Source organism: Pinus tabuliformis, chromosome 1_1 (assembly GCF_031772625.1).
Source record: "Pinus tabuliformis cultivar Carrire ecotype Pingquan chromosome 1_1, CPIR1, whole genome shotgun sequence".
Lineage (NCBI taxonomy): Eukaryota > Viridiplantae > Streptophyta > Pinopsida > Pinales > Pinaceae > Pinus > Pinus tabuliformis.
In genome coordinates, this window is record NC_142297.1 from 494,917,046 (window position 1) to 495,061,224 (window position 144,179).

Below are 144,179 nucleotides of genomic sequence, written 5' to 3' on the forward strand. Positions count from 1 at the left end.
TTCGTTCGATGAATTCTTGAAGTTTCCTTTTCTTTCTTCATTTGATGAATCCTCGAAGTTTCCTTTGCTTTCTTTGTATGTGAATCAATGTTTTATTTCTATTTATGGATGATTGTGTGGGGTGGTGTGCTGGCTGGCTGAGTATGAGCACCATCTTTTGGACTGTTGGTCCCACTATCAGTCCATCATTTCACCTTACCTCGTAATCATCTCCCACTCCAATCCTCTGTAACTTAACATTTTTTTATCCATTACCCTTTTCATTTGATTTGACCTTTGCCATGTGTGGAGTGGTCTAACTCTTTTCTTCTTGTTGACTGGTCGAAGGTGGCCAAGTTAACTGGCCACATTTACTTATAATATCAACTCTTGCATTATTCCTACAATTTTGATCATATTGTACTTACAAGAGAGCATTAGTAAGATGACATACCTATGGGTCTTTTTCTTCATTGATGATGCATGCTGGAGAGTGGTGCCACTTTGTTGTGCTTTTCAATCTACATATTTTCACTGTGTATTTCCTCTTTTGATGCTTTGTTCCTTTTGGTGTGCAGGTGCTGGACCTTGTTGCTGGTGATCTTCCTATTGTTGTTGAGCTCTGGAGGAGCTTCCTCATCCTTGTAGTCCCTGTGTTGAAGATGGATGCAATCTCTATGGTTTCTTTTGTGGGATAGGGTGCTACAGGATGTCCACAGGATGTCTTGTACCTACCTCGCCCTTAAACTTTCACATTTTTCTCAACTCTGAAGTAGAAGGGGTGTTGAAATGAGTGGAGAAGGGGGGTATGGAATGGTAGGTGAGGGATGCTGCCTTTGGGTATGCCTCCTCTTTCCTTATTTTCTCTCTTTTTTGTTTTTTTCTTCTTTTCCTTTTTCTTTTGTAATTATTTTTTTTTTGAACTGATTTCTCTAATGGATACAAGGGTGACATGGTGATGCAAGGAATTGGTTGTGGTGTGGTGAGGTAAATGGTTTTTTCATTTAGACACAGGCTTGGATCATCACTTTGCTCTTGGATTTCTCTTCTTGTGGTTTTCAAGATCTCTTGTCATTTCTACAGGAAACTCCTGTAGGATTACAGGGAATCCTGTAGAAAACACATAATTTGTGTGAAATGAGTTGGAGTGGTTTATAGATTGAAGACTAGGAGGGATAATGGAGGATATGAGATGGGTGAATTAAAACATGGCTTCTGTAGGTCCTGATGTCCTCCTCATGATGTGCTTATCCTCCTCTTGCAGACCTGCAAAGCATAGTTGTTATCTTTTGTATCTTTTTTCTTTTTTCCTTTTTTCTTTTTTGAAAAACAACTATTCTGCCCCCAAGGAGGTTTTCATCCTGATTGCCTTCCCTGGGTGCCTCAAAAGAGGTTTTCAACCAGAGATATTTTTATTTTCTGCTTTTTTTTTTAAACACTCTTGGGCCGCCTCAAGAGGTTTTCAACCCAACAATGGGACTCAGGTGCCTCATGGAGGTTTTCACCCGAGTCTCTTTATTTTTTTTTATTTTTTTTATTTTTTCTTTTTCTTCAGGGACTTGGTGAGGTGGAAGCCGAGGCTTTCTTTAGTACCATGACCATCTTCCTGATGCTATTTATGAATTCCTTCTTTGATAAGGGCTTCTTGTAGATTTTTAATCTATACCCATTGACAAGCAAAGGGATAGCCTCTGCAACAATTTTTCGTATATGCACAACACCATTATCATGACACTTTTCTATTACATAAGGCCCTAACCATATTGTCCTTAACTTTCCTTTAAAATCCTTGTACCGAGAATCATACAACAAAGCCCAATCACCTTCTTGAAACTGTTTGTCTTTTATATTCTTGTCATGCCATATTTTCCTTTGAACTTGAGTCACCTCTGTGTGTAGGAGGGTCTGCATCCTAAATTCATCTAACCCATTTAGCTAGAGCAATCTTTCTTGTTGTGCCCTGGTGATATCTAGATCTAGTTGTGCTACCATCCTTAAGGTGTTGTATTCAAATTCAATGGACAACAGGGCTTTCTTCCCATAGACCAGCTCATAAGGAGTGAAGCCAGTGGTGGTCTTCCAAGTGGTATTGTAGGCCTAGGTGGCCTCAACTAATCTATCTTCCCAATCCTTTCTACTGCTGCTAATCACATTGGTCAGAATGCCTTCCAATGCTCTATTGGTTACTTCCACTTGCCCATTAGCATGTGAGTGATAAGGGGTGGATGTTCTATGCTTGATCTTATGCTGGCTTAACAGATTTTCATTCATGTGAGATGTAAAGTGACTACCTTGATCAGTGACCAATTCTCTAGGGTACCCAAACTTATAAAACACATTCTCCCTTAAGAATTCAAGCACTTTTTCTTTTGTCGCTACTTTAATGGCTTTGGCTTCAGCGCATTTGGTTAAGTAGTCAGTGCACACAATGATGTACTTCTTATGTTTGGATTGAGGGTCAATGGGCCCTATGAAATCCATGCCCCACTTGTCAAATGGCTCGAAATTCACTTGAGGTTGCAGAGGAATCTCATCCCTTGGGGTAGGTTTCCCCATCCTTTAGCACCGATCACACTGGCTGGTATACCTCCTCACATCTTGGTGAAGAGTGGGCCAATAATAACCAGCTTGCAATACCTTGAATGTTGTTATTTTAGCTCCAAAGTGACCTCCACAAGGCCCATCATGAAAGGCTAGAAGGATGTCGAAGACTTCCTCCTCCATGACACATCTTCTTAGAATTTGATTTGGACCTAGCTTGAATATATTGCCCCCAATCCAAGTGAATGGGGTGCTCTTTCATATGATTCTTCTATCTTCCTTGGAGGACAAAGTTGGTGGAAACTGTGTGGACACCAAGTAGTTTGCTATGTCATTAAACCATGGAGAGAGAACTAAAATGGCGAATAAATGTTCATCTGGTAACTGATTATCAACCATTCCTTCCTCCCATGCAAGCAAATTCAATCTGGATAAAAATTCTGCAACAACATTCTTCTTGCCAAGCTTATCAATAATAGTTAAATCAAATTGTTGCAACAAAAGTAACCATCTAATAATCGGGAATTTACATTAGGTTTATTCATCAAGTATTTAACTACAGCATGGTCGGTATGTACAAATATTTGGTAACCAATAATGTAATGCCTAAATTTATTCAATGAATGCACAACAATTAGGAGCTCTTTTTCAGTCACTATGTAGTTCAACTCGGCTTTCGACAGATTCTTACTAATGAAGTAAATGGCATAAGGTAGCTTGTCATCTATCTGGCCTAGAGATGATCCTATAGATTTGTGAGAGGCATCGGCATGGATATGAAAAGGAAGAGCCCAATTTGGGCCTTGGAGAATAGGTGCAGTAGTCAACTTGTCCTTTAGGGTGTCCAAGGCTTCTTGACAACTTTCTAACCATAAAAATTTGCAGTCTTTGACCAATAACCCAAATAAAGGAGAAGCGAACTTTTTGAAATATTTTATAAATCTCCTATAGTATCCGGCTAAACCTAAAAAAATATGACATCCCTCTGTTTCTGCAGAGTCAGGATCCTTTTGATGATGGCTACTGTATTTGGGTCTACCTGCAGTCCTTCCTATGATATTGAGTGACCTAGAACAGTTCCTGCAGTCATCAAGAACTCACATTTTTCGGGACTAAGGGACAATTTAATTTCAATGCATTTATTCAACACCTTTCCTAGGTTAGAGAGAGTCTCTTGGAAATCACACCCATAGGGTGTGAAGTCATCCATATCAATTTCTACTGCATCATGGACTAGCTATGCAAAGATACTCAGAACTTCCCTCTAGAAAGTGGAAGGGGCATTGCATAGACCAAAAGGAAGGATCTTATAAGAGAAATTACCCCAAGGACAGGTGAAGGTAGTTTTATTCTGGTCCTCTAGGCTAAACTGGATTTTATTGTACCCGTTGAACCCATCTAAGAAAGAGAAAAACTTTTTCCCTGCCAGGACATCTAACACTTGGTCAATGAAAGGTAGAGGAAAATGGTCCTTCTTTGTTTATTTGTTTAACTCTTTGTAATTAACACAAATCCTCCACTTTCCATTTTTCTTTGGAACTAGCACCAAAGGAGACACCCACTCACTGTCCGAGATAGGGTAAATGAACCCTGCATCCAACAGCTTTTGCAACTCTTCTTTGACTATAACCTTGAGAGCTATATTCATTTTCCTTTGCAGTTGTTGGACTGGTTTGCCACCTTATTTGGTGTAAATGTGATGAGTACACATTGAGGGGTGAATTCCCTTCAATTATTTGTAATTCCAAGCAAAGGCATCCAAATTCTCTCTTAGCATAGTATATAACTCTTCTTCTTGGTGTATATAGAGAGGGGTTGATCTTTAGTGTTCTTTCAGGGCCGAATTCTATTGTTTTGACAAGAGTAGGGTTTGAGTCAGCTAAGCATAGATCAATCTGATGGTTTTTCTTGGTTTCCTTCACTACTTCTTCCAAAGACATGGTGTTGGGAGTTGGATTTTGGAGGATGTGTTCAATCAAAACATCTTCATCAAGTTGTCCTCCTCCTATGGCAGTTTCTAGGGTATAGAGTTGGGAGGAGTAGACTTCATCTTCTTCCTCCTATTCTAGCCATAAAGGTAAGCCATGTTTTAAAGATGGTTGAGAAGGAGGGTACATGACCAACTACTTGGATAGATGCCCATTTTTTATAGTCATGTTTTCGGCCCTGTAGCTTATGTAGGCATCAACAGTGGCTAATGAAGGCCTCCCAAGTATGAGAGGATAACAATTAAATTTGGTCTCAGGCTGGAGAATTAAGAAGTCTGCAGGGTACTCCCAGGAGTCAATGGTGGCCATCACATCCTCAATAATCCCCTCAGGGGCCACTATGGATCGGTCTACAAGCTGAAAGACTTTCATGGTCTTTCTTAATGAACCCTCGAGATTCAGCTTGAGAATGGTGTCCTTAGTCATTACATTACTGGAAACCCCAAGATCAATCAATGTATGGGGGACAATGGTACTGTTGATGTGTACATCTACTACAAAGCTCCCAAGGTCTAAATACTTTGGGCAAATTACCTACCCCAGCATTAAGTCAGATAGTTGTCCAATGACATTAATGGTATGGGTGTCTCTTTTTCTCCTCCCTAGATGTTTGAAACACTTCTCTTTAATAAACTTTTTGTAAATAGGTACATCTTTAATAGCTTGGAGAAGTGGGATTTTGACACATAGATTTTTCAATTCAACCAGAAGTCCACTCTCTTATGGGGTATGCTAGAATGGATGATTTAATCTTTCAAGAAAGGGTGGTGGATTCACTCTAGGCATACTTTCCTCTCTTTCCTCCTCACTCTCCCTAGGTGGAGATGGAGGTTGGTTATCCGGGAGAACTATCCCAGACCTAAGGTTGATTTCATAAATTTCCACAGCATAAGAAAGATAGGGTGCCTCTCCACTGTAGACCTGCTATGTCTATCTATTGTTCGGGTTCGGGTTTGGTTGGGCAGGCATCTGAGGTTATTTAGGTGGAGCAGGGTGTCAAAGTTGTGGTTGAGATAGAGGTGAAGGTAATAAAGATGGATAATTGTTATATGGGGGCCTCCACCCCTGGGGTGGTGCATTCCACTGAGGTTATGGAGGAGTATATGACTGAAATGGCTAGTTGATCGGCTGGGAATGGTACTGAGGTGCAAAAGACCAGGGAGAAGGTGTAGACCAAGAGGGATGAGCAGGGGTGGCCCAAGAAGGAATTGATGTGTTTTGGTTAGGGTTGTAATATGCATAGGATGACCCTTGCATGCCTTGCTAGTATGGTCGAGGTCCATGAGGCCCCCTTTGGTTTATGTAGCAGAGTTGTTTAGTCACCCCTTCAGTTCCCTGATACACAACTTTTAGTCCAGGCAAAGAAGGGCACTTTTCTGTGGAGTGGTTTTCTTCACAGACCAAACAGATTTCTATAAGGTTTAATGGATATTCATTCCCAGGGTGCCAACTTGTGCATCTAGGGCAGAAGATGGCTAATGCTCTCTATTCTTCCTCCTGATTCCACTTGATTTTCATAGTGTCCATCTGCAGGGAAAGGGTTTACAACATTTCACTCTTAAAATCTTCCAACATTTTCCAATTTCACTTTTTATAGATGTGTTTGAAGAGGATGAGCCGGCCACTGTTTGACTGACCCTGCCCCTTTTTCTAGCTTCCCTAGAATGGTTCTTGAAAATGGTCTTGATATCCTTATAGGGTAGCTTGTAGATGTCCCTTCCTGATAGCAGGTTTAGGGTTTCTAGGAGATCCTCCCTGATCCCCCTGAGAAGGACTAATTTAAGTGACTCAGGATCAAGTGTGCACTTGGCCCTTTTATAGCTGAGCTGGAATCTTTCATCATAATCCTCTAAGGACTGTTACACAGTATTTTGTCGCGCCTCCTGCACTTCCCTATGAAATACCCTGAAGTGCCCGAAACATGGTCATTATACAGTATACTCATCAATGTATACAACTCAAATCCCTCCTTTAACTTTGCCTAGAAAATATCTAGAGCTTTCCTTGAAGAAATAGCTCATGAAACACTAAAATGAGAATCATCGCCCTTATGAAACTCAAAACCATGATGACCTCCTATTGCACCTTGTTAAGACAGCAATGGCATCATTATGTTCTCTCTCATACTCGCAATGGTCTCAAAAAGGAATTTTTCACAAAGAGGATGAGAAGCTTTGTGATCTAGAAGCTTCCAGAGCAGCGAGCTGGAGGTGGTTTAGCATAGATGAGGTCGAATCCTCCTAATTTGACCTCTTGGTCTCATCCTTATGAGCTAGCTCCTTGAGATGTGGGCCTAATCCTATCTTTGGAGGAGGTCCAACTCCCTCTCCTAGCTTATAAATTTCCCCTCTACCTTTCCCAAATGGTTGATCGATGTCCATTTGCACCCTTTTGGCGTTGCTATGCCTTTAAGTCCATTGGAGATAAATTATCAAGAAAATGTTTTAACTTCGATGGCCACTTCAGAAAGTTATGCTATATTTAGTGTAAACCTGGACACTTATGTGCCATCCCCTTGGCTTGGTTCTTGAGATTCTCTGGATCCCTTGAACGAGACATTCTCCACTGATGAGAGTATCATGGAGGTTATGTCTCTGGAGGAAGTTTCATTGAACAATCTGCATCATCGTTCTTCCTTTCTCCCTTGCCTTGATGAGATTCCTTCTTGTCCTGAAGCGTCTATTTCTCATCCTTTTACACCTCTGTTTCAAACTCCTGTTTCGGTACATGAAATTTTATCGAAGGGTAATATGGGAAACATCACTGTTACGATGCCTATGGACATTTTTGTTAAACCAGGAATTGTCGAGAACATCCATATGGGGTTTCTTGTTCTCCAGATGAGATCAAGATCTATACTCAACTTTTTAAAGAATTCTGAGACGTTTTTGCTTGGTCATACAAGGAGATGCCTGGTATTGATCCAACCATATTGGTGCATGAGATCCTGACATATCTTGGTGCTAAGCATATTCGATAGTGGCTTCACCCTATGCATCCTCGAAAGGCTGCTTCTATCAAAGCAGAGGTAGAGAAGCTTTTGAAAGCAAGTTTCATTTATCCTATTCCATTGACAGATTGGGTATCTAATATCGTCCCTGTTGCCAAAAAGAATGGCACAATATGTGTTTGTGTTGATTACTGCGATATCAATCGCATGTGTCTGAAAGACAATTATCCTACTCCCTTTATTGACCAGATCATCGACAAATGCACAGGGAGAGAGATTTTTTCTTTCATGGGTGGATTTTTTGGCTATAACCAGATTAACATTTCACCCGCCAATCAGCATAAACAGCCTTTATCTGTTGTTGGGGTACCTTCGCTTACAAAAATCTTCCTTTTGGTTTAAAGAATGTTGGTGCCACTTTTCAGCGAGAAATGTCCTATGAATTCCATGACATTCGACATATTATTTAGCCATACCTCAACAATTTTCCTTCTCATTCGACTAAACGCCATGACCATCCAAATCACTTAAGAACTATCTTTTTATGATGTTGACATTATAATATCCGTCTAAATCCACACAAATGTGTGTTTTGTGTCGATTCCAACCGGCTCTTAGGTTTTTTCGTGTCTCATGAAGGGATCAAGATTGATCCTTTGAAAGTTGAGGCCATAGTCAATCTACCCCCTCCTTCATCACTGCTACAATTGCAGAGCTTGCAAGGAAAATCTAATTTTCTTCGTCGATTTATCTCAAATTACGCCGAACTTGCCAAAGGTTATACTCGCTTACTTAAGAAGGGGATTCCTTTTATTTGGGATGAAGTTGCTCAAAAATCCTTCGATGCTTTAAAGAAATCTCTGATTAGTGCTCCTTTACTCCATCCCCCCGATTATCGTCGTGATTATTTCTTGTATTTGGCTGCAACTGATAACGCTATTGCTATGGTGTTAGTTCAAGATGATGATGATGACAACGAGCACATGCTTTATTGTCTGAGTTGGAATCTTCTTGATATTGAGTCCCGTTATGCTCATGCCAAGAATCTTGCTTTGGCGGCTATTCATGACATCCAACAGTTTCGCCACTATATCCTTTTAAGGAAAACCACTATAATTTCTAATTACAACCCCATGACTTATATACTGACTCGTCAGTTAATGGGGGGAAATACTCCAAATGGATTTTGATACTACATGATTTTGATTTGGAATTCACTACTGCCAAATCAAAGAAATCACTTGTCTTTGCCGAGTTAATATGTGCTCTTCCATCTACCAGCACCCCAACCGACTTTATTAAGCAGATACCCGATGAAACACTATTTCTGAAGCACTCTTGACCCCTGGTATGAAGATATTATTATTTATCTCCAAACCCAGACTTTCTGATCTAAGTTGTCTCGCTCATACCGATGTTGGATCGGGCATCAGTTCCAACCCTATCAGATCCTTGGTGATACCTTGTATCGGGGCAGTGTGGACTCTGGCCTTCGCATATGTCTCACCCTTGAAGAAGTTGAGCGGGTCCTAAATTATTTCCACTCTGGTGCCTATGGCAGTCATATGTATGGATATGCCACTGCTTAGAAGATCCTTCACGTTAGTTATTCCTGGCCTTCTATCTTTAAAGATTGCATTCTAGCTGTCAAAAAATGCCAAGAATGCCATATTTTCAACCGCAAATAGCGCGCCCCTCCTGCACCCCTACACCCAGTAATTACTGTTTTCCCATTTTCCATGACATGTAATCTTCGCTCGGCTGGGGGGCATGGTTATATCATTGTCATCGTTGACTATTTTATGAAATGGGTCAAGGTGATGCCTACATATAATGCTGACAGTATCACTATCATGCAGTTCCCTTTTAACCACGTTATAGCACATTTCATTGTCCCTCAATCTATCGTGACTGACCATGGATCACATTTTCGTCAACACACGATGGCGGAGTTAACTGCTCAGTTGGGCCTTCAACATGATAGCTCGACTCCATATTATCCACAAGCCAATGGCCAAGTTGAAGCAGTCAATAAGGTTTTGATTACTATGCTTTAGCGTACCATTGGGAAGCACATAAAAGATTGGCATTTAATGCTTTTCTCAACTCTTTGGGCTTACCAAACCTCTGCTAAGATGGCCACTAGATTCACTCCATTCCAGTTGGTGTATGGTTTAGAGGCAACTCTTCCAATCGAATGTGAAATCCCTTCGCTTAAGCTAGCTATCGAACTTCTTCCGGATACCTCACCTAAAGAGGAGCGGCTACTATATCTTGAGAGACTCAATGAGACTCATTTCATCGCTGCGATGATTATCGAAGCTCAAAAGAAATGAGTCAAAGCTAATTTTGACCAAACAGTTTCTCCTTGAAATTTTGTTGAAGGCGACTTAGTCCTTCTTTATGATCAACCCAACGATAAGTTGGGGGCAGGCAAGTTTGAACCTATGTGGCATGGGCCCTACATTATCAAGCGTGTCTTACAGAAAGGTGCCTATGAGCTATGTGATTATGACGGAAATGCATTGTCGCAGCCCCGTAATGGGTTGTATCTCAAAAAGTATTATGCGTGAAATTCGTATGATAACTTTTCTACATTAGTGTGCGTTTTGATTTTTTGGTGTGTTTGTTTGCTTTACAGACATATGTTTTTATACTTACCTTGTGTTCCACTCGGTTTGTAGATGTCATCATGTCATTACGTTGGTTTTTCTAATGGTTCTTGTAGTAGCACACAGAACCTCTCTTCCTCTGCATGGGTACTTTACAACCCTAATGGCGAGCTGATCAACTTACAAGGTATATGCCTTGGCTGAACAACCAATAATATCACTGAGTATAGTGCAGTTATTGAACTCTTGTCAGAAGAAGTTGCTCTTGGCATTAGGGATTTAGTTGTTAAGTTGGATTTGCAGCTCATTGTGTTACAATTGAACAATCATTATTCAGTAAGAAATCCACAAATATTGCGTATGTATCTACGTGTTAGATTTTTGGAAAGAAATTTTGATTACATTACATATCAACATATTCCACGTAATTTAAATACATTAACTAATGCATTAGAAAATTTTGTTCTTGATAGACATTTGTGTCATTTGTAAAATTGAATCATGTTACGAACATATATATATATATATATATATATCACGTCTGCTAGAGTGTTTACATCAAAATGTCAAAAAATAGAGTGTTCTGAGATACTTGGCTTTCAAAGCCTACAAAATGTGTAAAAGACTAGAAGAGATATCAAACTGCACAATTCTCATGGTAGCATATGACTGCTCCGATCACTCAGCCTAACAGTGTTAGAAAATTATATATTACAGAGCAATGGAACACATAGAATATTGCATAAATATAAACACAGAAAACGCATAAAACAAGAGAGACATAGATATTAGTGGTTCACCCAGTTTGGGCTACATCCACGGAGAAACAGTCAATCCTTCTTTTATTATATTATCCAGCAAACCAAAGAGATACAACCTACAGCAGATCCATTGTAACACCCTCTTCGCTCTCAATCTCCTCTCTCTTCCTCACTCAGAATATAGATATACATAGATGCAATAAAATTCCCTCATTTATAGTAAGGGGTTGCCTTCTAGGGAAAAAAACCCTAAATTAAACATAACTTCCACAGTCAGATCATCCGCCTAATGAACGGCCTAGATTGACTAGAAATTACTAGACTTTTACAAGCCAATTTTACATCTATTTTTAGCTTCGGGGGTGCTACCCCCGAACCCCCGCCAGGGGACTACTGGCCCCCGGACCGCCCAGCTGGGGGGGATTTACCCCCCCACATGGAGGGGAGTACAGTCTTCCTGCGGCATACATCCGGTTGAAACCTTTGAATACAGAAGATAATCAGGCTCCACACCCAACAATCTCCCACTTGGAGACTGATTATAGCAACTCCACCGCTGCTTTATTTGTTAGACAATGACTCCACTTTGGACCTGGCTGTTTCTCATCTTATTCATCATACTTGAAGACCAATTGAAACTGAGCAGATTCTTAGTTTCTCCCTAGTTACAACTTTTCTTAACATATCTGCAGGATTCCGGCTAGTGTGTATCTTTTCCAACTTCAACTGTCCATCTTCCAATGTTGACCGTATGAATGGTACTTGAGCTGTATATTTTTAGTCTTAGAATGAAATGTAGAGTTCTTTGCAAGATGTATGGCACTCTGGCTATCACTGTATAACCTGCCCAACTCCTGCTTCTTGCCCAATTCATCCAGAAACCTTTGTAACCAAATCATTTCTTTACTAGCCTCTGTAGCAGCAACATACTCTGCTTCTATTGTTGAAAGTGCAACAACACTTTGGATTTTTGAAACCCAACTGATAGTTGTTCCACCTACAGTAAACACATATCCTGTTGTGCTCCTCCTGTTATCTCTATCACCTGCCATATCTGCATCAACATATCCCTGTAGAGCAATGTTTGAACCACCAAAGCATAATGCTTGATTTGTGGTACCTCTCAAATACCTGAGAATCCACTTCACTACCATCCAATGTTCTTTTCCTGGATTGTTCATGTACCTGCTTGCAACTCCCACTGCATGTGCAATATCAGGCCTTGTGCAGACCATTGCATACATTAAGCTTCCAACCGCTTATGCATATGGAACTTTTGACATATGAGCCATTTCTTCCTGAGTCTTGGGACATGCCTCCTTACTTAATTTGAAATGGCTAGCCAAAGATATACCAACTGGCTTTGCATTTTGCATATTAAACCTTTTCAACACCTTTTCTACGTACTCACTTTGAGAGAATGTTAATTTGCGATTCTTCCTGTCTCTAGTTATTCTCATACCAAGGATTTGTTTTGCAACACCCAAATCCTTCATTTCAAATGAGTTTGCCAATTTTATTTTGAGCACATTTATTTCCTGCATGTTAGAACCTGCAACAAGCATGTCATCTACATACAATAACAATATAATATAGCTTCCATCATTTTGCCTTTTGAGATAAACACAATGATTAGAGTGACATCTAGTATAACCTTGTTCAGACATAAACCTATCAAATTTTAGATACCACTACCTTGGAGCATGTTTTAAGCCATGCAAGCTCTTCTTCAACCTGCACACTAGTTTCTCCTTCCCTTTTACCTCATATCCTTGTCGCTGCTACATATATATCTCTTCCTCCAAATCCCCATGGAGAAAGGTTGTCTTTACATCTAATTGCTCAAGATGCAAATCTTCAACTGCTACTAGACTTAAAATAGTTCTAATTGAAGTCATTTTAACAACAGGAGAAAATATTTCATCAAAATCAATACCTTTCTTCTGTGCAAACCCCTTCACCACAAGTCTAGCTTTGTACCTCTGTTTTCCTCCATCTTCTTCCTTCAACTTGTAAACCCATTTATTCTGCAATTTTGTTTTACCTGCAGGCAACCTAACTAAGTCCCAAGTCTGGTTATATGCTAAGGAGTCCATGTCTTCTTTCATGGCTTGTTCCCACTTCTTCCTAGTTTCTACCTGCACTTCTTCTTCATAACATTCTAGTTCACAAGAATCAGTCAACAATACATAATATAATGAAGGAGAGTATCGTTCAGGGGGTCTACTTATCTTGGTAGATCTTCTAACACCACTTTTAGGTGCTTGAAGTGCTTGTTGCTATTGTGGTTGTTGTTATGGCTATTGATCATTATGATTTTCAGGCACCATCACTTTTCGTGTGATATCGTCAAGCACTGTGTATTCTCTGTTTTCTTTTTCCTGTTTCTTTTCCTCCAATTGATTCTTATACAAGACCTTTTCATTGAATATTACATCTCTGCTCCTAATGATTTTGTGATTTTCATAATCATATAAGCAATAACCAAAATCATTACCACCATATCCAATAAAGGTACATTTCTTTGATTTTGCCTCAAGCTTTGTTCTATTTTCTTTGTTAATGTGGACAAATGCTTCACAACCAAAAGTCTTTAAAAATGAGTAGTTTACCTTTTTACCTGTCCATGCCTCCTCTGGAATACCACCATCCAAGGAACTTGAAGGCCCTCTGTTTATTAGATAAACAATAGTATCTATAGCATTTGCCCAAAATTGTAAAGAAAATCCTGCATGCAATCTCATGCACCTTGCACGCTCCATGATTGTCCTGTTCATCCTTTCTAACACACCATTTTCTTGTGGTGTTCCTAGAACTGTCTTCTCTCTGTGAATTCCATTCTTTGAATAGTACCTATCAAAATCTTTGCTGCAATATTCACGTCCATTATCTGATCTGAGACACTTCAACCTTTTCCCTGTCTCATTTTCAACCAAAGCTTTCCATTTCTTGAAAGTATCAAATACATCAGATTTATTTCGAATACAATAAATCCAGGTTTTTCTGGTTGCATCATCAATAAAAGTAACATAATAACGAGAGCCACCAAGAGATGATACCTGAGCAGGTCCCCATACATCTGTATGCACAAGCTCTAATTTTTCGCTCTTCTTTTCTTTCCCAACTCTAAGGAATCTGACTCTCTTCTATTTTCCATAAACACAATTTTCACATAATTTTAAATCAACAAACCTGGCAACAAATTTCTTGAGTGAAGAATCTGCATCCCCTTCTCACTCATGTGCCCAAGCCTATGATGCCACAATGTCGTATCTTCTCCTGTAGAGGTTAAAGCATTAACAGAATTAGAAATACCATTGCATAAATACAATGTACCAACCTTTTCTCCTTTCGCTATTACCAGGGATCCTTTAGTGACCTTCCAGGTTTTATCTGTGAAAGTAGTTACGCAACCTTCACCTCCCAACTGCCCTGTTGAAATTAGATTTTTCTTCAGATCTGGAACATGCCTTACCTTCTTCAATAGCCACTGATTTCCATTTTGTTGTTTTATGAAAATTGTACCCATTCCAACGATTTTACAGGGTTTATCATCACCCAATCGAACTTGTCCAAAATCTCCTTGAACATAATCATGAAAATGTTTCTTATCAGGTGTGGCATGGAATGAGGCCCCTAAATCTACCACCCAGGCATAAATAATATTTTCTAATGAAAGAATCAAAGCATCTTGCAATACATCACCTGTTACATTCGCTTCATGATTAGTTTCTTGTTGCACATCTCCTTCTTTTCCCTTCTAAGACTTGCAGTCTTTCTTCAGGTGTCCTTTCTTCCCGCATTTCTAGTACACTATCCCTGATCTGGACTTGGATCTGCCTTTTCTTGACTTACTGCGATATCTTGGGCTCTTTCCTCTTTCCATTTTTCTTCCCTAGTCTCTGCAGTCAAAGCATTACCTGATGTCTCACCAGAGCTTTTCCGTCGCATTTCCTCACTAAGGATTGCACTGACAACATCATCAAACTTTAAAGTACTAGATCCAGAGACAGAGTTACTAATGGCCATAACTAAGCCATTCCAACTTTCTGGCAATGAGCACAAAAATAATAGAGCCCTAACTTCATCATCAAAATTTACCCCTACAAAACATAACTGACTTGTAACTGTATTAAAATCATTTAAATGGTCTGCAACAGATCCACCTTCTGACATCTTCATATTAAATAAACGTTTCATAAGAAATACCTTATTTGACGCCGAGGGTTTTTCATATAGTTTGGCTAATGCCGACATTAAACCCTGTGTTGTCGTTTCCTTTGAAATATTAAATGCTACCGACACCGCTAGGCACAACCGTATTGTTCCAAGTGCCTTTCTGTTGAGAATATCCCATTTTGTGTCTGTCATGCTCGTCGGCTTCTTTGTCTTTCCGCTCAATGGTAGGTACAGATCTCTCTGATACAGATAATCTTCCATCTGCATTTTCCACAGCTGGTAGTTTTGGCCGTTGAATTTGCCGACCCTAAACCTACTATCTTCCACCATTTCTCCCACTCGAACCAGGAAACCTTCTCTCCTGCGAGTTTATCAGCCAAATAGACCTTCGGCTCTGATATCAGTTGTTAGAAAATTATATATTACAGAGCAATGGAACACATAAAATATTGCATAAATATAAACACAAAAAACGCATAAAACAAGAGAGACATAGATATACGTGGTTCACCTAGTTTGGGCTACAGCCACGGAGAAACAACCAATGCTTCTTTTATTATATTATACAACAAATTGAAGAGATACAACCTACATCAGATCCGCTGTAACACCCTCTTCGCTCTCAATCTCCTCTCTCTTCCTCACTCAGAATACAAATATACATAGACGCAATACAATTCCCTCATATATGGTGAGGGGTTGCCTTCTAGGGCAAAAAACCCTAAATTAAACATAACTTCCATTGTCAGATCATCCGCCTAATGAATGGCCCAGATTGATTAGAAATTACTAGACTTTTACAAGGTAATTTTACATCTATTTTTAGCTTCGGGGGTGCTGCCCCCGAACCCCCGCCGAGGGACTGCTGGCCCCCGAACCCCCTAGCCAGGGGGGATTTACCCCCCCGCGTGGAGGTGTGTACAGTCCTCCTGGGGTATACATCTGGTTGAAACCTTTGAATACAGAAGATAATCAGGCTCCACACCCAACAAACAGCCGACGCAGTCTCGCAGGAACTCTAATTGTATGTCTCTGCTAGCGTAGTGGAACATTGTCAATGGTGGCATAATTTGGAACCCCTCAGGTAATTGCCTCCAGGTTGCGCTCCATCTCGGCTAAGGGGTCAGCCCCTTCTTCGTAGTTTGTAGCCACTATCGAATGGGCAGCTCGCTGTGCTATTGGTGACATACTTGGCAATCTTTCTGGTCCCACATATGTACATTTGTCATAAATTGATTCTTAGATTACATTCTCATAAAAATTATAAAAACTTGAAAAAATCAAAAAAACAAGTTTTTACCTGCGTTGGTTCACTGCTCGCCTGGTGGCAGAGGTAGATCTGGATCCCCTCTGAAATCTGTGTCGGCATAAGCATAGTCATCCACCATAAGTAATTGGCATTCAAGCCATGCGAAAAACTATGGAGGGTAGTGCATATGTTGGCCTGTGCCTCCTCAAGGCATGAGATGGTTCCATCTCACGAGCCTCGGATCTCGAGGGGCAGGATGTGGTACTTACGCCCACTGGTACCAGAAGAGTGGTATTCGTTCCAAAAAGAAGATCACTAGTATGGAACCAAACCTGAACTGCTTCAAGTGTCCATGCTTGCCCTTGGTCAGTTGGCACTTCATGTTCACCAAAAGACCTCCACACCAGTTGAAAATGGTGGGAGTCAAACAAGCAATAGTGTACTAGAACTGAGACTTGGAAGCCTCGTGAAGAGCTTGCATGCCAGATACACACACCATGGTGAACAATATTTTTCTTAGAACGAGGTTATTGGTGATAGTTGCAATTTTCACCTTGCCTCCGTTCGTTATCTCGGCACTAGGACAGTATCTATGGACCAGACTCCTGGTACTTTCACCTCCTTGGCGGGATCCAAAGAGTTGAATGGCTTCCCCTCAACGGGACAATCCCATGATGAAGTAAATGTCCATTTCTTCTAGTTCCATCTCCTGCCCTTTGATGATGAAGATCTCACGATCTACATCCCAAAGGCTGATCAGATAAGGAAATAACTCCATCTATTCCCTCAGCCCTATGGTCCGAAAGAATTTCAGTAGGCCACAATCCCTCAAAGCATTTATACATGCCAAATCTTGAGATGCTTGGTGATCCTCAACCTCATGGCCTCTTTCTTTCCATTCTATGACCATATTTCTCCTAAAAAACATATAAACACCTTTTAGTGCTTTTTCCATGGATAAAATCAACATTTTTTGCTTTAAAAATGAGTTTTTAATTTCTAAAAGTTGCTCCAGTGCCATCGTGCAAGCTTTTGGGCTCTAGGGTGACCATTGTGGGTCTAATGACCATACCCGTGATGGTCGCGAGTGACCTAAATTTTAAAAATACTCTTTTTAAACTTGAAATCCACCGTTAAAATTGCATAAAAAGGTAATGAAATGCAAGAGCAGGGATGAGGCTCTTACTTGTCGCAGACGGTTCATAAAATGGTGTCTCAATTCTCCCGTAGTAGCCACTGGAAAATCAACTAAATTAGGGCACAAAGCACTTTCAGAGCTCAGTTTGGTAAAATGGTAAAAAATGAAACTACTTTTGCCTATTTATAAGTTTTGAAAATCATTTTGTCAAAATATTTTTGTAATATTGTAATATTTCCTCAATATAAGTGATGGGTGTGTTTCATGTGTAGTTACAGGTGCCTTCGACGTGAACAATGATCATTATTGACCGATTTTGAAGTTTTATTTTATGTCTTTTTCGGACTTCGTAAATAAACGAAAAAGGAACCCCCCTGAACTCATCTTTCAGCTTTTTTCTGACTCTCGAAAATTCAAAAGATTGTCGACTATTTGCCATTTCGAACTCATTAAATTAAATGAATCGATGTCACCTCAATATACATTTTACCCCTTTTTCGGGCTGAGTCTAACTATTTACGAAAAAGGTACACCTTGGTTGACATGGTCAAGAGGTTCCCTCAGATATTTTTTTCTAGCTTTCGGGTTCGAGGGACAACTTACGAAAATGGACATAATGGAGTTTTCTTTTTCGTTTCTTTTTCAAACTCTCTAAACATGAAAAACATGCCAAGTTATTCTTCCATCAAACTCGTTAAAACTTTACGACGAAAGGCTTGTCACCATGACGAGACTGAGCTTCTCTTTCCTAGGGCTCGTAAAACTTACTAGGATGGATTTATTCAAAGAATGAACTTACATGACAAGCATATGATACCCCCTTCAAGCTTGAGATAAAAATAATTGGGGTACTCTCTAGAAATAGTGGGGGGGAATGAAGATAATACATCATTTGTATAGGTAGTATGTCACTCTTGAACATGACACTTTTCTGCTCTCATGTCGGGATTGGGATATCCTCACTTAGTCACTTGTTCTCCTAGGTTTGGGTGATCCATCTTGCCTCTCATTTGACTATTCCGCAATGTTATCATGACCTTTAGTCCCATGTTGAGTTAGATGCTTCCACACTCTAGAGTCGTGTCAGCAATATGTTCAAGAGAAGTCCAATCTGCAGTTATTTACCTATACATTGTTTGAGTCATTTCTATAGTCCTGAATATTGTTCCACTTTATTCCTTGTTTCATGTCAATGATGATGGATTCATCATTTCCCTCCTTCAACGAGTCACTTCCTATCGACTTCAGCTCATTATCCTAGAAGAATACTTAGGAACTCCCTCTCAGTACCTTAGAGTTGGCATACCTTAATGGTCAGGTCTTCGCATCTGACCACAGGTCTTCATCATTGGCCTTAGATTGGGTGATTCCACGAGTGGTCGACCTAAACTTCATTTTAACATTCACGGATTGTATTTTTGTACCTTGAGGGTCATTGTCATTATTGGTGGTTTCTCTCGTACCTGTTAATGGTCCATATCATTGGCCAGGTGGTTTTCTAGCATGTTCGACTTCAACACGTTTATTCGCATGTTGGGATTCATACATTGATCAAGTTGGGATGGAGCGCAAGACCCTGAGTCTTGTCTATTATGTCTCAAGCTGCATGGAGTTTTATGTTATTCATGATTTTACACATGATTCTACTATACGTATGGTTGTGACCATATGTGAGACTTAATACTTATGTTGATCCTTGTTATCTGGATGGCTGTGCCCATACCATGGATCTTTTTATATAGTATTCATCATCCATATGGATGTGTCCATGCTATGGGTTCATGTCTTAATCTGAAATATGTATATGTATATGTGTCCTTGATTTGCAGATCTTCTGACAGTGTGCATCCTCGTCCTTGCCAAATATCATAAAGCATTTCATCCATCACTCCTCATTCTGCCTTCATGCTTTAGGGGGCATCTGTTACGCAACAATTTTTCATGCCTCCTACATTTCCCTGTGACATACCCTAAAGTTCCCAAAACATGATCATTATACAGTATACTCATCAATATATACAACTCATATCCCTCCTTGAACTTTCCCTGGAAAATATCTAAATCTTTTCCTGAAGAAATAGCAACGAAAACCCTAAAATGAGAATAATCACCCTTATGAAGCTCAAAACTGCGATGATTTCCTATTGCAGATTGTTAAGCCAGTGATAGCATCACTCTATTCTCTCTCATACTCCCAATGGTCTCGAAAAGGAATTTTTCCCAAAGAGGATGAGAAGCTTCATGATCTAAAAGCTTCCACATCGGCGAGCTGGAGGTGGTTTCGCATAGATGAGGTTGAATCCTCCTAATTTGACCTCTTGGCTCATCCTTATGAGCTACCTCCTTGAGATGTGGCCCTAATCCTATCTTTGGAGGAGGTCCAACTCCCTCTCCCAGCCTATAAATTTCCCCTCTACCTTTCCCAAATAGTTGATCAATGTCCATTTGCACCCTTATGCTGAGATTATGCTAGAGGCCATTCATTAGACTTGGAGAAGGAGTGTTGGAGAGTTTCTTGGCTTGGACTTGGATTAAAACTTAAGGAGAGCCTTTCAACATCAATGATATGGTTGTAAGCTTCCCCTTCATTCTTTAAATAATAATACAACTGATCGTTCATCTTCCCAATATATATGTTCATGGATGTATTTGTTTGGCATTCCTTGATCAACTAAATAGATTTTTATTGGATTTGCTATTGGTTTTGGTATGCTTTGTTGTCTCTTGGTTGTTTGTGCAGGTACATAAGTGCTAAAAGAAGCAGGAACAAGACCTTGACACAAGTAGTTCGAGGATTTCAACAAAGGGAATCGGATTAGCATTAGAGCAAGGTAGGCCTCCTCTCTTGTTCTATTTTTCAATCATAATCTAGGAAGATTTCTAGTTGATTGTCCTCTCAAGTTGCTAGACCCACTCATTGGGCTAGAGGGATCATCTTTGTCCATAGAGAGGATTAACCTTGACAACAAGGACTCATCATGCCCCAAGGTCATTCTAAAAACTTCCTCTTTGGTGTCTTTCGACCTGCAGTAGTCCCTATAATTGTTGTTGAAAGATTGTTGCATCTGAGCCCAGGTGGCATTACTATCCCCCGGTAAACCCATGAACCAGCGTAGAGCTGCATCCTTGAGAGTGGATGGGAATAATTTCAACTTCTGATCATCAGTGGTGTAATCATAAGTTCTGCATATGACAACAAATTCAAACAAGAAATTATCTGGATCTTCTAAGATCAGGCCATGGAAGTGAGAAAGGGCTTATGTTTTTCATCTTGGCATCCCCATTGGTTTCTCTGATGGGAAAAGCACCCTTAATTCTTTCTTTATCTTCCCTTTCATTTCTATTTTCATCCATTACGTCAGTTGGAATGGGTTCTTCTTCTTCCCATATAGGCTCTTCAAAAATCTATGGTTGTTTGCCTAAGGGGTCCTCTAATTCACAGCCACCAAAGAAGAGGGAAGGTTGGCTGTTTGAAGTGGTGGGGCTATTTGGTAGAAATTTTCCTAAGTTATCCCTATTCCTACAAGGCATGAAAGAAGTGTTTTTGTTTTTTTGTTAAAGCTTTAAGACTAATTGCAAAATTGAAAAGACAAACTGAATTGAAACTAACTACTGAATGAAATCAATTGCAGAATAGAAAGGAAAGCAAACCAACTTACAACTACTTTGAAAAAATGAAACTAATAGTAGAATGAAAGAGATAAGAAATGGAAGAAATAAAGTAGAAATCACATCTACTTAGACACCTCCCCAGCAACAGTGCCAAAAAGTGATGAGCACCAGTATTGCAGCAAGAATGCTGCAACTCCTGGGGCTACCAACTTTACTTCATCAACCCGGGGTTCGTACAAACTTGGAGGTGACAATGTTGTATACACAAATAGATGTAATGGGTCCACTCTTTGTCACTGCTAAGCTGGGGCAATAGACCACTAGGGTTTCTCAAACCAACCTTCTATTGATTTAGAAGAAGTTTGATTACCAATTGAGAAAGGAGAATTTTACCCTAATTGAGAGGATTGAAATGCTACCTACTGCAGTAATGAAAGACTGAAATAGATGCCTAAAACACACAACTCATCTAGCTATTTGTTAAGATACCTTGCTTCAAAAGAATTCTAATTTAACACATGTGAAATCTTAACTAACCTAAGCATGAAATCTGATCTAAACAAGCACTTAACTGTTGTGCACATGAATAAGCATAACAACCTTTTTCTTTTTGTCTTTTTGTAAAAACATGAATGCTAATCCTTCTTGGTTGCATGGCAGGTGGGATAGGTGTGGAGGGAGATGAGTGTAATGGGTCAAATGTCTTGGGAGGCAAGCAGGGGTCTTCTCCTAGATTTCGTGATGTTTTTTTCACAAATCAAGCTCAAAACAGGCCACTACAGGTTTTCCTACAAGATGTCTACAAGATATCCTAGTTCACCTACATGATCCCCTGTTTTCCTACAGGAACAGGATGAAAGCATAAGGAGTGATTTGGACAGTGGTATAGAGCTTAGTTAAGGTGAGTGATGGGAGGAATAAGGCAAGGAAGTGGTTGGAACTCACTCATAACTCAAACCGAAGCTCTATGATGGTTGAATTTTCTCAACAATCATGGAAATTATCCTTGTAAAATGATAACTCAAATTGAGAATTTAGTGGCCTTTGGTGATCATGGGTGGGTATGATTTGGATGAGGCTGATGATATGAGGTCTTCCTGCAATATTGAAACCCCCACAACATACACATCATTGTTGGCATTTATCCATAAATCATCTCAAAACAAGAAGGGTTTACAACAATATAAGAAAACAGAATTTGCATCATTTATTTGCCAAGTTCATGCATGGAAATTCTTGAAGACTATTATGAAAGCAACATTAAATATCTAATACAAAACTGAAGATATCAAAAATGACAACTGCAGCCTATCTTGTAAAAATGAAAGATGTTGACCTAATTAGCAGAAAAACCCTAAGTTTCATAAGAAACCAGAATTTTCTCTTTTTGGTCTGAATGGGAGTTTTTACTGAAACCATGGTCCTTGAAGGGAGGAATGAGGTAATATCCATCTGTTATCAACCTTTTTTGAATATTTCCTTATCTATCTAATGCTACTATTAAAGCTATGCACAAATGGAAGCAAACTAATCAAATTTACCAATACTTGCAATGTAACACCAAAATAAATATAACAAGTAATCTATGAAATAACTTACTCATACAAGTACAGTAAGAGGAACCTCTGCTACTAGGGTTGGGCCCTAAACCGAGAGCTTGAGCCCTCTAAGTCAACTCAGTGCTGGATCAAGGGAATGCTTCTCATTTTCATTAACATATCAAAAAATACATAACAGTGTTTGGTCACAATCCTTCAACTCGAAAACTGCTTAGCTATTTTGCATAAAAAATATGAATCCTAATGAGGCTCTAGGCCTCTTTATTTATACAACTGAAGTTTCCAAAAACTTCCTTAAATCTAGGGAGGCTTGGCTCCCAATCTCGAGATTAACTGGTTCTTAACTATCACTGGCTTGGCTGCCAATGATCCTCATGACTCGGCTGCCTGCAACTCCGAGCTGGTGTGATTTGATTGAGGGATCTTCGAGTGAGTGAGGATTTAATGAGGGATATCCATCTCCTATAATCTCTCCTTCTTGTCTCATTCGAGTTCCTACACTCTAATTAGCCATAATTTTCTCCCAAAAACCTGCAATCAATGCACATTAGACCACTAGACATGACATCTTACTTTTACTCATCTCATTAAGCAAAATATAATTAAAACATGTAAAGAATTATAAGAGTTGATTTTAGTAAGCTTGGAGGTCTATTAATGTCCATATATTTTACCCAATGATGAGGCTCATCAGATAGTAAGATTCTTCAAATCTTGCATTTCTTCAATGGAAGAGACTTTTGAATCGAATTTTGGGGTTAGAGATCTTAGAATTTTCTCAACAAGCATCAAATATTTTACTTCATCACCAAGATTTTTCATTGAGTTAACAATCTCATCTACCCTAAGAAAAAAACTTGCAATACTTTCATCATTATGCATTATGAGAGTTTCATATTGAATTCTAAACATTTGAAGTTTGGCACTCTTTACCTTAGTGTCACCTTCATAGCTTTGGATGATCTTGTCCCATATAGCCTTTGTGATATTCAGCTACATGACCTTCACAAATTCTGATTCTGTTAAGCTTCCTAAAGGAACATTGACAACCTTTGCATTGGTCTCATATTGTTTCTTTCATGCCTCCTCTATGGGAATGGAGGATGGATATTGATAGCCTCCTTCAACAATTTCCCAAAAATCAGTTGCAAGTGACTACAGATATGCTCTCATTCTGACTTTCCAGAAAACTAAGTTCGTTCCATTAAATAATGTTGGTCAGATAGAAGATACTCCCTCTTGATTTCTCATCTTTATGTATATCCCTTCAAGTGATCAAGCTTCTTCTGAAGGACCTGCTCTAATACCAATTGTTAGGAAAAATATTGAGACGAGGGGGGGGGGGGGGGGGGGGCGGGGGCCGTGAATCAATTTTTTACACACTTAAAATTTCTAACATCTTATTTTGTTTTGTGTATGCTACTATTATAAAATAAACTAGTGTATGTATGCAATTGTTATTAAAGAAACCTACGTATATTCAGATATCTTAACTGATCATTAATCTCAGTGCATCATTACTTCATTATTCATTAACTAGGGTTTGATAGGCCCATAACACAAAGAAGAGTATAAGATGTCATTTTTACATATGATTCCATACCATCCATTGAATCATGGTTTTCAAGACACGATTGGTGGCCTCTACTTATCCATTGGCTTGTAGATAGTAGGGGGTTGAGTGTTCATGACATAAATTGGCTACTAGTTCTGTCATCATGGTATTGTGACAATGACTACTATGATCAGTCATGATATTTTTGGGTAGCTCAACCCTAGCAATAATATGGTTGAACAAAAAATGTGTCGTGGTTACACCATCATTAGAGAAGGTAAGCATGGGCTCAAGCCACTTAGTAACGTAGTCAATGGCCACAATAATATAGCAATGTTCATTGAGGAAGTTGGCTTGCACTATATAAAATCAATTCCCCATTTAACAAAGAGTCTAACAACAACCACAATATGAAGTGGAGTAGGATGAGTACACATTTCTTTCTTAAATATTTAATAAGGGTGGCACTTCTGGATTGTGGTAATACAATATTCAAAAATAAAAGGCCAACAATAATCGACATTGAATATTTTATGGGAAGCAGAAAATCTAGAGAGATGATTTCCACATGCTCCAACATGGAAACCATTCAATACGTGTCCATCATTTTCATGTATAAGGCATCAATGTAAGATCAGGTCAGCTCCATGGTGATAAAGGGTATCATCAATAAAAAATAATTCTTAACTTGATGACATATATGTTGATGCTCATCATAAGATAGTTGAGACAAAAAAACATTGAGTTTGGAGATAGAATAGGACATTCCCATTCAATGGATTAGATGAACTAATGAGGAACAATGATTCATCGGGAAAGGAATCATTAGCCATAGGTTGTTCACCAACTTGGGGAAGTTTGGAAATTAAATATGTGAAACAAATGCCAATTATTTCTTGGACTTGGCAATAAAGAATTCAAAATCAAACTTCTGAAGGATAATAATCCATTTCAAGTACTTTCCCCTAATGATTTGACAACTATGGATGTGTTTCATGGGGTTGGAATCAATGATTATTGTTTTATTTTGCAAGAGAATATAATTTCACAAACGTTGGACAACTTATACAACTACCAAAGCCACCTTTTCGATGCGAGAGTAGTGAAGCTTGGGACTAAAAATGAATTTTATCATATAGTAAATAAATTTTCATTATTCATCTCATCTTCCTTGATGACAAACACAACAATTGTCAATATAGAGGTAGAGAGATAGAGCATAAAGTCTTGATTTTAATCATGAGGGATCAATAATGGGATAGACAACTATGCTTGTTTCAAAGCATCAAAAAATATCTAGGCTTGGTCATCCCATACAAAAGGTACACCTTTCTTTAATAATCACATAAAACCATTTGTTATCTCAACATAATTAGTAATAAATCTACACAAGAAGTTGTCCTTCCTTTCTAAATGTTGAAGTTGGTGAAGAGTATGAGGAGGTAGATTGATGATCATACGAACCTTCAAAGCGTCAAATTTGTTCCCATCGTTAGACACAATGAAATCTAGTAACTTACTAGACACTACATAAAAGACACACTTGTGCAGGTTTAAACAAATTCTTAAAAAGGGAAATGTAAAAATATTTCCCTTAGATGGGAAAAATTGTCCTTGCATTGGTGAGGCATAACAATTTGGTAATTCAAATAAGGCTCAAATATGTGTTTTATGTCATGAAAAGTGTATGACATGGCTCATTAGAAAGTGGCACCAATGATTTTTAAGACGAAAAGGAATCTTTTTATAAGAAAATGTTCCCATGGGCAGATAAAGGTAATCGTTTGCTAATACTATGGTTTGATTTGTATTTGATTATAGCTAGAAAATCCATCCATAAAGGAAGAGATAACACTTCTGGTACAAGCATTGAGAATTTTATCAATGGAAAGGGATGGATAATCATCCTTTGTACAATCCTAATTGGCATCCCTATAGCCAATACTGACCCTAATTTTCTCTTTTTTCAGTGACTAGAATAGGATTAGAAACCCACTCTGTCAATAGTATTAGATAGATTAAAACAACATATAAAAGTTTGTATACCTCTGCCTTAATTGAAGCTGCTTTACAAGGGTTCAATTCCCTAAGATTTTCCCAAACTGGCTTGGATCCATCATATGTTTTAATTTCATGTTAGACAATATGCGGGTCTTCTAGTCATTTATTCATAAGATCAAGCAATAAGATCATGTAATTCTTTGAAAAGAGTGGTGTAAATTTCAATTTCTTAGGGAGTAAAATTTGCACTAGTCATGATGTTTTCCACGAGATGTAATTTTGTAGCAATGTTGATGGGTATAATTCTCAATATGTTTTCTAAATTCCCCTCTAAGAAAATATCATGTAACACGGTGGATGACTGGGACCACTCAGCAAATCTAGAGGAAGCCAAGATCTTGGGTGACTTATATAACACTTCTTGTCAAGGAAGGAATGGTGATCGATGGTAAATTTCTTCCAAATGAAGATAAATAATAGACATTACCTCCAGAATAACTTCATCAATAGAAAAATTGTCATCCCAAAAGTCATGAGAAAGTGGATGGTCAATAACTCATATCAAAAAAGTATAATCATCTAGTTCTTCGTTGTAGATTTCGCCTCACTCAAAATGATAATATCTTTATTGGATCCTATCATAAGCAATAATATTCAGACATAAATGTATTTTCTCAACATACGAATCTACATCTGGAGGAAAGGGCACCACCCAAGGGTCAAGTGACTGATGGGATCCACTAGTGATGGAAGAGATAATGTGCATGAGAGAAAGAGTAGTATATGTAATATTAGGTGGAAGCATAGGGAAAACACCCATTAATTAGGACCTCTTAAATAGTCTTGCACCATCATTATAATAAGATGGATGGTTATTCCAAACAAATGGAAGAATGGTGTTTGTAGTGGTCAATTTGGTCATTGACATATAATATAAAAGTTGATCAATAATAATGATCTTTAATTTCATGGGGAATGTGAAGAACACGAAATATAGGCAACTCAACCATAGTTCTAGCAGAAAACCAACTACATCAAAGGAGAAAATTATACTAAAGAGGTTCATCAAAAAAATTATACATCAAAGGCAATGATTTTTCCCCCTAGCTCAATGAAAAATGTTAGAAGTGTTGAAAATTGTGTTTTAATTGATAACAACAAGTTTCCTAGATGTCAAAGTGTTTTCATAAGGAAGCTGTTGAAAATGCAGCAAGAAAATCTCAGTTTGACCTTGCCTTGGTCAAACTAGAGAAAATTCGAATTTCCACATCAATAGAATCTTGGAGGTAGTTAACTGAGGTGACGTGGCACTTTTCACTCAGTTAAATTAGTTAATTCGAGTTGGGGAAGCTTGAGTTATGTTCAGTATGATTGAATGCTAATTTGTAGAAATATTTTTCAGTTAAGCTGAGTTATTGTCGATTAAACTAGTTCCAACTATTGGAGAAACCAGTTTAAGTTCAAGTTGTGCAGTATAAATTAAATCACACTTAGTGATCATCAAGTTAACTGATCAATCAACCCAAAATAACTTTTACATGCAGAGAATTCTATTTATGAAATTAAGATCGATATTCCAAGGCAGTGTACTATCATTTGTAGACTAGTCCCATGTGTACAAGTGGTGCATGCAGTCAGAGAATGGGCCTACAGGAATTTTCACAATCCAATTGAGTAATTTCCCTAAAAAATAGGGGCTAACTCCCCAAGGAAAACACAAGGAAATAGGAGCTTGGAGGCTTCAAAAATTGGCTAAGCATTGGCCAGGTTCAGTTAGTCAGGCAGAGAGATAAACTATACACTTGCAAGTTGTCCTAAGGCTTGAGCAAGCAGTGTATTTTATCTTTATTCTTTGATTAATGTAATATAGATAGTAAGGGGTTTTGAGAAGTTTCTTTCCCATAGATAAATCTCTGTGCATGTGTGATGTTTCTTCTTTCATGTTAATGTTATGTGTTCTTGATCATGAATTAACTTTCGCATATCTGTAGAGTAGCTTCGAGTCTTGTGATTTAGTAAGTTTCATGACCATTTTCAAATATACACATTAATTTCTACATGGTATCAGAGCTTGATTCATAGTAGAGAAGATATTTTGAAGTTGTCCTTATAGGAGGATCAAATTTTCAAGATCAATTCTTCAAAGCCAGAAGGATGGATTTCAATGGACTAAGACTCGAGTATGCCCTTGAGGGAAGCTAGAAATATGTTGCTTGGAAGGACCACATGAAGGCAGTTCTGGAAGATAATGGGTTGAAGTAATTCATCGATACTGATATCCCAAAATGAATAGCAACTGATACTCAGAATCTAACAGAATGGAAGAAGTGTGTAGCCAAGGTGATGAGGCTCATTAATAGGTAAACTATATGGGTCACAATTCCACTCTCCAACTTATTAAATTGACATTTCTCACATTTATTTACATATTTTGTTATATTTTTCTTAGTGAGATGGGTAAACATGAGTTGTTATGTCATGTGGCCTAATAAGTATTAAATGCAGGAATTGGAGTAGTTTTGGGTTAACTTAAGTGCAGGAACTCGAAGTAGGAAAATAAGAGAGATTTTAGGAGATTGGTCTCCCTCCTTAACTCCTCAAATCATTCGAAGATTCCTCCACCATATCTCATCATCTCGGAGTTACTAGTAGCCAAGCAAGCTGAGTCCATTAGCAGCCAAGCTAGTGATAGTTAAAGAAAAGTTATTCTCAAGTTAGGGAGACAAGTCTCCCTATTTTCTAGGGAGTCGTTGGTAACTCTAGTTTATATAAATAAGAGAGACAAGGGACTCATTAGGATTCGATTTTTTGTTGTAGCCAAGAGGCAATTTGACCTAAAACATTGTGACTGTTATTGTTATGTTGTATTTGGAATTTTGATGATAATGAAAAATTACACCTTGATCTAGCACTGAGTTGACTTAGAGGGTTGAAACTCTTGGGTTAGGGCCCAACCCTAGCAATAGAATTTCCTCTTTCTGTATCTGTATTTTTAGATTAAAATGATAGTTAGCTGCTGAAGTTTATTTCTATATTTTTTAGCTTAGCAAGTATTTGAATTATTTCTTAACCTAGTTTTCATTTATTTGAAGAGGTAGATCAGGGGTGCAGTAGTGAAGGAAATTACTTCAAAAAATCTTGTGACATTGGCCTCTATCTCATCTCCCTCATGGGATCATGACTAGAGGGCCCCACTCTCATAGCCCCCAAAACAGAGTTTGTCTTTTGGTCATTGCATAGCTTAGGGTTCATTCTTAGTTATATAATTGTTTATGATTTCTTGGAAGCACTTGCAGTTGTTATCATTTTTCCTTGAGTTTGTTGTAGCTTAAAAGGAATTCCATTTCATAGATCTAGTCCTTAACAATAGATATATCAGCGTTCTCAAATTCAACTCATATTTTCCATGTTGACATGACATGTAGTGAATGCATAAATGAAAAGGAAAACAAGTTTTGTTGCAGGGAATGTGGATCTGTAGGGAGGGACTCATCCAACCAGCTTCACCTAGGTCTTCTCCACCTTCTTCCAAGGCCTATCAGCCCATAGTTTGAACCTCTATTTTGCAGCCACCGTGAGCAAGCTACCTTAGGAAAATCCAACCTCCTTGGAGTGTTGGTCTTAGTATTGGGTAATGTTCACCTTCCCTACACCTTATATCACCATCATACATCTCTACAACACCTCATCTTACCTTTATTTCCCCACTAAGCCCTTCCGCTAACTTCCTGTAGCAAACCATGAAATCCTATAGCAAACTAGGACATCCTATAGTAGTTTCCTGTAGCAACTGCATATTCTCCTGTAGCAACCTGTTTGACCCTGTTTTGAACAAAGATGTTAGTATAAGAGAAGTTTAGGCCCTCATCTTGGATTCCATGCATATCAGTTCCACCTGAGAACATCTCTCCCATGCCTTCTCCCTGTTGAACCTCAGAATTACCCTCTCCTTGAAAACTTTTCTCACTTCTTTCCCTTGCTTTTCCATAAGATTACAGATCCCCATCAATGATAAATGATATATTTTGTCTTAAGGAGGGCATTAAATGATTGACATGTTATATTTTTATGTTTTTTCTATTTGAATAAGTTTTTTCAAATTAGCTACAGAACACAGCCTATTCCACAGCTAACTGAGTATTCCGTAGCTACTTCCATGGTCTAGCAGGTTCCAGGTGTCAAACAAAGAAACCGGCCACATGGGCATCTTTGGAATTGTCTCCACATGGATTCTATCCTAGTCACTCAGCCCAGATCGATAAGAAAGCAAGCTCAAGACCATAGTCAAAGGTGGAGTCAAACATACGAAACCCAGAAGCAATAGGACTCTTTGTCTACTCTTTCATGGTTAATTAATAAATCCAACAGTTTTGTTGCAGCATTAACTCAGATCAGCCACCTGTGTTAATAGTTCTGTGTAAACATCTCACTCAAATTCAAGTCACCTGTAGCTGATCAAACATTTACGCGGTCCTGTTGTGATACGTATAAGCCACCTGTAGCTAATTTTTCTCAAAGAGAGTTATGAATATTTTCTTTTAGATACTGATTGTACAGAACCAAGAGGGGTTCGAAGATTTTGATGTATTAAGTTCAGACTTTCAACTCTATATTTTTGGACTTTGTTCCTATTTATAATATAAAGTTGTGTGTTGACCAATGATCGTTTGAAAAATCATTTTCAATTAGTTAGTAGCTCAACCCAGTCAGTTACAGAGGGCCCCTGAACTGAAGGAGGTTTTCTTTCCATTTGTTTTATGTTCATTTTTAATTTTACCATTTTCTTTTAGCATTATTTCTAACTTAGGTTGATTTCTTATAGTTTTGAATAGTAACATAATGTTAGAACTCAATTGTGCAATCTTGTTTCTCCAACCCATTTCATGAAAGGAAACAACTTTGCTTCTAAGCAGAGTAAGATTGAAAGTAATGAGAACGCATTGTTGACTAGTTTACTCACTGCTTCTGTTATTTATTTTCTAGTTCAGATTGTCAATACACTGTGTTAATGAATGTTTTTTATCACCATTTCAAGTTGATACACATCCTAAACTAAATGGTTAGACATTCACTCTACACAATGGTTGAAATCAATCAGTTACCTTCTGCATGTTTATATTTAGTTCTCTAGATCATAAAGTACAGAAAGTTGCTTATATTCCATCTCAAGAAAGTTATCTTTCAAAATTGAAGGTTAGAGTAACTAGAAGTACTTCAATTAATTTCATTCTCTGTATTTATTTCAACATGCCTTACAACTTCACCTTTCAATTTTAAGAATTAGATTCATGACTTAGGATTAATGACAAGATAGGATAGATGCTCTATTTTTCCTTCTTTTAACCTAGATTTTGACTAGTTTTAAGCTCTTGGTTCACCTTTAGGAAATTTAGATTCAGTTTCTCATAGTTCAGATTGTACATCCTTAGGAATCAAAGAACAGAAACCCCCAAAACAATATAAAATACAAAACAATGAAGTAGGAAGGGTTAACTAAGCACATATAGTGCACTACACTTCATCAGCTTACAAACCTCGATTAATAGTTCATGCAAGCAATCTAGGAAACAAAATTGACTAAACATTTTGGTGCCGCTGCCAGCGAAGTGTAATTAGGTAACCTTATCTCTTACATTAAAAAAAAAATGATATGGATAAAGAAAGAGAATCTAGGGGTAGATTTATAGCTAGAGGCAGGAGTTCAATTCCTACAACACCACCTACTCCACTAAGAACAAGAAGAGATACACCTCCATCTCAAGCTCATACTCCTAGCCATAGAACTCCTGAAGTTCTAAGGTCAGAAATCCAATCAAAAGGATCTCCTATTTCATCTATTGAGGCAGTCCTAGAGGGAAAAAATCTTGAGTCTCCAACAGAAGGAGTAGCCTTTTTCACCTCCATATGGGAGCACATTTTAGTTGAAGAATTAGGAATACCTAGTGAGGAAGAAGAAGTAGAACCTCTCTCCCACATACCATTAATAGAGGAACTAGAGGAAGAGAAAGTAACCTTGCAGGTTGAACCTTATACTGACTCTGAAGAAACTATAATGGTAGAAGAAGGAGAGGATGGAGAATTCACACTATTTGGAGGAGCGGGTAGAGGAAATAATGTAAGAGGTAGAGGTAATAATGGAGGAGGTAGAGGAAATAGGTAAATAGATAATTCTTTTGGATTCCATATAGTGGATGAAGAAACAGATGCCACAATGAAAAATATCTAACCTTCTATCCTCCCAAATTTCCATGAGTTAAAAAGTGACGATCCTGAAACATTTTTATTTGAGTTTGAAGTCTTGTGCAGAACTTATGATTACTTAGAAGACTCTCAAAAACTTAAATTGTTTCCTTCAACATTGAAAGGAGCTGCTTTGAAGTGGTTCATGGGGTTGGTCACTCAGTCCATTAGAACATGGAATGACATGAAGAAAGTGTTTTTGGATAGGTATTTAGATTATTTCATGCCTACCAATCACAAGGATGAAGTGTTCAAAATGATGCAAAGAGAGGATGAAAATTTAGAGGATTTAATTGAGAGATTCAACTATAACTTGAAAAGAGCAAAGATGGATAATTTAGATGAAGATACCTTAAAAGCTCTTCTATTAAAAGCCATTAGAGATGAGTGGATAGATATCCTTAACATGATGGGGAAGGGAGATATCTCTCAACTCCCATTAAGTGACATAGCAGAATTATGTGTTCATCTCTCAAGAGGGAAATCCAAAACTGGGAAAGGTCCAAGAGATCCTTCTCTTGTTAGAGTAAATAAATCTACAACTGGATCAGTGAGTAGGGCAGAAATTGGGAATATGCTTGATGAATTCAAAATAGATATTCTAGGGAGCCTTAGTGAGCAAATAGACACCCTTAAGTTGCAAAACAAGTAGAAAACTGAGGCTGATGCTTTAGCTATTTTCTGTCCCAAATGCAAAAAAAACACGCTTTAAGAGAATGCCCTTTGGATGCAAAAATCATAGAGACTTGTGTGATTTGTTCAGAAAACCATGAGACCAAGGGTTGTCCTTCAATTCTAGGTCTTAAGGCTATTTTTCAAGAAGAAACAATTCCAAATTCAGCAGAATCTCTTTGCTTTGTCTCTAGAAGACCTTGGTAGGGGCCACAAAATTAGGGATTTAACAATCAAATGTATCTTTAGCCCCCACCAAATTGGAAATATTGGCAGCAACCTTAGCCTCAACCTCAATCTCAACCTTGGGCTCAAGGAATACACAACCCTTATGGAATATTTTCTCAATATTATCAATATCCTCCATCATATCAGAATTATCCTCTATTGGGTCCCTATAATACTAGTGATTACCCCATTACTATTGTAGTTGCATCCCTTATTAATATTGTGTGCCCCTATTATCCCCAGATTGTTATTACTGTGCCCCATAGAATCCCTTTATTGTTATTTTTGTGGCTTTATATTATTATTGTTAGGTCGGCTGGGTTATATTGTGACTCCTTAGACTCCTATATATAGAAAGGAGGTTTTGTCATTTGAATCATCCAAGAATTGTTCATTTATGTAATGTAAAGGAGGTTCCCCCTCGAAGAGGCTAAATTCTAAGGTGTTGATCTATCTTTTCTATCTTTTCTTGAGCTGGTTTCATAACATTTGGTATCAGAGCTTTGGATTCTAGGGTTTCGCTGCTCCAAATAGGACATCGTGGCATTTTCACTATAACTTTTTTCTGCGACGTTTCAGAAGCTAAAAAAAAACCATTTGAGAAGACATTGCGTTGAACCTCGTGTCCAAATTTCAGAGCTTTTCGCGCTATATTTGCAGCGATATGGTCTGAGGAAGTTGGTCTTTTTGCAAACTCCTGAATTACATTCCAAACAGGTGACCTAGGGAAAATCGTCATAACTTTCTCTCTAAGCATCAGATTGAAATTTCGTAAGAAGTTACAGAAATAGGACGGACTGTAGTTTCTTGTAGGTATTTTGCAAAGCCAAAGGTTGAAACAGTGACTCGTGGCACCTCGTACAAGTTTGCTCTACTGAACTAGTCTATAATCAAGTCACTGTGGGAGATTTCGCATAACTCTTCCTTGGAGAATCCAATTTGGGTCAGATTGGTGGCATTGGAAATAGGACATAGAGGGCTACTGCAGGTCGCAATTTCAGAACTGGATGATTAGAAATTACAGAGATACATCAGAGGAAATATCAAGCTCCTACAAGTGAAAAAAGGTGTGTAGATTTTTTTAAATTTTTGCTTAAGCTTGGTTTGAAAATTTATTTTGAAGGAATTCAAAGGGCATAGTAGAGCATTATTATCGGTAACAGATGCCCCGAGGAAAGAAAATGCAAACACCTAGTAAGCAACCTGAAAGCTCTAGCATGACTCATGAAGAAGAGGAAGAAATGCTACATGATATATCAAAATTACAAGAACAAGTGCAACAAATGTCACTCTCACAAAAGCTAACAGAAGCTAAGATAAATGGCGTGGAATCTAAGATAAAGGGCATGGAAGCTAAGATCGATGATTTGAAGATAGATTTGAAGATAGATTTGAAGAGAGACATGGCAGATTTTAAGACATATTTGAAGACAGACATGGCAGATTTGAAGACAGATTTGACAAATTTTCTACAAGAAATACTTACTAATGGTGAAAAGGTGTTACACTAAAAAATGTCACCATGGCTATTTACAGTTGGTATGGCTCTATCAACAGTCATACTACCCTCTTAAGCAAGTGTTATGCCTCTGCTATCCATGTCAAACTCCAAGAAAGAGAGAAAGTCTTTAAAAATGTGTTTATCTCTGGGTACGCAGGTTCTCTCAACCTTGCCTGCGGGTACACACCCAATGTTCATGATGTCTGCGTCCAAAGACGCTCTGTATCTAAAGGGGCAGGTGCGTCCCTCTGAAAAGGTTAAAATGCGCAAGTTTTATCTTCAAAAACTTACTTGTGGTCATTTCTAGAGCATTCTAGAAGGTTGTTCGACGTGTATGAAGCGCCTCCAGATGGTTCATGTACCCCTAACAAAGAGGAACTTATCCCATCAATAAGGGAGCTATCCCACCCAAAGAGGGGATTATCCCATTGATGGTGGACCTGAATAACTTCCTTTTGAGCACTATAAATACAGGCATTGGGCCAGAGGGAGGGAGGCTGAAAGTTAATCATTCCTAAGGGTAGATGCTGTTGGAATTGGGACCTCTTTGTGAGAACTTGTGAGGAGAGATTGTCATCTTTACTTGTTTCCATTGGGAGGAGGGTGAGCTTTGTCAAAGTAAAGGAAGACTCTTGTGGACCCTGGAAGGAGCTTGCACAACACCAAGGCTCAGGTTGTAATGGTTCCTTTTTGTTACCTTTAATGCAAATTAGTCCATTCTTCTCAATAACTTGTTGTTTATGGGTTATTTCATGTACTCCTTGGTCTACATGTTGAATATGCTTTGTTTTATGTTATAATCAGGTGTTATTTAATGGTTTGACTGTTGGTGGTTGCAGGTTTTGGAGAAAAGGAGGAGCTCATCCAGATCAACAAAGCTTGGACTTCTACAACAGCGTTTGGACAAAGGTAAGAGCCACGTACTTGATTTCTCATATAATAATGCATGTTTAGTGAAGGATAGCTCTACTTTGTTTTGTTTTTCATTAGAATGTCTTAGACTTCTAGGAAGGTCGGTTGTGTCCGCACTATTGACTGATTCCGTGTGACAAATTGGCGACTCCGCTGGGGAATCCATTGTTGAAAAGGTCTTTTCCTTTGAATGAACTTTGCTCTGAGAAAATTGGTTTATTTTTCTGGTTTTTGACTGTGTGAACTTGTATTTGGGTGGATTAGCTTAGGATTAGTTTTGTTTTAGTTTTTCTTGAGTTTTTCCGAAGGACGCACCCTCTGAGTGTTGCACAGTGCGTCCCTGGACGCACTGTCGCTGTGTGCACAGAGCGGGCCCGCACCTGTCTTAACAGGCTGCCTGCGTCCCCTGCTAAAATTTGAGAAAATTCCATTTTTTGCTTTTTTCCTCTTAGATTTTGATTTTTCTTAGTTTTTTCTGCCCAGATCCATAGCTCTCTTGTCAAAGATTTTCCCCTGAACTTGTTTCAATAGCATTAAGTGTTTTAGTGGATTTCATAGAAGTTTGACCCATAGGGTTTGATTTTTGAGTGGGTCTTGTAGTGACTTTGACGGTGGAAGTTGTCAAGCCTTAGATCTCTCTGGTTTTGTCAGCATTCTTAGAAGTCAGACCTGTCGTTAAGTCTACCTATGAGAGCAACCTCCCTTTGAGTGGTCTCTTTGGCAAATTTCGAAGTACTTTTTGATTGAGTATTGAATTCCATTTTATAAAAAGAACAAAAAGATTAGAGTTTTGTTTTGACTGGTTTTTGATTCTGCATTAGCTGGTCCTTGATTTGATTTTGGTCAAGTAAAACATCCAGGAATCATTTTTGTAAGCTTTTGTCCTCTTTAAGTTTTGCTTGTAGGTAAATTTCCTTTTAGTTTGTTTTTGCGTGATTTTGGCTTGATTTCCTTTGATTTCTTAGATTTGATTTTTGATAAATAGTTTCATTTGCTTCGTTAAGTATAGACAAAATACAAAATTCTTTTGGAATTGAATTTGCTTTAGTAGCATTTCTAGTTTTTGAAGAAAAGGAATTTTCGTGAGTAAATAGAGGTTATGAGTGCATGTTTTGGAAAAGATAAAAGAAAATTGTTTCTTTGGTTGTCTTTATTAAGAAAGTTGCTTTTATAAAATTGCATTCTCTCAACTCTCTTAGTTAAGCAATTCATCGAAAAAGAAAAGTAGTGGGTAAATCATCCTAGGTGCATTTTTGTAGTGGTTACGAGTCGAGTCTACACACCACTAGTTTCATCTCCACCACCCTCTGTCTTAAGGAAGCCTTAAAAATTAACGCTTAAAGTAAAATTGACGTAGTAATTTTTATTTACTAGGGCTCTGAAACACCAACATAGCTTAGGCTAGTGTCTTGGAGTAGGAGAGTAATAAACTCTCCAAGACAACAAAACCAAACAAGTAGTTTATCTTGTGATAGAATAAATCCAGTTGTTTCATTTGCACTCTGGGAAAGCTCCTCTTAAAGGAGAAGCACGAGCTCGTGTCCGAACCAGTGAGGGGATCATTCCCCCTTCGTTGGGAACGACGCCAGACACGCACGTATTACAAACGGTAAACCTCGGATTAACCATTGTCGAGGAGCCAGGGGTCACTTATCGGTAAACCTTGGATTATTGTCAAGGAGTCGGTAAGGGGATTGAGCTTGATACTCTGCCCTTGCGTGCTATCAGAGTTTAGACTGTTCCCCCAGGTGTACTTGTTGATGTTGGTAACCTTAGTGACCATAATCTTTAGGATTCTACCGAGGTGACGGTGGAGGGAAGGTCCCACTGTACCTGGAGCAGACGTCGGCTAGACTCACTTGGATTTTCCGGGGGGTTCACTTCACTCGAGACGGTTAAAGTGGAGGAACTTGTGCCGGTCTATTCATTAAGCAAGTTGCCGGGGTAACTGGTCCACCCGACATTTCTGTACTGAATCCAGCGAGGTTGGGCTTCATCACCAACTAGCGCTTTTGGTCCGGAAGACTACCGTTTGTGTTTGGTTTGACGCTCTAGATTCTTTAGGCGTGTGCTTCAAATTTGTTTGGTTCTTTAGAGACTTTAGGTGGTTTGATTTGAGATTTTACTTTGTTTTCGTGTGTAGTAGTTAAAAGTTTTTAATTGTGGCAGAATTACCGAGACAGTCCCGTAGACTTCGGGGCCAGTCTCCTGAGACTGTGTCTGTGGCCGAATTGTTGAGGCGATCCCGTAGACTTCGGGGTGAACCTCCTCGAGACGACCCAAGTGTCTTAGAAGGTTTAAAGGTCCTTGTAACTCCTCCTAGTGGCAGTAGAGTAGGTTCACCCGAAGAAGGAGAAACTTCCTTGGTAGTTCATCCAGATTACCAAAGTCTAGAGACAGGTTATAATCCCGAAGCTGTTACAGTTTCTGAGCTTGTTGGTAGCTTTTCATCTACTAGTGACACAGGCGAAGAACCTGAAATATCTGAACCTGTTACTCCAACTTCTAGTGTTCCTGATTCACCTAGGGTTGAAAGAGTCATAACTGAAAATCTTCCTTCTGGATTAATTGCTATTGAAGAACTTGTTCCAGAAGAAGAAGTAGGCCCTGTTCTTGAAGATCAACCAACTATTGAACTAAGAGAACGTGAATCTATCTTTTACAGCCCTCCTAGAAGTACTACTTGGTATCAGGCGTTAACTAATTATCTAGACAACCTAAGTACCGGTTTTTCTCCACCTCGTACTCCTTTTCCACCTAGAGGTATATATAGTCCTGTAAATATGTCTGGTCAGTCATCCATGTTTTCTCAATCATCTGAATCATTTTTACATGGCGGTCCTTCTGTCCCCCCTGGATATCAGTCACTTTCTGGTACCTTTGCGGGGGCGTCTCCTCAACCTATTGATCATGGGTTTTTAACTGGAAACAGTGGTAATATACCATTGGGTGTAGGAGACATTTACATGATGTCAGGTTCAGTTCCCGTTTCCCAACCTCAAGGTGGCCAATTACCGCCTGGGGGGCAACCTCAGTTAACGCCTGGGGGGCAACCTCAAGGTACACAAATTGGGTCTGGGGGGCAACCTCAAGGTCAGTATACACCTATGGTGCAATACATGCCTCAAGGTCAACCCCAGCCTCAATATGTACCCCAGGGTCAACCTCAGTATCAATATCAACCTCAAGGATGGCAACCCCAAGGATGGCAACCCCAAGGGTATCAACCCCAAGGGTATCAACCTCAGGGCTATCAACCTCAAGGTCAAGGTCAACCCCAGTATCAGTATTTACCTCAAGGTTATCAACCTCAAGGTCAATACTCGAATCAAGGTTATCAACCACCTCAAGGTCAGTCATATGTTCCAAGTATGGGAACTACACCTTACAATTATCAATCCTATCCTCAATCCGGTTATGGATCTCAGTATCCTCAACCTGTTACGGGTCAATACCCTGGAATGTTAGTGTCGGATCCATCACAAGGTTAGTAGGCGTTGCAGCCAAGTTTACAGTTGTTACCTCCACCTGGACAACCCGTAGTTTCTGGTACTCCCCAGCAACCACAACCTGTCCAGTCAACTATTCAAACTCCTGTAACTTCGGTAGTTACTCAGTCGCCCATTGCACCTAGTACTCCATCTCAAACGACTGCTGCAACTACCGCACCATCTGCCCAGTCCACCGCACTTACTTCTGGAGTATCGACGGCTCCGGTTTCTACTGTCCCTGTAACCACTCCTCAGACATCTTTACCGTTGTCTGGATCCACTATTCAAACCACGGTCCAGATGCCTACAGGTCAGCCTGGTATAAGTACGGTTGTTACTTCTCAACCTCAATTTGTTCACCAACCGTACCAGGGACAGTATCAAACTGGGCAAGCTGTCCAACAGCCGGTTTACCAGTATCAACCGTATCCTGGGTACACTTATCAACAACCTCAACAACCCCAGTACGGTCCGGTTAATCCTGGTTTTCCAGGAGGATATAATATCCCAAATGCGACTCCTGTTCCTAGTTATCCTGGATATCCTCCTCCTGGGACTGGTCTTGTGACCCAGAGTTTTAGAGATCCTAACCGGCAGTTACCGTTTATCGTAACTTTGGATTTACCAGACTTGACGCGCCTGAAAAATGATCCAATTCAATATCTTCAGTTCTGGCCGCCAATGCCAAATAAGTTGCCCAGTGATATACCCAAGTTCGAAGGTAAGCCTGGAGAGGATCCGTCCAATCATGTGATGACTTACCACCTCTGGTGTGCCTCAAATTCTATCTCGGATGATTCGATCCGCTTACGTCTTTTCCAGTGTACACTCATTGGTCTCGCGGCCAAGTGGTACATTGAGTTACCACGGGCCTCTTTTTACAATTTTAGCCAGTTAGCTACTTCGTTCCTAACTCACTTTCAGTTGCCGGTCAGATATGATAACGCCACGGAATTATTAACTTCACTAAAACAATCGACGTCCACGTATATTTCTGATCACATTCATGAGTGGAGACGTCGCAGACGGTTAGTGAAAGTTTTTATCTCGGACCAAATCTTAGCTGAATGGTTTGTTAAATCATTATTAGCGAAGATTACTGAAGATGTAGCTAAGGCCGGAGTATTTACTGAGGAGCAAGTCATTGCTCAGGCACAATACCTTGACTTGGTTTATACTCAGTCGGGTACGTTACACGAGAAGATCCCAGATCTTCCAAAATCGAATCAAATTGCTGCTACTCCTTCGGGATCTCATGCTGCTGATGGTATGATTGATATCATGAATACAAAGAGTAAGAAGAAGTCTTCTAAGGCTTCAACTACTCCTATAATCACTTTGCCTGATTCCCCCACAGGAGAGTCTTCTCCTGAACTTACCGCCGATATTCACGTTGTAGAGTCATCTACGGCCAAATCAAAAAACGGTGGAAAGAAGAAAGGTAAGAAGAAAGAGAAATCAGATAAGGCTCCAAAGGAGAAAAAAGAGAAGTCGGAACCTAATGACGAAAAACGCAAACCTAAATATCCTTGTTTAATTTTTGAAGAAGATCATTTCACAAGGGATTGCCCTCATCGGGCAGAGGTTGTAAAAATCGTTAAGGGTTCCCCAACTCCTGCTGTTTTGAAAGATCCATTTCCAAAGCAGGAGACGAAGATGATAGGCTCTTCCTCGGGTGCTAGTGAAGAACCCATATTAATGATGTCTCACGTACGGATTGCGACTCGGTCGCATGATTATGGTAGTAAGAGTCCTGTTGATGGTAAAGAAGCAGAATCTTCTCATTCTAATCCATCAACCTCAGCTCCTGGTTCCGATCCACTACAGATCGAGAAACCTAACCCAGACTTGGTAATCAAACCGCCCGCCAAGGGTATACTTCGAAAATCTGCTTTCAATCCACATGCGAGAGCAGCTCAGAATTATAACATTGTTGAGGACTTAGCTGTTTCACCCTCAGCAATGTCGGCCTTGGAAGTGCTGCAATCATGTCCAGCACAGCGCAAATTACTATTGTCGGCTATAGGAGCTGTTGATATTCAGGATCCGAACCTGATAATCTTCGATCTAGAAAATAGTACACCGCGTCTCCCTCATCAAATGGCTTTCCAGATCCCAGTGATAGTCAAAAACATGCCCATTCATAGGACTGTAATTGATGAAGGAGCTTCCACGTGTATTATGTCGATTCAATGTTGGAGATCGCTTGGTTCTCCTACATTGAACCAATCCCCGACCATTCTTAAGGCCTTTGATGGCCGTGGGTTCCATCCGTTTGGCATTCTTCAGGATTTGCCTATAGGGGTTGAAGGAAAAACCGTTAGTCTGGATGTGGAAGTGGTTGATGCCCCTCTAGACTACAACCTTCTTTTGGGTCGAAGTTGGTCTTACGCTATGACAGCGGTCGTGTCATCGGTCTTCAGAGTTATAAAATTTCCACACAATGGTAAGATCGTGACCATAGATCAGCTGGCTTATTTTTCATCTGACCCAGCCTCTTCTGAGAGTATTCAGCATGTCGGAAAAACGACAATCCCTTATAGGGACGTTGGCGTAGGTTTAGTTAAAGATTCCGGTTTACTGGGAACTTTTCCTTTCCCTCCAATCAACGCAGACCCTTCGTTTGCAACAATTCATATGATTACATCAGAAAACATTATCTATGATGATCCTTGGATCGTCCCATCTGAATCTGAGATAGACTCATTCGGTGATGCTATGCCTTTGAGTCCATATGAAATTGCTTATGAAGCGGTCATGTCTTTTTCCGACACGAGTTCAACTCAAATTGACCAAATGAATGTGGTCGGTGAAGAGTCACTTTTCACATCAACCTCAGAACGGATAACGTTTCCTGAAATTGTGTCATCTGACGAACAACTTCGTGAAATCCTAAGTGTAGACGATCTACCATGGGAGGATCTTCATCATAGATCTTCGTTTTTACCTGAAGATGATGCTTTTGAAAAGGATTTTTCATCTATCTTTACCACTGAATATGTCAAAGACGCTCAGAATCCAATGAAACATCCTGATTCAGAGTTGAATTTAGCAAATATTTCTCATACTATTGCCATTGACATTTCAGTAAAAACTGGAACTATTGAGAACATTCATATAGGTGCCTCATGTACAGACGATGAAATTCAAAATTACAAGGCCCTATTCCAAGAGTTCCGCGACATGTTTGCCTGGTCTTACGAGGAGATGCCAGGAATTGATTCCTCCATTGTTGTTCATGAGATTAAGACTTACCTGGACGCTGAACCCGTTCGGCAACATCTGCGTCAGATACACCCTAGGAAAGCGGCTGCAATAAAAGCAGAAGTTGAGAATCTGTTGAAAGCAGGTTTCATTTATCCAATCCCGTTAACGGATTGGGTTTCGAATATTGTTCCGGTCAACAAGAAACAAGGAACAATAAGAATCTGTATCGATTATAGGGATATAAATCGTGCTTGTCCAAAAGACAACTATCCCACGCCCTATATCGATCAAATCATTGATGATTGTGCCGGCAGTGAAATATTTTCCTTTATGGACGGTTTTTCCGGATACAATCAAATCAATATTCTACCTGCCGATCAACCAAAAACGGCTTTCATTTGCCCTTGGGGAACGTTTGCTTACTGCAAATTACCTTTTGGACTTAAGAATGCCGGAGCCACTTTCCAACGGGCAATGTCTTACGCGTTTCACGACATCAAACACATTGTGCAACCGTATCTCGATGATTTGCCTGCTCACTCTTTACGTCGAGCTGATCACCCTGTTCACTTACGAGCTATTTTCATGAGGTGTCGGCATTATCGAATTCGTTTGAATCCACAAAAATGTGTCTTTTGCATAGAAGTGGGACGATTGCTAGGTTTCGTTGTTTCAAAAGCCGGTATCCGCGTCGATCCCTCGAAGGTAGAAGCTATCGTCAAATTGCCTCCTCCTTCGAGTTTACGCCAACTCCAAAGTTTGCAAGGGAAAGCAAACTTTTTACGTCGATTCATTCCTAACTACGCCGAGATTACAAAGGGTTTCACCCGGTTGTTGAAACAAAATGTTCAATTCTTTTGGGATGAGATAGCTCAGAAATCTTTTGATGCGCTCAAGCACGCGTTAACCCATGCACCGTTGCTGCATCCTCCCAACTACAACCAGGATTACCTCTTGTATCTCGCCGCCTCCCACTCCACCATCGGAATGGTTTTAGTTCAGGAAGATGAACTCGGAACGGAACATGTGATATATTATCTTAGTCGGACCTTAAATCCAACTGAGTTAAAATACTCACATGTGGAAAAGTTGTCTCTGGCAGCCGTTCAAGCTATTCAGCATTTTCGTCACTACATTCTTCTCCGCAAAAATATTGTGATTTCGGATTGCAACCCTATGACCTATATTTTGACAAAACAATTGCTAGGGGGCAAGTACTCCAAATGGATCGTCATCCTGCAGGAGTTCGATTTGGAGTTCGAGAAGTCCAAGTCTAAGAAATCCTTAGTTTTCGCTGAGTTGATGTGTGATTTCCCGTATACTGATACAGAGACTGTGGCAGAGGAGCCCATTGCGGACGAATCTTTGTTTCTTATCAGTACTTTAGATCCGTGGTATGGGGATATAATCATCTATCTCCAAACCCAAACCTTTCGGCCTGAAGCTTCAAAGTCAGAACGTCGAAAAATTCGGTTTCAATCCCAGCAATACAAAATTATTGGAGATACACTTTATCGAAAGGGGGCAGACTTAGTTTTTTGACGTTGCTTAACTCACGAAGAGGCTGAGAGGGTTTTGAATGACTGTCACTCTGGAGCATGTGGTGGTCATATGTCTGGGTATGCCACATCTCAGAAGGTGTTGCGCGCTAGCTATTTCTGGCCGTCTATGTTTAAAGATTGTATCATTGCGGTCCGGAGATGCCACAACTGTCAAGTGTTTGATCGCAAGATGCGCGCACCACCTGCTCCTCTCCACCCTATAATTGTCGTTGGTCCATTCGCCAAATGGGGTATCGATTTTATTACTTGTAACCCTCACTCGGCCGGGGGGCATGCGTATATCATCCTCGCGGTTGATTATTTTACTAAATGGGCCGAGGCGATGCCTACATTCGACGCAAGCGGCAAAACAGCTGCAGTTTTCGTATTCAATCATATTATAACTAGGTTTGGTGTCCCACAAGCAATCATTACTGACCATGGGAGTCACTTTCGAAACATCATGATGACTGAGCTTACAAGCCAGCTTGGTTTGCGCCACGACAGTTCTACTCCTTATTATCCGCAAGCCAACGGCTTGGTTGAATCTATCAACAAGGTTCTAGTCATCATGATTCGACGGATCATTGGTATCCATCGGTCGAATTGGCACAACATGTTATTTTCGGCGCTATGGGCATACCGAACCTCAGTGAAAACTTCAACAGGGTTCACTCCTTTCCAGCTAGTTTATGGCTTGGAAGCCGTGTTACCCATTGAATGCGAAATCCCATCACTTCAAATGGCTATCGAATTACTCCCAGCTACTTCCGAAGAAGAGAAACGTCTGTTATACTTAGCTAAATTAGATGAGACTCGACGTGAAGCTACTTTAGCAATCGAGACTCACGCGAAGCGAATGAAAGCTTAGTATGATAAGAATGTGACCCCTCACAGTTTTTCGGAAGGAGACCTAGTGCTATTATATGATCAAGCTAACGATAAGCTAGGTGCTGGAAAATTCGTTCCTATGTGGCATGGGCCCTACATTGTAAAGCGAAAGCTAGCAAAAGGGGCCTATGAGTTGGTAGATTTTGATGGGGACTCTTTGGGCAAACCCAGAAATGGGCTTTACCTAAAGAGGTACTATGCTTAAATGGTGGGTATGGAGAATTTTTAGTTAGGTTAGATTTACTTTTCTAGCTAGTGTGTTTGTTAGTTTAGTCAGTGTGCTTAGTTTAGAAGAGTGTGTTTTCGTCGTTATTCTGGCTTATCTTGGTTTTGCTCTTGATATTGCAGATGTCGACACCTCTCCAAACGTATATAGGATTTGCTGATGGTGCTTGTCGTAGTACACGGAATATCTCTTCCGTAGCTTGGGTTATCTATTCGCCCTCTGACGAGTTAGTTTATATGCATGGGGTAAGCCTCGGTCAAACAACAAACAACATTGCAGAATACAGTGCAGTGATTGAATTATTATCTGAGTCTATTTCATTTGGGATTCGGAGTTTGATAGTGAGGTTGGATTCTGAACTCGTTGTATTACAGCTTAATAGAGTTTATGCCATTAGAAATCCTGTGTTGTTAAGATTGTTTTTGAGGGTGCGTCTCTTGGAACGTGAATTTGATTACATTGAATATCAACATATTCCAAGGTCTTTAAATACATTAGCAGATGCATTGGCGTCTCGAATGTTAAATAGACATTTGTAAACAATCATAAATGCAAATTTATAAACATTTCATCATACATGTTAAACAAAGTAAGCCGGTAATAATGATATATATATAGATAGAAGTGTGTCAAAAAATATACATCGCCTTCGATCATAGGTTTAAAACACCTTATGATCGGTAAAATGATAAGTACAAAAAGTCAAAAATGTCACATGTGACTACAAAAGGTGACCATCCAGTCACTGGTGATGCTCTCTGTAAGACACTACTGCCCGGGCCACCTTACATAAAAACCCCCTAATAGGCCCCGGGACCGCGACTACATAGCGCTGCAGTCTGATAGGAATGTCGTCTATGGTCGTCTCCGGTATGCCTACCGTGAGACGCTCTAGGTCATGCTCCAACTCGACTAGCATCTCTGCGGCCGCATCCTGTGGGGCCGGTGGCGGTGCAGGTGGGTGTCTCCTCTCGAATGCCCGGAGATTGGCTGGACGCCGTGGGCCTACATCTGCATTTTAAACATTTTTTACTGTCAGTTTAAGGCGATATATATAAAAAACAAAAAAAATACATAACTTAAAAAACTTGTGAAAAACAAAGTACCTCTGTCATCCCATTGTTCTCCCTGTGGAAGAACCATGTCCGGATCATTCCGAAAATCTACTCCGGCATACGGAAAGTCCTGAATCGCAAACACCTGGTCCTCTAACCAGTGAAAGTAACCATCAGTGAATCGAACAACTGCCGCACCCTCGTCAGGATGCCGGGCCATCACCGTAACCCATCGTATCAGCTTTGGCTCCCGAGGACCCAAAATATCAACGGTGAGATGCTGAGGGATCAGCATCAGAACTCTCTCTAAGGCAAAGCTCACGACTATAGGCCCATATCCAAAGGTCTTTAGTTTTCCGGTCTTTGCCCTGGTCAGTTGGGCTTTCAAGTTAGCCGACACCGCATCGCACCAGTTGAAGATGGTGCCTTGGAGACAGTCAATTTCCATCCGCATTTGGGACCCAGTGGCAATATGTAAAGTGGCTGAGCCACAAATCCTGGTCACAGTGAAAGCTAAGACCATGAGTTCACGCCGAGAGATGTATTTGATCTCTATGCCTTTCGCATGGTGTCGATCGGGTAGGCACCAATCTGCTCGGAGACTATCAAGGGATTGGCCACCCGGCCTAGTCCCGGCTAGATTGAGTTGCTCACCTCTATTCGGCAAGCCAGTGAGAAAGTAGATGTCGGAGGGCTCTATCTCGAGCTGTTGCTCTCCGATGTAAAAGCATTGTTCATGAATGTTCCATCTCTCGACCAGCCACTCCAAGAATCTTACCTGAGCCCTCATGCCAGGTATGGCCCAGTATTTGTATAATCCACATGCTCTTAGGGCATCGATGGAAGGTTGATGATTGATTGCAGCTTCATCAACCTCCTCGTGCTCTCTTTCTCTCCAATCCAGCATGGTAAGTGCCCTACACATGAATAAACAGGCATTAGAATAAATTTTAGGCAAATTGAATGGTTAAATTGGGAGCTTGGGGTTTCAATTTCCGCGTTTTGCGGAGGACGCACCCCGCGTTTGGCACACAGTGCGCCGGGACGCAGGTGGCCTGAAGGTAGCCTGCGTCCCCCGACCTTTTTCCTGTGTAGGAAAAAGTCGAGGGACGCAGGCCACCCTTTAGGGCACCTGCGTACCCCGCAGAGCGGTTTTCAAAACCCAAAACCCCCCAAAAATCAAAACTAAGACCTAAAATGAAATTCTAAATGGATGAAATTGACAAGGAGGATGTTGTGAAATACCTGAAAGAGACGGCGTTCGATTCTGACGGTCGGATTCTCCGCAATGACCACGGGAAGTTTCTTGCCAAAAGCCCTTTTTTCAACCTCAACAGTAAAATGGTAAAAATGACATGGTAAAAAGTCTTTTTATAGGTTTTTTGGATAAATGAATGCTAGATTTGTTTATTTTTCACCATGAAAGGATGTTTTTCGATGAATTTTTGCCTATCTTAAACAGGTATGAGTAATGTGTCGTTTTTGTGCAGGACAAAGGGATTTAGAGGGAAAATTGTCATTTTTCACGAACAAAAATATCAGAGTCATCTTTTAAGCCCTTTTCTGACTCCTAAAACATGAAAAGATTGCCGAGCGTTTCTTTTACACTCGTTAAAACGGAATTAAAAGACGGTCCCCTTATAGCTCTTTTCTGACCGTAAAATCAGGAAAAGATTGCCGGGTTTTTGTCGTTTCAAACTCGATACTGGAAATAAAACGACGTGTCCTTGATCGCTTTTTACTTTTCAGGTCAGCGACACTAAACATGAAAGTACTCCTTGGTCGCAAGATCAAGCGGTTCCCCCAGGTATTATTTTATACTTTTTCGGGCTTGAGGGACACAAACGTACGAAAAAGTTCACCGTGGAGTCTCCTTTAGTTTTTTCAGACTCTCTAAAATTGAAAAACGCCGAGTTTCTCCTATACTGGGCTCGTAAAACATTTCACAGTAAAGGACCTGTTCAATTACAAACAGGAACAAACCACTCCTTCCTAGGGTTCGAATCAAAACTAGGTTGGACTCATCCGAAGGATGAGCTTACAATCAAGCACATGTTATCCTCCTCAAGCTTGTTAAAAATAAAGAGGTACTTGCCAGAAATGGTGGGGGAAAAGAGAGAAGAATGAACCTATTTGTTATCCTTTATTACAAAAGAACCTTATCACCACTCTTGGACACGACACTTTTGATTCACCTGGGTTGGGAAATCTTTTACCTCACAGTTGACCAAACCACTTTGAAAGTCTTCAAACCGGGTTCCGGGGATTAACTTTGAGTTATTTATCACCAAGCCATCTGTCGTGTCGTTATGTGTTCAAGAGGTCTGCAAACAAAACTTTCATCTGCAAAATACTTGTCATCCGTTTGACCATCCCTGAGTCAGTCCTTACAGCAACATTTCTTCAACTTGACCAATGATTTCGTGTTGTGGGCTTGCCTGCAACGGGTCGCTTTCTATCGACATCGACACATTATCTAGAAAGATGACTTAGAAATCGTCAGTACCTTGAAGTCTGCATGCATCAATGGCAGGTTTCTCGCCTTTGACGTCAGTTTACATCATTGACTTTCGATCAAAGGATTCCGTGAAGTGTTCGACATCAATTCATTCATTCACATCTCATGGATTGTACTGGGTGCTTTGAGAACCATTGACATTACTGGTGGTCTCTCTCACACTTGTTAACGGTTTACATTATCGACCGGTAATCAAGTGGTTTCTACCATGCTCGACATCAACTCATTTATTCGCATGGATAGGATCGTACCAATTCGAGAAGTAGAAATGAAGACCCTGGATCTAGTTTCCACGATCCAGGCTGCGAGGAGTTTTGTATTCATTATCTAAGTAGACTAATCATAAAAAGATGGCTGCGCCCATACTGTGTCTACAAAAGTATATGATTATGATGTACTACAAGATCATTCCTGTATCAGAGTAGTTAGTCTGTTAGTTAAAGTTTTGATCTGAGTATGGGAATGCCTACCTTAGTGATGATATAATCTTATACATGTATTTTGTGTTGAAAATTGCAGGTTTCGACCAGGTTCTCCACGAGATAATCCTTGAAATGATAAAGCGCTTCACCCTTCCTAGATCCTATGAAACCCTAATCTACTACAGGCTTCGCACTTTAGGGGGAAATCTGTTACACTAAAAAATGTCACCATGGCTATTTACAGTTGGTATGGCTCTATCAACAGTCATACTACCCTCTTAAGCAAGTCTTATGCCTCTGCTATCCATGTCAAACTCCAAGAAAGAGAGAAAGTCTTTAAAAATGTGTTTATCTCTGGGTACGCAGGTTCTCTCAACCTTGCCTGCGGGTACGCACCTAATGTTCATGATGTCTGCGTCCAAAGACGCTCTGTATCTAAAGGGGCAGGTGCGTCCCTCTGAAAAGGTTAAAATGCGCAAGTTTTATCTTCAAAAACTTACTTGTGGTCATTTCTAGAGCATTCTAGAAGGTTGTTCGACGTGTATGAAGCGCCTCCAGATGGTTCATGTACCCCTAACAAAGAGGAACTTATCCCATCAATAAGGGAGCTATCCCACCCAAAGAGGGGATTATCCCATTGATGGTGGACCTGAATAACTTCCTTTTGAGCACTATAAATACAGGCATTGGGCCAGAGGGAGGGAGGCTGAAAGTTAATAATTCCTAAGGGTAGATGCTGCTGGAATTGGGACCTCTTTGTGAGAACTTGTGAGGAGAGATTGTCATCTTTACTTGTTTCCATTGGGAGGAGGGTGAGCTTTGTCAAAGTAAAGGAAGACTCTTGTGGACCCTGGAAGGAGCTTGCACAACACCAAGGCTCAGGTTGTAATGGTTCCTTTTTGTTAACTTTAATGCAAATTAGTCCATTCTTCTCAATAACTTGTTGTTTATGGGTTATTTCATGTACTCCTTGGTCTACATGTTGAATATGCTTTGTTTTATGTTATAATCAGGTGCTATTTAATGGTTTGACTGTTGGTGGTTGCAGGTTTTGGAGAAAAGGAGGAGCTCATCCAGATCAACAAAGCTTGGACTTCTACAACAGCGTTTGGACAAAGGTAAGAGCCACGTACTTGATTTCTCATATAATAATGCATGTTTAGTGAAGGATAGCTCTACTTTGTTTTGTTTGTCATTAGAATGTCTTAGACTTCTAGGAAGGTCGGTTGTGTCCGCACTATTGACTGATTCCGTGTGACAAAAGGTAGTAAAGGAAACCCATGATGCGAACAAAAGAAATGTTAATAATGATTTCTTGGACTCTATTGTGGGATTGAAGACCCGCCATATTCCAAAAATCGATATGAGGAAGTTTGATGGCAAGGATCCCGCAACATGGATATTACAGATGGAGCAATTTTTCGATCTCAATAATGTGCAAAACACACAAAAGGTACGTATTGCAACTTTATATTTGGAACCAAATTAGTTTGTATGGTATCAATAGCTTTTCTCTCGTAAACAAATTATTACTTGGGCAATTTTTACAGAAGTATTGACAGCACATTATGAGGATACAAAAAGCAACACTTTTTTTAGCCAATTGATAAGTCTCAAACAAAAGGGTTCAATAATGGAGCACATTGAGGAGTTCCAAAAATTGAACATAAGGGTAAAAAAATATTCCAGAGGAGCATAGGATTGATGTGTTCATAGGGACTTTAAAGGATAATATCCAACATGATGTTCGCCTTTGGGAACCTGATTCATTAGAGAAGGCATTCAGGTTAGCAAGAAAAATGGAAAGCAAAATTATGGCAACCAAGAAGCATACCACTCACAACTATAAAGATGGAAGTTTTGTTGCCCCTAGTCTTCCACAACCTATAAGGTTGACACCACAACAATTGGAAGAAAAAAGAGCAAAAGGGCTTTGTTACAGTTGTGATAGCAAATACACTAAAGGTCATAAGTGTTCTGAGAAGAAATTATTCTACATAGATTGCGAAGAGGAAGAAGAAAAGGAGCAAGAAAGGTCAAAATAAGAGGATATACTCCAGGAACAAATCCTAGATAAAGAAGAAATGAATCAGACCATATCTTGTAATGCATTGGCAGGAATTACCACTCCTCAAACCATCAAGATAGAAGGACAAATTAAGAAGAAAAAGGTAATAGTGTTGATTGATTAAAGAAGTACCCACAATTTTATTCATTGTAAGGTAGCAAAAGAATTGAATTGCTTCTTATATCCAGCACCAGAGTGTCAAGTGATGGTTGCAAATGGAGGAACAATAAATTGCTCTGGAAAGTGCCATAATATCAAACTATCGATGGGAGAATATGTATTGACTAGCCCAATGCTTTCCATTCCAATGGGAGGTGCTGATGTTGTACTAGGAGTCCAATGGCTACAATCCTTGGGTACAATAGCTTTTAATTTTCCAGAACTTTTCATGAAATTTTCTATGGAAGGAAAGGAAGTTGAATTAAGGGGTATTGCAGGGAAGCCGGGAAAGATAATCAGCTCTAACGGTATGACAAAGCTTCTAAAAAAGGAACAAAGGGGTGTAATTGCACAATTATGTTCGCTAGATGTTTCCACATTGCAATCATCTATTTCTTCAGATCTCCAAAAAGTCTTGGACAATCATTCCAAGGTATTTGAGACTCCCAAAGGTCTCCCACCTATTCGTGATCATGATCTTGGCAAGAATTGCGCCGGTGGCTTACCAGCTCGCTCTGCCCAGTTACATACGAGTCCACAACGTCTTCCATGTCTCCGTGCTAAAAAAATATGTTTATGATCCTAACATGTGATTAATTGGCAGGAGATTCAGGTGAGAATTAACACTGATAAATCAATTTAAATGTTTTCTCTTAACAGAAAACTGACTCAAGATATTGCATGCTGTAGGTAGAATCGGAAGGAGAAATCTGGGTTGAACCGCTGAGTATTCTCGACCAGAGAGAAGTCATGCTATGGAAGCGGGATATTACCCAAGTTAAAGTGCAGTGGCAACACTTTGGGCCTGATGAGGCCACTTGGGAGGACGAGGAACTTATGAAACAGGCATACCCAGGGCTGTTTGGTACCGAAAGACATCGGGACGATGTCTAGTTTCAAGGGGGGAAGATGTCATATCCCCAGATTATTGTAAATATTTTTATTTACTGCAGTCAAAAGGACACAAATAAATGGATGATGATTTGTATTTGTTGCATGAATTAATTAATATTTATTTCTTTTTTTTTTCAGAAAATGGAATTGAGGAATGACTTCCTGGTAACAGGAATGTAATGTAACTTCTGAGGAGAGAAGTTAACATAATTAAAATATATATATTTAATAAAGAAACGGTTGCAAGAAAACCCTAACCACTTTTCCCCTCCCTAACCGTGGAATGGATTCCAGGAAAAAGGGGAAAGAGGGGAAAAAGAGGTCACTGTGCTGTAGAGGACGGGCAGTGGGGAAAGAGGGTGACTTACCACGTCTGGTGATGACCAGATGGTAAGAGCGCAGAGCGCAGGCAACCTGTAAAGACTGTAGTCTTTGAGACAGCTAGGGGGGAGACTGGTCCTGAAAGACAGTCTCAAGGACGGGTGGTAGACTAGCTGCAGAGAGCAGTGGTGACCATATTTACAACAAAAGGAGAGCGCTGACAGGAGGCGAATCAGGTATGCAGCCCTATCTTGTAATTAAAGAATAAAAAGAATGCTTACTTTCTGTAGGTTGCAGTTACTTAATGAGTAAAGAAGAGGGACAGAGTAGGGGGTCGGCAGAGTTTTTATTCTACGTTGTTGATTATCTGACTAAAGGGACTGTACATACCTCTCCATTGAGTAGTGGTTTCACTCTTAAATTGTCCTTGCTTAGCTAAACCTATTCTTTCTTGGTTCTGTTCCTTTTTTTTACAAAAAAGGGTGACTGTGTTAGACAGTATTGCACAAAGGGTTGTTTCAATTAAGTAACTGTGTAGGGATTGTAAATTAAGAACTGTTTCAATTAAATAACTGGGGAGGGATTGTAAAATTATAGAAGATCAAATGCCGAAAGAACTGAAGCCCTGGCTAACAGGGGAACATGGACAGCATTCCGGGGAAGCTTTGAGAGACCAAACCAAACAGGAAATTTGGGCGGTGTGCATAAAGACCCATATCGCATATAGGAGAGAGTGCAGTAAACTGACTGTAAGCCAGGAGAAGCTTCCCTCCTTGCAGTTGGGTTCATGGACTTAGAAAGAAGGAAATAAAGAATTAATGCACGCGGAGGTGACAGACAGCTTTCCAAGACTGTGAACTCACCAGGTCTAACACACCTGGGAAATATAGGAAACAGTGAGGACATAATTACCTTATAGTGTGCGGAGCCACTCCCTTACACCTGAGTTAGGTTTTTGACAAGTTTACAATCAACGGAACCCAACTTAAGAAAAACAATCCAAATCTTAGTGCACAGTAAAGCCACCAGGAATGGGTTGGCTAAAAACTGAGGTAAAGGGTTTGTGCTGTTTCGAAACCTGTAGACCCTGAGGGCAGAGGAGGTCGATAGCCAAACCCTACGGACAAAATCAACCAAGCACAAAAGGGAGGAACCCTCTGGCGGTGTAACCCTGAAAGTCGGAGGTGAAGCGCAGGAAATACAAAAGGAACTAAGAAAACGAAGTAGTCAAGTTTCATGGCGCTGGACAGCAGACCCGTTAGACACGAACGGTAAGAACACTGTAGGGTTTCATCAGTCATATGCTCAGGTAAACAATTTGCAATAACTAAAACGGAGTTTGGCTAGCTGATGAATCATATGTGTAGTTGGTAACATGCATCTGATACTAAAATCTGTACATGCAAGAGAAATAAAGAAACCATGTATAGCATCACATAGAACTCATGAAATTGTCTCAAAAGGACGCAAAACAGGTCGGATAAATATAAGTATCAGTACAGTGAAATTTCCAAAACAAAAACTTAGACCAACGATGCCCTCACTGTTGGCAGTGTATGCGTACCATTGATCAGAGTAGATAACCCATATAAATTCTGTAGTCCACCATTATCACAATGAGTTTAACTGGAAAAACTGCCTAAAATTTAGAGCAATAATGAACTCTGAGAACTACCTAGCTGTTAATTACATCGTTGCTGGATATAAACTTACAATTGGGGATAAACCCATTAAAATCTAACCCTCCTCTGAAATTGAGGATGTCAGCCAAGAGACAAGCATGGTAATGTTGCAGAAGAGCCTTAGACACACTGTAAGCCATTCCCTACAGCCGGAGCAAGACCTTACCCGTAGATGAAGGACTATAGCTGAAGAGGAGTTGCCCCATTACGCAGGCCGAGCCAGCTCCGAACCCCAACTCTCTGCGTAGAAATCAAATTACAATGGAAACTGGTTAGGGTACCAGAAATGTCATGTGCGCCTTCAGCCTTGAAAGAAACAAGAAAAGTAAACAAAAAAAAGAGCAGAGAACCCACTGTAAGAAGACTATAACACTGTTACCTGTAAAGGTTAGCCCACTGCCAGGCTGCGGAGCTAAACTCAGAAACCGAATCATCAGAAATTATTAGACCAGCACTGTCAAACCATGGCCGCAGCAGAGCAAGCCTCGCAGGAGGTCTGCCGAGACAAATGAGGTCATTCACGACAGGGTTAGAGGTAAGGGAACCCCGGAATGAACTCCATCGTTGGATCACCAAGAAGTGGACTGCACCGTTGATCCAGGTGAGGATCCCGAGCCGGTCCACCAAACGATGTAAGTGACAGCGCAGCTTGGAGTTACCACCTCCCTTACCTGGAGAGGCTCGCCGCGTTATGGAGGCGGCCTCACAACAAATTAGAATGCAAATACATGTGGGAGGATCATAAAACCAAAACATACCAACCTCCTGAGTATTAAATGCACCATTAAGTGACACCCCTGTAGCTGCAGTGGTAGTAAATTTGTAAGTTATGGTAAAATCAATTAACAGTACTGTAAACCAGCATGGGGAAATGCAATGACACCCGATAATGCGGTATCAATTAAAAAATAAATAAAAATATGGGGACATTACAGTGCGTCTGGAACCTATGTTAGCCTCCTGTTGCAACATGTATTCATCTTTCATGATCGACATTTTTACATGCCAAATATGTCATACTTTGCATGCTGCAATGTTCCATATTTCCTTAAGAGGCCAAAGAAGAAGCCATGAGAGTATGCTAGTCTAAATGCCACTGCTGTATTCCAAATTTTGATGATTTGATCCATTTTGATGAGTTTTCAGTTAAGGGAAGTCCAAACTGCTTAATCTTGGCTTCCCTAGGTTTCAATTTCCTGTTGTAGAATGTAGAGAATGAATATCTGTCCAAACAGCTTAATCTTGGCATATTTGTAGATAGGTAGAGAAACAAGGGTGCTCAACAGCTTAATCTGAGCCCCTGGATGTAATAAGTGTAGATTTAGATAGGAGGACAGAAAGAAGAAATGAAGAAAAGCTGGGTATGCTAGTTCAAGTGCACCCAAACCAAAAAGAAGAGAAAATGCTAGGTGAGTAGGCCGGGTAGGTAGCTTTGTGGTTGCAGAATCATGGCTTGTGATACATTTCATATTTTCAAGTGTCATATCTATTCACATCTCAAGCATGAGGCAGTTTTCCATTTGAAGGACTTCAAGCGAGGCATGTCTAACTTCCCCTTCTTCCTCTTTCCCCAATCACTAACTAACTTCCCCTGAAGAGGTCAAGATCTGCTTGATATCTCTTAGTCTCATCATTTCTCACATCAGTTGCCTTGGTAAAGATCTGCTTTACTCAAGGAATGTTCATACTTCCTCTACAAGTCTCTTTTCCCCTTAATAGCCTAAGATCTCATACTTAGCGCTTTCTCATCACATTCCATATTAACTACTAACTCGATTATGTAATTCCCTATCTAGTTCCCCTCCCCCTACTAAAACTATGTTAATAGCTCCCCTATATACATATCCCCTCCCCCTGGTTGAAAAATAACCATAAGTACACTTGGGAATTGTTAAGTTTACCTGAAACTCAGTAAGAGCCCTCATCTTGCCTCTCAAACCATCTTCCAATGCATTAGGACTTATTCCTATGCATAAAATCCCTTCCAAGTGTATAAAAACCATCATTAACCATGTTTTAACCTTTTTTAAGGCTCAAAACCCTTCTCACAACATATAAAATTCCTCTTAAATGCTTTTGGACTCCTTCCAAGCATTAAAACCCATCTTTTTAGGCTATCGGACCTCTTCCAATGCCTTAGAATCCCTTCAAAACATTAAAAAAGACGATCTGATTTCACAAAGCCTCCCTTTAGTGTTAAAGCCTTGCTCCGAATACGAAAGCTCCCTTTTGGACCCCCTCTGATGTGATATCGCAGTCGGGAGGGGGAAATCATGTGTTAAAAACAATATATATATGGGCCCGATTGATAAATGCCGATCGCGATTTCGCCTATCGGCGTATCGCATTGTTCCAAGACATATATGTATGCGCCCCGATCGCCGATGCTCCGATTCATCCAGAGCCGTTGGATCGGGCCCTCAGATCAACGGCTCACATTATGTCGGCGATCTCCCATTTCGGCGATCGCAATGTTATAAAGTCGCGCCCCATGCTCCCCTCCGACGCGAAATTGCGACTTGTTCGCAACCGTCCATCGCCCCCACAGATCAGCGGCCCTCATCATTTCGGCGATCACATATATATAAACCCTCTGCCCGGCTGTTGAGGGCCCTGAAATCGGGTCAACAACAAGGGGGATACCCACCCGGTCGGGAACCTGGTTGGCGGCTCCGTGCCCGTTTGGTGTAGCGGGTCCGACTGGGGATAATGGGACCAGCTTCCCGATCTAAGGGGGTGTGTGTGTGTAGAAATTTGTGATGTGCGTGTGTGTAGAAAATGATAATGGAAAATCTGTAATTATTCCTAAGCTAATTTAATTCTAAACTCTGAACTGATTTTATACTACTTTAATCTAACAAAAACAACACATCTAATCTACGCTAACCCAGGATAGAACTTTTTCCATTATGCGATCTAGAAAGATTTCACATAATAACTGGTAATGAAGATTATTCAGCTATTATGAGAATATAAATCAATTAAGATGAACCATCCTGCATAAAAAGTTAAGCAAAACGGTTGTGAACAGCATATCGCATAATCAGTTATTCATGTATTAAGCACCAATCAATGACTCCACCGTACAAAAGTTCCAAATGGTAGTCCACTCATTAATACATTAACATATAAACAACATCAGCTGTATATTACTCTACGAATGCAAGCAGAAATTCGTCAAGAGATAAAAGTACCATTTATGACTGATTTTAAACTCACAGACCTTAAGCAATAACGATCCATTTCTACTTGCTTCTAATTGTTGTTGGGAAAAGTATCCAATACGGAATGACCCTATCCCACTCTAAGGGTGATAGATCCTTAGCAACAATCAAAGCAAAGCTATCTAAGATTACTTCTTTATGAGATGCAAAAGGGGGAAGAAAGAGATTCACTCACCGATGTCTTTCGCTAATGGTTGATCCAATCTTCTTTCCTTGCTGCTTGCTCCCAGCTCCTTGTTCTCTCACGGGCCCAGCTACACCAAGATCCTGCAAAAAGACAAGAGAGGGAAACTACAAGAAGCATACATTCATAATTGATTCAAGGATTAGAATAAATCAAATACGCAAGTACAACAATACATCATTGAAACACATGCGAATAGAAGAACCTCAAATGCTTTATTAATCGAAGAAAGTAAGGTTCAGGTGGTGATACAACCATAAGAGGCCCAATCCAGCATCACCTTCCTGACGGAAAGAAATCTCCTCTTCACCTCCTTCAAGCAATCACCCAATAGTTCCAACTGTAAACCAACAACAATTCTTTGCACCCAAAATTCCAGCCTCCAGATCTCATGGGATGAGATCCTTATATAGAGTTTTGAAGAGAAGATGAGTCAGCTTGATGTGTGACTAGTGTCCTCTTCAACTCCAGTTCTTCTTCAGTTCTTGAGTCCACTTGGAGATCCTTGCTTCCACTTGGAGTTTTAGAACCTCTTACTCATCACTAGGTGAATTCTTTGATCCAAGTGTCATTTTGGAAGCTTCCTAGGCACTGACACATTGAGGAATGAGACCTCCACATGTCAAAACTCGCTCAGCGCAGGTAGCCTTTGTTGAAGTTGACATTCAGCGCAGGTAGACCATGGAGCAGTTGACATTCAGCGCAGATGCTCAGTGGAGAAGTTGACATGATCCAGAATTGACTTGTTTTTGAGTGTTTTTCAGTGGAGAACTGATTTGAATTGCTGTGGTTTGCTGACCTTGTTCCTCTAGGGGTAGGAACAACATGTTTAGGGACTTTGGATCCCTTAGATTATGGACATTTCATGCTTCATGCTGTAAGGCAAAAAAATGTCTATAACAGTTGCCCCCTAAAGTATGAGGTCGTTTATCGGGTGAAATGCTTTATCAGGAGGATCCGAAGTTTATTCAATCGCTGGGAGGTGACCTGTAATAAAATACAATACAATACATTATTTTTCATACTTCTTTCATGATCTAGCTGAGGCGGGCATTTCCCATGCTCAGCTTTATAAATACATTTTCTGTACATAGAACATACAATCGTCTGATGGTAGACTGATAATTCCCTGCTGAAATTATCATCCTTTGAGTAGGATGATCATCTGCTGCACATGTCAATGTCTTTATTTCCTGAATATATATCGCAACCCGGATGGATGAAACTAGATCCGGGGTCTTCAAACTCGTCCGATCTTCACTCTAAGTACAAGTCGATCCATGTGAGAATTTCTTGGAGTCGAACATGGAAAGACATCGCTTGATTACCAGTCAATGATGTAAACTGTTAACAAGCGCGAGAGGAATCACCGATAATGATGATGACCCTCAAGGTACTGCAGTACAATTCACGTGGTGTGAATAGAGGACTTGGCATCGAACACCACGCAAAATCTTTCGGTCGAAGGTCATTGATGTATACTTGTCGCCGAAAGTGAGAAACTTGCCATTGAGGCATGCAAGCTTCAAAGTACTGAGGGGGGTGTTCCTAGATCAACTTCTTGGATAATGAGCTGATGTCGACAAGAAGCGATCCGTCAAAGGAGGGCCTTAATGGATCCCACATCAGTGACACGGAACGGAGCTAATGATTGTGATGAAGGTGAAAACGATCTGTGAAATATGATTCAGGGTGGCAGTCATGAAAGGATGAAAGATGATGTATGGTAGTGCATAGGACACGGTTGACTCTTCCTGAACGACATCTCTTGAACATATAATGACACTGATGTGATGGATCAGTAGCATTACCCCAAATGTGGATGGTATGGCGAGACCATGGTGATGAGACCGGTGAATGAAACAACCCAACCTGATGTGGTACGGAGGCAAAAGTGTCATGTTCAAGAGCGACTTGCTACCATTACATCTTTTAGATTCTCCCAATTTTTCCCTAGTCATTTCTGACCAGTACCTCTTTATTTTTGTCAAGCTTGAGGAGGATAACATATGCTTGTTCTATAACCTGCCCTTCGGGCAAGCCCATCGCTATGTTTTAACGAGCCTAGCGATAGGGAAACTCGTTCTCGTCTAAAGACAAGTTTGTCGCTATTTAATTCATTTAACGAGTCTAGCGACAAAGACAACTCGGTCCTTTTCATTTTTAGAGAGTTTGAAAGGTACAGAAAGTCAACTCCAAAGGTCCTTTTTCGTCATCTAATCCCTTAAGTCCGAAAAAGTATAAAACAATACAGAAGGGATGAATGTTCGATAGTTTTATCGAGCCGAACTAGACAAACGCTCGATCTTTCTGTGCAATAATCCCTCAGGTCCAAAAAGATTAAAATCTAGAGGAGGGATAGCTCTTCCGGTCCTTTTAACGAGCTGGAAGGCCAAAACTCGGCAAACTTTTCATGTTTTACGAGTCAAATGAAAAGAGCTCAAAGAAGACTCGTATTTTGAGGAACGAGTGATAAACAGGGATAGCAGCAGATTCCAGGTACAGGTTGGAATTTTCCAATCATGGCAATGTCACAAGGATGGCTAGGTGAAATCACTCTTCGCAGCTATTCCTCAAAATAGGTAAACGATCAAGTGGAGGTGAATGATCGGCCAAATGAAAAGTGGATTTTGACGGTGCAAACACGACCAAGGCTTTTATGGCTGATGAATTTACGGTCCCAAATGGTTATTTACCAGTTCATTTTTTCTGGATGAGCTTGAACTCTGGGCGAAGCTTGCTCACATGCTTATGTTTATTTTTTTAACGAGCATGAATTCCGTGTTAAAACTGCTCGATTTTGCGTTTATTTTTTAACGAGCATGAACTTTGCCCAAAACTGCTCGTTAATACCAGTCATAAGATAAGAAATGTCTCCTGGAGATAGCTATTTTTTAAAGAGCTTCATCTCTCTACGCTTTGCTCCATCTCCTTTCTTTATGCAAGTTTGGGTTACGACTAATCCAAAAAGCAGATAAATAACCACTCCTCGCTTGCACTCCAAAAGGTTTGCATGCCCCCAGGTATAAAGTACAATTTCAAGGTCATCCCTCCAGTTTCCACATCTGCTTTTCTTTGGGTGTTCACATCTACTTGTCTCATTGCTAGTCTAGTTTTACTGGGGCTATACGAGATAACAAGAGAGCAGCTACTTGGTTTTTCTTGATAGTCTAACTTTGATGGATCTTTGCAAGATCGCAAGAGAACAGCTACTTGCGACAAGAGAACAGCTACTTGTGACAAGAGAAGAACACTACTCAAAGACCAAAACATTTGTTTTACCAAAGGCATACCTCGTTTAGGTTATCCAAAGATTGTCTCGTTAATCTTTCAAACAAAACACTTCTTCGGCAGTGCCTATTGAAATAGACAAAGGTGAATGGCGCAAACCCCGCCAACTCACATAACTTTGACAAAAGAATCTTATTCCAAAACAACCCCACTTCCTTCTTCTTCTCCTTCCTCTCCATGGGAGCTTGGCATTTGTCGGGGGTATGGACTAGTCATATTCTCTCGCGGAAATTCTACCTTATACCCAGGGTTTTCTCTGCCCAAAGCAGACCAGGATGCATGCCCCCTGGGTTCCGGTCCTATTTTCCCGAATCACTCGCACTCATCAGGAAGAAGAACCGGGGGTGGAGACCTTTCTTGATTGAATAGACCATTCAGGGTTGGTATTTGACTATTTACGATGCGTGATCCCGGAAATGAAAGTTGGTCTACGAGCTTGACCATTCTTCCTTCGTGTGGAAAACACATTACTCTAAAGAGTGAGGAGACTACTGCTCCCATGCAATATATATAGTCTCGTCCAAGGAGTAGGTTATAATCCAAGGGTCCTTGGACGACCATCACGTCCATTTGAACGGCCTTCCCTTTCAATGTAATGGGCACATTGGGGAGGATCCCTAATGGTCGACTGGTTCCTTTATCGAAACCTGAGAGATTTCTTATCTCAGGCAAAAGCGCCGGGGAACCCAGTGCTTTCCAAGCAATAGAGGAAAGGATACTCACAGATGCCCCTTCATCAATGATAGTTCCAGCCATTACCATCCTGTATATTTGGACTATAATTCTGAATGGTACACTGGCTGGTAACCGGGGTCTGCCTAGTTGGTTCCAATCAAAGGACACAACCAGGTTGCTTGGTGGTGGGACCGAATACACAGCCGGATATGACCCTGACGATGTTCCTTCCTGCGATAAAGGAATGGGCGCATTGCCCTGATGCTCATCAGAGTCGGTGTTGATTAAAAGAATCTGGATGGTGTCATCCTTATTCTCTTCAGTGAGGGTGTCAGCTGAAGATGAATCTTTAGTGACGGTGTCATTTGAAGATGAAACTTCTGAAGGGAGAACCGGGTCAACTGTCGTTTCGACCTTTGGACTTTCGTCTGGTCTGGATTTAGTAGGTTCATTTTCAGTGACTGACGCTTCAGCTGACCACTTGAGCGGGCCAGCTGCATTTTCAACCAACGAAGGACTTGGCACGAGTTTTTTGTATCCAGGAGGAAGTCGTAATGGGGAAACCGGACGATTTTCCAAAACTCTCTTTGCTTCGTCTAATAAGGGACAACGGTGGATGGCGTGATCGCCTTCACACAGTCTGCAGGGGGATCTTGCTCCCCCTCTTTGTCTAGAACCTTCACTTTCGCTGGTTGATGGTAAGCATTCAACATGGCTATCAGAGGTTGATGCTTCCGAACTGTGCAAACGAGGGGACCAGTCCCTTAGTATCCGGGGAATACAGGGACAATCTCGATGGAAGTGGTCTCCTCTACATATGACACATGGCGATTTAGGCCCAGTCTGTGCTGTGTGTGGATTTTTGTCAGATGTCTTTTGCTTGCCCCCAGTCGCCTTAGGCTCCTTCTTCTTCTTTTCTTTCATCTTCTTCTCCTTCTTCTCCATGGGAGCTTGGCTTTTGCCGGCTCTACCTTGCGAAGAGGAAGGATTGGAGGAATATTTATAAGAAGTAGAAGGCTGGAGGGTAGCTCTAGACTGATCTAACTGTTGACTCGACTGTTTAGGAACCGTGGTGTTCTGAACTACACTGGTTGAGAATAGCCAAATTGGCAGGCCAATTGTCAGCCCTAGAAGCGACAATATGGCCATGTGGGGCACACCAACTTCTCCCCAAGAGGTGAAGGGACTAGGATTTCCTTCATGGGGTATTCCTTGGTTGGTTTGTTCCATGTTCTCAACCTAAAGATCAACGCAGGAATGGGAGGTGATTATGTTCCGTTTAAAATAAATTTTTATAACGACGTTTTAGACACAACTTGCTTTTTCACTTTTTAAGAGTCGAGAAAAAGCTAAAGATGACTCTAGTCTCCTTCGATGTTTTAACGAGCCCGAAGTGACAAATGCTCGGATGGACTTTTTCAGTTATAGAGTTTGAAAAAGGCCAAAAGAAACTGCTCTGGAGTTCTAGGCAGAGGGTGTGCCAAACCTTTCGCAAAACCACAGAATACGTTTTACGGTACGGGTGGTCGATCTTCGTGAATGCTGTGTTCACTGCATTGCGATCAGTAGGGCAGCCGACACGGCTTCCTATGGATAAAGGCTTTATTCCTATAGGGGTCTCCCAATATATACGCGATGGTACGTGGGAGCACAAGTCCGTATTGATACTTATCGCTTCACCGTGGAGGAATCACCCAACCACTCGACGCTAAGATATCATGTTTAACGACGCCAGAACACGTCTCTAGCTTAGACCTCTATGTGTTTTCGTTATGTTTCAAAGCGTTGTTATGTAAATTCAATTCATTTTAGGTTGATCTTGCTTAGCAGTTTGCCTTTATGGATCACCACGTGATGTATGGTACAACTCCTAAATGCAGTCTAAGAATGATAAGCAAGCTTTTTCAATTCTTTCAACTTATGAAAATCTTAACTATTGAGGGAAAAGAAAGACGTCATCTTTTCACACAGATCATAGAGCACACACTGATGCACTTTTTCCTAAATCAACATGCAAGTTGCCAAAATGCACATGCACAATGCAGGTATTTCTTTTCCTCTTTCTTAATGTTGATGTATTACAAAAAGAAAGCTATTGTATAATTTCGAATTCAATTTCAGGTGAAAGCAAACAATCTTTTGTCCAAAATCAGAAGAACACCTTAATATTTACTTGTTTCAACACTAGAAATACTTAAATTCGAACCATATGACGAAAGCAAAAGCTCAATCAGCTATGAACAGCAAACAAACTAACTCTTAGGACCAAAACGACACTTTCAACAGGTCTAGATCTAAGAGGCCACAGCAAGACTAGTTCACTTTCATTATGGGAAACTGTAAATGAAGTAAGAAATACAAAAAGAACAATCACAGTTTCTTTATACAACCGAGGCGGAATAGTGGCAAAGAAAGGTAGTTTCAGATAGGTACAATGGCTGATAACAGGCTGCAAAAACAATACTGAAAACTGGGCAACAGAAAGCAGAGAACCCCAGTTGCACAAGGCAAAACTGGATCAGCACAGCCCCAACACTGTCAGTTTGACATTCAGTGCAGGTAGCCCCTTCGGGACCTGTGTTGAAATGCAGACTGCCTTCACAGTGCCTGCGCTGAAGAGGAAACTCTCCTTTCTCTCAGGTTCCGGGTCACAGATTGCTCAAAAATCAACTGTTTTAGGCCAAATCAAAGGCTATCAATCAAGTACACACTAGAGGATGATTAAAGGAGATGAAGACTATCCCTAAGAGATATTCAGAGTCCTTGTGGATCAGCTCTTCAAATCATAAACATGCCCAGAAACTGAACTAGAGTAGCTGCCCTCTACTTTGCATCTGAAAGATTCAAATGCAGTTCGATTCGGTACTCCCTGCGTTTAGGAAATGAATAGCAAGAAACACAAGCATCCAAAAAGATACGCTCCCCAGTGGAGTCGCCAGTTTGTTGTTGGGAAAAGTATCCAATACGGAATGACCCTATCCCACTCTAAGGGTGATAGATCCTTAGCAACAATCAAAGAAAAGCTATCTAAGATTACTTCTTTATGAGATGCAAAAGGGGGAAGAAAGAGATCCACTCACCGATGTCTTTCGGTAATGGTTGATCCAATCTTCTTTCCTTGCTGCTTGCTCCCAGCTCCTTGTTCTCTCACGGGCCCAGCTACACCAAGATCCTGCAAAAAGACAAGAGAGGGAAACTAAAAGAAGCATACATTCATAATTGATTCAAGGATTAGAATAAATCAAATACGCAAGTACAACAATACATCATTGAAACACATGCGAATAGAAGAACCTCAAATGCTTTATTAATGGAAGAAAGTAAGGTTCAGGTGGTGATACAACCATAAGAGGCCCAATACAGCATCACCTTCCCGACGGAAAGAAATCTCCTCTTCACCTCCTTCAAGCAATCACCCAATAGTTCCAACTGTAAACCAACAGCAATTCTTTGCACCCAAAATTCCAGCCTCCAGATCTCATGGGATGAGATCCTTATATAGAGTTTTGAAGAGAAGATGAGTCAGCTTGATGTGTGACTAGTGTCCTCTTCAACTCCAGTTCTTCTTCAGTTCTTGAGTCCACTTGGAGTTTTAGAACCTCTTACTCATCACTAGGCGAATTCCTTGATCCAAGTGTCATTTTGGAAGCTTCCTGGGCACTGACACATTGAGGAATGAGACCTCCACATGTCAAAACTCGCTCAGCGCAGGTAGCCTTTGTTGAAGTTGACATTCAGCGCAGGTAGACCATGGAGCAGTTGACATTCAGCGCAGATGCTCAGTGGAGCAATTGACATGATCCAGAATTGACTTGTTTTTGAGTGTTTTTCAGTGGAGAACTGATTTGAATTACTGTGGTTTGCTGACCTTGTTCCTCTAGGGGTAGGAACAACATGTTTAGGGACTTTGGATCCCTTAGATTATGGACATTTCATGCTTCATGCTGTAAGGCACAAAAATGTCTATAACACTAATTCCTACTAAGAGTACAGAAGTGCAACATCAGTAGCAGGTATTAAAATGCAAACATAAATAAATCTTGATCTGTCCATTCATCAAAAACCCCCTCCGAGGGTGCAAAAGTGCATGTTCTGAGGACAAGTTTTTTGACAAATTTCCAGACCCTTCTCCAATGCAACGAGAAGGGTTAAATACTACTAACCGACTAATCTTAATTACACAAATTTAGGGAACGGCTTCAAATGACCGCCCTTTTACTAAAACCAATTTATTTCTAAAAACTGAATCTAATTTCTAACCACTTCTGTATCTGCTCCTTAGTGCTGTAAGCGATGCGTTGTTTGCCGTGAAAGAGTCGGCTGCTTGACCTTTCCTTTTGTTCGAGCTCGAAAATTAGAAATAACAAGAGCTGGCACCTCTTTCTGACAAACTAGAAGATATTTTTGAAAGTGTTCTTCTGGAGGAGTGTCTTCACGGCATGTATACTTAGCACAGCTCAGATTTCTTTCAAACTGATTGTGCTGTTGCTATTTCGGATTCCGGCCGTGCGAATGACTCAATGAGCTGGGGATTTTGTTGCCTGAACGATTTTCTCAATTGAAACTTGTTTCCATTCTTTGTTCCAGGCTTTTCTGAGACGTTTTTCCCCTTAAGCGTTTTTCTTTTTGCTTTACCCAATTTGGGCTTCAGGATCTTTCATAAACGCTTTGCTTTTGTGCGCCTTTGACTTAGAGTCCTAGATAGTCTATTTCCATCAGCATTTGTTGAGTGATACTCTGGAATCCGCGGCCCTGCTGTATGCGGTATCCATCTGTGAAGTCATCTCCTCTCTGTTCTTCTAGCTCTAGCGCTTTTCCTTGGATGTTTCCTGCATATAGATTTATATTAGTTGTTGCCTTATAGTTCACGTAAATGAAAAGAGACACGAAGAAAAGATTGACATGAAAGCATTAAGTTCTGATGAATGAATAATCATGTCACCCATTATGACTTGACTCTTCGAAAGATGCAACATAATCATCTTTGGATACACAGGCGTACAATCATTAATTTCCCGTAAGGTGCGCGCCTAATTTTGGGCTCACAGATCATGCCGAGGAATGCCTGCGATGAATGGTTTCTGCGATTTGCATCGCGGCATCGAATATTGCGATGTAAATAAGTGGCATCGCAGCAATTGATAGTTTCATTCGTCGCAAACCATAGATCGCAGGTCGCAGCTTTGCATGGTCGCAGATCGCATATCGCAAGATCGCAAGGTTTTTGCTTTGTCACTATGTGCTGCTTATCCGACATTGCGATGTGCGACGTCGCATATCGGCCGTCGGCGATTCTTTAGATTTTCCCTTTTTAAGCTCTTTTAATGCACGCGATGCGATGGGTTCTCACGTCGCTCATTTTTAGTGTATTTATGTGCTTTGGGAAAGCGCTTCTTTTTTCCTTTGCGATGCGATATAGCTCTTAGGGAGTTAATACAAAAGATTTTTTTAAACAAAAATATTTTTTGGATTTTTGGTTAAGGGTCCCCCTTTACTTGATGTTATTGCTAATATCAAACAAAGAGGGGGGTTTTTGGTGACCACAACAATGGCGATTCACTGTGAAGAACCAGTTATCTTTGCATTTCTATTGATCGTTCACTTCCGAAACAGCAAAATTTTTTATATGTCTAAATTTTGTTATGGACAGATAGAGCAGATTACCCCTCACCTTGTCAATGATATTTTATCTCAACCCTTTTTATATCCCAACTTCTTGCTTCCTCAGATTGTTTTTCTTGCATTCGCACCAGACATTACTTGGTCTTGATTAAAGATAAAATAAGGTCTTCTCTGCGTACTGGCTTAAAAGTATGCTCATTTGTCGTAGGTAGAGCCTCTGCTGCCCGCAAGCGTCCATAGCCTCGACAGGGTTACCATGTTATCCAGCAATGATCCTTTTTCCTGCTTGAGGTTACTCGCAACATTCCAGAGAAAAATCCTTTTGACACACTTTTCCTTTTTTTAATTCTCTAAAGAACAGTGTCTTGGTTTGGTGGCCAAATTATGACACAATCATTCACTCGATTTACATTTTTGCTGAACAAGCCGGCTCGTAATGAGACCTCTTGTCTTTTGATTGCAACAATCTTAAGTCGTTGCCCTGTTTTGATAGACAGTATTGGCAAAGTCAGCAAGTAATAATATCTGTGATCATGATAAGCCAACTCGTGATGAGAACTCTTATTCTTTGAGATATAGTGTTTTCCTTGGATTGTTTCTCTGAATGCTGTAATTTCCTTTTAGCAGGGAGGAAGTCATTGTTTTTCCTTAAGAAAGCTTTGGACGACAGTAATAGAGTTTTTTGAAAACAACAGCTTTGCAGAGAATACTTATTTTATTATTGATGATACCTTTCATTGTGCTGATACGAAACAATTCTTTTACCAAAGGGTGCTTTTGTCAAAGTTCTTTAGAGGTTGAAATGAGCATCGTAATCAAGGTGAAGTTAACTCTATTTGTCAATAATAAAATTCAGACTTTCAAAAAAAATTTCTATTTGTACAAGCAAAATCAAAATCTGATAGAGAATTGGCGTGCTCTTTCATGAATCCTTTTTAAATGATCATTTACAACGGGTTTTTATTCATAAAAAAGAGAAAAACAAAACTAAAAACTAAATTTATCCTACAAAAATTAGAAGAATTCTCTTCTATGGAAAATATAATTTAAGAATCAGTCTATTGACAGGTAAAGAATCTCTCCTACCTGCCAGATCCTGCAACACGAATGTAGACGGGCCTACGACTTCTACAATCTGAAAAGGGCCAAGCCACTGCTTTTGAAATTTCGTATGTTTGCCCTTTTCTTCATGAGTCTTATCCCATTTCAAAACTAAATCACCCATCTGAAAGTTTTTTCTAGTTATGATGCTTGAGTCAAAAGAAGATTTTATTAGCGCTTGGTGATGAGCATGGTTTTTCCTAGCTTGTTCTCTTTGCTCTTCTAGTTTTATTATTTCCATTTGTCTTAATTGTAATGAGGAAGTAGATACTTCATCGATGTATTGCACTAAAGACAAAGAGGGAATGACTAGGTGAGTCGGAAGAACCACTTCTCTCCCATAAACTAAATTAAAGGGAGAAGTGTCGATTGAAGCTTTCTTTGTGATTCTATCAGCCCATAAAGCATTTACCAGCGCTTTGTTCCAATTCTTTTGGTTTTGGTCGACTGTTCTTTTGATAATTCTGATTAGGTTCTTGTTTGTTGATTCAGCCAATCCATTACCTTGCGGATAGTAGTTGGCAGAATATTTCAATTTGAACCCTCTTTTAAGCGCAAACTCAGTCATAGTATTTCCAGAAAAATACGAAGCATTATCAAACATTAAAGCCGTTGGCAATCCAAACCTAGTGATGATAAATTGATCTATGAATTCAATAATGTTTTCAGAATGAACTGTCTTGAGAGGAACTGCTTCTACCCATTTGGTAAAATAATCAGTTGCTGTAAGGATATACCTATGCTGCTTAGAAGAGTGAGGAACGATCTCACCTATTATGTCCAAGCCCCATTGACTGAATAGTTGGTCGATGTTGACCGGTTGTAGCGGCATGGACGGTTTCCTTTGTTTTCCTGCAGCAGTCTGGCAGACTTGGCATTTCCTTACGTGATTGTATGAGTCTTTGAACAGCGTGGGCCAATAATATCCTGCACGCAAGATTTTATGTGCAGTCACATCTCCGGCATAGTGTCCACCTGCTGGTCCATCGTGGAGTTCCTCATATGCTTGTACCTCTTCAGATGAGTTCTCAGGGATTTGCGATGCTCCAGCTAACATCTTGCAGAATCCTTGACCTCTTACGATGTTTTCTGGTTTGATCTCAAGATCATATTCTTGTAAAGCGGTAATCCAATTAGCTCTCTTTTCGCCCACGTCTTTCTGCACCAAAAGGTTTCTTACCGCTGGAAACGGTACTACGACTTTGGTGTGGGCCTTAAGCAAGAAAGGTCTAAAATATTTGATCGCTTTGAAAACAGCATATGCTTGTTTCTCTACGTCTGAGTAATTAATTTCAGCACCTTGTAAGTTCGAGCTAAAGAATGCGATTGGAGCTTCCGCTTTCTCTTGATTTGCTTGGGTCAAAATCGCGGCATAGGATTTCTCTGAGGCAAAAGTGTATAAGATAAAAGATTCTGAAAAATTTGGGGTGGCCAAAGATGGAGCATTGATGATAGCTTGTTCGATTAAGTTGAATGCTTCGTGCTCATCTAGACCCCATTTTAAATTTGAATTCTTTTTTATCATATTTTGTAAGGGAGAAATAATACGTGAAAAATCCGGGACAAATCTTTTGACAAAATTGATCTGTCCAAGGAAGGATTGCATGGCTTTCTTGTTATGGGGTATGGATATTTCGGAAATTTCCTTGATTTTGTCGGGTTCTATGTGAATACCAGATTTCGACACTATGAATCCGAGCAATTTCCCTTCGCTTAATGCAAAGAAAGATTTCTTTGGGTTGAGCGAAATCCTATACCTCAAGCATCTTTGAAAGATTTGCTTCAAATCTTTGAGATGGTTGTTTCATTTTTTGGAGTACATTGTTATATCATCCAGGTAAATCACTACTGATTTATTGACTAACCCCTTAAACGCGATGTCCATGGCTCTCTGAAAGGTAGCTCCGGCATTGATCAGACCAAATGGCATCTTTCGATATGCATAAGTGCCCCATTTGCTTCGGAACGTAGTCTTTAACTGATCATCGGGATGCACCAGTACTTGATTGTATCCTAAAAATCCATCTAGGAATGACATTAATTCTGAGCCTGCTACTGCCTGTAATATTTGCTCCATAGGTGGGAGGGGAAAGTTATCTTTCTGACAGGCTTTCTTGAGATTTCGGAAATCGATACAGATTCTAATGTCTCCGTTTTTCTTCCTAACGGGCACCATATTGGATACCCATTTGGAATGCCTGACGGGGAAGATTATTCTGGCTCTCAACAACTTATTAAGCTCAATTTTTATCTGATTTTCTAGGTTAGGGTGTATTTTTCTGAGCTTCTACTGGACAGGTTTTTCATTGTCAATCATAGGGATAACATGTTGAATGATAGAAGTGTTGTATGTCTTTAGCTCATCGTAATTCCAAGAAAAAACGTTTTTTTATTGTCTCAGAAGACGGATATATGCTGATTTCTCTTCAGGGGTTAGGCCGTGACCTAGGTTAACGTTTTGTGGCTTTTGATCGGTCCCTAGGTTTACTAATTCATAGTTCAGGGTAGAACTGCAAAGTTTAGCATTGGCGGACCTTTTAAACCGACTTTTCAAATCATATAAATCTTCTAACTTGACCACTGATTTCGGTATAGCATTGTCAGAGCCATTTTGTTGTATTTGGTGATCATGATGGTCTTCGTCGATTATCTAATTTGAAAAGGATCCTTCAGAAGTAAGGAAATTTACGATGTCAGGATCGTCATTGAACACTCTCCAATTGGTGATATTGTCAGGGATGGATTGTCTAAAGATTAATTCTATTGAAAACCTATCAGGACTAAAATCTTCGGAAGGGATAAGTCTAGAGGCTACGTTAGCTAACACGTCTGCGCTCGCGTTTTGAATTCTTGGAATTGACGAGATGTTGAATGCTATGAAATATGCAGTGAGATCTTGAACTAACGATTGATAATGCTTTAAATGACTTGACAGGCAATGTATGGTGTTACGTACCTGTTTTACGACGATCTCCGAATCTCCAAAGACTTGAAGATACTTAACGTTCAATCTGATTGCCTTGTATAGGCCTTGAACCAAGGCTTCGTACTCCGTTGTGTTGTTCATGCAATCGAACTCAAGTCTGCATGTGAGCATAATCTTGTTCCCATCTGGGTTAATCAGAACGCATCCTGCTCCTGCTCCCTCATTGGATTTAGATCCGTCAAAATATAATTTCCAAAATAAAGATGTATTTACAGAATTATCTAAAAAACTAAAACATTTTGAGTCATCAGTTTGGGAGAAATTTTCAACTTGGGATAAAACTGAATTCTCTAAGTATGGTGAAATATGAGCATTGAAATTGCCTAGGAAAGAATCTATCGCGTAATTGCCTACAATGCTGCTATTGTACGTTATGGCTTCATTTTCTCCTTCCAGTTCTGTCACTATGTATTTTTGGTGCAACTCTCGTTCAACCTTTATCTGATTTGGTTTACCATTGTATGGTAACCACATGTGCGACCAATCGGTTGAGAAATATCCGTGGAGTTTCTCCGACCAATCCCTGCTAAGAATCAAACCATAGAACTCAGGGATATCAGCTACTAGAATGTCGATAACCTGACACACTTTTGGGTTAGACGACAATCTTATGGTCACCTGATTAAGTTCACCAATCACTTCGACTTGGGATCGATCAAGTTGAAATATACGTACTGTAGATTTTTGAGGTTGCACATTCAATTTGGCACATATTGACCTGGGTAAAATATTCGTTGAAGCACCAGAATCGACCAAGCAATTGTGCACGTTTTTATTGAAGATTTCATATGTGAGGAGAAAAGGAGGAGTATGAGATCTTGATCTTCCTCCGATCAATGCGATGTCATTTGGATCAATTTTATTGATCGTGTTGGTTGGAGGCCTTCCCAGATTGTGGGAAGCTACAGCTGCAGGTAAAGATGTAGTAGGCACAGCATGTAATTCTTTCATCATTATTTTCTGCTGGTGTTTCAATTTACTCAATTCATACAGAGTGATATTAGCCCTAGTCTTCTTCATGTCATCAATGATGTTATACTCCATTTCATCTAACACTATTAGTGTTCTTGATGGAGGCGTTTGATCAGATTGGACTGGGTTAAGCTGGGTCGCTTTAGCAGTTGTCTTTTTTGTTACGACCTTTTCTTTTGTTGTGGGGCTTGCGCCCTTTTGTTTCGGGGTAGTTTGGGGAGGATCAAGTTGATTTTTGCTTCTCGTGCTAACAGGAAATGCTTCTTGATCTTCTTCTTGTGGGAGGATGAAGTCCCACATTCCTTGTAGTTCTACAACTTCTTCCTCGTCGATCTGCCCTTCAGTGGTATTCTCTTCTTCTTCATCTTCTTCAGATTCAACGTTTGAGACATTACTGGGTGGTTTTACCTCCATGGGAGGATTTCTTTTAAAAGTCCTAAAGGGCTTTTTCGAAGAAGTCTCTACTACTTGTTTCTTAATATCAATCATCTCATTGGACATGGTTTTCAACACTTTTTGTAATCCTTCCAAATCGAAAGGATCTTTCGTTTGCTTCTTCTTGGTGTCTTCTTTGAAAGAGATCTTCTTAGATTTGCGTTCTTCTATAGCATATCTCTTTTCTAGGGCTACCACGCGTTTTTCCACTGCTAACGCTTCAGTCAAGTTGTCAACTAAGGTGGTCTTGTTTGCCCTATCTACGAAGATAGCCAAGTTTGGAGGTAAAGCCGTGATGTACCATTCACATCTTACTTCCTCGCTGGGTTGTGAAGCAGCGGGGATTTTGTTGAGGATGTTATTGAACCGTAAGTTAAAATCTTTAATGGGTTCTCTAGCCTTAGCCTTAAGATTAGATAGGTCATTGATCAATGTCGCTGTGGATCTGTCATCACCAAACTTGGTGAGGAACTAACTTTGAAAAATGTCCCAGCTTGTGATGGATCCGGAAGGTAACGAAAAGTACCATGACCCGGTTGTTCCTTGCATTGTATAAGGGAAAAGCCGGACAACAGCGTCTTCGTTAGTAACTCCGTTGAGATTAATAGAAAGCATGAAATTATTGATATGTTCTTCGGCTGGCATGCCTGCTTCTGGATTGAATTTAGGCAGCCATTTCTCAGGATGGGCCGGTATAGGGCTCAGGGGTGGAGGCATTAAAACCGCCCCAGGATTGTTCCATGGAGACTGGGCCATCGCTGAGCTGCTAGCTAATGGAAGTGCAGAAGATGATCCCTGATGCTGAGAAGGTGAAGATATTAAGACCTTTGATGTTTGAAGAGGGAGGTTTGTAGAAGATGGGTGAGTAAGTTGGAATGAAAAAGTGGGTGATTGACTTCGCGGTGAGGGAGTTGATATGGACGAAGTGGATGAAGGAGTCTTACTGTCAGACTCTGGTGGTGTTTTCCTTGCTCTTTTCCTGGTAGGAAGAGGGAGTTCACTTGGTTGTATGCCAAATTTTTCACTCTTTAATCTGGTAAGGGGATGAGCAGGGTTGTACTGCGAAGTCACGCTGCTTTTAGATTTATCAGACTTCTGGTTAAAAATAGAGAATCCCTGGAGTTTACGAATCAAAGTCTGAATTTCAGGGGGTTCAATGATAGATTGGTCTGATATATTCGAATATGTAGCAGTGATGAATACTCGAGCGACTTCAAATTCTGGGTTTAACCGTGTTGGAGAAGTAGAGGGAGTTGATGAGGGTGTATTACTCTCAGAATGGTATTTGGATATTGCTTAGGTGCCATTCGGAGGTTCAGGCCCTCCTTCTAGTGCCAAATATGTTGAGGGCCCTGAAATCGGGTCAACAACAAGGGGGATACCCACCCGGTCGGGAACCTGGTTGGCGGCTCCGTGCCCGTTTGGTGTAGCGGGTCCGACTGGGGATAACGGGACCAGCTTCCCGATCTAAGGGGGTGTGTGTGTGTAGAAATTGGTGATGTGTGTGTGTGTAGAAAATGATAATGGAAAATCTGTAATTATTCCTAAGCTAATTTAATTCTAAACTCTGAACTGATTTTATACTACTTTAATCTAACAAGAACAACACATCTAATCTACGCTAACCCGGGATAGAACTTTTTCCATTATGCGATCTAGAAAGATTTCACATAATAACTGGTAATGAAGATTATTCAGCTATTATGAGAATATAAATCGATTAAGATGAACCATCCTGCATAAAAAGTTAAGAAAAACGGTTGTGAACATCATATCGCATAATCAGTTATTCATGTATTAAGCACCAATCAATGACTCCACCGTACAAAAGTGCCAAATGGTAGTCCACTCATTAATACATTAACATATAAACAACATCAGTTGTATATTACTCTAAGAATGCAAGCAGAAATTCGTCAAGAGATAAAAGTACCATTTATGACTGATTTTAAACTCACAGACCTTAAGCAATAACGATCTATTTCTACTTGCTTCTAATGCCTACTAAGAGTACAGAAGTGCAACATCAGTAGCAGGTATTAAAATGCAAACATAAATCAATCTTGATCTGTCCATTCATCAAAAACCCCCTCCGAGGGTGCAAAAGTGCATGTTCTGAGGACAAGTTTTTTGACAAATTTCCGGACCCTTCTCCAATGCAACGAGAAGGGTTAAATACTACTAACCGACTAATCTTAATTACACAAATTTAGGGAACGGCTTCAAATGACCGCCCTTTTACTAAAACCAATTTATTTCTAAAAACTGAATCTAATTTCTAACCATTTTTGTATCTGCTCCTTAGTGCTGTAAGCGATGCGCTGTTCGCCGTGAAAGAGTCGGCTGCTTGTCCTTTCCTTTTGTTCGAGCTTGAAAATTAGAAATAACAAGAGCTGGCACCTCTTTCTGACAAACTAGAAGATATTTTTGAAAGTGTTCTTCTGGAGGAGTGTCTTCACGGCATGTATACTTAGCACAACTCAGATTTCTTTCAAACTGATTGTGTTGTTGCTATTTCGGTTTCCGGCCGTGCGAATGACTCAATGAGCTGGGGATTTTGTTGCCTGAACGATTTTCTCAATTGAAACTTGTTTCCATTCTTTTTTCCAAGCTTTTCTGAGACGTTTTTCCCCTTAAGCGTTTTTCTTTTTGCTTTACCCAATTTGAGCTTCAGGATATTTCATAAACGCTTTGCTTTTGTGCGCCTTTGACTCTGAGTCCTGGATAGTCTATTTCCATCAGCATTTGCTGAGTGATACTTTGGAAGCCGCGGCCCTGCTGTATGCTGTATCCAACTGTGAAGTCATCTCCTCTCTGTTCTTCTAGCTCTGGCGCTTTTCCTTGGATGTTTCCTGCATATAGATTTATATTAGTTGCTGCCTTATAGTTCACGTAAATGAAAAGAGACACGAAGAAAAGATTGACATGAAAGCATTAAGTTCTAATGAATGAATAATCATGTCACCCATTATGACTTGACTCTTCGAAAGACGCAACATAATCATCTTTGGATACACAGGCGTACAATCATTAATTTCCCGTAAGGTGCGCGCCTAATTTTGGGCTCACAGATCATGCCGAGGAATGCCTGCGATGAATGGTTTCTGCGATTTGCATCGCGGCATCAAAGATTGCGATGTAAATAAGTGGCATCGCAGCAATTGATAGTTTCATTCGTCGCAAACCATAGATCGCAGGTCGCAGCTTTGCATGGTCGCAGATCACATATCGCAAGATCGCAAGATCGCAAGGTTTTCGCTTTGTCACTCTGTGCTGCTTATGCGACATTGCGACGTGCGACGTCGCATATCGGCCATCGGCGATTCTTTAGATTTTCCCTTTTTAAGCTCTTTTAATGCACGCGATGCGATGGGTTCTCGCGTCGCTCCTTTTCAGTGTATTTATGCGCTTTGGGAAAGCGCTTCTTTTTTCCTTTGTGACGCGATATAGCTCTTAGGGAGTTAATACAAAAGATTTTTTTAAACAAAAATATTTTTTGGATTTTTGGTTAAGGGTCCCCCTTTACTTGATGTTATTGCTAATATCAAACAAAGAGGGGGGTTGTTGGTGACCACAACACCCGCCGATTGCCGAAATGCCGAGTTGATCGTGGCCGTCCATTTGGGCCCGCAGATCAATGGCCCATGTTTAATCGCATCATTCCCATATATGGCTCCGACTGGCGGAGCCGAAAAGTTATAAAGCAGGGCATGAAAAGATTTCAGGTCCGAAAGGATCCCTTTGTACAGCGAAGAGGGAGTGCTCCGATATTCTGGAGCCAAACTACAATAAAGCAGAGCTTAATGATGTGTTGGGTCCGCAAAGATTGGCACTGTGCGCTCCATATACCGGGCCCGAAAAGCTATAGAATGCAGCATATAAGGAGTTTGGGTCCACTTACCCATTTTCATCAATTCCGCCGATTGGGTTTCGCCGATGGGCCAGACCCGATTTCAAATTAAAAGGGCCTTAATGCATTTTCGGGTCCGCATGGTTCATCGCTCGTCGGAGGTTTTATGTGTTGGGACCGCCGATCCGTCGATCGCCGATTTAGCGCCAGCCGTTGGATCAGCCCACGCCGAATCCAACGGCCATGATTTAATATTTTGAACAGTGCCCGCCAGCGCTAAAATTTCAATGAATTTTCATGTTTTCAAGCTTTCCGCCTGTTCTATAGGGAAAAGGGCATTTGTTGGAGTTTGTTCATGCGGTGCCCGCGCGCGCCCAATTGCAAAGGAACGATGCTTTCCTCAGCCTTTTTTGAAATCGCTCCAAGTCAAAACACATCCAAATGCAGGGATTTCTCTTCGGCGTACCTCCAGAGCCCCTTTTTCCTTGGTCTTTGCAGAATTTTATCAGTTTTGAATCATTTTTGGATCGACAAGGGCCGATAACAGCTCTTAAGGCAACAGAGGGTCGAACAGCAGCCATAAAGTGTCGATGGGACAGTTTAGAGCATTCAGAGGCCAAGAAGGGACCAGGTGCATGCCAAAGCATATCAAGGAAACGACAAAGAGTATCAGTGAAGCATTTTCAAAGTAATTGAAGTCATGAATGCCCCAGCAAAGTCAAGGAAACAGTTTTGAACCATTAAAAGCTCACCAACTCCGAGTTTGGCCTTTAAAGCCACTCAAGATGCAGCAGAACCGTTTGAAGGCACAGATAAAAGAATTTAAAGCCCAGTTAATGCAGAAGCAATGTATTTGGCCACCCAAGGACAGCGCTGCAGGCCCAAGGCACAGTTATTACAGGGATGGCCAGCCCATGGCTCAAAGGACACTTTACATCCATTTTTTGAGACTGATGCCCCATGCTCAGTCTTAGATAGTCATGTTGTGAGGTCGCTGCCTCCCAGCGCACCTCAAATAGATATTTCCAGCATTTATTTTCAGTACAATTTAGGAGTAAAGACAGTTATTGCCATAGATCTATTTAAGATCTGTTTTGAAGATATTTTCGAGATTTTGTTTCCTTGGAGATCTGTTGAAGATCTGGTCTGTACATATTGTTTCTATATAGACCACTCTATGAACTGTTTTAAGGGTTGGTTGGTTGATATGCTTCATGAGAGACTCATACTGTATTTTTGAGAACTTCTATAATCAAAGACTGTTGAAAAGCTTGGATGATGGACTGTCTTTTGTGTTCTTAATGGCTGAAGAGTGAACTATAGAATTCTTGTGCTGCTACATGGCCCAATAAGTGTTTCTTACCTCTGTTTGCATTTCATATATGCTTATATCATGCATATATCACCATCTAAGTTGCAGAAAGAAAGATTAGCTTAGAATTTGCTTGGCAGCACTCTGTGCTCAGTTTCTGTGACTTCTATATGTTTTCCTCTGATTTAGGCATAAATATGAATTCCTCATGGCTCATATTTGCTCTATTTCGTTCATGAGTAACTGTTATTTAGGAATTCTTGACTGCTCCTAGATATAGTTTACTCACCTTCCCTCTGTTAAGCTGAATGAGAGATTCTTAGTTGCCTTTCATTCCTTAGCCTTCATTCCATCTTTAATCTAGCTTGAATGTTGTTTCATGTGTAGCTATCCTGCTCTATATTCCTCTTGTGACCAAGAAAACGCACCAGCAGCCCTACCCCATGACTCCATGCCCAATGGTTTGAACCTCTCACACTATGCATGCCTCCCTACTTGAAAACATCAATCATCCCACCAAAACTTAAACAAAACCCAAAGAACTCCATAACTAGCCTAAAATCATCCTCAACAAAGCTAAATCATAAAGAGAGAGCCCTCTCTCTCTGCAGGTAGGCTAGGACTTGCAGTCCAAAGATTGGTTTGTGGTTACCTCGGCCGTATCCCTTAAGGAGCCAAGGGACAACCTGAGTGTTAACATACTGGCGACTCCACTGGGGAAAAATCTTGCTGGCTCTAAAGAGGAAATCTCGTTTTCTGGAGAAAGTGCTCCTTTTCTTCAGAACTTTTTTCACGTTTAGTTCTGATCTTTGATGGTGGACAGAGATCAGACACACCAAATGATAAATCATCCACCTGGCAACTCCACATTTTTTTTTTTCAATCAAGACTCCACTGGAGGAACGGACCTGAAAGAGAAAATCTTTAAGTTTCCTCTGAAACAGTTCAGCCAAGCTGTGTTCCAACTCCTGTTAAAGTTTTATTTCGTTCATCCTCTACTTCCCCTAGTTCATCATCCACCTCTCCAAGCATCTCTTCCACTCTTCCATTCACTGCACATACTACTCCCATTACCACTGTTATCACTGTTGTTCCAGTCGTTCCATTTATCCTTGTTGTTCCATTTATTCCGGAAAATATGGCGAATCGTTATGCACCTTTACAGTTACCTGCAAATCTAGGGGCTATGCCTCAGGATTATCAAACCAAAATCACATATTTTGATGGTACTGGTTCTTGCACAGCCCTGCAACATACCAAAAAAATGCAGGACTATTTTGAGATTTATGAAATAGATGATGATGCTATAAGAATGAAGATTTTTGTCCAAAGTTTAAATGGAGATGTAAGGTAGTGGTTTAGAGCTCTTCCTGCAAATTCCATAGCTGACCTAGAGGCCCTTTACCAAACATTTCTTAACAGATGGGAGAAGAAGAAAGATCCCCTGCACATATTATCAGAATATGATACTATCAAAAGAGGCCCTCAAGAGGCTGTCTTAGACTATTGTACAAGGTTTAATAATGTTTACAATGCAATACCACAGAACTTAAGGCCTCCACCTGACCTTCCCTTGTATAAATTCCCTGATGGTTTTGACCCAGATATGGCCTATCAGTTAAAAGAAAGAGCCCCCCAAAGCTTGGCCGAAATGAAAAATGTAGCTGTCAGTGTGGAGGTAAACCTGATTGCCAAACGAAACAGCAAGAGCTGAGAGAAGAACTACTTTCAAAGATGAAACTTCAGTTTCTGAGCAATATATGGATGAATCTCCCAATCTATTGTATGAATATAATTGCTTTTCTTCTTTCAGTTGTCTGCCCAAATATCATCAATATGATGATGATTATGCGCCTAATGTCCAAATCAGCCTTGCAGAGGAGTCAGAGCCTATTTTGGCAGAAAGCACAGTTCAAGATCAGCAGCCTGAACCCAGTGATCAGCTTGCTCATTTCAGCTATGAAGAGGAGGAGGAAAGTGTAGAAAATTTTGAAGTCAGCGAAGGAACTTTGCCATTTTGTTTTGATTCTTTTCAGTTTATTAGGGAGAACTATCATGCAATTAATAATCAAGTGTCAGCGTGCTTTGACACTGACCATCTAGAGGAGAGTCAAATCCTTGCTCCTAATGCATTACCTCTAGATTTGCAGCCCCAAAGTGCCATTGAATGTCAGACTTCAGAAGCAGACTTGGAAGCAGCAGCATATGATCAAGAGATCCAAGTGGATCCCCGGCCACTCTGTTTTGAGTCTTCTGAGCTATATAAAGAAAAAGAGGAGCAGCCTGTGCAAATCAGTCAAGTTCCATCTGAGCCTGTATGTAACAAATTGCAAGTATCATTCCATGTTTTGTATGATCCATCAGCTGACAGGCTGAGTGACGACATAAATCAATGCTCTTCTCCATTAGCAGGCTGTAAGGCTCAAAATCAAGATGCTGGTGACTTCCTGATTCAAAGGCATGATAGTGATCCTAAACTTTTGTACTGTTGTTTATTTCAGCTCAGCAATAATGTATATATGTTGCAGAACCCTTTTGTACAGTGTTTAGATTCAGCAAAGGAGGTCAGCAGTTTCCTGATCTTCTCAAAGATTAACAAAGCTATATCTGATGGCAAGATCTCCATTTCAAGCACCAACAAGCACAAGCAGCAAAGCTCATTGATGTTTTTAATACTTAAGTGGTTGCATTGGCTGTTTCATTTCACCTAACAGCGAAGAAAGTGCTAATTAGAGTAGTTAGGTAGGAATTCAGTTTTCTGTTTGGATAGCAGCTTGCTGCAGTTGAAGCCCGAAGTGAAGGCCCTAAGCTCTTCAAGTCTGCTGTCATATATATAAATAAAGCAACCAACAAAGGGAAGTTTTTAGAGTACAGCAACAATAGAAGATCAAGGCAGTCTGACCTGCTGTTCTTGGCTTTTCACAAGGAAAAGCCATCCCCAAGTGGAGCCACTGTTAGCCTCCTGTTGCAATAGGTATTCATCTTTCATGATCGACATTTTTACATGCCAAATATGTCATACTTTGCATGCTGCAATGTTCCATATTTCCTTAAGAGGCCAAAGAAGAAGCCATGAGAGTATGCTAGTCTAAATGCCACTGCTGTATTCCAAATTTTGATGAGTTGATCCATTTTGATGAGTTTTTAGTTAAGGGAAGTCCAAACTGCCTAATCTTGGCTTCCCTAGGTTTCAATTTCCTGTTGTAGAATGTAGAGAATGAATATCTATCCAAACAGCTTAATCTTGGCAGATTTGTAGATAGGTAGAGAAACAAGGGTGCTCAACAGCTTAATCTGAGCCCCTGGATGCAATAAGTGTAGATTTAGATAGGAGGACAGCAAGAAGAAAAGAATGAAAATCTGGGTATGCTAGTTCAATTGCACCCAAACCAAAAAGAAGAGAAAATTCTAGGTGAGTAGGCCAGGTAGGTAGCTTTGTGGTTGCAGAATCATGGCTTGTGATCCATTTCATATTTTCAAGTGTCATATCTATTCACATCTCAAGCATGAGGCAGTTTTCCATTTGAAGGACTTCAAGCAAGGCATGTCTAACTTCCCCTTCTTCCTCTTTCCCCAATCACTCACTAACTTCCCCTGAAGAGGTCAAGATCTGCTTGATATCTCTTAGTCTCATCATTTCTCACATCAGTTGCCTTGGTAAAGATCTGTTTTACTCAAGGAATGTTCATACTTCCTCTACAAGTCTCTTTTCCCCTTAATAGCCTAAGATCTCATACTTAGCGCTTTCTCATCACATTCCATATTAACTACTAACTCTATTATGTAATTCCCTATCTAGTTCCCCTCCCCCTACTAAAACTATGTTACTAGCTCCCCTATATACATATCCCCTCCCCCTGGTTGAAAAATAACCATAAGTACACTTGGGAATTGTTAAGTTTACCTGAAACTCAGCAAGAGCCCTCATCTTGCCTCTCAAACCATCTTCCAATGCATTAGGACTTATTCCTATGCATAAAATCCCTTCCAAGTGTATAAAAACCATCATTAACCGTGTTTTAACCTTTTTTAAGGCTCAAAACCCTTCTCACAACATATAAAATTCCTCTTAAATGCTTTTGGACTCCTTCCAAGCATTAAAACCCATCTTTTTAGGCTATCGGACCTCTTCCGATGCCTTAGAATCCCTTCAAAACATTAAAAAAGCCCCTCCGATTTCACAAAGCCTCCCTTTAGTGTTAAAGCCTTGCTTCGAATACAAAAGCTCCCTTTTGGACCCCCTCCGATGCGATATCGCAGTCGGGAGGGGGCAGTCATGTGTTAAAAACAATATATATATGGGCCCGATTGATAAATGTCGATCGCGATTTCGCCTATCGGTGTATCGCATTGTTCCAAGCCATATATATATGCGCCCCGATCGTCGATGCTCCGATTCATCCAGAGCCGTTGGATCAGGCCCTCAGATCAACGGCTCACATTATGTCGGCGATCTCCCATTTTAGCGATCGCAATGTTATAAAGGCGCGCCCCATGCTCCCCTCCGACGCGAAATTGCAACTTGTTCGCAACCGTCCATCGCCCCCGCAGAACAGCGGCCCTCATCATTTTTGCGATCGACCGTTTCGACGATCACATATATGTAAACCCTCGGCCCCGCCGATTGCCGAAATGCCGAGTTGATCGTGGCCGTCCATTTGGGCCCGTAGATCAATGGCCCATGTTTAATCGCATCATTCCCATATATGGCTCCGACTGGTGGAGCCGAAAAGTTATAAAGTGTGGCATGAAAAGATTTCGGGTCCGAAAGGAGCCCTTTGTACAGCGAAGAGGGAGTGCTTCGATATTCCGGAGCCGAACTACAATAAAGCAGAGCTTAATGGTGTGTCGGGTCTGCAAAGATTGGCACTGTGCGCTCCATATACCGGGCCCGAAAAGCTATAGAATGCAGCATATAAGGAGTTCGGGTCCACTTACCCATTTTCATCAAGTCCGCCGATTGGGTTTCACCGATGGGCCGGACCCGATTTCAAATTAAAAGGGCCTTAATGCATTTTCAGGTCCGCATGGTTCATCGCTCATCGGAGGTTTTATGTGTTGGGACTGCCGATCCGCCGATCGCCAATTTAGCGCCAGCCCGCTGTTGGATCAGCCCGCGCCGAATCCAACGACCATGATTTAATATTTTGAATAGTGCCCGCCAGCGCTAAAATTTCAATGAATTTTCATGTTTTCAGGCTTTCCGCCTGTTCTAAAGGGAAAAGGGCATTTGTTGGAGTTTGTTCATGCGATGCCCGCACCCGCCCAATTACAAAGGAACGATGCTTTCCTCAGCCTTTTTTGAAATCGCTCCAGGTCAAAACACATCCAAACGCAGGGATTTCTCTTCGGCGTACCTCCAGAGCCCCTTTTTCCTCGGTTTTTGCAGCATTTTATCAGTTTTGAAGCATTTTTGGATCGACAAGGGCTGATAACAGCTCTTAAGGCAACAGAGGGCCGAACAGCAGCCATAAAGTGTCGATGGGACAGTTTAGAGCATTCGGAGGCCAAGAAGGGACCAGGTGCATGCCAAAGCATATCAAGGAAATGACAAAGAGTATCAGTGAAGCATTTTCAAAGTAAATGAAGTCATGAATGCCCCAGCAAAGTCAAGGAAACAGTTTTGAACCATTAAAAGCTCACCAACTCCGAGTTTGGGCTTTAAAGCCACTCAAGATGCAGCAGAACCGTTTGAAGGCACAGATAAAAGAATTCAAAGCCCAGTTAATGCAGAAGCAATGTATTTGGCCACCCAAGGACAGCGCTGCAGGCCCAAGGCACAGTTATTACAGGGATGGCCAGCCCATGGCTCAAAGGACACTTTACATCCATTTTTTGAGACTGATGCCCCATGATCAGTCTTAGATAGTCATGTTGTGAGGTCGCTGCCTCCAGCACACCTCAAATAGATATTTCCTGCATTTATTTTCAGTACAATTTAGGAGTAAAGACAGTTATTGCCATAGATCTGTTTAAGATCTGTTTTGAAGATATTTTCGAGATGTTTTTTCCTTGGATATCTGTTGAAGATCTGGTCTGTACATATTGTTTCTATATAAACCACTCTATGGACTGTTTTAAGGGTTGGTTGGTTGATATGCTTCATGAGAGACTCGCACTGTATTTTTGAGAACTTCTATAATCAAAGACTGTTGAAAAGCTTGGATGATGGATTGTCTGTTGTGTTCTTAATGGCTGAAGAGTGAACTATAGAATTCTTGTGCTGCTACATGGCCCAATAAGTGTTTCTTACCTCTGTTTGCATTTCATATATGCTTATATCATGCATATATCACCATCTAAGTTGCAGAAAGAAAGATTAGCTTAGAATTTGCTTGGCAGCACTCTATGCTCAATTTATGTGACTTCTATATGTTTTCCTCTGATTTAGGCATAAATATGAATTCATCATGGCTCATATTTGCTCTATTTCGTTCATGAGTAACTGCTATTTAGGAATTCTTGACTGCTCCTAAATATAGTTTACTCACCTCCCTCTGTTAAGCTGAATGAGAGATTCTTAGTTTCCTTTCATTCCTTAGCCTTCATTCCATCTTTAATCTAGCTTGAATGTTGTTTCATGTGTAGCTATCCTGCTCTATATTCCTCTTGTGACCAAGAAAATGCACCAGCAGCCCTACCCCATGACTCCATGCCCAATGGTTTGAACCTCTCACACTATGCATGCCTCCCTACTTGAAAACATCAATCATCCCACCAAACTTAAACAAAACCCAAAGAACTCCATAACTAGCCTAAAATCATCCTCAACAAAGCTAAATCATAAAGAGAGAGCCCTCTCTGACTGCAGGTAAGCTAGGACTTGCAGTCCAAAGATTGGTTTGTGGTTACCTCAGCCGTATCCCTTAAGGAGCCAAGGGACAACCTAAGTGTTAACAACCTACACCTATGTAACCGTTGGCGTTGGATCCTTTCCGGTGAGTTTAAGTTGATTGTAGATTCCCGGAATATTCGGGAATCCAATGGACATGGGCACGGTCAATTTTTTGACAGTGCCTATGTCTGTCGGATTCCCGAATATTTTGGGAATCTGCAATCAAACTTAAAGATGGCCGATGCTTTTTTCAAATTCAACTATAATACATGGAAAGGATCTAATTGAGTTCGTGCATTTCTCGCGCTGTAACCGTTGGCCTTGCCAGATGCTTTTCCTTCCCATTCAACTATAATAGATGTTAAGGATCTAATTGTGTTCCTGACTTTCCCACGCTAAGGTTGTGAATTATGAGAATGCGTGTGTTTTCTCCTGTCCCTGGGCCCTGTGCATGTTTACCAGCGCCTGGATCCTCTTTTCATTCAGCGTTCTTTATTTTATTTCCGCTCCCTCTTTTCTTTTGTTCTTTTTGGTTGTTTGGTTTTGTTATACTGCTTTGTGAGTTTCTTTCAGGGTTCCTCTGGTCTCTAATATGGTTTTTTTTGGGTGCTGTATATTTTTTCTTTCTTTCGATATTGTATAGTTTAGTTGTTAGTGATCTTCACTATATTTCCTCTGCAGTTTTCAATTTAATTTTTAATGATTCTTTTTTCTTTTTTCTTTTTTCTTTTTTCTTTTTTCTTTTTTCTTTTTTCTTTTTTTTCTTTTTTCATGTGGTTCACGAACACCTTGGTCAGTGAAAATCAAAATCTGGGCTAATCGCCCCTCAGCTTACTGGCAAGCCCTGACCCCAAGGGCTTCCGGCGGAATAGACCCTATGACCTCCCGATAAAGAGGCACAGTTTTTGACCAACTAAGCTAACCCTTGGAACTAATTTGTAATGATCTTTCATTATATTTTTCTCTGCAATTTTCACGCATGAGAGCAAAACTTCCATAAATTTGAATTCCCTCAACGGGTAGGGTTCTGCTGATTCAAGATTCACGATTGGACATGGAGTTTAAGCAAATATTGGAGGAGACCAGGTAAATAAATAATCCATAGTGAAGGGTTTGAATTAAATGTCTGCGTGCAGGATAATTAAAGTAGATCCTAGTTTGCAGTTTAGTTTAGTGATTTTTATTTGCTATTTTTGGCATTTTAATGTTCTTGTTAATTGGGATTAAAATCCGTTTAAATATATATTCCTTTATCTCTGCCATCTGAAAAGAATTGAGTATATGATTATATAGATTCCTTATCTCTGCCAGCCGCAGAGGATTGGCTTTAATTGAAGGAGAGGCTGCTGCGGTAGATTGGTTTTCACAGAAAGAGGGGCGGCTGCCTCGAATTAATATTCAGTGGAATTGAAATATTTGAGTAATATTTTTTTTGGCTCACTCATTGTTTTGAAAGTTGGATATGATCGTAGTGATGAATTTACTAAATAAACATGTTAACACTCAGGTTGTTCCCTTTGACTCCCAAGGGAATACGGCCGAGGTAACCACAAACCAACTTTGGATTACAGGTCCTAGCCTACCTGCAATCAGAGAGGGCTCTCTCTTTTGATTTAAATTTGTTTTTAGAATTTTAGGCTAGTTATGAAATATGAGGTTTTGTTTGAATTTTGGTTGTCATCTGTTGTCTGAAAAAGGACTTGCAATGATCAAAGAGGGTTTATTCCATTGGGCAAATGGAGTCCATGACTGATTATTACTTAGTGTCTATGATGAAAGAGTGTTACTGCAGAGCCAGATAGGTATCCATGATACAAACCTTTGATTTGAGAAGAAATAGTATAGAATCACACCATGAAAGGCAACAAAGATTTCTTTCTTGGTGTTACAGAACATAAAAGGCCGAATCTTATTCAAGAGCAAAAGAAAATTCTCGAATAGAATTTACCATAAAATTAGAGTAAACAGGAGCATTTAAGAATTCCATATTTACAGCTAATCTTGAAGAAAACATAGATAGCAGGAATGATTGAGTTTAGGGTCTCTTACTAGACAAATCCTGAACTATTCATTTTCCTTCCTACTAAGAAAACATATATCATAGATGACTTATATATCATAGATGAGTTAACAGTTAGGAAAACACTTATTGTATCATGAGAAAACACGAGAGTTCTGCAACAGCCAACAATCCCATCACAACACATCCAAGCATAGCCAAGTTGAGAAAACCAGCAGCTTCTTGTATTATACTTCTCTGAATATACAGCCGAGTTCTTCAGAACAAATAAACAACAACCCCCAAATAAGCTAAGCGGGGCGTATATATACAAAATTGTCTTTACAAAATATCTGAAAATGAGTCATCGACTCATAACTTTCTCTACCAACTCTCAAAAATAGTGGATACAATAGTTATTTCTATTAAAGGAGATTGATTACAGCTAGTCATTCCTGTCAGAGATCTTTGACTTTTGGAGCGTCTTGGGACGGCTGAGCACCTTTGCATCGATTTTGAGAATTCTTGCATTTGTGCTGCCCTGTCATGGTGTTGCTGTTTTGGATACATCAATTGCATTATCCAGCTGTACCCAGACACTGCCTTTTTTATCTAGCTGTCTTCCATTGTTGCTTTAAGTAGATTTGATGCAATGAGTCATTTGAAAATGCTGAGTTCAGGCCAATATTAATTTATCAAAGTATAGTTTCTATCATACTCCTCCACCATTCTTCCGTGGGCAATTGGTGCCTCTGCATTTTGATTATAATTTCGTCAGCGTCATACTTTGTAATAATTGGGAGTAACTGCAAAAAGGTGCCTGATCTCATGCTCAATAAAAAATAGATTTTCCAGCTTATCGTAGATCCTGCCCAGATAGGGGCCCTGCTTACTCTGGAGCACTTGCAGATGCTGTTATTTGACTTGTTGCAAAGCTGTTGACCCTTTTGGCATAATGTTCATGTGTTAGCAATCTTCCTGCACTGGTCACCAAACTGGGGAGGCCCCTGTTATGTAAAACTGTGATTTTTGCAATAAATTCATTCACTTCTGCTTGTATTTCCTGACACTTTCTCTCCAATGACTGGACATAACTTCTCAGGGTAAGTACCCTTTTTATCAGAAGAATAGTATCCATCATGTCTCTAATGCCCATTTCTGCTAGCTAAAGACCAACCCGATTGTTAATGACATTTATCATTATGTTGGCTATTTCAGGCATGCTCCCTAAAGATGCCCTGGCTCTTTGATTTTCAGCGTGAGCTCTGCCCAGAAGATTCATTTTTTCATGAACTATTTCAATGGACTGCCATTGGTCTGTAATAGATTGGCCAATTTTAGCCCATAGAATTTTCTTTACATCAGCTATGGTTTTGTTCATGGTTAATTCATTTTCCAGCTCCTTTATCTTCTTTTCTAGGGTTCTTATTTCCCTTGTCCTTTCAGCCACATTCTTCTTTGATTTATCATATTTCTCTTCTAGTGTAGCCAATTTTTCTTTTGCTACCTTTAGTTCTGCCATCTGTGCCTCAAGAGCCTCCAGTTCCTTCCTCATATTTTGCGTGTCAAGGCTGGGTGCCTGCTCTGGTGCTGGTGCTGAAGGGCCTGCTTCTGATGTCCTTTCTGGAGGAGGAATTATTACTTGAGGAGTATCCTCAAGATTTATAACTTGCTGAGGTGGCTGAGACACCTATTCTCCTTCCTTTTGCTTCAGGGCCGCCTCCAAGGCACCCTCTGTTTCCACTAGCCTTTTGTGCAAAGCCACCAGCATAGCCGTCACATCTTGATCTCTTCTTTGTTGGGCAACATCTTCAGTCTGAGGGTGAAGGGTTCCTGGTAGCTTAACCAACTTCTTCAAAGCTGCTATGTCCTCATCTTTCTTCTTCATTAATGCTTGCACTCCCTTAGGGTCATTTGGATCATGGCCCAGTTCTATAATGGTCTCCTCCAAGGACTTGATTCTGTTATCCTTGGCCTGAGAGGAAGCTTTCTCTAGCTCCAATTAAGCAGTAGTGTTATTTAGGGAGTTTTACAACCTATGGGCCAATAGGGTCTTATCAGCCAATGTGGCATAAACCATCTCCCCTGTTTGTTTGTGCAGTTCTATCTGATCCATAGGATGGATGTCCTTGGCAAAGACCTCTAGGTTGGTCCTAATATAGTCGGCAGCTGACTGGGGTTGCAGCATGGTGGGCCTAAAATGACTAAGAGTCATTTTTCCCTCTTGAATATCATAGGCCGACATAAGCCTTTCTTGATTGGTTGGCGCCATCTTGAGCAGCTGGTTATAGAGTTGGATTCTGATTGGCTCATTTCTTGCTTTTATCTCTATAAACTGCTGCTTGATGCTAGGCTCTGACCTTGTCTGCTGCCCTGATGAACTGACTTCTCCTCCATGCTGTATTTCTTGTTCCTGCTGAAAGGAACTGGCTGATGTTTCAATGTTGGGAGGGAGCATGGTACCAGTGGGTCTTTCAGGCATCTCCTCCTCAGAAAAGGGATTCAGCCTTTGTCTTTTCTCACCCTGTTGATCTGTTGAAGTGGTGAGAGGAGTTTCCTCCTGCCTATCTCTCTTCCTTGTTCTTTCCTCATTAGCTGGAGTTTGCAGCACCGAGGTTTCCACTGTGACCTCCTGCCTAGGAGGGACCTTTTCCTGAGTTTGATTCTCTGTATTCGAAGGTGCCTCAGCCATCTCTTCTTGTTGTTCTGCTTGCTGCTCTATGTTAGAGAGTGGCTCGTCTTGTTGCATCTCTTTTCCTTTGGCTGTAGTTGCTGCTTGTGTAGAGGCTTGGGCAGATTGTTGGGGAGTAGTAGAAGAGGAAGCTGCTACTCCAAGATGCTTGAGTACTAGGGAGTAAACCTGTCCAAAAAATTCTAAGTCAACTGATTTTTCTAACTGCTTCATTTCTTTTTGTGCCATTTCTTCCCTAGAACATGCTTCCACTAGGGTGCCCTCCTTCCATTCTAACTGATTTGCATATTTTTCAATGTGTGGGATTTTGACATGGTCATAGCTGGCAAGTCTGTATCTGACTCTTCTAAGACTTATAAAATGATTGGGGTCATAGGGTGACCAAAGGAAGCTTGTCTGCAACTGGAAGCTCTTTAGAATATTATCTGCTTCTTGCCATGCTTCTTCTCTTTTGTTGAAAATGAATGGGCCCAGTTGATGTTTGATTTTGAGCTGTGCTTTCTTATTTCTGCTATGAAAGTGAATCATGTCTGCATTTCCAAATTGCCGGAAATACTCTAATGCAAAAAGTCTCATGGGGACATACTTTGGCAGTCTGTAAGGGGCTAGCTCACAGCCATATATTCTAATTATTGTGTGGTCTTGGTAGAAGTACCAATCTCCAATGCTATAATTCTTTGAAAGCTGGAGGATCTTTTGCATATCATCGGTGAGTCTAGGAGGAGGAGAACTCTGTAGCAGAGACAAGGCCGGATAGATGAACAGATCGATGAACTCACAATAGCTGTATGGGGAGCAAGAGATATGGTGACAAACTAATGACCAAAATACCACTGACCTCATGTTTCCTTTTGCATCCAGCTTTCTCAAGGAGACAGGGAAACTATCAGGCTGAAAGTATAACATTAAGTGATATATATAGGAGGTGTACTTGAATACCCTTTCCCTCTCCAGATTCATGAATTGCTCATGAATCTTGTCAGCAATGAATGTGGCATAATCATACTGGGGAGCAAGAGGCTGCCCTGGAGTGAACATGAATAACATCACCAAGGTTGTATCATCCACAAACTCACTGACATGGAATCCCAGGATGCAGGATATCATGTCCACTAGGAGCCTCCCTGTATCATTGAACCAGACATGTAGATAAGGAGAAGGTTGTCGGGGCTGATATTCTGGTTTCATGAACAGCTGACCAATCTTTGTGACCTCTGAGCTGGGCAACTTGGCAGCTTCTTGGAGCAGGAAATTCATAGAAAGGGGGACCAGAGGTTTGGTTGGTTTAAAGTTCAGCATCTGATTTATGGATTGTGGAGTGATGTGGAATAAAACATTCCCATATGAACTCAAAACTGCTCTCTGTGAGGGGTCATAGTGTTCACAACACTGATGGATGAGGTCTGGGAACACATTGACTTGAGGTAGGTAATAAATGGGCAAATTAGACTCCCAGATACCTATGTCATCAGCACCACTCATGTATTTATCCCTCAGCTCACAAACAGTGTGTACATGATATTTGGTAGTTATCTCAACTGTCTCTTTAATTTGATGATCTCTGTCAGCAAGGGCCAGCTAGTCCAGGTTCCTCTGTGGGGCACTCAAGGGAGTAATGTTCAAGGCCACAGGGGTCTCCATGCTTCACTTATCCTCTGAACTGGATTTATACTTGAATTGTGGATGAATGTGGTGAATTTTGACAGATAAAAGGTTTTCAGGGAGAAACAGGGTAGCTTTGGCAAAATTGAGGTGAAATGCTGTCAAAAGGGGGTGAAGCAGGGTGAATTGTCTTGCTGTGGCGCGCCCTGCGACACGAAAACTTTGTGAATGGTTTGGGTTAAGCACAATGCAAGGAATGAGGGGACTTTGACAAATTTGGGACCTCCAAGGGATATTAGTTCAGTGTTTGAAGGTATAGGAGTTCGAAAAGCTAAATGGTGGTTATTTTGTGTTTTTAGCTTGTGAAGACTGAAAAATCAGTTGGTGTGAGAAACAGGTAAATACCAGGTTGTGGCGCCACGGGAGGAAGATGACCGTGCGGAATTCTAAGCGGCAGCAGCTCAAGGACGAATTTCTGGAGGTTGGCGGAAGAACGACGTGAATGCATGCAAATTACACAGAGTGCTCAAATATGTGAAAAATACAAAAAACCGTGACTTTTGCGCGATAATATGGAAAAATTGGCTTTGGCACCTTTTTGATGGATGATGTCAGCATGCCCTCATTGGTGGGGTCGGGTACGGTGGGATGATGCGTCGACTGGTGATTGGGTTGACGTGGACGAGCGACGTGGCGGACAGGTCGGAATAATGGCGGAATGGAAGCCGACGCGACGCTGATACGGCACTGACGTGGTGGTGACGCAGGGATGACGTGAGGCGGAAAGGCAATAGCGGTAAGCGGTTTTATCGGACCGCTTTTGGTACGGGCCTGGTTTGTGTCGGAGGCCGCCCGATACAACGAGGAATTGACACGCGTCCACGGACAGACGTCATCCTCTGACACTTTTCGGGCGCTAAAGGACGGCGATCGGGGGTGGTCCGAAATCGCCGAGGGCCGTCGGATGGGAGGGCCCGGATCCGACGGATGACGGGATGCGGAGATGTCAGAACGATACGGCGGGGCCCGTATAATAAACAATTGCTATTTGTGGAAAAGCGCGCCGGGACAAAACTTTGGATAAGTGAAATTGTGGGTTTTCTGAGGTTTTAGAGACTGGCGGGTAGACTATATACAGTTTTGTAAAGTGCGCCAGGGCTATTAGATCAACCAGATGTTGATTTAATCCCCCAAATTAACATATGCACGCACACTTTCATTAGTGCCCGACTTTATCACACCTGCCTTTTAGAGTATTAAGGCTATATTGCCTTGGGGGGGGGGGAATATATATATTTCTGGGATTTTTTGCACAATAATGCTATAATAATAGGGAATGGGAGAACTTAGGGAGTTTATATAGTAAGTTTAGAAGTTAATATGAATTTTGAGATGTGAAAGAGAAACAGAGAGCTAAGTTTAAGGAGTAAACTTAGATTTAGAAGCAGATGAGGGTGAGGAATGATTTTACACAAGAAATGTGGCTTCTTTTCAGGGAAGAAGGTCACAATTTGTCATGAAATTTTCAAAGGAGAAATGCAAGGAGGACTATTTAGGGAGATCCTAAAGTCCTCAAGGGGATGTTAGAAAGAGAATCTCTGGGGAAAACAGGGGAAGTTAGACATGCTTCCATATTTTATCATCAAACTGCTGCATGGATACCTCTGCAAGTACTAACATGTGCCTTCTTGATCAAGGCCAAAACTGAATAGAATCAGGCTTCTGCAACTTCTGGCTACCTACCCAGCTTAGTACCTAGCATTTTTTGTTACTTCAGGGAGGGTGCACTTAGACTTGCAAACCCTCAATTGCTCTTTTTCTTTTTCTTTTCTTTTCCTTTTGAGTTTCTATCTACAACTACCCTTATCACTTCCAAGGTCCCAGATTAAGCAGTTGGGAACCTTTATTCTCTACCTAATCTACTAATCTGCCAAGATTAAACAGTTTGGACAGATTCTCTTTCTCTATTCTACAACATCAATTTAAACATGGCACGATCCAGATTAGGTTGTTGGATCACCCATCGAGAAGTAGGACAGTATCCAAACTATGTACAGACATGTTCTTCCACAGAAATATGGGATCTTTGCATCATCAAAATAGAACATATTTGGAATTTCCCCTGTCAATCTTGAAAAATGAAACCTATTGATATAGGAAGCTAACAAAACATATAAACGATGAAGCAGAAGCTATTATTAACTGTTTAAGGATAAAAAATTTGTTATCAACAGAAGTTACTTTATTCAAATTTGTCTCACAAATTTTTTACAAAACAAATTTGAATGAAATTAAATATAATCTTGAAATTCTTAAAACCTTGCATTCCAATTAAATATAATCTTGAAATTCTTAACATCTTGCATTCATATTAAATATAATCTTGAAATTCTTAACATCTTGCATTCATATTTGCGTCCAAATTTATTAACTATATTTTGCGTTTTGCATTAAGTATTTTAATCATTCACATATATATTATCTTGAAATTGATGCAGTGGATTTTGAAAAGGAGAATTGTAGTTTGTTTCTTTATTTATAGTAAATGCTATGACCTCTATGGTTTTTATATAATACGTCGAGTAAGTCGATTTCTGCGCGACGGAGTGAGTTCTAAAATTGTGTGCATAAACGATGGAGTACAGGGAATATTATCTTGCATTTGAATATGCTTTACAAACTTTTACGTCTTTTAATCCTAATGGATTTAAATATCATCTTGGAATTAATGCCCAGGATTTCGAGGAAGTCAAACCTAATTTGTTCTGGCGATGACATTTATAGTTTTTATATTCTTAAGTAGTAAGTCGACTCTTCAGTGGCCAACTGGGTTGTTCCAAAATTTTGGACGCAAACGATGGATTAAACGAATACCCTCTGTTTGAATTTGGGCGGTGTTAGGTTTCTTTAGAGGAGAGCCAAAGTGTCAGTCGAATAAGAAGACGAGAAATTAGGATAGGTAGTGCTTTAGGTTCCAGTTTTAAGGTTATAATTAAGAATGAAGTAGGTTTAGGCCATCTGGTCACGGTTGACTTCGTAAAAGTGATATAAAAATTAAATTATTGTTATTAAATTGGTTTTGAAAATTATTATAATTTTTTGAAATTTTATTTCAAATCTTTTTATTAAAAATAAAATAATAATATTGTAAGTGAATAATTACACTAATAATTAATCTATAATGAATCTCAAAACAAAATAAAATTATAGTTACCTTATAAATATCAAAATAATTTAAAATTTATTTAAAAAAATCCATTTAATTAAAATTAGAAACCCCGATTCATAGAAAAAAATGGTAAAGGGACAATAAGCTTGTAAAACAATCAGAACATCTCTCCCCATGTTAGGATTTATAAAAACGACTCTTACAACCAATATAGTTGAATAGAAATTACGGACATTTATGATAAAAAGACCTACATAGCAATTTGTTATTTCCCCCATCAATTCTAACTTCTATAAGAAAAAGAATCTAGATAAAAGTAGTCCTTACAATGGTTTAGAGAATGATATTTCTAGCCTAAGGAATGAAAGCAATATCCTTTTATTGGGTGACCTTAATGCTCGAACTTCAAGCAACCAAGCTATTCTTCTAAGCAATCATTCCAATCCTAATCCTCTTTGGTTAGACGAAGACCTTCCTCTGGCTAGGTGGTACAAAAGGAGCTCTGAAGACTTCAGGGAGAATTTGTTTGGGTCGGAGCTAGTCAAGTTGTGTAGTGCTCACGATCTCATAATTTGCAACGGTCTAAAGAAGTGGCCCATTCTAGCCAGATGACCTGCATCCATGGGCTTGGTAGCAGCATGGTAGACTATGTTATCTCCGATCTCCCTCTGTATAACGAAATAACAAATTTTGACATCTTAAACAACCACGAGCTTGACTCTAATCATAGGCCTTTAGTTATAACTCTCAATTTTGTCATGCATAGAGATCCCATAGAAGATAATCCTTATATCCAAAAGAAGTTAATCTTTGATAGAAATAAAAAAGATCTCTTTCTAAATGAATTAAAAACTAATTTGCTTCCTTTATCTAGTATAGACAACATTGAAGATCTCTATCATAATTTTACTACAACCCTCTCATATTTTATTAACAAGTTCTCGATTGAAGTTTCAAGTAATAAAAGAAATAGCAAAACCAACCCATGGTATGACAAAGATTGTAAAAGTGCGAGGAGAGCAATTAAGGAAGTTGTTGATGAATCTCTTAAAATTCGCAAGATAAAAATGTACAAAGCCCTAACTAAAAGGAAAAAAATGCAGTATATTCGTAAAAGATAAGAGAATCTCTTACACCTCTCTAAGGTAGCTCCTAAGAAATTCTAGAGGCAGATTCTAACTAGGAAAACTAAAGATAATAATAAAATTGCTTTACACCACTGGAATTCCTATCTTAAAAAGATTTATGAATCTCCAAATGTCATGGATAACTTTGAAACCCTGCTCACAACGAAAGAAGTTTTCTCATTAGAAGACATTGATTTTGGGGTTAATCGCTTGGCTAATGGGAAAGCTAAGGACATTGAAGGTTACCATGTGGAAATCTTAAAAATTGGAGGTCCTGTCCTCATCCCCCACATTCACAAGCTTTTCAATCAAGCGGTCAAGCAAGGGTTCCCTAAACCATGGACTCAATGCCTCATTATCCCTATTTTTAAAAATGGGGATACAAATAACCCCTCTAATTATTGGACAATTATGATCAGCCCTCTCCTAGCCAAGTTATATGGTATTATTTTGGAAAGGAAGTTGAGCATATGGCTTGAAAGTGAAGGTAAGTGGGCTAAAGGCCAAGCGGGTTTTAGAAAGCAACACTCAACAACAGACCACCTCATTACACTTAGGATCATTGTGGAGGAATGTTGCAATGATAAATCCAATCTCTTTTGTTGCTTTGTGGACTTTAGAAAATGTTGGGTCCCTATAATACTAGTGATTACCCCATTACTATTGTAGTTGTATCCCTTATTAATATTGTTGTGCCCCTATTATCCCCATATTGTTATTACTGTGCCCCATAGAATCCCTCTATTGTTATTTTTGTGGCTTTATATTATTATTGTTAGGTCGGCTGGGTTATATTGTACTCCTTAGACTCCTATATATAGAAAGGAGGTTTTGTCATTTGAATCATCCAAGAATTGTTCATTTATGTAATATAAAGGAGGTTGCCCCCTCGAAGAGGCTGAATTCTAAGGCATTGATCTATATTTTCTATCTTTTTGTAAGCTGGTTTCATAACATTTGGTATCAGAGCTTTGGATTCTAAGGTTTCGTTGCTCCAAATAGGTCATCGTGGAATTTTTGCTATAACGTTTTTTCTGCGATGTTTCAGAAGCTAAAAAAAAACCCATTTGAGAAGACATCGCGCTTAACCTCGGGTCCAAATTTCAGAGCTTTTCGCGCTATATTTGAGGAGATATGATCTAAGGAAGTTGGTCTTTTTGCAGACTCCTGAATTACATTCCAAACAGGTGACCTGGGGAAAATCGTCATAACTTTCTCTCTAAGAATCGGATTGAAATTTCGTAAGAAGGTACAGAAAGATGACAGACTGTAGTTTCTTGTATATATTTTTCAGAGCCAAAGGTAGAAACAGTGACTCGTGGCACATCGTACAAGTTCGCTCTACTGAACTAGTCTATAATCAAGTCACTGTGGGAGATTTCGCATAACTCTTCCTTGGAGAATCCAATGTGGATCAGACTGGTGGCATTGGAAAGAGAACACAGAGGGCTACTGCAGGTCGGAATTTTAGAACTGGATGATCGGAAAGTACAGAGATACATCAGAGGTAATATCGAGCTCCTACAAAGTGAAAAAAGGTGTGTAGATTTTTTTAAAGTTTTGCTTAAGCTTGGTTTGAAAAAATTATTTTGAAGGAATTCAAAGGGCATAGTAGAGCATTATTATCGGTAACTGATGCCCCGAGGAAAGAAAATGCAAACACCTAGTAAGCAACCTGAAAGCTCTAGCATGACTCATGAAGAAGAGGAAGAAATGCTACATGATATATCAAAATTACAAGACCAAGTGCAACAAATGTCACTCTCACAAAAGCTAACAGAAGCTAAGATAAATGGCGTGGAATCTAAGATAAAGGGCATGGAAGCTAAGATGAATGGCATGGAAGCTAAGATGGATGATTTGAAGATAGATTTGAATAAATATTTCAAGACAGACATGGCAGATTTGAAGACAGATTTGAAGACAAACATGGCAGATTTGAAGACAGATTTGACAAATTTTCTACAAGAAATACTTACTAATGGTGAAAAGGTAGTAAAGGAAACTCATGATGTGAACAAAAGAAATGTTAATCATGATTTCATAGACTCTAATGTTGGATCGAAGACCCACCATATTCCAAAAATCGATATGAGGAAGTTTGATGGCAAGGATCCCGCAACATGGATATTACAGATGGAGCAATTTTTCGATCTCAATAATGTGCAAAACACACAAAAGGTACGTATTGCAACTTTATATTTGGAACCAAATCAGTTTGTATGGTATCAATGGCTTTTCTCTCGTAAACAAATTATCACTTGGGCAATTTTTACGAAGAATTGATAGCACATTATGAGGATACAAAAAGCAACACTTTTTTTAGCCAATTGATAAGTCTCAAACAAAAGGGTTCAATAATGGAGCACATTGAGGAGTTCCAAAAATTGAACATAAGGGTAAAAAATATTCCAGAGGAGCATAGGATTGATGTGTTCATAGGGACTTTAAAGGATAATATCCAACATGATGTTCGCCTTTGGGAACCTGATTCATTAGAGAAGGCATTCAGGTTAGCAAGAAAAATGGAAAGCAAAATTATGGCAACCAGGAAGCATACCACTCACAACTATAAAGATGGAAGTGTTGTTGCCCCTAGTCTTCCACAACCTATAAGGTTGACACCACAACAATTGGAAGAAAAAAGAGCAAAAGGGCTTTGTTACAGTTGTGATAGCAAATACACTAAAGGTCATAAGTGTGCTGAGAAGAAATTATTCTACATAGATTGTGAAGAGGAAGAAGAAAAGGAGCAAGAAAGGTCAAAAGAAGAGGATATACTCCAGGAACAAAGCCTAGATAAAGAAGAAATGAATCCGACCATATCTTGTAATGCATTGGCAGGAATTACCACTCCTCAAACCATCAAGATAGAAGGACAAATCAAGAAGAAAAAGGTAATAGTGTTGATTGATTCAGGAAGTACCCACAATTTTATTCATTGTAAGGTAGCAAAAGAATTGAATTGCTTCTTATATCCAGCACCAGAGTGTCAAGTGATGGTTGCAAATGGAGGAACAATAAATTTCTCTGGAAAGTGCCATAATATCAAGCTATCCATGGGAGAATATGTATTGACTAGCCCAATGCTTTCCATTCCAATGGGAGGTGTTGATGTTGTACTAGGAGTCCAATGGCTACAATCCTTGGGTACAATAGCTTTTAATTTTCAAGAACTTTTCATGAAATTTTCTGTTGAAGGAAAGGAAGTTGAATTAAGGGGTATTGCAGGGAAACCAGGAAAGATAATCAGCTCTAATGTTATGACAAAGCTTCTAAAAAAGGAACAAAGAGGTGTAATTGCACAATTATGTTCGCTAGATGTTTCCACATTGGAATCATCTATTTCTCCAGATCTCCAAAAAGTCTTGGACAATCATTCCAAGGTATTTGAGACTCCCAAAGGTCTCCCACCTATTCGTGATCATGATCATGCTATTCATCTGATTCCAGGAAGTGTTCCTCCAAACATCAGGCCGTACAGATATCCCTATGCCCAAAAGAGTGAAATTGAACGTATGGTTGCAGAAATGCTAGAGGCTGGTATAATTCAACCGAGTCAAAGTTCTTTCTCTGCTCCAGTAGTATTGGTGCACAAGAAGGATGGATCATGGCGCATGTGTCCGGATTATAGGGAGCTCAACAAGCTCACTATTAAAGATAAGTTTCCCATTCCTGTCATTGATGAATTACTGGATGAATTGCATGGATCAATTTACTTCACCAAGTTGGATCTTCGTTCAGGATATCATCAAATCAGAATGAAGACTGAAGACATTCCAAAAACAACATTTAGAACTCATGAGGGTCATTATGAATTTTTGGTCATGCCTTTTGGCCTTACCAATGCACCTTCAACATTTCAAGGTTTGATGAATTCCATTTTCAAACCATTCCTTAGAAAATTTGTGTTAGTATTTTTTGATGATATACTAATCTACAACAAGTCTTGGAAGGATCATGTTGAACATGTTGACAGGGTGCTACAACTATTGGAGGAGAAACAATTATATGCAAAAAGATCCAAATGTTTCTTTGGAGTATAAGAGGTGGAATATCTGGGTCATATTGTATCTCATGAAGGAGTTAAGGTAGACCCTAGCAAAATTAAAGCCATTAAGGAATGGAAAATCCCCACATCCATAAAGCATCTGCGAGGATTTCTCGGGTTGACAGGGTATTATCGCAAGTTTGTTAAGAATTATGGGAGAATAGCAGCACCTCTAACAACATTATTGAAGAAAGATGCATTTTCATGGACTCCAAAAGCAACAAAGGCCTTCGAACATCTTAAAGAGGCAATGTGCCAAGCACCGATCTTAGCTACACCAGACTTCACAAAAACCTTTATTGTGGAATGTGATGCTTCAGGAAATGGAATTGGTGTTGTTTTAATGCAAGATGAAAGACCCATTGCTTTTGAAAGTCGTCCAATCAAGGGAAAGTTTTTACACAAAGCTATTTATGAGAAGGAAATGTTGGCAATACTCCATGCACTTAAGAAATGGCGACCCTACCTAATGGGAAGACACTTCAAGGTAAAAAAGGATCATGATAGCCTTAAATACTTTTTAGAACAAATATTATCCTCTGAAGAGCAACAAAAGTGGGTCACAAAGATGTTGGGTTATGACTTTGAAATCATCTACAAAAAAGGGAAGCAAAATGTGGTGGCAGATGCACTCTCAAGAAAGGATGAGGATGTGGAAGCATTTTGTGTGCCATTTCTATTATCCAACCAGATTGGATAAACAAAGCAAGGGAGGAATGGAAGAATGACGAAGAAGTGTGGGCACTTATTCGAAAGTTACAACAAGATTCCAGTACGTCTGATACATTTAGCTGGAAAAATGATTCATTATGGTACAAAGATCGCTTATACCTCTGTAAGAATTCCCAACTAAAACAAAAGATTCTTATGGAATTGCACACTTCTCCCTTAGGAGGGCACTCAGGATTTTTAAAAACTTACCACAGGGTTAAGAAGGAATTTTTTTTGGATGGCCTTAAATCAGATATTCAAAAGTTTGTGGCAAAATGTTTGGTTTGCCAACAAAATAAAGTTGAAACAATTAAGACATCGGGTCTATTACAACCTTTATCCATTCCAAGCCAACGTTGGGAGGAGGTTTCAATGGATTTTATCACAGGTTTACCCAAGTCTGAGGGAAAGAGTGTCATCATGGTGGTAGTTGACAGACTTACCAAGTATGCACACTTTTGTGCATTATCACATCCATTTAAAGCCAGTACAGTTTCTACTACATTTATGGAAACAATTCAAAAGCTACATGGAAACCCAAAGATTATTGTAAGTGACAGAGATCCCATTTTCACTGGAAATTTTTGGACAAAATTATTTTCTTGTCTTGGTACTCAGTTAGCTCATAGCTCATCTTATCATCCTCAATCTGATGGGCAAACTGAGATAGTAAACAAATGTTTGGAAGGATATCTTCGTTGCTTTGTATCTGATAAACAGACACAATGGGTCAAATGGTTGCCTCTGGCTGAATGGTGGTATAACACTTCCTTCCATACAGCAACAAAAATGACCCCATTTATGGCACTTTATGGATATCAGCCACCATCCATCACATCATATTTACAAGAAAATTCTAAGGTTCAAGCAGTGGAACATCACATCAAACATCAACAACAAGTCCTCCAACTCTTAAAGGATAACCTCGTGTTGGCACAGAATAGAATGAAACAACAGGCAGATCAACATCGCAGCGAAAGAAGTTTTGATGTAGGTGATTGGGTATTCCTATGGCTACAACCATATAAACAAATGTCCCTCAAGCAAGCTAAGAAGGATAATAAATTATCACCAAAGTATTATGGTCCGTACAAGGTGTTGCAAAATATTGGTACTATGGCATACAAATTGGAGCTTCCTGCAGCTTCTTGAGTGCACCCAGTTTTCCATGTTTCATGTTTAAAGAAGGTTATAGGCGACAAGCTCCCAATTCAAACAATATTGCCAGAACTTGATGAAGAAGGAAAAATTATATTGGAACCGGAAACAGTCATAGAAACAAGAACTCGACAGCTACGAAATCGATCAATTTCGGAGTATCTTATCAAGTGGAAGAACTTATCCGCTGAAGATTCCACATGGGAGGATGAGAATTTTATACAGAAACATCCAGAACTACTCAAGCGTTGAGGACAACACTTTTTTGAAGGAGAGGGGCATGTTGGGTCCCTATAATACTAGTGATTACCCCATTACTATTGTAGTTGTATCCCTTATTAATATTGTTGTGCCCCTATTGTCCCCATATTGTTATTATTGTGCCCCATAGAATCCCTCTATTGTTATTTTTGTGGCTTTATATTATTATTGTTAGGTCGGCTGGGTTATATTGTACTCCTTAGACTCCTATATATAGAAAGGAGGTTTTGTCATTTGAATCATCCAAGAATTGTTCATTTATGTAATATAAAGGAGGTTGCCCCCTCGAAGAGGCTGAATTCTAAGGCGTTGATCTATCTTTTCTATCTTTTTGTGAGCTGGTTTCATAACAGAAAGGCTTTCGATACGGTTCCTAGAAACAACCTTTGGAACATATTAGAAGAGCTAAAGGTTCCTTTTGAGTTGAGAGTTGTCGCTATAAGGTTATATGAGAATGTAATTGCCAAGTTAAAGAGCAATGAGGGGTGGTCGAAAGATATTAAGTGTAATATCGGAGTTAAACAAGGTTGCCCCCTCTCCCCTACCCTATTTGGCATTTACATCGACAAGCTAGAAGGTTGTTTAGAGGAAGCAGGATGTGTTGGCACGATCTTAGCTGGGATAGTCATCATCCTTCTTCTCTACGCTGACGATATTGTTCTTCTCGCAAGGTGCCCATCTGATATTGATAAGCAACTTATACTTCTTAAGGATTTCTGCTCTATCATGGGTATGATTGTTAACACTGAAAAAACAAAAGTTATGATTATGAAATCCAAGAAGGACACTTACGCTAATTTTATGTATGGCAACAGTAACTTGGAGGAAGTGTCTTCCTACAAGTACCTAGGAATTGATATTCATCACAAGCTCAACTGGAACTATAGCATTGAGAAAAGGATTAATGGGGGATGGAAAGCTTATTTTGGTATTGAAAATAATTGTAAAACGGCAAACCTCGTAATGTGGGATAGAAAGAAGTTCCTCTTTGAAACTTTAGTCACTACGGTTATCTTATATGGATGTGAGGTTTGGGGTTGTAGCATCTCTAGAAAATCCTGGAGAAAGATTGAGCAAATCCAGAAGCGTTTTATAATGTATAACCTCAAAATTAAAAGTAACACACCCTATCCTATTCTCCTTATAGAAGTGGGACTTTCCCTTATCGAGAGCCTAGCTATGAGTAGGCTTCTGTTGTACAAGCACAAACTCTAACATAGGAGACCATAGACTTCCTAAGCTAGCTTTAAATTCCAGCCAAAACCACCTAAGGCTCAAATGAGGTTGGTATAAAGACACCAGGGCCTAGTTAAACCATTGTGAGATCAACAAGAACGTTGCATTGCAAAACATTAATAAAATTAAAAATATTGTTACTTCTAAGTTGAAAGAAAAAATGTGGTGTGAGAAAGATTTAGCAGCTAAAAGAAAATCAAGATTTTATAAGGAGGTCATCAACCCCACCCTAGAAGATCAAAAGTATCTCTTTGTTTTAACTAGCTTAAAGAAGAAAATTAATATAGCCAAGTTTAGAATGAACTCTCATGAGCTCCATAGTGAAACGGGTCATTGGGCAATTCCTAAAACACCATGGATGGAAAGGTTCTGCCATCTCTGTGAGAATATGAACATCGAGGATGAAAATCACTTCCTCTTAGAGCGCCCCTCGTACAACCACATTAGATCTCAATTTCAAAATCTTTGTTACAATACTAACCTTCCTAGCCTTTTGCGTTGTTAAAATCACAATGAGTTGGGGAGGCTTCTCTCCAAGCTTTTTGAGCATAGGAATAAAATCTTAAATCAAACTAAATAATTCGTTTCTTTAGGTCCGATAGACCAAAGTTTGGTCTCAGTGGACATTAACCATCACCATCATCATCATAAATGAATAATTAATATATATATATATATATATATATATATATATATATATATATATATGTATTTTTTTAAAATTATATTTATTTTTATACCTACTACTTTTTTAAAGTTGTTGAATTGAGGCTTCTATGATCCATATCAAGTTTATGAGAAATTATTCGGCGTATATCACATGATATTACATTTGTTGATGGGTTTCGAACCAACCAGTGTGGTTCATCGTCAAGACAAGCTGAAGAATCAGATCGTTCATCGTCAGGACAAGCTGAAGAATCAGATCTAGGTTGCATGTTGAATAGTTAGAGGAGGACCTCCAGCGGCTATATTCGACCAGGCAACGACTAAATTGACCGGCTAACGGCTATATTTGACTTGGAAATGGCTAGCAGGACCGAACCAAGGGAAAGGAGAGCAATTTAATTAAAATTAAAAAAGTTAAAGTTACAAAATCTAAATAATTATTAAATCAATAGTTAGTTATACTAGTATTAAATCAAAGGGGGGTTTTACATTAAAAATACATCAAAGGTATTAACTATTTCAAATTTATTTTAATTTTAGAGGTTAATAAAAAGAAAATCCTATTGTTAGGATTGTTATAAATAGATTTAAGTTTAATATAATTTTAATTTTATTTAATTGTTTATTTAAAAACAAAAACAAAAACAAAAAAATTTCTCATGGTTGGAATTGTAATCTTAAAGTTTAATATAATAAAAATTTATATTTTAATTTTATTTAATTGTTTATTTATTTATTAATTTGTTAAAAAAATATAAATAAATAAATAAAATAAAAAGACTAATAGCTTAAACTAAATGCTATATGAATATATTATATTATATAAACAAACCCTTAGAGAGGAACAAAGAACTATGATAAAAGAGAGAAAGTTATATATATATATATATATATATATATATATATATATATAAAATATAATTTATATTTTTATATAAAAATAAAATAATTTTATAATATATATTATAAATTTAATAATTTAATGAATTAGCAGAAAAATTAACGATTATTATCACAATTATGGTATATCATATTTGCATTAATTTTTTTTATTAATGAACTTGATGACCAAAGCCTTATACCATATTTGCATATGAAATAGATTTAATAATTTGTGAAATTGTTTATCTAATTGTAAAATTTATATAGTATTTAAAAATTTGTATAAATTTGTAAAATTAGATTAGGTGTATATTAAAAAAAAACTTAATATTTAATTTCAAAATGATTTAGTTTTGTGACACTTAATTTCAAAATAATTTAGCTTTTAGTTTTTTATTAAAGATTTTAATATTTACTATCTATTAAATTAAATTTTTATTTTATTTCAGCTAAATGATATTTTATTTCTTATTTTATATTTAAATATATTTTTAAATATAAATCATAATGATGATGATGATGGTTAACGTCCGCTGAGACCAAATAATGATCTATTGGACCTAAAAAGACAAATTATTTATTTTGATTTAAGATTTTATTCCTATGCTCAAAAAGCTTGGAGAGAAGCCTCCCGAGTTCACTATAATTTTGGCATTGTAAAAGGCTAGGAAGGTCAGTATTGTAACAAAGGTTGTGAAATTGAGATCTAATGTGGTTGTATGCAGGGCACTCTAAGAGGAAGTGGTTTTCATCCTCGATGCTCCTATTCTCACAAATATGGCAGATCCTTTCCATCCATGGCGTTTTAGGAACTGCCCAACAGCCAGTTTCACTATGGCGCTCATGAGAATTCGTTCTAATCTTTGCTATATTAATTTTCTTCTTTGAGCTAGTTAAAATAGAGAGATACTTTTGATCTTCAAGGGTGGGGTTGATGACCTTCTTATAATAACTTAATTTTCTTTTAGACGCTAAATCTTTCTCACACCACAATTTTTCTTTGAACTTAGAAGTAACAATATCTTTAATGTTATTTATGTTTTGCAAAGCATCATTCTCATTGATCTCCCAATAGTTTAACCAAGCCCTTGTGTCCTTATGCCATCCTCGGTTAAGCCTTAGGTGGTTTTGGCTGGAATTTAAAGCTAGCTTAGGAAGTCTATGATTGTCTATGTTATTGAGCTTGTGCTTGTACAACAGAAACCTGAGCATAGCCAAGCTCTCAATAGGAGAAAGACCTGCTTCTATAAGGAGAATAGGATAGGGTGTATTACTTTTAATTTTCAGGTTATAAGTTATAAAATGCTTCTGGATTTGCTCAATCTTTCTCCATGATTCTCTGGAGATGCTGCAGCCCCAAACTTCACAGCCATATAAGATAACAGGAGTGACTAAAGTTTCAAAGAGGAACTTCTTTTTATCCCACATTACGAGGTTTGTTGTTTTACAATTATTTTCAAGACCAAAATAAGCTTTCCATCCCCCATTGATCCTTTTCTCACAGCTTGATTGAAAAGCTTGTGGATGTGGGGGATGAGGACAGGGCCTCCAATTTTTAAGATTTCTGCCTCGTAACCTTCAATGTCCTTAGCTTTCCCATTCACGAGACGATTAACCCCAAACTTAATGTCTTCTAAAGAGAAGACTTCTTTCGTTGTGAGCAGAGTTATAAATTTATTTATTTTTATATTTATTTATTTTATTTCTTATTTTATATTTAAATATATTTTAAAATATAAGTCATATAAATTATAAATTTATTTATTTTAGGTTGATATTTTATTTTTATTTAAATATATTTTAAAAAATAAAATAATAAAATTAATAAATCATATAAATTATATATATATATATATATATATATATATTAAAATAATAAAATTAATAAATTATAAATGTATTTATTTTTATATTTATTAATAAATATATAAAATTAAGAAATATAAAATCCATAGTTATACGTCATTTTAGGAGTAATCTATAAAACAACGCAGTCTTCAAAGAATCTTGGCTATTTTTAGATTATTTTCGAGATAGATTAATTGAAAGTTAAGTTTGACTAATACATTAAATAACCTTTTTGTCTAGTTATATAATTTTAAGTTAGCTCATGGTTTTTTGTTTTTTAAAATATGTTTTTAAATATAAAAATAAATTCAACATTATAAAAATTCTAAAATAAATTTAAACTTTACACATTAAACAATTTAAATTTATATAAGTATTCACAAAAAGTTAATGGTTGAAAATAGTAATGGGTGGCTACCGCTGCGCTGCGCTGAGAGCCCACTCAGGCTCGACCTAGCCGCCTCCATCTCCGAGCTGCCTCCTGCGGCCTCCCCGCCTGGCAGCCTTCTGCTGCTGGGCTCGACCATCTCTGCCCCGACACCTCTGGATCGCTCCCATCTCCTGGTTGTCCTCGCTGAAGTGGTCCATTTCTGAGAAAAGGGCTGGCATTGGCATCAGCTCTGCTGTGCCCAGCCATGCCTTCATCCGGGGACCCGAACCATTCGAATCCGCCCCTGCCTCCTCCACCGGAGGTCGCAGCATTCAAAGCCATGATAGCAGCCGGTAGCAAGCGCCCGCCATCAGCCATCCAGCAAAAGTTCGTAAAGAAATTGGAAACCATTCCTTCGGTAGCACTCCCGGAAGAAGAAACGTGCAAAGCAGCACTGAATCTAGCTGAGAGAGGACTCATTGACCAGTTCACGGGCCTCTGGCCCTCTCCCAAAGCGGTGGAGGACTGGACTCAAAGGAACTGGAAACCCTTAATCAAAGAAGGAATAAAAAGCTACTTCGTAGGCAAAGGATTTTTTGTTTTTGTATTCGAAAGTGCAGAAGATAAAAGCCTAATCTTCAGAAACGGACCCTATTTCATGGGCCCTCAGGGATTATACCTCAACAAATGGTCGCCAGACTTCGATCCAGCCCAGGATGTCCCATCGGTTGTTCCGGTGTGGGTGCGGCTCCCCCACCTCCCACTCCACTGCTGGAATCAAAAGTCTCTTCAGATCATTGGCAATGGATTAGGAAAATACATAGATCAAGCTGTAAGAAAGGATCAATATTCATGTGCTCGCATCTGCGTCGAAGTAGATCTGGAGGAGGGCTTGCCGGAAGCCATCAATCTTACAGTTGCAGGATGGACACATGTACAAGAGCTGGACTATGAACAACTTCCCTTTAAGTGCAGACACTGCCACGGCTACGGACATTTCGCCAAACACTGCAAGAAAAAGGCGGAAGAACAACCAGATCAACAAAATGGTGAGCAATGGACCCTAATCCAAAAAACCACTAATCACAAAAAAGGCAGCGGGAAAGGTATACAGAAAGAGGCACCAAGCAGCTCCAACCCCACCCAAGAAAAGAATCCAAAGGGCAAAGAAAGCAGACAGAGTATCCCAGTTACAACAGATACTGAAGACCTGGAACAGACTGCCTCTCCCTCCAACAACAAAGAGGACGGGGAAATGGCACATCTGGAAACTCCTCAAGGAAGCCCTTCTAATCCTTCATATGCAGATGTTACTAGGAAAAAACCAGTGGACAGCTCAGGCTCATCGGAGGATGAAACCTTCGAGCAGCCCACAAGAAAAGCAGGCAGGAAATCTCGCAGAGAAATAAGGGAAGAGGAGGCGGAAAGGCTTAAAACACAAGGAAGTCAGCCCACAATAGAGATGTCTATTGGGAGAAACTCCAGGAACAGGCCCCCCAAGGGAGGCCCTCAACCCCATGGTAAATAATGCGCCTCGTCTCTTGGAACTGCAGAGGTCTGGGTAATCCCTCGAAAGCGGAAGCGGTCAAGGACCTACTCAAAACAGAACCCTCAGACATTCTCATGCTCCAAGAGACCAAGATAGAGGGGAAAGCCCTTCTAGATATCAACAAGAAGAAATGGAAGAAAAGCACAGGAAGAGCAGTCAGTTCAAGGGGCACATCCGGAGGGCTTGCAACCCTTTGGGCAGAAGATCTCTTCCTGCTGAACAAATCCCATGAGACTCAGCATTGGATCTACACGGAACTAACACACTGCTCAAGTAAGTTGACCTTCTCCCTTTTCAATCTCTATGTACCTGTTCTTTATTCTGAAAAGAGGGACTGTTGGAACTCCCTCGTTGCATTCCTAGAGCAGCGATCCCCTAACAACATCATCCTTGCTGGGGACCTAAATATAGTTTTAAAACCCAAAGAAAAAAGGGGTGGAATCAACAACAGAGATCCCATGCTTCCCCTGGTGGAAGACCTTATACAGCAATGGGATCTTCTAGATTTCAATCCGATTAAAGGGCATTACACATGGACCAACAACAGAGCGGGGGAAGACCATATCGCAACCCGCCTGGATCGATTCCTAGTACAAGGCACCCTGATGTTGAATAAGAAAATTATTACCATTAAAATCCTCCCTAAGCTGACCTCAAACCACAAACCAGTTCAGCTCATATTGGAATATGAAGAAGACCTGGGCCCAATCCCCTTTCGATTCAGTCCCCTCTAGATAGAGAGGAATGGATTCATAGACACAGTGAAAACAGCATGGGTCAAGCCTGTCACTGGGTCCTCCAGTTACGTATGGGAACAAAAGCTCAAAGCAACAAAGTTAGCCCTGAAGGAATGGATAAGGAAGCCTGCCCCAAATCCTTCCAGCTAAAGAAAAGAAACAGTACAGACATTAGAGGCACTGCAATCTGAAATGGAAACCAGAGAGATAACCCCCATCCTTGCTAGATAAAGAAGTTAAAATACAATGCTCAGCATTTCGATCCTTCAGAACAGAGGAAGAGTATTGGCGAATAAAATCTCGAAGTCTGTGGCTGAAAGCGGGTGATCGGAATACCACCTTCTTCCATCGCCAATATAGAGAAAGACTCTCCAGGAATCACATTTATGAAATTACAGCAGCAGAAGGGCAGATATGCAAAGGTTCCAGTGAAATTAAAGAGGCAGCAGTATGTCATTACAAAAGTCTGTACACCGCAGGTAATCAAGGCAGTAAGGAAGATATTGCAGATCTCCTCTCAAACATACCTCTTCTGGTCAGCCCTGAAGACAACTCAGCTCTCACCCAACCCATCACGGAAGAAGAGATCATCAAAGTCATTTGGTCTATGGATCCGGACAAGGCCCCCGGGCCGGACAGATTCACCATACATTTTTACAAGACTTGTTGGGATATCATCAAAGAAGATATAATAAAGATGATAAAAGGCTTCATGAAAAAAGCCAAGGTAGGAGGAGGAACCAACTCCACCTACCTTGCTCTTATTCCCAAGGAAACCAATCCCGAAACCTTCGCCAGATTTAGGCCTATTTCGCTCTGCAATGCTTCATACAAAATAATAGCTAAGCTCCTAGCCACCAGGATGAAACCTCTTCTTAACAGGCTGATCTCAAGCAACCAAGGGGGCTTTGTAGAAGGCAGGCATATACTGGACAATGTCATTCAAGTCCAGGAGACAATACATTCAAGCAATCAGCGAAAGGAAAAAGGAATGCTGATAAAGCTTGACATGGCTAATGCGTTCGATCGAGTCAATCGTTCCTTCCTGTACAAAGTTCTCCACTCCTTCGGCTTCTCTCCCCATTTTGTCAATCTCATCGTTGCCTGCACTCATAATCCCTGGATCGCCCCTCTCGTCAATGGCCGCCCCACCTCCTTTTTTCAAGCCCAGAGAGGTCTCAGGCAGGGATGCCCGCTCTCTCCCTTCCTGTACATTCTGATGGCCGATTCCCTCAGCAGAAAGCTAGCCTCCGAGCAATCCTCAGGTTCCCTCCCAGGCCTCAAACCTTCTATCAACTCTCCAGCTTTGAACCATGCCCTTTTCGCGGATGATTCTATGCTCCTAGGTGGGACATCTGCGCGAATAGCTAAAGCCTTTGATTCCGTCTTAAAACGCTACTGCACGGTATCGGGCGCCTCCATCAATGAAAGGAAAAGTGAAGTATATGGATGGAACATAGGGCAACAAGAACTCACAGGCATAGCCAAAATTCTGGGTTTCAACGGTCATGCCCAATGGGAGAGGATAAAATACCTCGGCCTTCCCATCATAATTGGAAACAATAAGAGGTCGTTATGGGCAGAAATCATCGGAAAAATCAAGTCAAAAATCGCTTCCTGGGGTGGACACTGGCTCACAAAAGGAGGTAAGGTAATTTTGATCAAATCGGTCTTATCGGCTCTTCCAATCTACCAAGCTGCCTTTCTTCTTGCTCCAAAGAGAGTGACAGACAATATATCCAGAATTCTGCGCGACTTTCTCTGGCAAGGGGGAAGGGCAATCAACAAAAAATTCATTTAGTCAAATGGGAGAAGGTGAAACGACCAATTCCGGAAGGAGGATTACAAATTCGAGATCCAGCCTTTGTTAATTTGGCGATGGGAGGAAAAATTCTTTGGAAACTGTTTAAGGAGCCAATGCACCCTGTCAGCGTAATGCTGAAATCCAAATACGCTTCTAACGTGCCGCTCAGAAACCTACAGGTCAGTCAAATTCCCAACAGCACTCAAGTATGGAAACTTTGCAACAGAAGCTTGAATTTCTTCAAAGAAAAGGTGTATAAAATTCCAGGCAATGGTAAATGTACAAATCTGTGGTATGACCGAATCATGGACCGAAACCCGCTCTCAGAGACAGAAGAAATCGCAGGGATAAAAGAGTGGCTGGAACGTGCAGGGATCATCAGCGTGTTCGATCTATCCAAATGGGACAGGCATGGAGACTGGCAGGGATGGGACTTCTTTGGAGTTCCTGACCAACTACAACAGCAGAAATACATCCTAGAAGAAATGCTGGAAGATGCGGCCCCAGTTAATAGAAAATCGAGAGATTGCTGGGGTTGGGGGCGCTCTGGAACATACACTACAGCAGAAGCGTACAATGCCATCCAACCAGATAGGAACAACAGCAAAACACCGGAGTTCTGGAGGAAAGTCTGGGAACCGCTTGCTCTGCCCAAGGTAAATTTTTTCTTCTGGACGCTGGCCCAAGATAAGCTTCTAACTGGAGATAACTTGATGAAAAAAAACATTGCAGGTCCGCACAGATGTGAGATGTGCAGAAGCAGTTTAGAAACTGCCAAGCATCTCTTCATAGAATGTAAATTCGCAAAAGAAGTTTGGGGACTTTCCCTCCATGAGCTACAAATCACAGTTCCTTCCCACAACTCAGTAGCTGAACTTTTCGATTCATGGAATCAGTGTTACCCCAACAAAATTCCAGTTAAATCCATCTGGAGGAAAGTCTGGAACGCCATACCCAAATTCGTGTGCTGGCAGATTTGGCTGTCCAGGAATGATATGATTTTCAATGAAAAAGCGCACACACCTTTCTCAGTTGCGGCAAAAGCTAAGTCCTTTCTTCTAGAAGCAGTGCAACAACAGAACTATGCAGGTGATCCATTGCTCCTTCCGGCAGAAGAGAAGTGGTTGGGTCCCCTTCACCCACAACCAAGGAAGCAGCTAACAGTCCCTCAAGCAGGAAATCAGGCCTGGCGCAAAAGAGATTCTGAAGAAAACTTCCAAGAATGGTGGAGAAAGCAAAAAATTACAACAATATTCTTTGATGGAGCCTCCAAAGGCAATCCTGGGGCAGCAGGAGCTGGAGGGGTCATCTACGCCCCGGATGGAACAAGAAGGGACAACTTTTGTTGGGGTATTGGACAGAAAACCAACAATCAAGCGGAGATACTAGGCCTCCTCAAAGCTTGTCATATAGTCAGGGACAGAGGAGACAAAGAATTTCAAGCCTTTGGAGACTCGGAGATCATAATTAAAAATTTAAACACGGGAAATCTGTTCACTAATGCATGCCTCAACAAAACACTAAATAGGCTGAAGAGAGTTCTGCTCGATTTCGACTCATATAAATTTCTCCATATTCTCAGAAATCTGAACAAAGAAGCAGATCTGATGGCGAACAAAGGGTGTACCCTTGGGAAAGGCCAACTTCTTATAAACGATGAAAGTTCATTTCATCCCTGCAATTCTTGAGGAAATGGTATTATGTAGTAGTTCAAAAGATAGTGTTAGAATCAGAAACAGAAGAAATGTAGCATTGGCTGCCATGATGTAATTCCAAGCTTCATACCAAATAAATAAAATCATACCCGTTTGAGTTAAAAAAAAAAAAAAACAATTTAAATTTATAATTATTAAAACTTATTATAAATTAAATTAACCAAGAAAATTTATTAAAAAACATTTAAATCATTTAATTTATTAATTATACTATATTTAACTAAACCTAAAGATTATTTTCAAAAAATTAAATTAATCAAAAAAATTATTAATAAAAAACATTTAAATTATTAATTATTTAATTTACAAAAAAAATAATTTTAAAAATAAAATTTGAAAAAAATATGTAAAAAAAAAAAAAAAAAATTGTACAATTTGTACAACTCTCATTATATCAATCTATACTCTAATGACATGACGTGTACTATAATATGAGTATTATATTTTTATAAAATAAAAAAAAAAATTGTTATCAAACAATATTAAATAAATACTTATTAACTTGTTATCATTCTCTTTCATATCAATTATATAGATAGATATATATAACTTTTATCTACCAAAAAACTGTTTTATTATATTAAAAAAATAATAAAAAAAAAAAAATATATATATATATATATAACTCATTTTACAATTTTATCATTAGATATCATTTTTCGGGATTCAACTCGGTTAAGTAAGTGATTCATCTATGACCATTTCCATGAGAGGTAGTCATAACTGACTAATTTCTCATGATTTTTGAATAGTCCACTTAGCACTCATTGCATTGCTCACAGGGGTGAAGAAGTGGAATTGAAATTAGTGAAAATCACCACTTCTTCCGGGACTTGCACCAGGTAACCATAACTTCCTGGGAGGTCACCCATCCCAGAGCACCTCTAGCTCAAGCGCAAAGTGGTGATTGACCCTATGTGATTTATTTCACTAGTTTCAATCCCACTTCTTCACTTGTGAGTATCACCCCATGCGATGAGTGCTAAGTGGACTATTCAAAAATCATGAGAAATTAGTCAATTACGACTACCTCTCATGGAAATGGTCATAAATGAATAACTTACTTAACGCAGTTGAATTCTGAAAATGATATCTAATATAATGCACTGGGAAAACCCACAATACTTAATTTTCTTATTGTTTGGAGTACATACAACACATCATGACATTAAAATATTTTATTAAACTAACCTGCAAGAATGCTCTATTTTTATTTTAAGTGATGAAATCAGATTTTTTTCATCCAAAACCTTCTAAACACTAAAAATTTATGCTTCAATATTTCAAACTCATCAATAGTTCCCAGACTAGCGATAAAATTAATATTAATAGGGAAACGGATCTCCTTCTGGCCCACATAGTATTACTGGACAAACTATAATAGTAAATTATTTACCCAAACTCCCACACAACACTAATGGACAAACAATAATAGCAAACTATGTGCCCAAACTCCGAATGCGATAAGCCGACTTACTAACTAAAAGAACCCCGTTTCAAACATACAACCCCCAAATTGAATTGTGATAACAAAAATGAAGTGAAGGCAGGCTGATGCTGGTTGCTACAGAGATGGAGAGATGCAGAGGTTTCTACCCAGTGCCTTTCTTAAAAGCTTCTATCGCGTAAAATATCTAGATATCATTAAAGCAAGTAAAGATATTAAAGAATTTCTGGTTGATTGTAATTGTAGCATTGTTTATAGCATGAATATGTAACATGTCCAGGGTTCTATACCATTCATTCATATGCAGTATTTATTTATTTTAAATATTATTTCCATAATTTATGCTCAGCAGTTTTCTAAATGTTGAAACATGTAACGTGAAGATCAACGCTCAGCAGTTTTCTAAATGTTGCTCTGGAAACATGTAATGTGAAGGTCAACGCTCAGCAGTTTTCTAAATGTTGCTCTGGAAACATGTAATGTGAAGGTCAACGCTCAGCAGTTTTCTAAATGTTGCTTTGGAAACATGTAATTTGAAGATCAACAACGTTGCGCACTGCTCCATATATCTTGGGAAGTTGGAGAAGCGTGCCAGCTCCCAATGCTCTACGATATAGAGGAACTTTTCTTTGGTTGTCTCGAGAATAATGACATCCCTGTATCATATCATGATATCAAAAGGCACTCGCTCGTTGCTGTGTCGCATGTTGTTGAATGTGGGATACCTAATTCCATAGAAATTTGGTTGACTACCTGTTGAGCGTTAGTAATTTTTAGTAGGAATTTTTTAGTAAATGGGGTATTTGTGGAATATGTATGAGAATTTTAAAAGGAAACGAGTGAATAGAAAAAATGTTGATTTGAATTGTTTTTTCTGGTCACGATTGGTAGCCTTAGGGTCTAGGTTACACCGAGTATGATACAAGGAATGCGATAAAAGAGCGGACATGTAGGAGCTAAAATCAGGTTAGAAGGCACATTTTAACCTTTCAAAACTGGAGATGGAAGCATGTCTTGGTTAGGCTACTTGTCTTTTGATTTCACGAGATAGGTCATATTATCTTTAACCAATAGAACAGTATATCTTTGATATCAGGTATTGCCAACTTCATTTTTCATTCCCTAGAGCATTTGTATAATTGTAACCTCTTTTCAACAATTTATACTGAAATTTCCGTTCGTCACTAATTGCTTATACTTGTATGGCTTTAGTGGTTTCCTTCATCCCAATTTTGCCTTCATATGCTCAAAGGGGAAGGAGGTGTTATTTATTTTGAGCATATGCTTCAATTTCATTACACTTCTGGAATTCCAGAATATGTTTCAGACAATTACATTGTTTTTCCCTCGTCAATTGGATGTTAGTTTTATTGAATCTCTATCACGAGCCTCCTAACTCATCTTTGTTAGCCTGCCTATTTGTTTTTATTTTTAAATAATATGAACAATTCTCATTGCGTTCCAATGCAATTATTCCAAACGATCAATTTCTACCGCCTAATACATTAATTAGTAACTTCTACTCTAGTTCTTTATTCCTGCTGCTTACCTTTAATAATTTTTTATATTCTTCTTGAAGCTTTGTTTTGAAATGGTTTTAAAATTGGATTCTTCTTGCTCGTGTCCTATTCTAGATTGGGTTCTGGCTCCCCTTCATTGTTTGCCCCTTAATTCTCACACTCCTAAATAATCTTTTTCTTGCTTTCTAATTTTGTCAAAAGTTTCTTGAACTTCCATTGTTGAATAGCCATCCATTTTGTTTAACCCAGTTTCAATCACTTACTAGCCTGCCGGTCACACGAGCAAGCTTGTTAATATTCCATGCCTTCTCCCCATATCCAAGGTGATAAAGATGGAATTTATATTTGGAAATTTTTTAAATGAATTGTTTACAATGTTGGACACGTGATTCTTCCATTGAAGCAAATCATTCCAATAGACAAATAATCCCAATTGTTTGAGTAGTTCCAACGTGTTGTTTGTCTCAATTCCCAATTTCTAAAAGAACCCTTGCTGAATCTGAAGCTCTACCAACTGCTAGAATTGTTACCAAACAAGTACATGAGATTCAACAAAGATTTCAGGTAGTTACTGCCAATGGTTTAACGCCTGATCAACTCCTTGAGCTAGTATATTTTTAGCTTCGGTAACTCCGAGAATGTTTCCATAATGAAGAGCCAAATAGACCTAATACTATATGAAACTTTGTTGTATGTATCTTGAGTTTCTTTGCTAATTATGTTGTAAAACAAAAGATCTTGAGCACGCTGTGAGTGTCCTTGCTAGACTAAGGAAAGTCCTACCCTTATTTCAAGGGTGTTCAGCTTTTTCTTCCGTAATCCATAGTGTAAATCTTCCACATTAAGCATACGATATAGTTCAGCAAGTGCCTAAGAGCTTCTTGTTTCATGAGTAAGGAGCTTAACATGGCATTCCAATATAGAAGCAGTTGTATGTGACGCATTGTAACTTTTTTCCGAAAACATGATAAGCTGACTTGGTATTTTAGTCTAAGAGGAGCTCAAATACAATCCTTCTAGTGGTGCCTAACACTGGGCATCTTATCTTTCTATTCGATGAGATAGGCTTTAGACATTAGGGTACGATAAACCAACATTACTTGCTATTTTTTTTTAGGGAGTTCCAGACATATGAAAACACTAATACCCGTAAGTGATATGTAATATTTGCATATGTGATCGCAAGTTCCCTCGATGGAATCAAAACATCCACAACCTAAATTTTTCTTGCCTAATTCAAGAGAGTGATCACTACATTGAACACGAGGAATGGAAGGAACTTACTCGCCATCGTCGTGCCTCTCTTATGGGACTAATCACTCCAAAGGTATGCATTTGGCATACTCAAGAGGAGTTCAAGTTGTGCACTAAGAAATTTAATTTATCTTGACTGAAATAACAAGAAATAGGGGCCTGTGAATGCAACACTGTCAAGAGTTGCACAGGGAAGACATGAAATGGAAAACAAACATAAGAGGAGCTCACAGGTGCGGATCACCAGGAGCTCCTTCAAGCAAAACGCCACACAGGCTTCACATTAATTTCCAATAATAAATAGATACAATTTGTTAGAGAGAACAAATCATATCCGTGACTAATAGGAACTGAATAACTAAGAAAAGGAAAATCACAACTATGTAACAATAAGAGTCTATTCTCCATTAATTCTAACACTCCCCTTTAATGGAGAAAGGGTTCTTAAACACACCTAATATGTCCCTAAAGACTCAAACTTCAGTCTTCCCAAAGGCTTAGTAAATATATCAGCCATATTAAGAATTACAATATTCAACACAAATCTCTTTGGACTGCACCTTTTCCCTAACAAAATGAAATTGGGTGTCTATGTGCTTAGTGTTTTTATGAAACACGAGATTGTAACCCAGTTTGATGGAACTTTGATTATCGCAATTGATAACCATAGCTTCTGTCTGTTCTTCCCCTGCATCTTGGAGAAGTATGTGCAACCAAACTGCCTCACATGTTTCTGCACACATAGCTTGATATTCTGCTTCTGCTGAGGATAAGGCTACAGTATGTTGCTTCTTGCTGCACCAAGAAATGAGCCCAAACCCAATGCTAAAGGCGTAACCTGTAATTGATCTTCTATCATCTAAATTTCCCGCCCAATTAGAGTCTATATAACCTGTCAAGCTAACATCAAATGAGTCAGAATACAAAATACCAAAGTCTGAAGTTCCTTGCAGATACCTTAGTACTCCTTTCGCTGCAAGCCAATGGTTCTCATGAGGTTGAGTCATGAATTGACTCAAAACACTCACTGCATAAGCTAGATCTAGTCTCGTTGTAGTCAAATAGATAAGACTACCAACTAACTGTCTGTACAATGTTGCATCTGCATATTTCGAACCATCATTCACCTGAAGTTTGTTGTTCTGCTGTAAAGGCACAAATGCAACCTTGCACTCATCCATTTTAAATTTAGTCAACAAACTCTTAGCATACTTACCCTGGGACAAGAAAGTTTGGCTTGAATCTCTCCAAACTTCTAGACCCAAACAGTAATGCATTTCTCCAAGGTCCTTCATCTCAAATTTCTGTGATAACTGCTGCTTGATTTCTTCAATGAGATTGTCTGCACTCCCTGTCATGATCAGATCATCTACATATAAAGAAATCAACACTATTTGCCCCTCATCATTAAACACAGTATACAAATTAGGATCATTTTTGCTCCGTTTATATCCATGCATGAGGAAAAATGAATCAATTTTGTTGTACCAGGATCTAGGAGCCTATTTTAAACCATATAAAGCTTTCTTTAGCATACAGACTAAATGCTCTTCTCCCTTCTTAACAAACCCCTCAGGCTGCACTAAGTATACTTCTCCCTTTAAATCACCATTTAAGAAATCAGATTTAACATCTAATTGATGTATTTTCCAATGATGCTTAGTGGCTAAAGCAATAATCAATCTAATAGTATTTAATTTTGCAACAGGGGCAAATGTTTTCTCAAATTCAATACATTCTTTCTAAGAATACCCCTTTGCAACCAACCTTGCTTTATACTTATCAATAGATCCATCTACTTTAAACTTTAACTTAAATAACCATCTGCAGCCTATGGGTTGTTTACCATGAGGAAGCTTTACTAGATCCCAAGTATTGTTCTTCATAATAGATTCATATTCCTCTTTCATTGCTTCCTTCCATTCAGAACTCTTACTAGCTTCATGAAAATTAGAAGGTTCTGCAATGTTTAGCATACCAGTCATGAGCGCACAATCCCTATACCGAGTTGGTAACTGTTTTGGCCTGCTAGATCTCTTGAGTGGTGGGGTGTCAGCTATTCTACTATGTTCTTCTCTTTGTGGACTGAACTCAATTTTCTCCTCTTTATCTTGTTGCTATTGTTGTTGTTGTTGTTGCCGTTGTTGTTGCTGTTGATTGATCCCTGTTTCAATATCCTCATCTAAAAGTAATGGTACATGCCATTCTTCATTATCTTGAACAGGATTTCCATCATCAACCTGTTCATGGAATACTACGTCTCTACTAACAAACACCTTGTGAGTAGAAGGATCAAACAACTTATAAGCCTTATACTCATTGCAGTATCCAATGAAAGTGCATTTAATGCCCTTTGAATCTAACTTCTTCTTGTTTTCTTTGGGAACATGCGCAAAAGCTTTACAACTAAATACTCTAAGATGACTTACTGCAAGGTTGAAGCCAAACAATGCTTCAAAAGGAGTTTTATAATCAAGACTTTTAGTGGGACTCCTATTCTTCAAATATACTATAGTATTGACAGCTTCTGCCCAAAAACCATTAGTTAGATTCTTACCTTTCAACATACTGCAAGCACACTCCACCAGTGTTCTGTTTTTCCTCTTAGCTACTCCATTCTGCTGAGGAGTGTAAGGTGTTGTAAACTGCTGTTGTATCCCATGCTCTTTGCAGTATTTGTTGAAATCCCCTTTCTTGAATTCTCTGCCTTGATCTGATCGAAGAATCCTGATGAACTTTCCTGTTTGCTTTTCAATCATGTTCCTGAACTATTTGAAATACTCAAAGGCATGACTCTTCTGTCTAAGAAAATACACCCATGTGAATCTTGTACAATCATCAACAAAGATTAAAAAGTAGTAGGCCCCACCTAATGATCTTGTCTGCATAGGGCCACATAAATCAGTGTGTACAAGTTCGAGTGTATCCCTCTATTTCCTATCTTTAACAGCAGGAAATTCATCTCTATGTTATTTACCGAATACACATGCTTCACAATCAATATGCAACTTTTTCAAAATAGGAAGACCATCTACCATACCTTTGTTCTGCAACAGAAGAAGGTCATTGAAATTGATGTGCCCAAGTCGTTGATGCCACAAATTTTCAGCAGACTTATCCGATGACATCAATGCTTGTTGTGGTGTACTCTTCACATCTAGTTTGTAGAGTCCTCCTATACGAATACCTGTAGCAATAGGCTTCATCTGGTCCAACAAGTCTTTAATAATACAATAAGATTTAAAGAATTCTACCTTGAGATCCTGATCTGTAATTTTTGATACAGAAATCAGGTTCTTCTTAATACCAGGTACATACCACACATTAGATATATTCCTGATCTTTCCATCAGGCAGAGTGACAAGAACATATCCATGTCCCTTGATCTCGTACCCTCTATTATCTCCAAGGTATACTTTTACTCCAGTGTTGGATTCTCTAAAATTTCTGAACCATTGCTTTTTACCTGTCATATGTGAGGAGGCTTCAGAATCTATGAACCAAATATCTAATTCATCCTCCTCAGTGGCTACTGTAGTCTCAGCCATAAATAATCTGACATCTTGGTTTTGATCTGCATCAGCCAAATGACTTGCATGTCTTCTCTGCTTGTACCTCTCCCTGTCTAACTTTTTCTTATGGCAAAATTTAGCAATACGACCTATCTTACCACAATAAAAACATTTAGGAGTAGATTCATGTTTGTGCTAGGTCATACCTTGTGGTGTTCTTTTTCGTGATATGTTACCTTTCCTGTGATCAACCACTGCTTTCCCCTTCAACTTGAACTTGGTCATCAATGCAAGATCCGGATTTTGAGGTTTGAGAGACAACCTACTTTCCTCTTCTTGTAGCAAAATCCTAGTAAGCTCTTCAAAGCCTGGAGGCTTTTCTCTTGCATTCAATCCCGTTATAAACATTTGATAATCATCCGTCATGTCGTTCATGGTAATCGTCACCAGATCATCATTCGCCACAATCTGACCAATATCAGTTAGTTTATCTTTAACCTCCTTTATCTGGGATATGAATGAAGAAACAGACTCATTCTCCTCCATCTTGATGGAGAGAATCTTCTTCCTGAGGTACAAAGTTTGACTGGTGTTCTTGATCTCGTACATTTCTTTGAGAATCGTCCATATATCATTCGTTGTCTTGCACTCCCGAATGTGAGGGATGATGCAATCTTTGACTGATAACTTGAGGAGAACCTTTGCCTTCATCTCCCTTTTCTCCCAGTCTTGAATCACTGTATTTGATCCACCAGTTGCAGCAGTTGGCTTGACCTCATCACCGGTGGCAATGCCATAGGCATTCTGTCCCTCAAGCAGAGTCTGGAGCTTAAACTTCCAATTAGTGTAATTGGAACCATCAAGCTTATTACTCTCATTGAGATAAGCTTCAGCAATTTGATTATTCATCTTGAATGAATAAAACCTTCAATAATTTCAACAAACCTCAAATCTAAAAAAAAAAATGCCCTAATCACTGCGAATTTCCTTTTCAAAAAAATTCCCCCTTACATCAAATAATTAATTCCTCCAAATAATGCAGAGTTCTTCAATTTAAAGAAACTCCAGATTTTTTTAATTAAAGATTTAGAAAAATTTAATTAAAAAAAACTTTAATTAAAAACTTTAATTATGCAAGGGGCCACCTCAACAGATAATGGCACATGAAAAAAATGTTCTACGTGTTACCAAGCCATGAACCAAACCGGGAACTGCAAACAAAAAATCAGAGAATCTGGCCTCCTCCTTGACGCAGGTCCAGCCTCCTCTATTCTGTCAGCCCACGCAGGTTCGAATCCTCACGTCCACGCCACTCCCTCAGCCAGACAACGTACAGGATTAAGACCTCCTCTTTGCAGGCGACTCCTCCACGCGGCCTCTGTGGTAGTTTTCACCAGTTTCTGATGAACGAATCTCACATGGCCCTCTTCGTGGCCTCCTCCACTCAGACGACAAAGCTCCAAAGGAACACTGGCTCGATGGCTTATTCACTGTCAACACCATCCACCACAGCAAGTAAAAAACATGCTCCAATCAGCACAACAACAAACAACGGCCTCCTCGACCTCCTCCTCGCGGCTTCCGAGCAAGTCCAACCTCCTCAGCTTTCATGCAGGCCTCCACGCAGACCTCAACACATCAGGAAGCCGCCTTCACATGGAAATCCGTACCAGATCCAAGCGGCATCCAGCAAAGGTCACCACACTGCCACTGGCATTCCACGTTGATCAAATGCTCAAAGTTGTGGGAGGAGTGAATGTTTGATGGCTATCTCAACTACGCAGCTTTCGGGCAAGAGAACCCACCTCCACACCTCTTTGGCATCCAACAGTCACTGCACCACCCTGGGCAGCATGCATACAGGACAAATACGCAACCGACCACAAAAAGAGATCGGTGCCCTTACCTACCAGGAAGTCATGAAACTCTTCGCAGCTATACATCTCGGAGTCACGACATTCCACCCAAAGCTCGCACCGACTTTCCAAAACGAGAACAATGGAAGTGCTACAGTGCAGTCGTCGCACTTTTCCACCCAAACCTTGCGACGACTCCGCTTCAATCGTGCCCTTCGCTCAGATTATAGGATTAACAACCCTGAGCTCTGATACCATGTCAAGAGTTGCACAGGGAAGACATGAAATGGAAAACCAACACAAGAGGAGCTCACAGGTGCGGATCACTAGGAGCTCCTTCAAGAAAAATGCCACACAGGCTTCACATTAATCTCCAATAATAAATAGATACAATTTGTTAGGGACAGCAAATCATATCCCTGACTAATAGGAACTGAATAACTAAGAAAAGGAAAATCAAAGCTACATAACAATAAGAGCCTATTCTCCATTAATTCTAACAAAGACTCACCTGTAAAAGAGTGAAAAGTCATTGGGAAAACATTACCATTTGAAGATGATCTTGTGTAATAAAAGAGTATTGTGAAATTGATGATGGTTGGCTAAAAGCAGTGAATTTTCTTGTGCTGGTTTGGAGGATACAAATTAACCTCCATGTGGAGAATTATAAATTATCTACTGTTAGAAAAAAATAAAAAATAACAAGGGCAGAGGAGAGGAGTTTGGCTGAGAAATCGAATGCGGCAAGAAAATATTCAGTTGCGGCAATCACATTGCAACTAGACAAAGGCCATTGAAACAGAAATTAAACACACAACAAAACAGTTGCAACTAGACACGGGCAATTGAAACGAAAATTAAACACATAACAAAACAGTTGCGGTAAATCTACTCATGAAGGTTTAAGGCCATATCACAACCACCAAACTTTGGATTATATTATAAAGCATATGTAAATAATTCGCACGATAAATTGGAGGCTCCTGCTCCAAGTAAATCAAAAAGATCTTACTACGATTTAAGATTCACTGTGGTTGTGGATTAATTCTCTGTAAAACTCTATAAAAGCTTGTTTTTATCGGCCCACCAATATTTTCTCCACAATTTTCTCAGGTGGTGCTCCAAGTAAATCAAAAAGATCTTACTATGATTTAAGCTTCTCTGGGGTAATTCTCTGTAAAACTCCCTAAAGGCTTGTTTTCACGGGTCCACCAATAAGTTCTTACTGTGATTTAAGCTTCTCTGGGGTAATTCTCTATAAAACTCTGTAAAGGCTTGTTTTCACGGGTCCACCAATATTTTCTCCTCACAGACTTACACACTCGACTCCTCTCACCTTGCTCAACCTTGCAAATGAATTTTACATTCATATTTATGAAAACATACAACTTTGACTCATTAATTCATGGCAGATCAAAACATTAATACACAGTATGGGTGAATTTACATAATAAATTATTTCTAAATTTGCAGGTGTTGTGGAGTGTAGATAACAGTCTCAAAATGAATGTTTTCCCATACGTATTTACCAAAATTCATTAAGTGCTTTAACTATCTGATGTGTTGCAAGATGGTCAGCATTGTACTTCTACTCAGAGCTTCAGTCCTTCCACTTGCAAACAAGATCGCAACCTGCAGAAGTTGACAGGGAAAGCATGGTGTTTGTGAGTGTGTTTAAGGCAATGGTTGGGATTAATATTTCCAACACTCCCCCTTAATCACAACTACCACCATTGACAATTCCCAAACAGTCTCTGAGATAAACAAAACTTTCACATGCCAATGGCTTTGTGAAAATATCAGCAAATTGTTCCTATGACCTGCAGTGCTACAACACAATTTCATCATTGTTAATCAACTCTCTAATAAAATGATATTTAGCATCAATATGATTGGTCCTCTTGTAAAATACATAATTCTTTGCCAATGCAATTGTGGAAGTGTTGTCACAGAAATAGTTGTCGTTCCTTCTTGGTCGCGGTGACGATCCCTCAACATCCTTCTCATCTAAACTACTTGAAATGTTGTTGCTATTGCGGCAATATATTCAGCGTTTGCTATTGAGAGTGACATTACTGGTTGCTTCTTGGAGGCTCATGAAATGGCTCTGGAACCCAAATGAAAAACATATCCTTATTTTCTTTTTCTGTCATTGACACTTCCTACCCAATCATTGTCAGTGTAACCAACCAGCCTGAAATCATCTGTTGCGGCATACAAAATACCATATTGTTTTGTCCCATTGACATACCTTAGAATCCTTTTCGCTACTTGCCAATGTGTTTCCTTGGGTGTCTCCATGAACCTCGACACCAAACTCACTACATACATTATATCCGGCCTAGTGGCGATCAAATACATCAAGTTGTCTATCATGCTTTTGTATAATGTCGGATTGACATTGTTGCTGCAATCTTCTTTGCTCAACTTCAACCCCATGACAGTTGGAGTTGGTGCGGGCTTGTTTTTATGCATATTAAACCTCTCCAAAATGTCTGCCACATACTTTTCTTAAGAAATAAAAATTCCATTTTCTATTTTCTTCACTTCTATGCCCAAAAAATATCTTAACAACCCCAAGTCAATCATTTCAAATTCACTCTTCATGACTTCTTTGAAATCAGCGATGAGGAAATCATCACTGCCTATAAAAATCAAATCATCTACATATAAGACAACAATAAGAATCTTACCATCACTCTCTTTGATGTAGAGAGTAGGCTCACCGTCACATTTGTCGAAACCATTGTCCAACAAGTAAGCATCTATCCTGCTATACCATGCACACAGTGCTTGCTTCAGCCCATAAAGAGATTTCCTCAACCGATACACTTTGTCTTCTTGGCCTTCTACCTCATAACCAGGTGGTTGCACAACATACACTTCCTATTTCAGCATTCCATTCAAAAACGTTGATTTTACGTCCATTTGATACACTTTCCATTTATGTTGTGCAGCAATCGCCACAAGTGTATGCACTGTCTCCATCCTCTCGACTGGCGCAAATATCTCCGCATAATCTCTTCTATGTTGCTGCTTGTATACTTTGAAAACTAGCCTCGCTTTATGCCTTTCAATCTTACCATTAACACTTCTCTTGGTCTTATAGAGCCACTTCACTCCAATAACTTCTTTTCCTTGCGAAAGGTTCACTAACTCCCATGTGTCATTCTTTTATATTTCTTCTATTTCTTCCTCCATTGTCGCAACCCATTTTTCCTTTTTGATTGCATCTTCAAAATGGATTGGGTCATCTACATGACAAAATAATGCAAATAATGAATTCAAACCGACGCTACTATTAACTTCATCTTGCTCATAAATTTCATTTAAATTTCATTTGAATTTCTGAATTTTGGTCTTCTTGTGCTTGTTGAAGATGGCTTGACATGTCACTTGGTGTTGCGCTTTGTGGCGTGCTTGGAGAAGCACTTGCTTGATTGCGTGACATTGTCCTATTATTTTGTGACGGTGTTACTTGTTGCATGCTCTATTGCGCTTGAATAGGAGTAGAGGGAGTCATTGTTGAGGAATTGCTTGCTGCTGTCAATTCCTTTTTGTCCTCATGTGGTATACATGCTTTGACATTGTCTGTCTTCTCTAAAATTCCATCCCATGCTTCCTCTTCTATGAACTGCACATCTTTGTTGATTATTACCTTCTTTGTTGATGGATTGTAGAGCTTGTATGCATTGGATTCATCACTATATCCAACACATATGCATTTCTACCCATTGTTGTCCAACTTCTTCCTCAAAACATCTGGGACATGTGCATACACCACACATCCAAACACTCTCATGTGAGTGACACTATGCTTTCTTCCACTCCATGCCTCTTCAAGAACCACGTCCCTAACACTTTTGGTTGGACATCTATGTTGGCATTATGATACATATGTTGTACTTGATGGCAACCCACTCATCTCAGATGATAAATTATAGTGCAGCAAAGTTCACGCACTTTCATGAAGAGAAAAGTTTATTTCATGTAGAGAAAACTTCACGCACTTTTATGCAGAGAAAAGTTTATTTCATGTAGAGAAAAGTTCACGCACTTTCATGCAGAGAAAATTCCCTTTCATGAAGAGAAAATTTCACGCACTTATATGCAGAGAAAATTTTATTTCATGTAGAGAAAGTTCACGCACTTTTATGCAAAGAAAAGTTTATTTCATGTAGAGAAAAGTTCACGCACTTTTATGTAGAGAAAAGTTTATTTCATGAAGAGAAAAGTTCACGCACTTTCATGGTTGGCTCATGGTATTAGTCCGACAGTTTTTGATCCTATGGTTTTGGTCCGTGGTATTGCATCCAAAAGTGTTGATTTCACACACTTTCATGGTTGGTTCATGGTATTAGTCCTATAGTTTTTGATCCTATGGTTTTGGCTCGTGGTATTGCATCCAAAAGTGTTGATCTCACGCACTTTCATGGTTGGTTCATGGTATTAGTCCAACAATTTTTTGATCCTATGGTTTTGGACCGTGGTATTGTGGAAGGCCTAAGACTATAAAAGAGGAAGGAGATCATTTGGCAAAGCATCATTGAATGAATTGAATATCTAATAAGTGCTAGATCTGAAATATTTGTGATTGGGTTATGGTGCAGATCTGGATCTGAATGAAGGAGGAACCTTAGCGCATAAAGAAGGATAAGTTCTTTTGATGGGTCATAATCTTTATGCTTGAATAATAGTATCTTTGCATGATTTTGATCTGTTATATGAGGCGCATGCTTGATCTATAAATCTGACAATCTAGGTTAATTAGTGTCTGAATATTTGAAAGAAGGAATTATCCTTTATAGATCTGCACGCAGGTTTCAGGTTGTTGAAGTAGCGTATATCTTTAAATTATGATCTAGTTGCCTCTGTCTATTGCTGCAGTATTCTGGGTTCAGAATTTGGTGTGTGGTTACTGTTGTGTTCTGGGTACAGCTGTCAGAGAAGTGTCTACTTGATTCAGTGCTAAGTGGGAAAAGGAGATTGTTTGATGCAGATATACTTGATGATTGATTGATGTTCATGGATCCAGTTTTAAAATTTATGAAACGTGGTCCCTGGAAGAAAGAGAAGGTTGTAGCCTTCAGTAGGCCAACACCTACGTACTAGTATCTTGGCTAGTACAAGAGCTAAGGGGGTTGTAGCTCCCTTCCAGGAGAAGCTGGAGAACGAGAGAGGGTTGTAGCTCTCTGCAGGTTGTAGCCTACGTACTGGTAAAGGACTGCACCAGTACAAAATCATTGTAAAAGGAGTTTCTAATTGAAAGAAGATAGAGACATATTGCAGCAGGTGGTTTTCACCCACATTGGGTTTCCACGTTATATCTGGTGTTCTTTTTTGTGACTATTTTCTTTTCTTGTTCTTGCTCATTATTTTATGATACTGACATACAAAGTAATGATCAATATTTGAAGAATTATTCAAAGTATAAATAAGGAAGATAGATTGAAAAAAAATTGATAATACTGATTCACCCCCCCCCTCTCAGTATTATTTCCAACAATCTATTCAAGATATATGTTGCACAAGCGACAACTTCAGCCCAATAATCATTTGGAAAATGCTTTGCCTTCAACATAATCCTTTCCATTTCCATAATGATCTTATTCTTCCTTTCCGCAACACCATTTTGTTGAGGTGTGTACATTGTTGTAAATTGCTTGTGAATTCCATGCTCCCTACAAAAATGTAGGAAATCATTTGAGATGTATTTGCCACCTCTGTCAGTCCTCAAGACTTTGATGTAGTGTCCACTTTGCTTCTCAACAAGAGCCTTGTATTGGTGAAAGTGCTCAAACACTTCACTTTTCTGTTTTAGGAGATAGACACATGTCTTCCTTGTGTAGTCATCTATGAGTGGCAATCCCTTCACCATGCCTTTCCTATGCAGCAAATTCAAACCTCCAAAGTTGATATGACCAAATCTCAAATGCCATAACCAATTTTCATCTTTGACCATTGCTTGATAGTTCGCTTATGTGACAGCTGCATCTTTTCTTCCATCCTCTTGTGAGTTCATTGATAGTTGTGCTCGTGCACCTTCTTCCTTCAAATCTGATCTCATCTTTAGGGAAACATTCTATTGTTTGTCATCTGAACCTTTGCAATTAGTTGTCCACTTGGAGGCTTATCCAAAATTGTCCACACATCATTTTTGAAGAAGATATTGTAGCCCTTTTGCATGAGTTGTCCAATGCTTATGAGGTTATGCTTCAGACCAGAGACAAAGTAAACATCTAAGATGTACTTCTTCTCCCCCTTCTTTGTTCGAATATTGACTCTACCTTTGCCCATGACAGATACTTTGCTATCAGTCCCTAATGTCACTTTAGATTTCACACTTTCATCTAGATTGGAAAACATTTCTATGTTCCTTGACATGTGGTTGCTATACCCTGAATCTAGATACCATATATCACTTTGTTTTTCTTGTGCTACATTACACTTGGTTTGTGACTAATTTCGTATTGCTTCTTTATACATTCATTTGCATAATGACCATACTTCTTACAATAATGACATTGGACTTGAGATTTATCATACTTATGACCTTGTGCTTGATTTTGGCTTGGGCACTGACTTGGATTTTGATTGCTTCCCGTTCCATTTGAGCTTGAAGGGTTGCTTCTTCCACCTCTTTGTGGGCTTCCTCCTCTTCCTCTAGCATATGATCTTCCTCTGCCTCAACCTTGACCAAATGAAACTTGTGTCTTGAAGGCATGCTCCAATGAGGAGCTTTTTGCTCTATTCAGTCTATGTTCATGAGAAATCAATGATGCATGAAGCTCATCCACTAATAACTGTGAGAGATCCTTTGTCTCTTCTATGGCCACAAAAATGGCATCAAACCTTGCTGGAAAACTTCTCAAAACTTTCTCAACTATTCTCCTTTCCTCAAATGTCTCACCATGAGACCTGATTTGAGTAACCAACCCAATTACATGTGTAAAAAATGAGTCTACATTCTCAGACTCTTTCATACATAGTGTCTCAAATTATCTCCTTAACATTTGTAGCTTTGTTGTCTTTACTTTTGTCATGCCTTGGTAGGCTGTCTGGAGGGTGTCCCATGCTTGCTTGGACTTTGTTGCTGCTGCAACCCTTGGGAAAATACTTTCATGAACTGCTTGAAAAATGTAGAAGAGGGCTTTTGCATCCTTCTTCCTGTTGTCCCTCAAAAAATCCATTTCTTCTTGAGACAAGGAATTGTATGTTGCTGCATCTGTTGGTTCTTGAAAACCATTCTCCACCAAATCCCAAATGTCTTGAGAAGAAAACATGGCCTTCATTGTAATAGCCCAATAATCATAATTTTTCCCATTAAATTGAGATATCTGAGGATTAGTCAATCTTGTGCTTGATGTTTCCATTTCTGAGTGTAAAAAAACTTTCTACTTGTTGGTAAATACACTTCAGAGGAAAAAACAATCTGACCTCAAAACAATTTTTTTTAACTACTAGTAAAAACACTTGTTTTTACACTAATAGAGCTTAACCTACTCTGATACCATGTTAGAAAAAAAAAAATGCAGGGGAAGAGGAGAGGAGTCCGTCTCAGAAATCGGTTGCAGCAAGAAAATCTTCAATTGCGTCAAGCACATCGCAACTACACAGAGGCTTAATTGAAACAGAAATTAAACGCACAACAAAATAGAGTAAAAACCAAATGGTTGCGGTAAATCTACTCATGAAGGTTTAAGGCCATATCGCAACAAACCAAACTTTGGATTATATTATAAATCATATGTAAATACATTCGCATGATAAATTGGAGGCTGTTGCTCCAAGTAAAATAGAAAGATCTTACTGTGATTTATGCTTCACTGGGGTTGCGGAGTAATTCTCTTTAAAACTCTGTAAATGATTGTTTTCACACGTCCACCAATATTTTATCCACGATTTTCTCCTCACTACCTCACAGATTTACACACTCGACTCCTCTCACCTTGCTCAACCTTGCAAATGACTTTTACATTCATATTTATGAAAACATACAACTTTGACTCATTAATTCATGGCAGATCAAAACATTAATACACAGTATGGGCGATTTTACATAATAAATGATTTCTGAACTTGCAGGTGTTGTGGAGTGTAGACAACAGACGCGGAGTGAATGTCTACCCACACATATTTACCAAAATTCATTAAGTGCTTTAACTATCTAATGTGTTGCGGAATGGTCAGCGTTGTACTTCTGCTCAGAGCTTCAGTTCTTCCACCTGCAAATAAGATCGCAACCTGCAAAAGTTGACTAGGTAAGCATGGTGTTTGTTAGTATGTTTAAGGAGGTGGTTGGGATTAATATTTCCAACATCCCCTAAATATAAACTAAGAGATAGGATCCCTTAGTATTCTAGCTAGGTCGCATCAACAACAAGGCATATTTCCTTGCATCATAAATGATAGAAATGTAGAATAAAACTTCACTCTACTATCTAATAGAATAAGCTTTTCCCATCCCCAGTGGGCATCAGAATAAACTGATATTTTCCAACCATGAAATTCAAGCTTCACCTTTAGTGATTTAGCAGCCTCATCTTCAAGCATGTGCTTATCCCAAGGAATACCCTTTCATGGAAAATGAGGAACAGGGAGATTAAACCGAATAGAGTATTTTCCATAAATCAAGGGGATGTTTGGCTTTAAATTACAACACACTGAAAAATAAATGTAGAACAAAATCATATATGACTTCACATTTTCCCTGGCACAAAAGGCATTCCAGAATGATCAACATTATTGACAAGATATAGTTTGCAAAATGACTTATCAAAGCTTCTAAGCTATACAATTCATATTGGTGGCAGTATATCTCTGATGGATGCCCTTAAATGTTGTAAAACAAGGAATCCTCTTCAAAGACAACAATATCGTGTGGAGTCAAGTCCTATGTAGATAGTTTTTTATTTTTGTACACAGTTTATTTTCTCAATATCTCTGCAATTTGAAGAGTTCTCATTCAGAGATACGGATGCCACTAGAAAAGATACTCATGCAAACTATATTTTCTTGATTTAATGCAAAATCCTTCCAGCGATATGCATGCATGTTCTATTTGTAACATCAACAAGGATTTTTTGAGGGATAATTCATGGATGCTTTCTATAGATGTGCCTGTTACCGCAAAATATTGCACCCTAGTGCTAGGCCACACTAGATCCCCAATAACAAGAGGATCAACCACCATGGTCACCTCAATATACAATTTCCCTATTATTTTGTGGGAAGATGTTATCCCACAATAAAGGTTTTCTCGGTAGGTTTTGGAGATTATGTAACCCAAGAATTGTTTAGGATAAATACCCTCTAAGGATCCTATTATATAAACACTCCAGACTAATCTTCAATAAAGTATGGATCCTGGAGGAATGAAGTACTGAGGTCATGTCAATTAACTGATGGCTCTAATAGGATTTGGATAATGCCCATACACACACTGTTATGAATTTAAGAGTTTTAAAAAAGTATAAAATGATGGAGCATGAGAGACTGATGCCTTGACTTATCAATGAAAATATGGGCATATGGAGTCAGACAAGGAGTGGGTCAAGAGCTGAATACCTTGGATGGAGAGGGAAAATAGAGAAGGATAGCTTCTCGATAAAATACTAGCGACTTTCCAAACTAGGAGACTTAAGATCAAGGAAGGTGTTGAGGGCCCGTAAATCGGGTCAACAACAAGGGGGATACCCACCCGGTCCGGAACTTGGTTGGCGGCTCCTTGCCCGTTTGGTGTAGCGGGTCCGACTGGGGATAATGGAACCAGTTTCCCAATGCAAGGGGGGTGTGTGTGTGTAGAGTTTGATTATGCTGGTTCTAGAAGTATTTTAGAGCTAATTTAAATCTTACTTGTAAACTGACTCTATGCTATTGTAATCTAATGAAAACAACACATCTAATCTACGCTAACCCGGGGTAGAATTCTTCCATTATGCGATCTAAAAAGATTTCATACAATAACTGGTAATAAAGATCATTCAGCTATCATAAGAATATAAATCAATTAAGATGAACCATTCTGCATAAAAAGTTAGGCAAAACAGTTGTGAACAGCATATCGCATAATAAGTCATTCATATGTCAAGCACAAACAAATGATTCCACCGTACAGAAGTACCAAATGGTAACCCAGACATTCATACATCAACATATAAACAACTAAAACTGCATATCACTCTAAGAATATAAGCAGAAATTGGTCAAGAGATAAAAGTACCATTTATCACTAATTTCACTCACAAACTTCAAGCAATAGTGATTTATCTCTACTTGTTCTAACATCTACTAAGAGTACAAAATCTACTAAGAGTAGCAGACCTTAAAATGCAAACATAAATAAATCTCTATCCTTCCATTCATCAAAACCTCCTCTGAGGGTGCAGAAGTGCATGTTCCGAGGACAAGTTTTTGACAAATTTCTGGACCCCTCTCCAATGCAATGAGAAGGGTTAAAATACTACTTCCTAATTCTAATAATAGTATCATTACAAAATTTAGGATACGGTTTTCAAATGATCGTCCTTTTTCTAATCTAGTTAAAATGAAAAAACAACATTCTAAATGAAATCACTTATGAACTTGGTCTTTAAAGTTGCAAGTGTCCAGCATAGGCTTGAGAAGAGTCAGTTGACTGATTTCTGCGCTGAGCTGGGCTGCGAAAACGACATCTATGAGAGTTGGCGCTACCTTCTCGGCTGCATTTGTAATGCATTTCACCGTCATCCATTGGCTGTGCGGTTTAACCAAATACATCTAGTAACATTCCCAATTCAGCCTGGCCAATGCTTGGATTGCTTTCCCTTTTGCCTGTGCTTTCTGCCTCCATTCTGTTTCCAGTTTCAACTTGTTTGGTAGGTACCCCGGGGTGGTCTCTACAATTAAATTTGCCTTGTGTAAATTCTCATTTACACAGTCGATAAGAATGCTTGCCTATGTCGCCGCTGTCTCTGCTGCTTGCTCCGCCTGCCTGATTTGATCGTCCCATTTGTTAAAGAGAAACTCCTTATGATTTTCATTAATCCTGGGTGCACCTGCTCCTTTCCCTTCCTCATCATCTTGCCAAGTCAAATATTCTGTCACCCTCTTGTCGTTCTGATCATAGTCGCTCCGCAAGTCCACCACTTGACTGGTGATTTTGTCGCTCAGCTCACAATAGTGACTCCACTGTGATATTTTACGTCCCAACTCTTCCTGTTGCTGCAGTAGTTGCTCGTTCAAGCCGATAGATTCTGAAATAAACTCTGCCAGCTTAGGCTCATCTTAATGCATTTCTTGCAAAGTATGAAGTTGTTTTTCTTTTTCTTCGAGACTCCTTTGATAGCCTATCTGCATCTGTTGAAAGTCTTCATGTAGCTTTTCGAGCTATCTGGAAGCTTCAGTGTTCGTGTTGGATTGTTGCAACTGTTGTTGTAGCAGTTGTATATGATTTTCTTGTTCCTTTAATAGTTGCTGAACTTTAGAGGCCTTGTCAATAGTTGCAGAAGCATATGCTCCTGCAATCTGAGACAGCTTCATGAGATTTTCAATCGGATTATTATTGGGGTCTTTCCATAAGACGTCCAAATGTTCAGCATCTTGAGACAGTGTATTCTCAAGCTTTCTTTTCTTTCTCTGTCTCCTCACAACTGCTTTGTGTTGGGGACTATAGAATACATCCAGTGGGGGAATTTCTTCTACGTTAAGTAGAAGTTCTGAGGGTGGAGCGATAGGAAGGTGTTCTGCTTCTGTGGCACTACTGACTATGGTCGAAACGACTTCTTGCACCACCTGTGTATTATTCACAGGTGTTCTCGGGACTTGCCCTTCAAGATTGATCAATTCATTGAAGGTTTCCCACTCTTTATCTAGCTCTGTTGTGACAAGTGGTGCTTCGATAACAGGAGGGGGGACATCTCTTGGTGGTGAGGCGATAACTTGCTACTGAGACATTGCACTTGACTGAGCTGTATCTTTGGTTGTTTCTTCATTTTTTTCTTGGTCGTGAACAGACTCTTCAGGATGCTCAGATACTTCTTGCGCGGCGTTGGACTTAGATCTGGAAGTGCTGGAGTTTTCACTGAGGCTGATGCTTGGAGTTGGTTCTCTAGTAGGCAGTCGCAGCCTCTCTAGTGGAATACTGGCCAACCTTCTTTCTCTGTATAACGTGAATTTTTGGAGGTCACCTTGAGACAACCTCGACTGAGCTTCCCGCAAAATTCTTTAAGCGAACTCTTACTTTGAAACAGATCATCAAACAGATCTTTCTTTCCAGAGAACACTCTTATCTTGACGTTCGTTGTGAATTCTTGGGCCACATCATTTGGGTCGAATGGCCTCACTGGGAATTTAAATAATTGAAGACACGTCACATTCTCCACTTCGCCAAAAGCGTGTCCTACATCGAACAAAGAGAAGGCCCCACAAGTTACGGGAAATTGAGGCCATATGGCCTTCTTCTTGTCCTTTAGGTCTTTGGTCAGGCCGCCTTCAGAACAGGTTTAATAAGCGATTTCCCGGGCCAAAAGTTTATCAGGGACATATAGGGGTAGGACATGTGGAGGTACAGTGCTTCCAAAAACTCTAATGTAAGTAAACCATTCTTCCCCAAACCATCTCGCGATGGGGATGATGTCAATTTGGGCCTCGGGAGAGCACATTGGGGGGTCCTTATCATATATCATTCTATATAGGGGAAAAATAAGCCCATGGAAAATTTGGTAAAAGTGAGGGGCAAACTGGGAATCCCATAAGACCTTATGATAAACATGGATGGGCAATGGGTCTTGGGTAGTCCATTTCCAACCCATAGTAGGAAAATTAGATACAAGACAAACATAATCCATAACATATGCAGCCAAATAAAAAGGAGGGTAGACCCTTTCAGAAAAGGATCTTTTAGACCAGTAATTGACAACAGCCGTGTATAGAGTATCAGAAAGGATTTTGGCCCAATCTACTATGTCGACGTTTGTGGCAGCATCAATTAATGGCAGCCATTCAAATGAAAACTTGTTGATATCCAGCATCCCAAATAACCTACAGAGCATGGCCGCAACAAAACAATATGGAGAGGTGAGGGAACCAGTGCTGTACATACCGTTTTTATCCTTTTTTAGCGGCTCGTCTCTTCTAGACCATTCTTTAGTGGTGTCTGATAGATCTGGATTCTCCGCCGCGAACTTCTTAACAAATTGTGCATTATAGGTCGCTTGCGGTTCAGGAAGATGATACATCAACTTCAAATCTTGAGCAGCAAACGATCCCAAGAGCCCATGTCCATGAACTTTGAATTGTCTGTTCTTCAATTCTGCGTCATCTAGTATCCACTTGATCATGTCTGTGTATGGTAGAATTTTGGGTCTTGCCGCTATTCTGTGAAGGAATGAACATGCTAGGTCCTCAAAGGACGCCTCAGAAGAGCGTGGTGCACCCGCGACAGCAGTCACCTTCATTATTCTAGGCTTTTCCTCTTCTAGCAGCCTGTACATGCCTTCCCATGTTGATATCCCCGCATCTCTATTACAGGTTGTGTCTGTGTACAGGGGCGCCATCTCCTTGGTCTTCTCCCTCGCTTCGGAGCTTTGAGCTTTATTTTTCTTTCCCATTTCTCTTTGCGTTTCTGTCTGAGTCGTCTTACCAATTTGTTCCTGCAGATTACGAGTGAAATGGAAATCACTGATCGAGAAAGGTGATGGGAGAGTTTTAAATGCAAGAGATAAATCAAATATGCCACCTTACGTGAATCAAATCTCTACCAAGTCATGCGTCTTTAATCCATTTAATAACTGACAACTAATTCATTTACTATCATTAAAAGTGCATGATTTCGGGTCAGATTATAGTAAGTGGCTTTTCTTTGAATGGCGCGCCCGAAGGATTCGTACTGAGGTGATTTATGATTTGCTGACGTAACCTCGCATGTCGCGCGATCGCAAATCGCATCATCGCAAATCGCATCATCGCAAATCGCATGGATGTGGCATCGCAGCGATCGCAATATCGCAGATCGCAGAAATTTGATGTTTGCCAAATCTTGCCTGGCTCATTTCTGCGATATGCGATCTAGCGATCGACGTTATCGCAGATCGGCGAATTTTTAAGTTTTTCTTTATGAGCATTACTATGTTGCGATGCGATGTCATTATTAACACGAGGGTGGTGCACATATCGATTTTTAAAAGGGAAATGAAGGTGTTTCCTATCCTTTTGCAATGCGACTTTAAAGATTTTCTCTTTATCATAGACTTAGGCTTAAAATATCCAAGAGGTTTTTCTAAGCGTATGATTGTAACCTCAAAAAGAAAGTCTTGCTTTTCCTAAAAATTAACTAAGGGTCCCCATTCATTCAGTATCATGGTTGATACTTAATTGAACAAGGGGGGGTGTTGTTGGCCACAACAGAAGGCAAGACTAGTTTTCTTGATGGATACTTGATGACAATTTTTTAGTATCAATAAAATAGAGTTCATGAGAAATATTGCAAATTTTAATATGGCATATGAAAAACCCTAATTCAACAATTGTAGCAAAATGGAAGACAATACTCACAATACAACAACACTATTCATCCAAGCATCACTTAGTCAATTCACAGAAAGTTCTTCCATTCAAAACATATCTTCCCCAAGACAATCTACCTCACTTGAAATATCCAAAGCCAAAATCATCAAGGAAAAATCGTAGAAATTTCAGATTGCTATGTGCTTTCTCCCCCAAAATCACATGAGAAAATTAAAAGAAATGCACCTCTAGTTATAGAGGAGGTGCTCAACCTCCCTCATAATAAAATAATATTTTTCTAATATAGAATCCCCTAAATTGGTCTAAGTAAGGAACAAAATGCCTCTCTACAAATTAATTAATTAAAAATAATAAAATTGGGGATTCTAGAGCCACATGTACAAAATCAATGGGCATAGACCTCAAAACATGGCCCTTTTCCCCAAATATACGACAAATAAAGGGTGTTGATGTAGCCTCCAACTTCTTAAGGCCTTTCAATAGCTTAACTTTATCCATAAGCCTTTCAATATGTCCTCCATCAGCCCTTAAGAAAGCTCCAACGTGAGTACACAAGCTCCCAAGTGGTCTCCAAGACGGACTCATCTGGCTCATTTAAAGGTGGGGCAACCTCTTCCTTTGGAACCTTGTGTGTTGGGTTGAGCACCCCATTTCTTCCATGTGATAGTTGTACACGGGAATGGTCCCTTCAATAGGAAATCCCCATAAAACAAGGAAATTTCTCTACACAGACAAGCCTACCCATCATAAATTTATTGCATGTGTATAAGTCACCCTAAATTAAGGTTGGCTCCAAGTTGATTTTGGGCCTGATTTAGGTCGACCCAACACTACTTTTTAATTATAAAATACACCATTAGTTCATCTACAACCATAGGTTGACTCCAATGTATTGTTTTCCAACATTTGTACACTATTTTATAAGTCGACCCAGCCTAATTTCAATTCCAGCACACCTATATATATATATATATATATATATATATATATATATATATATATATATATATATATATATATATATATAGAGAGAGAGAGAGAGAGAGAGAGAGAGAGAGAGAGAGAGAGAGAGAGAGAGAGAGAGAGAGAGAGAGAGAGAGAGAGAGAGAGAGAGAGAGAGAGAGAGAGAAGCCCTATTCATCATTTCATTATCTTGTTGGGCCAAGGATATCTACAGTGATTTCAGGGTTGAGGGCCTCCACAAGTGTGCATTGTTGCCTTAAAAATTTCACCAGTGAGGCTCTAAAATTTAGATTTTGAAATTAGGTGTTGATAACCAAAGGCTTGAGGAAGATAACACTTTGATTTTCTTATCTTTATCTACTTCCCAAAGACTACAAAACCTGGGCTCGCTCCACCTCATGGTCTTCATTACTGAACCTCCTCTTCACAATATTACCATATTATGCATAACACTGGGTCTAGTACAGGTTCTTAAAAAACACAACCTTCAAGTAATTTTATTGCAGTAGTAGTATGGGTGTTGTAATGATGTCATGGATTGCAGCATATTCATTGATCCATCATCATCATCATTTCAAATAAGATCGAACATCATAAAATCACAACTTTGCTTATGAATATGATTAGTATCTTGTAGTTGTCATTGATGACTGTAATCATGTCGGTGCCCTCCAAACTATCACTAAAGAAAGCCCAACATAAATTCTAACGGAAAGCAACAACTGGAACTAATAGAATGACCTATACAGTGATCCATTCAACCTTTAGTGATGCAACTTTATTCATATGCCATTCTTCCGCATGTAGAAAAGACAACCCCACACCTTAGATTTACACATATATTATTGCAGTTGTATAGACTTCGTTAGTATGTATCTAGCACAAAACCCAAGGAATGGGTTTATCCACCATTACTATCCTCTGATTGATAGCCACTATTGGATGAGGCAATCGATTCACAACTATCCACAAACCATGGGATTTCAACCTTGGAAAGTATTATTAAATGTGATAAGAATCACTCACCTTTTTCTTCAAAATGTAACAGATTATTATCATTTAGAAAAACCAACTAGTGGAAAATGACCAGTTTTCCAATGCTTTGACCTCAAATGGGTTTGTTGCTACAAAATCTAGCTGGCCTAGGAAAGGAAAGTTTCACTAGAAAAATGCTAGACAAAGAGACAACAATGGGCTTGTTGCCCAGTATCACCATAGCCAAAACCCCTTTCTCTTTATAGATTTTCACCAATGGTAGGAGTCCCAATATGTGATAAAGGTCTTGTGCATGATATTTTAAGTAGAATGTGTTAGGTGATTTGACTAGGTCCTTTACAAGAAAAACATGACAATGGTATAAGGCTCCAATTAGAGGCAACTTGCTCTCAATGTAGAGGCTTAGGGCTACAACCACAAGACCTAGGGTTTGAGTAATTTGTTGAGGGTTGGAGTTTCCACAGGTCAAGGCTAAGAGAAAATATTTCCAATGATATATGTCAGCAAGATCAAGGCTCATGAAACCTTCAAGAAGCCTCTAAGTTGAAGCAATATGAAACTAGGGTTTGCCTCTTAGGGAAAACGACTAGGGAAAGATAATTTATGGATGAAGTTGAAGTGGATGCCCACCAAAAGGATAGATTTTGTGGAAAATGATATCATCTTGATGTTTAGGCTCACACCAAGCCCTAGTTTGCAAGCTTGGTCTTAAAGGGGCCAAAATTAGAGAGAGAGAAAATATGGAATAAAAGAGTGTTTGATCTCCAACCAAATGGACCAGTCCCTAATCCCTTGGGAGTAAGGAGTCAATGATGTTTCAAATCAGCCAAATAATTTCTAAGGAGGTCAAAATTTTGATGCCCTAGCACCAAAATTCAACAATTACCTATCCAATGGAAGAAAGGTTTTTCATGGATAGCTACGAACAGTTCATCACTAAGGACATTCATTCACATGTTATGTATGAGTAATGCTTGCAATAGATCATCTAGATTAGCATTCAATAGAAATTCAATAAATTAGGGCACAATTGCAACCACTAGAATCGATAAAATTCCATACCATGTAGGTTGATGATATCAAATTTCAAATTTCTGCGACTGCTAACTTGTTTCAAAAGGTTTTCGGATCCATCGTATTCATGCTCATTTAATGATCGATGTTTCAAACCCACAATTGTGGTTCATCTTCAAGATACAAATAAATATGAAAAACTGATCAAACCTAGGGTTAAAATAAATAGGAAAAAATCAGGTTGGAAAACGAATATAGACATTTGATAGGTTTTAAGTTCTAATTATTAAAATTGATTAATATGATTACTATATGATATTAATATATTTTTTTTATTAAAAATGATTAATATATTTGTTATAAAATAATTAATATATTAAAACTAATAATTAATATTTTTTTTAATGATTTGTCTAGAATAATGAAAGAAATAATATTTATTTAATGATACTTAAGGGGAGTATGATTAATAGGTGAGACTTAAGGTGAGGGGGTTTGGGAAGATATTGATTTAGATGTTAAAATAGGAATCCAATTTTCACTTATAACCCATAATTCATCCCTATTAAGGTTATTAGGATGTTTATTGATTTCTATGGCCTCCCTAAATTTTTTGTGGAAGTAGTGGTCAATTTTAGAAAGGATGCGAGTTTTTTCAATATAAATTTGATGTTTAGCTTTATCAAAATGCTCTTCTAGTGCATAGTTTTCTGAACGATTATGTTTTATGTGAGATAAATGTTCTTGAATTCTACTATTGATAGATAGACCAATCTCACCAACATATGGAATTCCACAAGAACATGGAATTAGATAAACGCCCTTCTGGCATGTAGGGTAAATGGGATCTTCAACAGATTTGAGACAACTACGGATGGTATTTAAAGGGAACGTGGTCATAATGTTATTTCTTTTTAGGATGTGAGCAATTTTGTCGGTGATTCCAAGAATGTATGGGAGGTTCACTTTTCCAATGAAGTTATCCAAATTTTTATTTTTATGACCGATTTCTTTGTTGGCATTACTGAGAGCCTTGATGGCTCGATGTTTTTTGTATCCATTTTTTAAGAACACTTCTATAATATTTCCTTTCTCCTTTTCCAAGTGTTCTTTATCAAAGATTCGCACAACTTTTGTTGCTGGAGTGTTTAGAATCCCTTTTTTTGTTGGGATCATGGTGAGAAGTGGTATGAATATATTGCTCAATATGCGTCATTTTTCGGTATACTTGGTGGGATATGGAACCATCCTGATTTCTGGTGATGAGGATGTCAAGAAAAGGGAGGCTACCATTACTTCTACTTCCGTGGTAAATTTTATGGATGAAGAGATACTATTTAAATGTTGTTTAAAAGTTTCTAATGTTTCACGCCTATGTTTCCAAATGATGAAGATGTTGTCTACAAATATTTTCCATAATTTAGGTTTTAAGGGAGCATACTTTAGGGCTTTGGTTACAAAATATTTCATAAACAAGTTGGAAATAATGTGGGATAGAGGAGAGCCCATTGGTAACCCACAAGCTTGTTCATACATCTCACCCATGAAGCTAAAGAAAGTAGATTTGAGGCATATTTCAGTTAGTTTTCATGACTCAGGGTCATTTAATTTACCTACATTCTTGGAACCACCGTCAAAATTATCCACATCCTAAAAATAAATAACATTATGACCACCTTCAAACCTTTAAATACCATCTGCAGTTGTCTCAAATCTATTAAAGATCCCATTGACCCTAAATGCCAGAAGGGCGTTTATCTAATTCCATGTTCTTGTGGAATTCCACATGTTGGTGAGATTGGTCAATCTATCAATACTAGAATTCAAGAACATTCAATTGACATAAAACATAATTGTTCAAAAAACTATGCACTAGCAGAGCATTCCGATAAAACTAAACATCAAATTTGCATTGAAAAAACTCTCATCCTTACTAAAATTGACCACTACTTCCACAAAAAATTTAAGGAGGCCGTAGAAATAAATAAACATCCTAATAAACTTAATAGGGATAAAGGATGGGTTATGAGTGAAAATTGGATTCCTAGTTTAACATCTAAATCAATATCTTCTCAAACCCCCTCACCTTAAGTCTCACCTATTAATCACACTCCCCTTAAGTATCATTAAATAAATATTATTTCTTTCATTATTCTAGAAAAATCATTAAAAACAAATGTATTAATTTTAATTTTAATATATTAATTATTTTTATAACAAATATATTAATCATTTTTAATAACAAATATATTAGTATCATATAACAATCACATTAATCGATTTTAATAATTAAAACTTAAAACATATCATATGTCTATATTCCTTAATAATTTTATCAATAACATGAAATAAATATAAAAATGATATTATATCTCACATCTATTAATATATTTATAGAATCTTTCTTTAGGGTTTCATTATTGGCCATTTTCCAACCTGATTTTTTCCTTTCTATTTTAACCCTAGGTTTGATCAGTTTTCCATATTTTTTGTATCCTAGAGATGAACCACAATTATGGGTTCGAAACATCAATCATTAAACGAGCATGAATGCGATGGATTAGAATAACCTTTTGAAACAAAATTCCATACATCAGACATGCAAGAGATAGATATTCAAAATTTAGGTAGAGTTACAAGATAACATGCAAAGAATCCATTACATCCATCCATAGAATAACTCCAAAGTGAAACAATTTAGTTCCAAATATCAAAATGCATCGAAAATCTAAATATATCCACAAGTTCAAGAGACCGAAATGCAGAAGAAGGCTGAAATATCCAAGTGTGATTTTATGATCCAATACAAATGAAGGTTCCTCCATTTATATGAGGAATTTGAATCATATTTTAGCCTAGAACTCAAAAATATAGAGCACACACAAAATAAAATTAACACCGTTATTTTTGGACAAATTGTTGAAGAATGTAACTAGTGTCAGTCTTCATAATTATATATGAGTCATGATGTAATATATTTATGAAAAGAAATTATTTTTGAAGCATTGGTTTCATGCACTTACATTTATTTTCTAGATCAAAGCCTCCATTGAAGGCTTCTAGGTTTTTTCAAGAGTCAAAAGAGTCATTGTCATGATTATTAGACCCTTCTTGGGCTTTTGTATCCTGTAAAAAGAATTATTTTTTAGTCAAAAATGTCACTTTCCACCTTCTCACCAAGTCATCCATGTCCTGATGAAGTCAACCTGGATTAGGATTATTCAACCCAGCAGAAGCAGTATAAATAGACATGCAATTTGAACTATTTGGCATCAACTAACTCACAAGTTCGATCTGCAACTTGAATACAAGAAAGAGAAGCGAAGAGCAAGGATAAGGAAGAAAGAAACTGGGAAAGACAAAGTCAAAGTTTTTGGGCATCTCTCTCACACGTACAAAGTCTTCTAGGGTTTCTAGACAAGTAGCTGGGGCTGAATATCTAAAGTAACTCCAAATCTGAAATTCTGTAACATGGAGGCTGAAATTCTATATTGAAGTTGTATTCGACGAGTTGGCACTTGGAGGATTTGGAAGAGATCATATACTTTAAGGAAGTGTTGACTTGGTGATTGAAGGAGGTATTTGTCAAGTTCAAAAAGGTCTTAGATTGTCTCATTTTGATTTGAATCTACTAGTGGAAGAGTTGCGCTGGGTTTTCCCCTAAATAGTGGTTTTGCCTTGGCTAAGTGCCTATATCTTGTGTTACTTGTTCTTGTGATCTTCATACATTTAATTTGGTAATTGCTTGATGAAATATAACATAATAAAGAAGTAAAATAAGCCAACATAAATGAAAATTAATTATCAAGAAAAGAGGAGCCAAGCCCTCATTCCTACATGCAATGATTTCTCAACACAAATGTCCCCAAAAAAACCCAATATGGGAAAAGCGGTGTAGCAGATGACGGATTTATTATTATTATTATGCAGTGAAATATGAGTACAAAAATCTAGATGCCAAATTGTTAATCCTAAACAAGATAATCTGGAAAAAATTAGTGAGACAATTTTTGTCTCACCCGACATGGATCTAAGATCGGAAACTGGCTCAAATTGGTTGCTCGAACATTCCTGCATTAGCCTCTACGCAGGCCAATTCTTACTACCTCTAGAACTGCTCTAATGTTGTCATTTTACCCAACTCAGCCTCTAAAGATGGCTCTCTTGGCCTTTTGGAATCCTTCCCGGCCACCAACAACTGAATCAACCCTCACACTATCTAAATCAAACCCTACTCTGAAGTTGTTTGTGTGGGCTATGCATAACCTCACTAAGGAATATCTCCACCCTCTTACTTCTGACTCTCCGGCACTAGAAAACCATTGGATATCACTATATTGTCTCCCTCTCACTCATGTGTCTGGTTCAAACTCTTCTTCCATGCTCGACCTCTGCAACTAGATATATTGATATGCCAAGGAAATCGCTCTCCATAATGTGTCTATCTCCATCCCATCGAGTTGCTCTTATAGTCTCTCGTTGGTGGGACAACGACCATGATTAGATCTCCATCAATGTTAAGATCATATCAAACTCAATCTATGTGATTTTCTAGAGCATTCTCACATTTCTCAATTAATTCCCTTTAATTAATAGATTTTTCTAAGTTAGACTTAAGCAATTTTAATTATCGATCAATTAATTTAATTGAGTTGTTTATGGGTTTTGGATATCTTGTGTTTTGTAGCCTCTCTAACCAAATTTGAGACTAGAACACCTGTCTAATGCTACCCAACTATCCAAAAACTAACATTCCCTCTTATTGAGGAAGGTGTTTTAGACAATCTCTATAGCTGGACCACCATGTTGCTGATGTTTGACATCTATAACATCCTGCTACTGTCCACCAAGCCACTGCGCATACTCTAATTCATCTGCCACCTCTGTAGCTAA